Consider the following 144179-nt stretch of genomic DNA (forward strand, 5'->3'; position numbering starts at 1 on the left):
TTGTGTTCCTTCACAGCAGCTTCAGAGCCAGTGATAAATTAATAGCCAAATAATAGCAGAGGATTTTTGCAGGTACATAAATGCACTTTATATACTTCATACTTATATGTTGAATACAACTGGGCAATGCATTATTTGTCCATTAATAAAGATAATTAATATTTATATATACTTTGTTAAGGTGAATAATTACAGGAAATAATTAGTTATGCCTGAATCTGACTCATTTTCTACCTTGCTGGATGTGGTCAGCATTATATTTATAAAGATTTCAAATGGTCAACTATAAAAGAAATCTCAATATGTAAAAAAATAGTTTTCCCTAGAAAAATTGTTATGCTTAACTAGACAAAAAAAAAAAAAAAAAAAAAAAAAAAGACACAAAAAAACATATAAAAATGTTAGTAGTGGCAGAAGAAAAATGAATAACAGATTTGGGCTAATATTCTTTACTAAATAACTTCTCTTGTCTAATTTTGACATTCAAAGAAGAACAACTAGTGAACAAAGTTAATTTATGATTACATAAGAATATTTATTTCTTTTTATTTCTCATTCCTTTTGTTCAAGTTATGAAAATGGTCTTGAAAAATGGACACTCGTGACATCTGTGTACTTTCCAGTGGACAACAGTTCACATAATAAGAAATGTAATATTCTATTTTTTAGACATAATGTGAGGAGATTACATAGAGATTACATAGGAAAAAAGAACTGGTGGATTTTAGCCCAAATTCTGCACTAAATAACCTGCAATATCAGCCCCACTTCCATCACAGTTGTCTACTGAAACTCAAAGTAAAAATTGCTATTGACTTCAAAGGGGATGAAATCAGGTCCAGCAGAGCTTGCAGTGCATACTCATTGCTTGCTAATAGGCTGGAAATGTCAGGTCTGGAACTTCAAGGACAGTAGTGGAAGTGATGGTTAGCAAATTCTATCTGCACTCCAAAAATAATCCAAGGTCACTTTGAGAAGGTGTCCCCAGTAGCACTGAGCCTTTGAGTCAGGTATCTAGGTTTAAAGTAGACAACAGAGGCTGCAAATTTCGCACTGATACAATGAGGTAGTTATCTTGTGGGAAAATTTAGGTTACCTTTTTTCACGAGGCCTTTGAACACCTGTGTGTGAGTGCACATATATGTTTCTCTGGGCATGTGACATTTCTCTCCTGAGAGAGTGGATTTTTCAAATATCACTTAATTCCAGGGTGTGGAATATTGCTATCAAATAGTGGTGCAACCAAGTTTGAGATTAAGTTATAACAACTGAGTGATCTTAGATAATAAATTAGCAACTGAAATTTAATAGTGCATTAAAGTAGATGTTAAAGGTTTGTGATTTTCATTTTTTTAAAATAATAAATATTTTTCATATTAAATTGATCAGTTACTTACAGGAGCTGAAATTTGTGATAGTACTACCTTGAATTCAAAGGCTTTGTCATTATTATCTGAGCCTGTATGTAGGACACTGTATATCTTGACTATGTTTGTAGACACTATAGGTGAAAACGCTGGTTTATGTCACATAGAGGATCTTTTCAGCTAAAGGAGTCTGAAAGAGAAGAAGTGGGTGTTTACTGATCTACGTATGGTCATCATGAAGATGACCATTGTGATTTCTGTCTTTCTTTATGTCAAACTGGATCTGTTATTCTTATAAGAGATAATACTATTGCCATTACAACCGATCAAGAATTTTCATGGCTGTTTCATGGCTGGAAACCAAATATTACTCAAGATAGGAAATATTTGTTGAAGAAGGTAATAGTTGAGTTTCTTTTCCCAACTAGAAGCATATATTTAACTTTTGGTACATCACGTTTTTGCTTCCAAGACAGTTTGGAGCCAAACACTGCAAAATCATTTCAGCTAATTCTTTGTTTGTCTTTCATGCTCCCATTTTCCTTAGTTTTACATTAATTATACATTAATATTCAAAATTTTGACTTTTTCCTGTTACAGGATGGGAAAATAAAATTCCAGTGTGAAAATAAATAAATCAGAGTAAATAGGAAGACACTTTACTATCTTGATCTATACCTAATTTGTTTCTTCAGCATTCAAGGGCACCTCTTTTTGTTGGAGAATAAGTTATTGTCAGTCAGATGAATACCAATCCTATTTCCCAGAAGCTTAGGTGTTCACATTCTGTTATGGAGTAAACATATTTAGTCTCGATGATGGATTTCTGCAAAACTACTTCCTTCGTTGCAGGAGTATTTTCTTACAGATTCTTAGAATTGTATTCTGCTAGGAAGTTGGTTGGATGGCTTATGCTGCAGCTATCAGGCCTGTGTATGTGTACTAGAAAAGTACATTATCTCTGCTTCAGGGATCACCACTGCCTGCCTTTATTTACACTCTGCTGCTGTACCCTCCAGCCCTGTCATTCCAATAGTATTCTTGAAGAGAGCTTGATCCAAAGCACATTACAGAATTGCAAACTCTCTTAAGAGTTTTGTGGCAATGTGGCAAAAATTGTTATAACTTTTGAAATGCTGTGGAAATGCTTGCTGGAAGCCAAGGAATTTCCTAAAAGAAATGTCACAAACAAGTGGAAGTGAAGAGAATATCTGGAAAATGTTTCAGATAAAAAAATAATAAATGGAACCTTAAACACCCCAGTCTCCCCTAACCAGTTGGGTTTTGCCCAGCTTTAATGAATTCTTTGCGATGTCTCCATAAGTTCAGATTTCAAGGTCAATGTATTAAGTCTTCTATCTGGAAAGGAGATTTGTAAGGAAATGTCACTGTATTCAGTGTCTGTACATATTTGTATGCATGTGTTAGTTTTACAGATTGGTGTCAGTGTTGTATGTATTTATTTGGAACAGTGGTGATGATGTGTAAGCCATTTTGCTCCAAGAGAACAATGCACTGGGATTTTTTTTTTGAGCATTAGATTCTGGTTTACTCAGGGCCTTCTCCACCCACTTTAGATGAGGGAGGAAAAAATCTTGGCAAGCGGATGCTCTGAGGGGGCACATGGAGGCGTGTGTAATCATCTTGCCAGTTTAATTAACAGTGCTTTTGACTGATATGTGTTAATGAGGATAATGTACAGTATGGAGGGAAAGAACCCTCTGTGCTATATTAAAGGGACAGGTGCTGGGCGTACTGGAAAGTTCATGCTACTGAAAGGATATAAAATATATGAAATGACTTAGAAAGCGAGGGAGAGGAAACATTTATGAGAGTGCTTGTAAGGGAGTAACTGCACATAGAGTTCACATACCACAAAGTGGCTTGTGATGGAAAATGAGGGAGAGGAGAAAATCTGCCCATTGGCAGCCTAGTTCTGTCTGGGTAGATGGGTGAAAGAGGCTCCTGCTCCCTGTGCACCAAATCAGCTCATCTGTGTTAATGCTCTCCTGTGCATAAATGTTTCCAAGAGTGGTCTTAGAGTGTAACATATTTGACATTCTGTGCTATTTCCTCTGAAACGACATCATTTATAGTTAAGAGCAATCAATGAAAGACTTGCTTCTGCATAAGGGTCTGATCATCTGATGTTGCAAGTACCTCCTGCAAGGTGCTGAGTGCCCTCAACTCTAAGTGAAATCAATAGGATTGGGCACTAACATTTTTAATTCTTAATATTTGTGGGATTTTTTTACTTTCTTCCCCAAGTTTTGGAAGTACAACTAACTTTACAAGATTCATTGTCAGCCTGAAAAAGAGGATAAGATTTCAGTGTGATGAACTTGTTTATCTTGGTGGTATCTTTAGAGATTCTCAGTGTCCTATCAAAGGCTTTAAACATTTATAAAAGTTATTTTTTCCTATGATCCAATGAAGGTGGACTCAAGTGTTTTTATCATGACAATTTTATTTACAGGACACAGTGATATTGGTGGACTGAGAATGCTAAGTTCTTAGTGGATTTGTCACGCTGCTCTGTCACATTGTTTTTGTTTTTTTGTTTTTTTTCTTCCCCATGAAGTTATATATTTCTGTACACAACCAGTGAAGTACAAATATTCTGGTTTAAATGTCACTCTCTCCCATTGGTTTTTAAGGCTTTCTCTTTATTTTTAAATGTCTTTACATTTTTACATGATATATGTAGTTAAATTCAAAATCAATAAATGTGGTTTGCAGCTTAGGAGGTATCTGCAGTACTCCATTGCTTTGAATATCTTGAAAATTCATTACATCCTTTAATTGCCTTGAACAAAAATCTCAGATTATTACATTTGGAATGTGTTGAATATTATCTATATCTGTAGGTGTTTTCCTGTGACTGAAAGACATATGCTCCTATACAGGTACCTTGTTCTATCTTTTTGAAAAGATTAAGCAGACACCTTCTGAAAATATTTACTCTTCTACCAGGAACTGTAATTTTGTTTGAATCCTCTGCCTATGCTATAAGTGTCAAAAGAGAGCTGCAGGCTTGGGACAAGATTGAAGAAAGATGTCTGTATTACTTTCAAAAACAGACAACGCCAACTTCATCTTTGCTGAGAAACCCTTGTTACACGACCAGTTCAATGACAGGAGGAAAATAGATTTTGACCTCACAGAACAATGACTTTTGTGTAAATAGCCTCAAACTGGTGCAATCCAGAAACCTTGGAGAATCCTGAGGATAATATTCTTAGCTTTCTGACTGTGAGAAAAAAAAAAAGAGTATCCCAGTGAGGGGTGATTGGACCAATGATTTTTCAAAATAACTCTTAAGCAGACTAGAAATCATACAAGCTTACTTCTTGCTTTAGATGCAATTAATTGTAAGGATATATTCTCAGTTGTTTTCTTGTTATTGCCATGATGGCCAAGACTTCTAGATCTATTTCTCCAGAGAAAGGTAAAACTACATTTCCATTAGATTTCTACAGTTTCAAACATAAGGGATGCAGTCTACCAAACAGTCAGGATGCATGAGCATTTTCAGTTTTCTGAATTTTCTACAATGTAACAGAATTTCAACAGTTTAATCCCTTTCTTTCTCCTTTAAAAAATTCTCACTACTTTTCCCAAGTTAGTGTGAGATTAAAATTCAAGACAATGTTGGCATAAGATCAAATGAGTATAAACTGGTTGTAAACACATCCAGGACAGAAATGAGAAGATTCATAACTTAGCAGAGGACTGAAGTTCTGGAAGAGTTTTCAGGTAGTAGAATGAAATAAAAGGAAATTCTAATAGCTTGATACATTTATATGAACTGCTTGCCTCCATTCACAGTAGGCAGGACCTCATTACACAGGAGTTCTCTTCAAACTGTTTTCCTAAAGAAATGATACAAGCACCAGTATTTGTGCTGCAGAAATGCTACACATTAAATAAAATCCTAAATAGAAAATAAAACAGGATGGAATCAGTTCTTTCCTGTACTGCACCAACACCAGCAACCTTCAGACAAAAGACAAAAATTGGGACTAGGTCCAAATTCAGGCCTTCTTTGTTTCCTCCCCCCCCACCCCCCCCCCCACCCCCCAAATACGGTAGTTTTTAGACCTCAATTTTATTCCATCTCAATTCAAAACAGACATGAGAAAAACAATGTCTGAATGTGCTGTTCTTCATTTTAGGGTCAGTATCTCATCCTTCCTGGACATGTTTACACATAACAAAAGGACTAACATCCAGCAGAGTTGAAAGCCTTCAGTAGATCAAGGATCAGGCTCACAATTTTAGGATCCGTGCCTCAGTTCAGCAAAGCATCTGTTTAACCCTACATACAAACTTCATTCCAATTGCAGCATATGCTTAAATATTTGGATGACAGAAGAAAATTTCAGCGCATGCTTAAAGTTAAGATTATGACTAAATGATTTATCAAACAGAAACCTAATCAACAGGAAGCACAGACTAATAATAGATGATGCTATTTGAATTATCATCAGTACAATATTCTCCAATGCTTTGATTGATACATTGCAGCTTCTCTTATAAGCATGTACTTCAAAAATACTGTACAAAGTTAACGGCATAGTAATTAAACTATCTTATTATAAATAAGAGGAAAAGAAGAAGAAACTAAGAGGTAGAGGAATAATGGATAGAAATGGTCAGATAATTTAAAGTATCAATATCATGTTTGTTATAGGATAGTAGATACTGAACTACATCAGATACTGTATCTTTTTCCTATTTAATGAATAAAAATAACACATTTTTCTTACCCATTATCATCTAATGGTGTTCCATTCTTTCTCATTCAAGTGTTTCTGGAGTTGTGAGCTTAACCATCTAAACATCAGCTGTATTCTGTAGTCTTGCTGCTTTCATACTGACAGTTTGTTAAGGGATTCAAACAATATTACTTTTTCTGCTCTGCTAGTAGGAGTTTTCTTCCTTTCTTTTTTTTTCTTTTTTTTAATCATTTGGTTGTATATTTGACAATACTAATTTAAACACAAATAAACATATTCAGTCCAAATTCTGGATAACAGTTTCAACTTATTTTACTTACTGAGAATAATATTTATTTTGACTTATTTCTTTTAATCTTCCTACATTATTGTAGTCTGAATCTTATTCATCTCTTCTGTATTAACTGATATATACCCTGAAACATTTGTGATCAAGTTTTGAAACAGCAGGTGTCGAATTCTCAGGCTGAGTATAATCCTCATAATGATTTGAAGAAAAACATTGTGCTCCATGGAAGTGGCAATAAAGTCAGAGAACTAAATATGTCATTTTTCCAGGGACGATGTTGTTTAGAAATAAATGCTTAATAAACCCAGATCTTGCATTTTTCTTTTGCATGATCTTATGCTTCATATAAAAATAAGATCATTTTATTTCCATTGTAACTTTTCCAATTTAATGGCATATAGTCCATCAGCAAATAACAAAGGTACACATCGCCTTAGAGTTATAAAAATAAGCCCTCTTAAATACCCATTGCAATAACTTTTACATTTACCTCTAATATTTTTAATACACAGAAATAATTATCAATCAAAAATACTGTCTGCTGAAGGTTATGGCTCAATTATTTGCATATATTTTAATTTTGAAAATGGATTTTGCTGTTGAAAATAATGTTAGCACCTCTGCTAGAGAACAGTTTATAATTAGGTGAATACTGTACCATAAAATACTCATCACCATAGCAATGGTTTTTCATGGGGCATACATAAGTTGATAACAGAGACAATACATTTGCTACAGAGACGATTGTGGTTGAATAATGTAAAGTTATAACTTCTAGTAAAGCACCTACTAACATAAGAAATCATGGTGCAGTCACACTACATATTGACATTAAGAGTCATTTTAATGAAATACATTAATATTTTATATTGCATCCTTCATACAAAGCATAATAACATTGCAATGTCTTACAACGTAGTGTCTCATATACTGCCTCTCATCTTGAAGGGTCATATGCTTGTGTGTGAGTGTGTGTATAGGAATCACTTCAACCACTCCTGAAATTCCTTTATTTATTTATATGTATTGTTCTAATATTTACCACTGCTGCATCTGAATTATCTCAAACCTGTCTCTGGAGAGGAGAACTACAATTATTTAAAAGTATATTGTGCCCCTAAACAACATCTGAATTCTGGCAGCAAAAAAGTGTTAGTTTATCCAACTGTACTCCAGAACAGAAATTCAGGTAGTCAGAATGCAATTATCCCAATTTGAAACCAGACATAACACTGGGGATGTTATTATGAAAATTTCTATGGAGGGAGGCAAATAGCTAAAAACTCAGTTTTACTCCTTCATTTGACTCTTCCTATAGTACAATCCACAATGGAAACATTGCCAAGGAGGAGCACAATGTCAGCACTTGAAGTGGTGATACTGTTCACTACAGCACAAGCACTTTCTGACCTCTTTTTTCCCAAGAAGATCTCCCATCTAAGGACTGACATAATCCTGCTTTGCTGAGCTTATGAGTCAAGGTAGCAGACTCCATCTTTGCAAAGGGGCAGAAAGAGAAACTGCATTTTCTTTGTGCAGGTGTGCTAAGACTTACTTGTGCTAGAGAGCAAAAGAAGTAACACATCTCAAAGTTTGTAAAGGGCAAAAATAAGGACAGTGCATCCTTGCATGCTGAGTTGAAGTCATTCACAAGCTAAACTAGACGGCTCAGAACCATAAAATACTGGCAGCAATAACAGCTGCCCCAATGCAAGACTTGAGAGTTTTATGGCTGTGAGTGCTCTCCCGAAAATCAAGAGGACTTAGCTGTTCATGGGGTTACATTTATGCACATAAAAAATAGCTTGAGGCATGGCTAGTAACAGGAGCAGATACTACCGGAGCTGAGATTCTCATTCCAATTTACATTTCAGTGTTTAAATAAGTAAAATCACAGCAAAGCCTACAGTAGTTATTTTCTACATATCAGTTTGGCCTCCTAGCTTTATTTTGTTTGTTTGTTTTCCATTTAGTAGTATCTGGAATATATGTGGGTTGCTCCAAAAGTAAAGCCTCCTATTTATTTCCACAGAAACTACAACAAATACAAAGAGCACAACAGCAGCATCTGATAGAACAAATTCTCCACTACAAAATGCTATTTTTCCAGCATAGTCACCACTATTAGCTGTGCATTTTCACCAGGGGTAAACAAGAGCCTGCATGCTGAGCTTGTAAAAATCTGCATGGCTGACCAGAATGAGGCTTGTCTTTTATGCTGCTGTCACCACTGCTAAAACACACCACTCAATGCCTGATTGTATGTTATGTCTTTTATTGGTGCTCGTATGGCTCCGATATTTAAAATGAGACAAAAGAATGAGCCCAGTTTCAGCATGTCTTTGATACTGGAGCAGCATTTTTCTTTGTATAAGTGTTTCTTGGATAAGAACCCATGTGAGGAAATTATAATCCAGGACTACCATGGTTAATGGCTTTATAAACATATTATTTGTATTATATCTGATAATTTTGTAAGTAGTTTGTCTGGAAGGCAGGAAATGCATAACTTTTTTTTTTTTTCTTTTCTTTTTTTTTTTTTTTAGTATACTGTATAAATAAGTTGACATTCTAAAATAGACATGGTTTGTTTCAGTTCTGTGCCTTTTTATTATCACATCTTATTACATTATATTTTGAGATTAAAATTGCACCTTGGGCAGCTGAATACACTCAGTTTCACCTCCTTCCTCACAGGTGTCCCTAGAGGTACATTGTTATGTTACAGTATCACACTCCTTGTCATATCTTATTGCTTACTTACAGATTGTGGTAATATTTTGAATCCTGACAGAGTGGGCACAGCCTCCGAGCATCAGCACCGGTTTGCACTAATGCAATGTGCCACTGCACCAGTCCTAAAGACAGCAAAAGCCAAAAAAAAAAAAAAAAAAAAAAAAAAAAAAAAAAAAAAAAAAAAAGAAAAGAAAAAGAAAAATCAAAAAAGAAAAAAAAAAACAATGCAAAAATGTACTGAAGACATCTCAGGGAAATGCATCTTACACACTCTGCATTATCCATCACTTTATCTATTTTAGGTATGACTAGGAGGGCAACCTCCTTGTCACCTTCGTGCTACTGCCAAGAAAATAATAAAGGTGGCTGAACAACTTCCGGCTTGATTGTCTTCTAGGGTTCAGCACACATATCAACAGCAAGTCTTGGCTGCTCTGCTGAGTGGTAGTTGAGGTTGGAGGAACATCAGCTGTGCAAAATAGAGAAGAGGTGAACCAGGTCTGTGCAGGTTCTCTGAGCAGCGTAAGATGAGCCATTGTTGGAAATTGAAGTTTCTTTGCAGTAAAAAGGGGAATAAGTGATTCCTTTTCACATCTGAAGACCAGATAAAGAACTAGGGTATGGAATGTTACTTGTTATTTACAAAGTTTGAAGAGATGAGACTTGACTTTAGGAGAAAATTAAGAAAGATGGGATGTGAAGAACAGGGCAAAAAAGGAGAGATTACTGTCACTCTTGTAGTCTAGGTGCTTTATGCCAAGAGAAGGAACATGACACTGAGACCTCCCAGTAGAGTCTTCATGTCTTCTGCCATTAGGAGCCACCAAATTTGGGGAAGAAGCATTATGGGCACCCAGATTCAGACTGTTCATAGAAGGGTGGTATCTTAGGCAAATATAACAATATCACAATCACCCTTGTGAAAATCTGGATGAGCAGTTGCAATTTGAAGGTGCTAAATGTTACCTAAATGACTTTAAGGGTGTCTTCATACCTTAGGAAGCCCATGAGAAGGAAAACTGCAGAAGTTGTTCAAATGGTGTGCAGTCACACCTGAGAACTCTCAATGGACTTCAAATGAGTAAGTGTTGGCAGCAGTAGGGACTACAGGATGGAAAAGATTATGTCAAATGAACAATTCAGGTACATGAAAAAGCAGCTTCTTTGGGTCAGGAAAGGGGAAATATAAGCTTAAAAGAAAAAACAAAACAAAACAACAGCAACAACAAAAAAAAAACAACACAGAAACTGGTAAATCTAATTACATTGTTTTGAAAATGGGCCAGATTTTCACAAATTTTTCATCTAAAATTTTCAAGCCATCCTAGCAAACAGAACATAGACTGCCAAAGTCAACAAACCCAGGCTGTTCCAACTTTATCGTAAGTCTCAAATGTAGCTTCTTAAAGGATGGTTGATTAAAGTGACCCCATAGCTGAGACGTGATTTTTCTCTTATTTTGAGCACTTCATAAATTGTTTTCTGCTTCTGATTCTACTGAATCAGACCTGCTGATGGATAAACTATTACAGGAAGGATATGTTTTGGGGCACACTATATGTTAGAGATTGATATATATACCCCCAATTAATATTTAAAGAATTGTTCACTTGAATCTCCTGGGACAGCAAACAACAACACAAGAAAAATGTAAATGTATAAAGTAGGGATTGCTTCTGTCTAGCTTCATATATATATATTCAAATTCATTTTGAGTCTGACTGATCCACATGGCTCTGCAGTTTTTCTTTGCTTCATAGTACCTATAATTATTTTTTTACAATGAACATAACTGAAGTATATATATTCGACTTGGCTGTGACTTGTTTTACATAGGAATAATCTTAGAACCATGAAAGCAGGAAAAGACCTCTAAGATCATCTAGTCCAACCATCAACCCATCCCCACCATTCCCACTGACCATGTCTCTCTGTGTCGCATCTACAAGTTTCTTGAAAAAAGAAAGAACCGCCAGGGCTGGTGACTCCACCCCCTTCCTGGGCAGCCTCTGCCAGTGGAAGAAATAAGAAATTATTTCAGATATCCAGACTGACACACAGTGCTGCTGTACTTCAAACAACCTAGCTGCATTCAAGAGAGGAGGCTGTGTCAGTGCTGTCTATGTTCATGAAGGATCTTAAGTGGCTGATGGAGATTCTACAAGCATCCCAACCTCAGGTGTTTACTGAATACCTTGGTTGGAGCTGGTATTTTTCTCCCTAATCAGTAAAGGATCATGTGCTTTGGTTCTTAGTGGGGAAAAAGCATTTCTGTCCCTGCAGCTGCAGCTGCTTTGAGCCCTCTCTTAGTTGACATTCAGGAGAGTTCACAGTGAAGGAAATCTAATGCAGCTAAAAATATTGCCTAGTTTCAGAGTAAGGGTAATATTATTACAATAATATATAATAGCTTGGTAACCTTAGTCAGCTTTATTCATTCTTCTACCATGGAAGATGCGTGCTACAGTTGTGCAGTTTATTTTGGACTGAAACATTATTGGTGTGCATGCAAATGGTGAGCAGCTGATGGAACCCACAAAGTTGCGAAGCATGCTATTGCCCAGACAAAGGTAGGTAGGCAGTTGTGGCTGATGTGGAACTTCAGACAGCATACACAGCTGTACTGCCATTAATCAGAAGACAGAAATAAACAGAGCCCCACAAAGTTTAACCTGATTGGCCATGTAGCTTGGGGCAGGAACAAAAGCTTAGCCATGCTATTGGATCTGTCTTGACACTGCTATGCACTTCCAAGTGTGGGAAGCTGTAATAAATACAGGAGGGCAGGAGTATTGGCTCAGACCCTGTCCAGAAGATAAGGCAAAGACACAGTCAGTCACTGACAAAGCCTCTTCTTTCTTCTTGTCTTTTTATTCTTCTGTCTTGCTCATGCATTCTCTCATATTTTTTATTTTTTCCTTTTTGGGTCACACATGTCTGCAGGCCACAGAGAGTAGAGAAGCAGCCTGGGAGATGAAGAGCTTATGGAAATAAGCTCTCCTCCTCCTCCTCCTGTGGACTGCTAATCCTGATTCAACAAGATTTTTAATTCCCCCTCCGTGGCTGTGCAAACAATTTGCTGATCCCCTAGAGTTGCTCCAATCCAAGGCTGGAGGAACTCTCAGGTGCAGCTGTGAACAGGATTTTGGTTGAAGACAAGTTCCTAAATATTTGCCTAATAAACCTGACTCTTAAAGTGCCAAAATAAAACAAGCACAGGCTGGGGCAAAGGTGGAAAACTGGAGGGGGCAGGAGGAGGGAGAGAAAAACACCCCTAAGTTTATAAGCACTCATTTAAATACGTTGCAGTACTGCTGATATTTTATGTAACACTGGCTTTATTTATGTATTTATGTATTTTGCTTTGATGGGGGATTATTTTTCTCACTGCAGTCTTCTTTTGATTGATACAGTGTGCCTGCTCACTTTCAGATATGGTTGGAGAAGAAGCAGCCTAAGTTGGGTGACTGTATTTAAAATGGGTAATACGGAATGGTTTTAAACTTTAATATTTCATATGGACATTTAGTTTTACAAGTAATTTATTTTGTAAGATGCAAGTTTCTGCCTGGACAGTGTTGATTTTTAGTAACTTGATGTTCATTTCCCACCTCTGAATATTAATATTATTTGACTGTGTGGTTTCCAAATACCTTTTCACTGGCAGATTTCTTTAATTATTGAGATAGAAATAAAAAGTGAACTCCTTTATATCAAGTCATTGTTTTTTTTTTCCTTGTGGTAGCTCTAACCAACAAGAAATACAGTAGCATCTACCATATAAGAGGCCTCTGCCAATCAGGTAAAACACTATGTATAATTTGTACAACACTATGTAAAATTTGTAAGATCATGATTATTTCCCAGATTAAGTTTGAGATTCCCCACTGAAAAAATTAATATTTCTCCCTCAATTAAAAAAACATTGCTAATTTACTACTACAGAGAATCCTGCCCCTCTCTTATACATATATGTATTATATTATCTGTCAAAGATATGGTCTCATTTTAAAAGTCAGGTTCCTCTGAAAGTTAGAACCTAGCAACCAAAAATTTCCCATATTGAGTTTACTTCTTTCCTATTTGATTGCATTATATTAATTTAAACTTTTAATTGATTCTTCGGAAGAGAGCAGACCTATTTACCTTTGTCACTGAGTTACTTCTTCTTGAAGACATAACTTATTATGTTTTGAATCATGACAAGAAAAAGAAGAGTTGGGTTTAATGATACCTATTGTATTAATATGAGTTTTTAAAAGACACAAGCTCTATTTACGTTCAAGGGAAAAATATTGAAATGTACATGTGATTCAAATCTGTACAGGACTTTGCTCATCAACTGTGTGTCACCCAACAGATATACCTAGAAAAGATTTATTTAAGAATATTAAAGAAGTGTTGGGAGGGGAATAGTATGCTTCCACCACTTATGGCTTGTACATTTAAACCTTGATTATGCATACTTAATATTTCCAATTCTTCTGAGTTTAAATTTCAAATATGCTTAGATATAGAAATAATTGTGACATGTCAGCTGTCTCAACATGGACTGGATCAGTAATGGTACTTAGCATGCATAACATTGCCTAGAAGAAATTATCATTATTTTATTAAATACGAAGGTATTAAATGCTTATAAATATATGTTAGTCAACATCTTACTCCCTTCTTCTTTTAAATAGAGGGAATGTTGTGTTTTTATTAAAAAAAATAAAAATAAAAACAGTACTGATTATTAAACATTAATTATGGTTTGACCTTGGTATCTTAGGAAAAAAATAAGTGAGTCTGGGACCCGGTCTAATAATGAAAAGTGGTTTCCATGGAAATCTAAGTAAAGAGGAGTCAGGTTACATCTGTCTGATTCCTGCCATGACTTCTAGGACTTTGTAAAAGCTCTAGGTTAATGTAAGGTTGAGTTCATATATTTCAACAGTATAAACCTTATCTGTAATATTTTAATGGTCATATAATTCTGAAATAGAAACTGCAACTCTGTTAATATTGGTTTTTCATGGAGTAAAATTATATGACGGGAAAAGGATACATGAGGTACCATGCTTAGATTCAGGTAACACAGCTAATCAGTTTGAATAGTAAAATATTCGATGGAAAAGAGGATTAATTAAATCTTTTTTTTTTTTTTTTTTTTTTTTTTCTTTCCCCCAAAGGAAATCTTTAATGTCTTTTTTCTGAAGGAACATGGTTTTTCCCTCATCAGTAATGATGACCAGTTCTGGTGATGCTATTCTACAGCACGCCTCAGAAAGCAAAATATAGACCTGTTGATTTCTTCTTGGATAACTTATGAGACCACACTTTTCATGCATATGTAAATAGGACACTCTGATAGCCAACATGATTAAAATGAATGAGATTTGGCCTTCTATTCATGAGGGATGTCACATGGAGTAGTATATAAAATGTGTCATGAAGCTTGAAATTCAAGTGACCATATGAAGAAGAACACACTGCAAGTCTCTCTTTACAAGTTCGTGGTTTGATACTGACTTTGAATCTTTTTATAACGTGAATTGCCAGGTCATTTCAGTATAAGAGAAGAAAATGTTCCTTCCAAACATTTATACCTGCTTCAATTTCTACTGACCTACATGCAGAAGAATTTAACCACCTTGTTTGTCCAAAGCAGAATTTTTTGTATGAACAATCTGCATCTATTAATACATGAAGAGATTATGCTCACCACTCCTTACTGCTTGTGATCTTTTTGGTGTTTTTTATTTATTATTATTATTATTTTTTCCAGCTTGGTTTCAGACCAGAATGGTGTTCTCAATAGCTAGAGTTTCCCCTCTGAACTCTAATGCAGTTGATACCGTAGAAGCTCAGCTCATTGTGCCTTGGTACATTTTGCCCTGATCAATATATTATGCCATCTTTTATAGGAGAAATTGATGCCACAGTCATACTCTGGAAGATTTATCTAATCTCTTCTTCTCACTACGGATGCTTTCTCTATCTCTTTTTTTCTTCCCCCCCCTGCCTTATTAATAGTTCTCTGTAGGCCTTGAGATCACCTTTGTTGTCTTGGCCTTAAAAAGTTAAAAATTTGCTTGAGATTTACTAAATTTCTTAGTGGCTCAGGAGATGTCTTTATTTAGTAAATATTTCTGATGTTTTCCACATAATCTTCATAATCACACTGCGTGAGATTTAACTAGAATCACAGTACAGTATAGGTTAGAAGGGATATCAGGAGGTTACCTAGCCTAAAATAAAAGTCAAAGATGAGCTAACTTTGATGTTAAGTGAGATTTCTTGGGGTTTAGTCTTACGTTCTGTGACTGTAATATATTTAATAAAATTGGTAAGCTTAATCAAAGTGAAGTTAAATAGTGGGAGTTCTGCGCAGGACCTTATTTTTTTCACAAGTACATTAGATCATTGCTGCCCCATGCTAGTGAGTGGGGAAGTTACCCAGTTCATCTGCTCCTAATTATATCATCAAAGATGAAACTTCAACATGTACTTTAGTCAAAGAAGTGATCTTTGAGATTCCTGGTGATTCATTAATCTCTGCAGAACTCTGTCACTTTAGGCATTTTATCAAAACAAAGTCAAAAACAAGTGAGGCAGTGAAATCCTTAAGTGTTTGATGGTGCTGTAAATCAGGGCACTGATTTAGCAGCTAACCATAAGCACCCACATTTGAAAATGCAGGTCATAACTTGATAAGAAAAATGACGTGAATCTCTTTTGCTAGAGTTATAACATGCTAGGCAAACAGTACACTCCCCAGATTAAGTCATGTGCTTAGGCAAGACCTCCATGGATTTTGTCTCAAAAAAATCTGTGTGATCCTGTGGAGGGCAATGGGTATGCACAGGTGTCACAGAGCAGTTTTTGACTTGGTGATTCCAAATTTGAAAGATCTCTGCTTGGCCTATATTCTATTTTTTGTTTCACAACAATAATAGCATGTCTGAGGTTTTAGAACCTGTTAGCTTTTGTTGTTTTCTCCATATTTTGTTCTTTTCTGAGGAAATACATTTCAAGTAAAGCCACAAATAAAGCTACAAATAATATTCAGGTTGTGGCACCTTTGAGAGAGCTTTCACAAAACATCACAGAGGAAACAGGCACACACACAAAACCTGTGAAGAAAATACAGTAGGTTGTTCATACACTTCTCCCACTCATTGTTTGCAATTTGCACCATTTGTGTCAGTGTTTGTAGGCAGCCCTAGAAAACAGGCCACTGCCTCACTGTTCACTGTAGCTTTGGGGCTGAAACTGTTATAGAGCTCATGAATCTACTTCCTCTCCATGGCTTTACATACAAAACCATGTGATGGCGAGTGCAATTCTACTACTGTCCACTTAACCTATATTCTCACAGGAATTTTGTGCAAGCGTCACTGACCCTCTGGGTAGAAAATCTTCCAGCTTGCACTTGGAAATACTTTTATCATCTGACACCACTAGTTTAGCTTAGAGGATCTGGTCCCCACTGTGGCCCACTGGCTTGTGGTGCGAATGTACTTCAAATTCCTCCACAGCAGTTTAGGCAAAATTGGAACATGAATTTAGGTTTCCCACCTTCCAAATGAGTGTCCTCTCTCTCCCTCTGCTGTTGACTAGAGAATAGTGAAAAAAAAAAAAAATCCCAAATGTTTCTCATGGCGAGAGAAGTTCTTCAGTTCTGAAGACAAATTTGTGATAAAAACCAGCACCTAAACACAGAAAAATTCAGATGTAAATTTTCAAAGGTACATACCTTGTAGGAATATTTCTTTGTTATTTGGACAGGGAGAGTAATTATGATGTGCCGCAGCAGATTCTCCATTCAACAAACCCTTTTTTTTTGTGTTTTCAAATATTTGAAAAAGACCTATGTCCTGCAATATATTTCAGATAACAATAACTCTTTCTGAAATCCAAAATCCCGATTAAGAACCGTGCAAACATTGTCCTGGGGCAAGAACACCTCTATTCTCCTCTCCAACCAGCCTCTTGCTCGGTGTATCCTACCCACATGCTAGAGAATATTTGCTTCCATTTGACACTTTTGCAAATTACAGAGTTACCGCTTCAATTCACAGGCTCCTGACAGCAACTGCAAGGGGAAAAAAAAAATTAGCTCAATTGCATATGTGAGGTTTTTTATCAATCTAGCCTTAGGTGTGCAGGGATCTTATGCTCATCAAGTGTATTCAAGTATGCATTTTAGAACTGGCACTTTACAGAGCTAATTTCCTTGTCAAAGCAAGCAAAAGCAATTATATAATGTAAACATTTGATTCACTTTCATTGTGCAGACTGTATTTTTGTTAACCCCACATTCTTAAAAGCACCTTAATTTCAATGGGAAGTGACTGCATTTGTGTAAATACTGTGAGGTTGATTCTCTGCACTGGTACAGTCTTGTTGCTCCCAGTGCCACTAATGGGAGTTAAGCATGTGCATCAAGGGGCTAATATTCAATTGATGGGTTGATCTCACAAATTGTTTGGTAAGTCTCTATCTCTGCACTCAGCTTCTCTGGCATCTCTATGTAGTGTGAAGAGGTGTTTAATTGAAAAATGTTATTTCCAGCATTCAGTGCTCAGCTCTACATTTCAATCTAATACACGATGTAAAGAGATTTATTTATGGAGCAGATGCCCTCTGATGGAACCTAAAACAAGTCTTAAACTGACCTTATGTTAGTTCATATTACCGAAGCCATTAGCTTATATTATCACCAGTTTGCTGTGAAAAGGCTCTGGGGCATTACAAGCATTCCCCATGCTCCCCCCTGTCCCTCTGTGTCTCTTTGACATTGTGTCACCCCATTGTTTAGAAATTAAAATATGCAGCGTTCCCTGCACTGCATGCAAACAAATGAGCGCTCATGCAACTCATACAAAATAATGGTTGACCTTGCTAATAGAAAGATTTCCTCCATCTAAGACAAACTTCCTACTGCAACAGAGAGCTACTAAATGCCTTCTTGTCTTTTAGATGTATATGAAGAAAGATTAATTTAGTTAACCTCTTCTCTAGTGAAAACTATATTCCATACTACTGAAGAGAGAGCATATACTTCTTTTCTTTTGTAAATGCTTTATTATGCTCATCCATTTTTTTTTCATCCTGAACTTGTGCAGAGAGAGATTTAGGAAAGCAAAACCTCAAAGAGGGTAGATTTATGTAATATGTAAGGAAAAAATCTTTTACAATGAGGGTGGTGAGATACTGGAACACGTTGCCCAGTGATGTGGTTGATGCCCCTTCCCTGGAGACCTTCAAGGTGAGGCTGGATGAGGCCCTGGGCAACCTGATCTAGCTATGGTGTCCCTGTTCATTGCAGGGGAGCTGGACTAGATGGCCTTCAGAGTTCTCTTCTAAGTCTAAGGATTTTATGATTCTATGATTCTAAATACTAATAGATGAATAAAAATAAATAAATTCCAAGGTGCTGTTCTGAGCCTCCACATCACAATCAGCTCTCTATTTATTCTCTTTACATACCATCAGTGTAGGAGTATGTCCTGCATTCTCATTTTAATAAATGTCAAATTCTAGAGTCTTTTATGGAAATATCCTGTCTTCTTTCTTCCTTGAATTTTCTCACACTGTAAGGGTTCTTCATGGACAGACAAAGAGTCTGTTTTCACCAAACATTCTATAAGGGTGCAGATATAAAATACTGTATAAAAGGTCTGTGATGCTCTTAACCATATGCCAACAGTCTCTTTTCCTCAGAGGAGCAGAATATAATCTGGGTAATAGCATCTTTTCCTCAGCTGACTACTCTTATTTTGAGTAGAATTCAGACCAATACAGGGGCCTCAAGATCTTAGTGCAGAGGTCCTTTCCTAGGGCTTTTCAAATAGTGCTGGATTTCACCCTTAATGAAGTACTGAACAGGCTGCCTATGAGTCTCAGGGGAAAATGTATTGGAGTGCTCTGGCACCAGAGCTCCCACTTTATGTAAACCCACTCCAGCTTGCTCCATGCTTCTGGCTCAGTGCCTAGCTTTGCAGACAAATGTCAACCTGCCAAATATCTTCCATTTGCATTCCAGCCCATTTCAGAGACCATCTAAACCAAACCAAACAAAAACAGAAACAAAAACAAAAAAGAAAAAAGGAAAAGAAAAGAAAAGGGAGAGGCAGTGACTTGTCAAATTTCCTTCCTTGATCCCTTAGGGAAAGGGGTTATTACTGACTGTTGTTGCACAGGCACCAATGTGAAGAATACGTGAATGGGAGGGTGGGAAAGAGGCAGAAAAATGTCTTTAAATTATAAAACTGTCAGTGAGCTTAAAAACGTAGAACAACATTTCAGCCTTAAAGCTGATCATGTAGGAATTGTTGTACATGTTATGGTTTCTAAGGGACTTATTGCAAAGCTATACTTCTTTCCTTCTACATTCATCAGGTACCAGCATATTTTCTGGTGGAGGAATTAACAAATTCATAGGAAAATATATTTCTTAATATATAAGAATTTTTAAAATGTGTACAATATTAATCTGTCAGTATAAAAATGGGTTCAAACCACTGTTATGGGTATTGTAAGACAGTAGATTTAGTGCATGAAAAAGGATCTAATTCACATACTCTAAGTAGTCCTATTGAGCAGCTCAGCTAAGAAATTGAGCTAGATCAGTGGAGGATCACTTCCCTTGACCTGATGGCAAATTTCTTCCTAATGTAGCCCAGGATACCACTGGCCTTCTTGTCCACAAGGGCATATTGCTGGCTCATGATCAGCCTGCTGCCCACCGGGACTTCCAGGTCTTTCTCTGCAGGACTGCTTTCCAAGCACCTAGCCTGTACTGATGCAGAGCATCATTCATCCCCAGATGCTTGCTCAAGTTGAAATCCATGATGTTCTTCTCTGTTTCTCTTGTTGAGATCTTTCTGCAGCAGCCCAGTCCTCTGGTGTTAGCCACTCCAACCAATTTGGCATCAGTAAACTTGCTGAGGGTGAATTCTGTGCTTTCATCCAAGTCACTGGTGAATAAGTTGAACAAGACTGGACTCAGTACAAACCTCTGGGGAATATCACTATCTACAGGCCTCCAACCAGACTCAGTGCCTCTGATCACAACACTGAGTGCTGTCATTCTGCTAGTTCTCAATTTGCCTTGCTCTCTGCTCACTGAACTCACATTTTCTGAGCTTATCTATGAGGATGTTATGGGAAATATTCTCTGACACACTGGATGCAAACAGTAGCTGTTTGTCTGAACTTGAAGTTGCCACAGGGCACCATGCTAGATATCTCAGAATACGATGAACTTGAGGACTAGACAGCTATGGAGTACTAGACAGTTGTGGAGATCCACTGTAACATGCTGTATCTGTAACATGCTGTGGTTGGGAATTTGGTAAGAATTGGAGCCACTGACTCCAGTGATGACCTGCATCTGGCCTGCACTTACAGGATTGTGCTTATTTGAGTGGAACTCCATTTAAGTGGAACCTGTGCTGTTGTGTGAAGCTGTAGTCCTGCAGAGAAGGACCTGATGGATGAAAGACTTAACATGAGCCAGCAGTGTGCTCTCTCAGCTCGGAAAGCAGATGGTATCCTGGGCTCCATCAGAATAGGGGTGGCCAGCAGGGAGACAGAGGTGACTGTTCCTCTCTACTCTGCTCTTATGAGGCCACATCCAGAGTACCGTGTCCAGGTCTAAAGCCCCCAGTACAAAAAAGACAGAGAGCTGTTGGAGAGGGTTCGGAGGAGGGCCACAATGATGATCAGGGGAATGGAGTATCTCCCCTGGAGGTGTTCAAGTCCAGGTTGGATGGGGCCCTGAGCAGCCTGGTCTAGTAATAAATGGGGAGGTTAGTGGCGCTTCCTGTGGTAGAGGGCTGGAAATTCATGATCTTTGAGTTCCCTTCCAACCCGGGCCATTCTATGATTCTGTGATTCTGTAGCAGGCAGCAAGGTAAGCTGCCTTGGCTCTCTGCAGCATATCCCACTTGCATTTTTTTCCTAAACACTAGTTCTGCCTAGGCTCCATTATTATTGAGCTGATGGGATGAAGATTCAGTTCAAGTCCTGTTATTCCAAGAAAAAATAAATAAATAAAATCAAACATTTATAGCCAGAAAAATACCTCCTAAGTGGATTTAGTAAACTGTCAGTGTCTATTAGTACTCTTTGGAAAGCCTCTTCTAGAGGAAAACAGTGAGACTGTGTCTCATAGACAGGTAGCCTGGTGCTTGTGCAAACTCATCAGTTACCCTCTGCCCATGTGGAGCCATTCCCTGTCAGTTACTGCTCATCTTCAAACTTTACTCTGATAATTAAAATATTAGCAGTGGGAACAGACTTCATCACCTCAGACCACTGCAAGTACAGATGATTATGTTATAAATCGACATCACAGTAGCTGAACAAAAGCCACATGCCACCAGCAACTAAACAAAGTGACTTCCTGCTTAAAAGAACCATAACACATGCATAATTAGCCAATTAAGCTACAAAATAAATAATTATCCAGTGTAAGAGTGAGAGGAGATATGAGAAAAAGAGTTAAAAGGTTACACACAGACACATTGTTTTTCTCTGGAAAGATAACTAAATCGTTCTACCAGGAACTCACCATCTTTATTTGTGCTTTTCTTTTAGGACTGTCTCCTAAACTGTTTGCTAATTACATGTTTTCTTTGGAAATGGCAGTGACTGTTAGGCGTGATCTTTCTGGGTGAGAAACGCTCTCCTTTGTCCACCCTTGCCAACATCTTTAAGCAATTGCTGGAGAACAAAGAGGTGCCTGGGCTGCACCTCAGGATATTGCTTTTCAGGTCTTGCTCCTTCCCCAAGCTCCCTGTGTGGTCTTTGGAAAGTGACTCAGGGCTGGTTTCAGGCAAGGATATGGGCACTTTTGTCCTGACAAAGCACCATCCCTACGCCTAACCCGCGGCCACCATCTCAATGCTCCCCATCCTGATCGTGGAGAAACCCTCATGCCTCCAGCTCTGCTGCTGGGTCTGCCATGAAACATCAGTCCTGTGTGTAGCTCAGTGCCTAATTCATGCCCGGATGGATGGGAATCTACAGATGAGGTATTATTTTGTGTGTGGTCCCCTCAGGCGCACACTCTGCAAGGTGATCTCAGAGCATGCCTGATAGCTCTTCTCACAACACAGCCACAGCAAGAGCAATGCTACAGTTTCCACTGCCAGCCATGATGGGCAGACCTCAGTTTGGTTTCCTATTCTGACCACAAGCTTTTGAACCTGCCTCTCCCATCTCCTCAGCAAACATGGTGAGGGTGTTGAAGGAGAGAAGCTTTCTCTATCTTTGCTGTGGAAGTTGTTCCACTTTGCATCAAATAATTACAGATTCATTAGGGAGAGATGGAGAGAGAGGGAGAAAGCAAGACTGAACATGACCATGCAGGTTTGGTTCTCTCACCTGGGAGAGAAGGGGGCAGATATGGGCTGCAGTCCCTGCTCTAATGACTATTTAACATTTTATCCAATGGCTGTTAAATATAAACCACATAAACATTCATTGAAATGTGAGACTTGAGCCCAGGACTTCTCCCTTCCAGGTGAGTGCCCTCTCCAGTAAGATAGGTATTCATGCTCTGTCTTGCTTTCTGTCTTTGGTCAAACGACTTAGTAAATGTTTCTTGCAAACTGAAACAGCTTCAGCAGGAGGGAATGAGAGTTCCAGGAAAGAATATCAAGAGGCAGAGATCCCCTGGGATGCTCAAGTATTCTCTGAAAGATTCTTTGACTCTGTCTTAGGCATGGCGAGTATGAGGAGAGAGAAAACAGCTTGAAGAACTCCTGCCCTCTTCCTCTGCTGTCTGAAGGTAAGGTGTTTATTCTTGAGGGAAATGATGACTTCAGCCTCATCAGTCCATGGGAGGCCTCTCAAGCAGAAGCACTTGTGCTCCTTGTCTTATATTCACATCTCCAAATTCTAAATGTTGACATCTTGTGTGAACTGTGTCATGTGACAGGAACCAATACATAAACCCCTGTGTCACCTGGCACAGCAGAGCAGGCTTTCCACTGCATGAGCACCCCTTAATCTTCACATGTTTCAGTTTCTCCTAACATGCTTCTCATACCATTTGTACAACTTGCTTATTTTGGTTATTACCTCATCACTATGAGAACATACAGAACCATTAGTGCAAAGTGACCATTTCAAATGCTCTAGGTATTTCAGATTTGATTATAATAATTGGTTATATATACATACACACACATATATATAATGTATTTATTTTATATATATAATATATGTATATATATATACAATAAAAATAATCCTTTCCTCAAGGCAAAATTATTAAAAATTTAGAAATATGACAAAAAGGGTGTGTCTGGGAATTTTGTTTGAATATAAGGTGGTACTCAGACATGAGATAAGTTTAGCAAAAGAAGATAAGACCCAGAAGATTTGTTTACTGAGCTGTAATCACCTGTCTGAGACTTCTAGCTTAAACTGTCTTCTTACAGCTCTTATTTTGATTTGGCCTATATGAATTGACTCTATGGTAAATATATATGTATAGAGACATTGGTTTCTCTTAATAAAATAGGGTACTAAAATATCATGGCGAAATGTTTATCTGGGTAGTGAGGTCATACACTTTCCTAGATTCATTCACTTGAGTACTGAGTGTTTTCTCAAATATCCCCTAGTGCATATCTGGCAAAATCTCAAAATATTCTTAACGCAAATTGTCTTTGGTCAATAAATACTAGAACAGAAGTGTCCTAGAGGAGAAGATTTATGATATGAGCAATACAAACACACCCATTAATCAGGACAGGAACACTTTCAGGTGGCACTCTTGACATTTATGCAAATCACAGAAAAGGCAAAAATGCATGTATAGTACTTTTAACCAATGACTTACCTTGCAGTACCTGGCATAAGCTACATAAAATGCCAAAATTTGCCTGGGAAACACATGGACATGATCTCAGCTTCTTTCGCAGTACTGTTTTATCTGTAGACAATAAATTTTATTCTTCCTTAATTTCACTAAGTTCGTGAATTGGGTGCTTCAGTTCTGATTACAATTAGACTTTTACAAGGAATTTCTTTCTCAATTCACTCCAATCCTGAATTTTCTGGGGAGGAGATTTTTATTATTATTAATTTTATTAATATTGAGAATAACTTTTATGTTTGACCTTTTCCTTTTCACCTGGACTGCCTTAGCTAGGGCAATGCTGATAGTGCAGCCAGAGGGTGTGAACAGCAAAGCTATTGCAAATAGAAACAGGATATAGGTAGGCTTAAAGCAAGTGTGCATATTAATGCAGGGCACATACAGGAGAAAGGAACAGATAACTGTTTTGCAGTTCCAGCATCTCTCACAATTTTTAATTCTTATGTTATCACCATGTGATACATGGTTTTGAAGCAGAACATAGTCACATGGCAACGCTATATATTACTGCTAGTGGGTAATTTTCTTGTCCTGTCAGAATCAAGTAAGTTTCTCTTTGCTATCAATGTGTGGTCTAATGCATATATCATGTCAGTGCTGCACCAGGCTGACATATGCATTAGATGCACTGACAGTAAACAGGAAGTTATCCAAAGTTATTAGGCAGGAAAAATATAAAGAAGCCAGTAAGCTTTTACACTGCAAAGCTATCAGCATCTCAAGGTTTTTATTTATTTTTATTTTATTTTTTTGTTGTTGCTTCTTGATGTTGAAGATAATAAATAAACATATTAAAAGGCTTTGTTTTTGTAATCTGTAAAATCATGAGCAACTAGAGATTCTCCCTGAAAAGGGTAGTGGCCTAGGTAAATTCCAGTTTCACTAAAGTTGGTCTCAAAACATTGGCTAACCTCAAGCTATCCCCAATTAATGATGTAGTAAGAAGTTTACCAGATTTGGAAAAGAATCAGAAGCTCTCCCTACAAATTCACATTTCTCATCTCTTATCAGCCTCCATATTCACCCTGCCTGGCAGCCTTTCATGGCTAGGAATTATGTTATAACTCTAACACTGGCTGTAGAATTATAACAATATGACTTGTGCTGCTTCATCTGTTTGCCTTCTTTCAGACCACAAGGCAACCATACAATTTTAAACAACTGTCGCTGGAAGGTGCTCCAGCCCTGTAAATATCAATTTACTTGAAAATTTCCCTCTGTACCTATTCTGGAAGATAGCAAGTAGTCTTCAACTTGGCAAGAACTTGTCCTAAGAAGCATTTACAAGAATCATTGTGACAAATAAGGGTGAATAAGTTATATGGCTTTGGAAGGAAGGAAAGACAAGACGAGGAAAAGAAGTAATCTTCAAGCCAAGAAAAGGCAGATTTGTCTGTCGCTACAGGCATTTTGGTGCAGCCTGATACCATGTGATTCTTCAAATGACAGTTTAAGAATGGGAAATCTTTAGACTCTTATTCAGAATAACTAAAATTAATAGAGATATTTGCCCCAAGTCCTGTTGAGGGCAGAAATATATTTTTATGAAGAAAGATGGCTTCTGACTTTGACAGAACCATCATTCAGTGACTATAATCTTGTACAGAATTTTATTCATACTCAGACTAAAATAAATTTACTTTCCTGGGGACTTGATACTTTGGTAATTTTAATTCAGCACAACAGTAGAATAAGACATAGTACAAAATAAAGAAATAGTTCAGAAATGAGGAAATGCAACCTAGTTTTACTAGAGTCCTCAATATCCTAGCTATGCCCTTATATTACCTTCCAAAATTATAATTGAAGCCATACTTACCCATTATGACATCCTAATTTTGGAAGTCCACTATGGAAGATACATTTGTTACACTGAAGACTCTCCTTTGCCTATGTGAAAAAAGAGTACATTTCATTCTTGCATCGTTGCGACCTAGAGTAAATGATGTGTGCTTCCAGTCCTCCATATGAGTTAGGGACCATGTTTTTCCTCAGATAGTGCCTACTTCACTTTTCATGGTAAAGTAATCATAGAAGACATGTTTAATCTGTGATCTAAAGCAAAAATATGTAGTATATTTTTCAAATCAGAAGCTTTAATAAAGGACCTCTTTCCTCCTTGGGACAACAGAAGCCTGTTTTTTCTCATATACACCATGTCTGCAAGAGAGATGGGGCATGGGGTTTGGAAAGAATGTCTGAAACTTGTCATGATGATTGTGAATTTGATTATTCTTGGGCATCAACACAGTCAAAGAAATAAGGAAATTAAATCCATTCAGAGCTTATTATTTCCATCTTAACCATAGGCAAAGCACATCTTATGACTGAACTGAGTGGCTTTCCCAAGGAAGTTACACAGTAGCTCTCCAGGTTATCCACAGCGAACAAGGAACAACAGCAAATTTTAGTACCCTCCTTATTGCTATTATAGAGTACACCACTAGAAAATGAATGTGAGTATTCATGGAATATGAAACATTTGTCTTCTCTGGCTGCACTTAAATCACCCTGAAATAGGAATTCTAATGACTTTAATCACTCAAAACTATCCTATTTTACCACAGTGAACGGCTTTAAAAATCAATAAAAGCAAGCAAACAAACAAAATAAAAAATCCTAAAAAAACAATAGCATAAAAGTGGATGAATATTCCCCCAAACTTTCCAATTCTACTGAACTCATGTACAAAATAGGACAGAGAGGTTAAGAAAGCTTTGTGTTTCTTTGGACTTAAGGCTTGTGATGATCTTTATTATGGTTCTCTCTGTGTAGTATTTTGAAAAAAAAAAAGAAAAAAAGTGTTCTTGTTGCTTTTCCAGCTTTGAAAACTTATGGAAATACTTTAACCTTCTTTTTTTCCTTCATTTTTTCCCCCCAAAGTTATTATTCAAAAGAAATAATAATAATAATAAAAAAAACAAAAACAGTGCTCCTGGATGGAGACACTTTCATGCCAACTTTCACCCTGGAGCAAATTTTTCATGCTTGAGTTATAAAAACCTCAGTAACAACAACAACAAAAAAGGTGGGAATATGTAAGGTAAACATCAGAGGACCTTGAACTACAGTTTTGCAAAAGGTGTTGTGAACTTGACAGGACAAAAGATTAATCAGAAAAAAAGCCTCTCTTCATAGCTGTTCATCTTAGCAGAGCCATGGAATCTTATGGTGGATAGGATACAGACATAGGAGACTGAACACCTCACTTCTACTCATGTTCCAACTTGCTGAGTGACTTTTAGCAAAACACAGTATCTGTAAATGGGAGTAAAAATATACTCTTTTTTTTTTTTAATTTTTTATTTTTTTATTTTTTATTGGGAGTCTTGGCTTTGTAGTTTTTTAAATATTTGTATGTGTTAGCACACAGGTTTTCTACCCTGTCTTTCATTTTGGGGGCATTTATACTGTGGAATTAATTGCTTCCAAAGCATAAAATATTTTTGGCTTTCCTGTGTACTCCTCCTCCTTCTCTCTGCCTTTCTTAGCTCTCATAAACATTCTAAAAATATGCTGAGAGTTGAAGTCATCCTGGGTATAATACCAGAGATGAAGCTACTTAGGAAGTAATCTTGTAGAAACATGAGGTGAGTTCTGAATATTCTGACGCTGGTGATAGAGAAGAATTTTGGAAAAGGATTTCTTCTCAATTTGGTACCTTTAATTTCGATGACTGACTCCTGCAGGACAGATGCACTGTTTAATGCAAACTGCATCCACAATATGACCAGGACACTGTTATTGTCATACTAGGACTATTTTTAAAGATAAATATTTTACAGAAAAAAATATATTTTAATTCTTAATATACACAGAAAATTGAGAACATGACAGATTTGTAAAGAAATCAATAGTTTTGTACAGCTACAATTCTGTTCTAAGGGACTGGCATGTTGCATAACGATATTGCATAAAAGAGAAGGTGAATGAAAATGCTTAACCTGCAAGGATCTTTTCTTCACTTTTCCTGCTGTTTATGCACTGTCAAGTCTGTTCAAATATTTCAGGGTATCTGAACAACCATCTCTTCTTTTTAAGAAAGTAAACCTGAGGAATTAAAGGACTACTGGCATTGATACTTATTTTATAAAACAAACAGTCTTGTTCCACATCCACGTAAGCAACCTAAGTACTCATTTTAGAAGAATGTAAGTAAGATTCAGCCCCTAAGACTAAGAGAAAGAAAAGAAGAGCTGCATCCACATCTGCTCTGTCTCATTCACCACTATTAAGTATGTCAACAGTGGCTTATTTTTTGTAAACATCAGTCTGCAGCTTATTAAGTCTAAATTAAATTACTTTGCCTTGCTTTGCATATTTTTCACCCCAAAGAGAGAAATGTAGTCAGAAGTTTCAGTGATTCACATTGGTACTTTGTAACAAAATTAAAGGGAAATGAATTAAATAGTGTGGATTAAGTAAAATACATTTAACGTCATTCAGAGCACAAAGAATAAGATGAAGTAAAAGTATAGTTGGTTAAGTAAACTAATTAACCATTTTCTGAGTATACTTAAATAATGAGACATCTTTCACGTGAAACAATTGGCTCCTCTGTAATTAACAAGAAAACTCAGAGTACTCTTAGTGTGTGGGTTAACCACCATGTTTGTTACTTCCTCTTTTCCTGCACATGATGTTATTTTCCCTCACGGAGGCAAATTCAAATGAGTATATATACATGTGCAATAAATACATAGAAAAATCTCACTGGTTCTTACAATAAAGTCTCTACTTTGCAGCACTGAAAAAAAGATACTTTTTTTTTTTTTTTTTTTTTTTTTTTTTCAGCAGCTGATGCAGAGATAACAAGGTGTTAGGATTTTACAATTAATTTCAAATTCAGTATATTTTAGCAGCATGATGAAATGTAGAAAGATGCCTTCATTTAAGAGAAAATGAAGTGGTATTTGGCAATTGATGTAACCTTGGTAACATTAATAATTTAGTGTTTTTTTGTTTTTGTTTTTTTTTTTAATATAACCGCTTTCTAACTTCATACTTTTTTTTTTTTTTTTTTCCAAAGGAAAGTTAATTTACAAATACATATTCCCTTTCCAACACATTCAAGTGTATTAACATAACTTTTTCTTGCTGTCTAGATAAGTGAGTGCTAATGAGGGCATAAGAGAAATGCCAGTAATGTTGAACTTGAACAACATCAGAGCCAACTGAAATCCTAATGTCAGATTTTTCAAGTTCCTTTGTAAAACTTGAACTTCATGTTTGTGAGATGGCAAGGGGAATAGCAGAAGAGATTCCCATATCATTCTCAGATGTCTGAGCTCAGACACATTTTCTTATATTTCCAAGTATAAGATTACTGAAATTTCAGTCTTTTCTATAATTATTACCCCAGCATACTTACAGTTTGGAATTGTTCAAGTCACAATCTGAATGAAATTGAATTGAAAATCAAACTGATTTTCACTCACAGGCCTACCAATTATTTTTGAATGCATGAGAAAGAACTTCTGTCAGTAGCCATTCTAGCTGATTAGGCCAGGACATTTCTTTTCTTTACAGATTTCATCATATTGACTGGATTGTGTCTTGCAAATGCTTCTAATCCAATGAACACTAGTAGTTCTCAGTTTTTGACATTTCCAGAGGACTTTCTCCAACTTCTGTGACATTTTGGTATCTGAAATGCTATTCTGTCAATGTTTTTAAATCAATGCATGGTGTTAACATTGTTCAAATTCAATGCCATCATTGGGCTGCCATTAGTGATGAAACTGGCCCACAAACTTAAACAAAGGCCTGTATCAGTAAATTATCCAGAACTAATTTCAAATATGTGTTGCAGTATCAGGCAGTAGTATGCAGCTGCCATTGCATGAATATCCAGATGACATGAATCTCATAGATATACATCTTTGGCAGCTATTCTGAAGTTTGTTGAAAATTGGGCAAACTGGAGAAATTCATCAGAATAAAATATATCATTTGGAAATATTTCTGTTCTATTCCATCTGATTACCTACTGTACAGGTGACAGAAAGATTTAAATGGATTTTTGAGACCGATGTTCTTAATACATCCACCAAACATAAAAACAAATTCTTACCCTCCCCATGAAATGCCAAATTCCAAGTTTCACACAAAAACATTGTAAAATACATCATCTTTTGGTAAGTTCACTAACTGTTCTTCTGTATAGCATACCCGCTCCTTCCCTTATGCTCTGTGAGATAAAAGGTACTGCTACGATATCTAACCATGGAAGTTCAAACAAAGCATGCTTTATATTAACAATAGGTATTTTTCACTCTTTTTTTGTGCTCTTCCATTATTTTACTGTTGAAATACATTATGCTTGAACAAAAATTCAATACTGAAATGTTTTCATTTTGGTATCTGACACAAGTAATTTCACAGTACAAATGTGGTTTCTGGATTTCATTCTATATACACCAAATGATCAAACAAGTCATTTGTCACTAAGAGAAGACTTGATGAACTAATAGACTGTGCTGAGCATACATGCAATCCCTGTTCAAATATAGCAGTAATAAAAAAAAAAAAGAAAAAAAAGAAAAAAAAAAGAAAAAACAACCCTCCATTATGGGTGAATGTAGGTCTCCATCTGACACAGTATTCTTTCTCAAACAGTAGCTTTAAGTGCAAGTTTAAGAACACCTCAGAAGACATGAGGAACATAAATCATACTCATCAAACGTTCTCTAATGTTCATTTTAAAGGATTTCCTGAGTCTAAGGAAGCCTATTAGTCTGTTTAGTAACCTGTAGTTCTTTCTTATGTCTCTTCATCTTGTGTAAATGATTCTCATCCACCTCTGTTGAACAGCAGCTCCACAAGGCTGCTATCTGTTGTATAAAGAAACAACTCCTTTTGCCTATTTTGAGCAGGGTTTCTTTAAAGGCACTTTAAAGAGGATGAGAATAGCAAATAGCTGGTCCTTGCTGAGCCACTTGAGATTCTGTAGACTTCTAATACATCTTCCTTGCATTGTTTCTTTCTAGATGGAGGAGTCCTTGCTTCCTCAGGTATTCCTACAGAGAATTTACTCCATGCTGAAATCCTTCTGACTTTTGTCAGAATCTCTTCCCATTTAACCACATTGCTTTTACGAGTTTTAGTCTGATCCCTGTGTATTCATGGAATTGGCTAATCATAGTTTTATCCTGTTTGCTCTCGCGTCTTTTCCTAAAGATTCTGAACACTCCATTTACTTGTGTGATATCTACTGAACTGATGTTTTTAACAACATACTTTCTCCACTGAGTACATACAAGTCTGTTTTTCTCAATATGTATCACCTCGTATGCACTCACATATCACTTTTCATCACCCCAGCATTTACACCTTTTCCATGTCATCTATAAATGTATTGAAATGCACTGTCTTCTGCAGAATTTCTCAGGTAATCTTTGTCCATTGCAAGAATATATAATTTATTCCCAAATACATACTTAATTCAATACATTCTCCAAATACTTTTGATGATTTCTGGACTATTAAAAAGTCAAGAAAAAGTATGCTAATTTCACAGAAACTTAACTACACAGTGGGGTTCAATTTATTTTTGGAAGATTTGTAGGGAATTCCTAAACCAAAAAACCTCAAATACACTGATGCAGATAACTTTGATAGGGAGTACTTTGTAAAATCCCAAAGAAGACTTTGGCCTTTGCTAAGCAACCAAAATGATTTTTAACAAGCTCAACTCCTACGTAGGCACTTAAATAAAGATTTAAAAATGTACTTATTTCTCAGCAGTATGTGAATATAGCATTCTTGCCAATTTTTCAAATAATTCTATCATCAGCTACCTATATGTAAATTAGAAATGGAAACATGTTTAAAACCTGTTCCCCTTTCTGGATTCTGCAACCTCAAAATTTTGCCCTTAATGTGAGTTTGAGATAAGAAGAGTCTCTACTGTTTTGATTTGTCTCAGAAAGAAGGAAAAGGTGCTTTGCTAATGATATTTAGGAGGTCCTTATTAATTTCAGAAACATATATATTAAGATGTCTTATTTTATAGAGACAGTAGTGTCTTTGGAACAATGTTATAACTCTTGGGCTCTCTGGAATAATTAATAGCATCCTGAGTGTTAAAATGGTTGGATTTATTATGTACTACAATCAAACAGATAAGTTCTAAAATCATCCATTCTGCAAAGTCAGACAGGTATCTCAAAAACAGTTCTGTTTTTTTCTTCTGTCTTTTACTCAGCTTTTATTACCTTAAGGGTAGTAAGGAGTTTTGATATTATGCATTATTAAAGTAATTATTTGGAAAGGAAAACATTACTTTGGGCTGTAGATGTGCCACAACCCTCGTATATATTTTTTTATATGTTTTTTATTGCCAGTTGTGTGAACTTTGCTGGTTTCTTTGGAACCCGTTTTAATTTGCCCTATATTATTTTAATAAATAAATAAGAAAACAACACCCATTAATAATTTTGCAATCAGAATTTGTTTGACATTTTTGCTGAGGAGGCAGAACAAGACCTGACTTGATCTTATTGTTTTCTGGATCCTGTTACAGAGTCACATTTCTAACTATAATCAAACAAATCTTATGTTTCCCAACAATATGACAAATTGAATCATATAATCTAATAATAAGACTCTAAAGTAATGGACATATCACAACTGATTTTCTTTAAATTTCTGTTTTTCTTTATTCCTAAAAGCCTTGACAAAAGACCATGCAGTCCAGTCATGTGCTTATATTTGATAAGTAATGAAGCAACGTGAAATTCTATATGGTGCTGAAAAGTAATTCACTCTTATGAAAATTGTAGAATCATAGAATGGCTTGGGTTGGAAGAGACTTCAAAGATCATCCAGATCCAACCCTCTTGCCATGGGCTGGGTTAGGAGCCACTAAACCAGGCACAAGATTAGGGTGCCCAGAGCCCCATCCACCTAGGCCTTGAACACCTCCAGGGATGGGGCATCCACAACCTGATTATCTTTGTGATCTCCTCTGTACCCAGTCCAACAGCTCTGTGCCTTTCTTGTGCTGGGTACCCCAACCTTGGACGCAGTACTGCAGATGAGGTCTAACATGGACAGAGTAGAGTGAAACAGTTTCCTAGTTTATACACATATCTGGGATTGCCCTGACACAAGAATAACACTTTGCACTTGGCCTTGTTGAACCTAATTTGGCAAATATGCACCCGCTTCTCAAGACTGTCCAGATCCCACTTGATATCATCCTTTTCTTTGACTGTAGCAACTGAGCTACTAACTTGCTGTTGTCAGAAACTTGTTGAGGGTATACTTGATCCAGCTTTCTGTCACCAGTAAAAACGTTAAATAGCATCAGTCCCAAACTGGACCTCAGGGGGACACTGCTTTTGAGTGGATACCACCTGGACATATAGCCACAACACCCTGGCTGTGACCTAACAACCAGTTCTTTAATTATCAAATAGTCCAGCCTTCAAATCCATATCTCTTCAATTTAGTGACAAGGATGTGGAACCATTCAAAGGTCTTGTACAAGTCCAAGTAAACAATATCAATTATCTTTCCTTTGTCCACTGGTGCTACCATTGTATTGTAGAAAGTCACCTAATTTTTCACAGGCTGCCCTTGATGACGCTATGCTGGCTGTCTAGGATCACCTCCTCATTTTCTCTATCTTTTTTTCTTTTCTGGATAAGATTTATCTATTTTGAATTCAACATCTACGTCCTGCTGGAATGCCGTGCATAATCATTTCTAGAAATCTTCAAAGAAAATAAGGATTTTCATCTGCTTGTAGTCCATCTTTTCTTTCCTATATTTCTACAGATATCTTCCTAGGTAGAGTATCACATTCAGGGCCTGGAGTAACAGAGGTCAGAATCAGAGATCATTCCAGTGGCAACAGTGGATTTGTGTCCATCTAGAGAAAGTCTATCTGGAAGAAAATTAAATACTTGTCCCAATTTTTAGCTATGCAAAAGAGACTCAGCCTGCATAGCTGTAGTGAACAAAAGATTATAAAAACTCGATACTAATATGACAAACAACAGGAATTCTATAGATTCTATACAGTGTAAGTTTCCAGAATCCTTTTAAAGGTACACGAGTATAAGGAAATCAACGTATTTTTAGAAAGTGGATGATTTCAAAATTTGTCATTCAAGATACATGAGGTTTGCTTTATCGTGTACTTCAGAGTAATTGCTCATGTTAGTATCCACAGCAAAGATCTGCTCTAAACAGTAAATCCTTGCATTCAAAAGTAGAGCTGGGGATGAGGGAGCAAGAGAGGAGAAGGCTGAGCCCTTATAGCTGGTGTCTGTGTTAGCCACTTCAGAGATTTCTTTTGAATCCATCACACCATTGCTGCTCCAGCACTCATATTTCATCTGTTTTGAATCCACAGTTGTCAGTGCAGCCTTCAATATGTTCTGTTAAATTCTCACCGAATCTCCATGGGTTCCTCTGTCTCTTCACACTAACGGAGACGAGAGAGAGAAAGCAGCAAAGTGGTTAGAAATCTTCTGCCAAACACAGATGGTATCCTGATTGCTCTTTCAGCCTACCTGTGTCTGTCTGTGGAAATGTGGATGCTGTGGACTTGTGTATGAAGAATTTCCAATGCGCACAGAGAATTCACTGAAAGTTTCCATCTGATATTTAATAATCAATTGATCAACCAGTTTAGAGAAACAAATATGGATATTTAGATATTTTATGGGTATATGGATTTAACTGCATAATAGTATATCTCTGTTTTTATAAGAAGAAATAGAACGGAAGAACGGGAAGACCCCGGAATTACATAGCTGTCTGCTTTTAAAATACAATGACAGAAGTACTTGCTTGTACACAGTAAGCAGTCTATGAGGATCCAAGATGCTGTGGGGGAAAAAAAATAATAATCCCAAAACATACAGCAACAAGAAAAGGCTTTTCTTTATGGCATCATAGCAAGTTCATTTATTCCTCTCAGATACAGTCATGGTATGGTATATGATTTCATTACAGCAACTTAACAAGTTAGCGCCTGTCAGCTGACTTGTTGTAACCAACTGTGTATGTTCTCTTATTCTGCCCCATTTGCAAGATAAAATGCATTAGCTTAAATTCACATGCAATGGATTACCCTTACAAGCCAGATTTCTAAATAGTTTTTGGCATACCTGGCACAGTGAGCTGATATCCTGTTCTCAGCACAAGACTTATTCATTGCAGCAGAGGAAAAGGAAATCTTCCTACTTGCAGGGAAATAAATCTACCTACCAACTGTGCACTCAGCACAGAGAAGGAAAAATCCATGTTCAACTACTATAGGTGATCAATTTGTAAAGTGAAGCATGAGATTTGATTATCCTCATTATATTATTTCAGATAACTTTAGATGTTGCTACTTGTCATGAAACATACAGTCTTTTTAAAAAAATCCAGTTATAGTATTTGACTTAGTGACCTATTATGGCATTAAATTGCATAGTCTGCCAACGCACTGTGAAAATTTAAGTCCTTTTTTGGTGCTGTGTATATTAACTTTAGTTCAGCGGAAGGCCTTTGGATTTATTTTTATTTTGAGGCAGGTATTGAAGGAAAGAGAAGATCTAGTTTTTACTAAGACTTTTCTTTCATTTTAAATTTCCAGTTTTACTGTACTTAATGGTTTTTTAGGCAAAATCTTGAACGGGCTGTTGTGCAGTTTGTAGTCTTGCTGGTCATTTCTCAACACAGATCCTTAATGGAGATACTCTCAGAGTTCTCTGTATGACATGACTGTAAAGTCCATGTAACTGGTGTTAGGAGGCACATCTCATGGTATGCATATAAAGGTGCTTTGACACTGCAGATCATGCCAAAATAAGGGAGAATAAACTCCATTGTTTTCTGTCCCTGGCCGTGGCTGGCATTTTTATGCATGTAACTAGCAAATTAATTAATTCAATTAGTCTTCAGACATTTGCTGGAGAAGTATCACAGATGCAGAAAAGTGGGTAAATGCTCTAGATCACCTTGTTCTTACCTTCTTTCATTGCTGTGCATTTATGGCAGGTAGCACCATTTGTCCACACATTCATATACCTTCATATACCTTTCAACTTCTCGTTCATTTATTCTTTTTTTTTTTTTTTTTCCCTCTCTTTTTTTTTTTTTTCTTCTTCTTTTTAATTGAGAGTTTTTCAGGCTGCATGTCATGGCTGCAGTTCTCACTTGGCAGTATTTAAATAAATACATGCTAAACTGAAGTCTCTGTCTTGCCCATCTCAAATATAGGCAAGTTAGTTAGTTGATAAATAGCATTATGCCACCCCAGGGTGTGATTATACTTTGAGATAGCACCACCCGTAGGATGGATGAAGGCCCTTTGATTTTGGCCCCATGTCTAATCATGTGTTTTAACTCTTTCCAAGAGCTGGGTTTCTGTTGATCTCAGCAATTCTGTACATGTTAAAACTGATATGGTTACTGATATGCCTGATAACGTAGCTGGCATCAGTGAAGAAATCCATTTGGTTGGGCTAGACAGAGCCGCACCAAAGCTGTAGTCATCATTCAGTTAATACACCAAACTTTTGGCAAACTCTTCCATTACCTCCTCCTGTTTTCTGCAAAGCACTAATTTGGCTAATAGTCATGGTGACCTGATCCTTTGGTTATGGTTTTTGACTACCTTAACATTCTCAGTTCGATGTGGCCATGTTCTCACCAGATTTTCTATCCCCCTTGTGCCTTGCAGCAGGACACCTGCAGTCTCCCATGTACTCACACTCTGGTATCATTTATTTCTGGGAGCATTTTCATAAATTCTTACTGGTGCTCTTTGGCAAGAACTGCAAGCATTTCGGTAACTGGGCAATTATGTTCACTGATTTTACTTGTTTCAGTTTAGATACTAAAAGAAATATTTTAATACAAGAATGAAAGAACTGAACAAAATTATACAGTTGATTCATGACATAGTATGGTAAAGCTCACACATGCTTCTATGCTTCCCAGTTATGCTAATATATGCTTACATAAGACTGACAGAGGAAAGTTTCTTAATGTAAATTACATTTGCATTGGCTTTAAGTCTGCTTTATACTATCAGAAAAGAGAAGAATAAATTCCAAAGGGTTTACAACCACAAATACTCCCAGAATGTAACTAGGCCTGATTTCCTTGTATTTACAACAGTATAAATCAGGAATAACTTCATTAAAGTGGTTAGGATTATTTCCTTTTATTCTGTAGCTTTATTATACTGTTCTGAAGCACTGTATATTCGTGCTTCCACTGCAGCATGAAGAGGGATGTGCTTTCAGGTGCAGTGGCCCTACACGAGTGCAAGAGAGAGGAGGCTGGAGCATGATGGGACTATAGCTGGCAGTTACTCTGTAGGACAGGGCTCTTTGATTGTAAAATAAGAGAACATGTTTTCCTGGAATTCTGCCTTGCTGTGTCTTTATATAATAATCCTTTCCAAATAAGCCAAAAAAACCCACAGAATCTTTAACAGAAACATAAGCTGTCACTTTTAGTAACAACCCATTTCATTAGTCTGTAAAACATGGACTCACAAAATTATAGGTGCTTAATGCTTACATGCTTTTACATGTTAATTAAAAAACAACAACAACAACAACAAAACACTTTCAGATGTATTCTGGTTGCAACTCATTCTAGTTGCATAATATGAATGCCTAAGATTCTGGTTTCTTAAAAAGGACTAATTTTCTAGGTACAGGGGGGAAAAACCTCTTAAAGATGTTCCCACAGATATTTAAATGGGAAGGAAGTTGAGATCCCTTTGGCCTATTTACTCTTAGTGAATGTTGCAGAGAAGGCATTTACTAGCTGGGAGCAAGATGTAGGTTTAGGATATAAGGAAATCCTGGAGTGTATACACAGAGAATGAAATGTTATTTATACGAGTGCCATTATTACATTTCAATTATTTATGTTTTTTAAAAAGGAATAATATATTTTCTGAGTGCTTGCTAATTATTAAATGACAGAAGAAACTCCACATTTCAATTAGCTTGTCTTTCCTGGCAAAAGTTTCAAATGAACTAAACAAACAGAACTCCAGTAGGTTGCCCTAGACTTCTGAGAGCTTTTTCATAATGGTCTGGTGATGACTACAACTCTCAAATAGGAAAATGAAGATTTGTGTAATTTTGGACCACAAATGCATCCTAGGGCATTTTCTCATTTAGGGTGAATATTCTGCTAACCATAATTTTTTTAATCTGAGTGTAAATATTGCCAAGGAAGCTGATGGCAGCCGTGTCATATTCGTAGGTGACTACAGTGCTCTTCCTTATACCAGTCCTTTTTCAAACACAAAAGAAAACTGTATTTCCCATCCTGAAGATTCTGTACTCAGAAATGTTTCCACTATAATACCAGCTTTATGGTTGTTTTCTTTTTTTCCAGTTAGTTTTTGTTGCTGGCAACTTCAGCATCATGGAAACTATTGATAATGAACCTAAGAGAGATGATTTGAAACAAAAAATCAGAACTTAAAATTGTAATAGATCTAAGCAGGGGAAAAAAAGAAACACACCAAAACAACAAAAACACACACAAAAAAACCCCCACAATGTCTGCTAAGCTTTTTAAGCTTTTTTTTTCTTTATCTTTTTTTTTTATTTTTTTTTATTTTTTTTTTTTTCTGAGAAGTTTGACAGATTTCACAGAGCTCACTCTTCCTAACAATGAGAGAAGCATTCATATCCAGAAACAAAAATGAGGCTTATTGATCATAGAGGGTAGCCCTGAAAACCTTATCAAAGTTATTGTATATCAGTCTCCGTATGAATCTGGGAGGGTTCTACCTGGGCTCTGCACCAGGAACAGTAGACCAGCTCAGGTAGATCTCCTGTTCTACTTTCAACAAGATGCATGATTAAAACTTAGTGGTAGTTGGGACTGCTATAGTTTGAAATGACAGCCAAGCCAAGCCTAGAGGCTTCTTTCTTTGCCTGGAGTTTATCAATTAACTTCAAGCTCTTTTTTTTTTTTTTTTTTTTTTTTTGTTGCAGTTCTAGCTGGAAGCTTCATTTGAACTTCCTCCGCAGACTTTAATTTCCATTTGATCTTACAGAAACACCATCAAATAGTTTGGGTTGTATAAGGCTATGAGATAACTTTATTGCTGTGTTTCATACCAAACCTGAAGAAAACATTTAGTGATTGCTGAAACATGATATTCTCTGAGTTTTTTAAAACCACAATAGAGGTATGATTATTTACATACTTAAATTATGTGTTTTTTTAGTGGCAAAGTGGTGTACCTAAGGAGAAAAATTCAGTTTTGATGCCAGGGAAGAGAGGGATCACAAAGGTTGCCATTTCCGATAATTATTTTTTACTGCCTGAAATCTCTATTGAAATGTGTGTGAACATAAAAAAACAGGAATAGTGAAAAAAAAAAAAAAAAAAAAAAAAGAAAAGAAAAGAAAAGTTATTCTATTTTTTTAATTTTTATTTTTAAAATGTCTCTGGGTATTTATCAGAATGTAATTTCCCTTCAGACTTACTTCTAGGTCTTAAAGCACCCTCCTTCAAATCCTAAGGGACTTAAGTTTTGTATGTTGTATGTGGAAATATCAGCCCAATGTTGTGATTTTTAAAGTATAAAGAATATACTGAAGACTTCGGATGGAGTTGTAGAGGGTTAACTTAGCTTAGCTGAAAAGTCCAGCAGAGCCTTTTCAGAAATTCTAGTCACACACATAAACTGAATTATGCAGGTCTTGTCAACAACTGCCTCAGAAGCGTAAAACTGGTAAAGAGGAATAAGGGAGGGTAAAAGTGTGTGTTCATCCTTTTAGAAAAGGGGAAAAGAAGTCTTTTATCCAGTGTTTGAGAACCGCTTGTAGAGGTCAGAACATTTGTACTCCCATGTCAAACCTAAGACAAAAGACATTTGACTGAGAGGATAAACAGATGTAAATACCTAAATGGCAGTTGTTGGCATCTGTCCAAGGGTTAGGGTTGTTCTTCCAAAGGTTGAGCTGATTAGACAATTAAAACAATGTCTTCTTCTTTTTTTTTTCTTTCTCTATTTCCAACCTCTCTCTCCTTCTTTTAAAGTATTTATACTTTGAAAGACAACGTGTATAAAAAAGAAAAGTAAATAAAGACATCTTTATTTTCTAAAGATCAAAATGACGAGATTAGACTACATTCCAGCATGTCTGAATCTATGTCCTCTCACAACCTTTTAGGAAGGAGACCACAATAGTTGCCAGAAAAACAAAAACAAAACAAAACAAAACAAAAAACACCCACAAAATCAACAAAAGCCAAAAAGTTACCTGCGTGTGTGTGTGTTCAGTGCTGAATTATGTTCAGAGATATCTATAGTAGATTTCGAGATATTTGTCTGACTCTGATCTCCCAGCATGCTAGTTTAAATCAAGAGGAACTCCTGACTTGTGAAAAGTTAATATAAGATCAAAATCAGAACTATGAACTTCATTAAGGTCGTGACCAAGATATTTATTGTGGTTTTGAGAACAGACAAGATTAAACCACGACAATTTCAATAGTTGTACATTGTGTGGGATTATCGGGGAAGGAATTTAAAATAAGTCACTGCAAATTGACTCATGTATTTTGTTTATATTTCAAGGCAAATGAACACGTTCTGTTTTGTAACCGATGGAATAACTATTCTGTTTTATGTAGTTCACAGGTCTATAGCTGTGCCGAGTGCTGATAGCAGAATTCCTTCTTTTGTAATATTATTCTTTGCTGAGATAAGCGATCACGCAACTGTTGGTCCATATCTGGTTGCCTCTACGTTCATGTCTCCACATTTAAATGTTAATTCCCTATCAAAATGAGAATGTTCTTGCCAGTTTTTCTGCTGAAAATGAAGCAGTGTAACAAATAAATAAATAAATTATAAATAGATAATTGCAGCCTGTATGTAGTTGGTTTTCTTTTCTCTGAAAGGCCAACTAACAGGGGGTTTCTTGGGTGGAGGGATAACATACTATGGAGGAATGTGCTAATATCTGGGGACCAACCTGTGCTGGTTTCACATTTCCTTCTACGTATAAAGCAGTTTTCAAGAACATACTACTCTCTGCATCTGACAGCAGCAACAAGTAGTACTTTCAGTTTACTATTATAGAATTCTGTGCGACTGCTTTGAATTAGTTGTTTGCTTCTCATATTATTGGTCAAGTTTACTCTCTGCTAGAAGTTTTTCCACAGCTTAAATATCAAAAGCAACATAGAAAATATAGAGGGATAATTATTCCTACTTGAAATTTGCCTTGCCTTGCTTTTTATTACCTTTTTTCACATTGTCCTGAGGTGAAAAATTGAGTATTCTTCACTAAGCAATCATAGCACAGCAGAACTTTATAAAGAAAACACCTTGCTTTAATTAATTATTGTCTTTACAACTTCACTCTTTATCAGAGATCGAACACAGGTTTGGGGCAGAGATAGACCCATTTGTAATTCAGATCTGATACTGTTTACTCCAAGAGCTACTAAACCGCTAACATTAGTTAATTAGGACTTCAGGGACTGATTTTCAAAGATGGCCGATAAAAAGCAATAAATTATTATCTCCAATTCTGCAAAGCTTTCCCTCCAATGAAGAGGGCAGTTTGTAGTAAATTACAAACAGCAGATAAGTGTTAATATGTCGTATATCTGTAACTCCTTTAACAGTAAATAAACCAATGTTTTCACAAACTGTAGGTTTTTGTTATCTACAAATATTTTTAGCAACATTTAACTGTTGATTACAGTTGCTATCCAGGGAATCAAGGAGTATGTCTTTCAATCAACCTATAAACCACTTAGGAAAATTAAAATTCATATGTTTCACCTCCTTGAGAATAATGCCATTCCCCTACTTAAACCTGAACACAATTCAATAAGTTTGTTAGAACAGTAACACATTTTGGACAATCAGGGTTTAATTATCAGACTGCTATCAACATTACTCTCTTGAGCAAGAAGTTCTCCTTTAATTTGCTTTCAGAAATTTTCTCACATATCATTCCTTAAGTAATCCTTTTTTTTTTTTTTTTTTTTTTCCACAGAGGGATTTGGAGATGGCTGAAAATACAAAGGAGAATGGCAAAGTTTGTTTCCCATTGCATCTGCTTTACCCAGCAAGGGATTATCATATATTGTTTGGGACAGAATATTTGATCAGGCCAATCTAGTTTTGCAACCCTGGACAAGTAACTTAAAACTGTTTTTGTAAATTATAGATAGTAATACATACTTGAAAATGTTCTGTGCGAGGCGTAATCAGTTAATATTGTAAAGCATATGAGATAGTATACAGAGAGTATTGCAGTTTAACACTTGCTAGTGTTGTGATCTTTTTATTTGGTCTTACTTTGTGTAAATGAATGCGCAGATGTGAAAGTACTAAGTCTTTTCCATTTAGAAGAGTCCAGGCACTTCATTTTTTTTTTTTTTTTTTTTTTTTCCTCATTTCCTGTATTTAATGTTACATCACAGATATTGAGGAAATTTGTCCATGTTGTCTATTTAATGGATGCTGTTCTCAAGACTAGTGAACAGCTTGTAATGTAGATCATCAGTTTGTAAAAAGATATTGCTAGCTTTGGACCATCCCCCCCCCCCCCTTATATACACACTGTTGATCCTCATGTTTTTCTGAGACTTTTGACAGTTAATGGAAATTAGAGTAGCATTAAGCTGCTTTCTGCTGACCCTGTGATCAGCAGTATCACAGAGAAAGATATGCTGTGATGGCTACTTAATCACCTTTTGCTGCTTCCTTCAAACTTCAGCTTTATTCATTTCATCTGCATCTGTGGTTCTGGCCCTTGGTACATGGACACTTCTAACGTTGTGAGCACTCCCATAATTCAACTATTACAAGTAGTAGTGGTAGTAAAATAATCTTATCTGCAACTCATCAGAGCTTTTTTAATTGAATTTTACTTAACACGAGTGTTGAAAGAGTCAAGCTCAACATGCAGCCTTGACTTTGAAACCTCTGGCATTTTGCGGGTGTTAGTCACATCCTTAACATTACAGTAATACAGTTTTTGTGGCTTCATATTTACATATTTTTATTGCTGTCTGAAAGATAAATGGGAAGAGGATGATCACAGGAGAAGCCTGGAGCAAGATTTTAATATGTAGAATTAAAAAAGTATATATATATGGGAATGCGAACTTAAGGTTGTACAGGTAAATTAAAGGAATTAGGAGGCACAAAAGGAAAGACTGGCAAAGCAGCATTTAGTTGGCATATAGAAACACTCTTTATTTATGGCATATGAATAGTGGGATTTTTGAAACGAGGGAAAAATTATCTAGAGGTTCAGATTTCCAAGTTAACATCACCAAAGAAGTCACAGTTTTTACATTTTTATTTTAATTCTGTAGTAGTAGTAATTGCAACAAAAGGAATTTGGAAACTTCTACCTCTAGGTAAAACCTACCGTGTTGTTTACTGGAATTTACCTGAGTAACTCTGAAAAAGTAAGTGAATATTAAGTCTGATTTTTCCATCTGTTTTATGACTGAGTTACATAATTCATGCCATTTCAAGCCTTCTTGATGCACACTGTTATAATGTTTCATTGCCTGTGTTGCATATCCTAAGCAAAGAGCTTTCTTCCTTTTTTGGGTTATGAACTTGGGAGGAAAGTAGAGCTACAGACAGTGAGAGTTTCCCAAGTCTAGCTCTTCATCCCCTCCTCCTGAAGAGGAATTGAGGAATTGCCCTTTATGAAAGTTTTCTTTCCATTCTTTCCATTTCTTTCTTTCTTTCTTTCTTTCTTTTTTTTTTTTTTTTTTTTTTTTTTTTTTTTTTTTTTTTGTCATGAATGAAGAATGTTATCTTTGCAAATGGAACCTTCAGCAAGTAACAAAGGACTTATGTGTCCCAAAATATACTGTCGTCCTCCAAGTGCTTTTTCTGTTTTTTTGTTGCTTTTTTTTTTCCTCCATTAGTAGTGGACCACAACAGTAGCTGAGAGGGTAAAATCTTAAGTATATGTTGAATAGATATTGTGAGATTTTGAAATCAGCAGAGTTTAGAGCAGGACAAAAGAACCACAGAATCATTAAGGGTGGAAAGGCTACTAAGGTCATCTAGTCCAATCACTAACCCATGAATAATCCAGCCTAACGAATCAAGTTCTGAAGCTCTCCTCACCTCAACAGACTAAATCCAAGCAGAGCTTAATTGGTGCCTGATGAATAAAGAGAGCAAGAAAAAGAAGTTCTACAAGGAAACAGGAAATTACTTATTCTTATATTGCCCTATCCTGAGGGAGACCTTTCTTGGGTTTATGAAGAGAGGGAACAGAATGGTTCAAATCTGAAATTGTTTGAATGCACAGGACATTTCATTTTTCAGTAGAAGTACACATGAAGAAAGCACTGATGTTGCACAGAGGGATTTGAAGTTAACTGAAGGCAGAGGACTCTCATAAATGTAGTTTTTAAATGTGTTTTAATGGAGAAGATAGGGGGTATATTGCTAAGAGTGGGAAAATAGAGAACACACACTTTCTCTGGTATCAGTGTTTATTAGTCTTAAAATGAACAGTGACTTCAAAGAGTTCTCAGAAGGAGAAGACGTCTCTCACTATGATCAGCATCTCAGAGATATGCAGATGTTGGCTTTTTGCTCATCTCATGGGACCTGGGAGAGGCCACTAATGTGATTAGACCAGCAGATGGATTTAGAGGAACAAAACAATTCTAAGATTATTTTTAAAATTATGGAAACAAACCCATGTTTTTTTTTTTCCTCTATATGATTTGAAATGGCAAATGGACCTGGATCAAACTTTGAAGGAAGTGAGAGGAATAAACCCATCTTATTTACATCTCTTTTGGACAGAGTCCACAAAAACAATGTAATGACTAGAGAGAGTGTGTGAAAATAGGTTATTATATTGGAAATCTGATTAGTACTTTAACTGTGGTGCTTTTTAGGGGAAAAAAAGAAAAAAGTGGTGTGAGAAAGGGACATAGATGATGATCGTATTCACTACAGTGAGTACCAGAGGTGTTCTGTGAGAGGTCATTTTTGTCCTAAAATCAGTTGTTTTAGTTGAAGGGAGTGGGGGGAAAGAAGTTTAAAAAAAAAAAAAAAAGGAGTTTTCTTATCTCTCTCTTTTAAGAGAGGGCACTTCAGGTATTGCTGAAAGAAGGCTGTTATTAATTTGGGCTGTTTCCCATAGGAATGCTGGGTTGTTGTGGAGCCAGAATTCGTGTTAGGACAAATGCTTTAAGTTAATTGTTTGTGTTAGAGTAAATGGCTGCAGGTCAGGGTTGCTTGTTTAGTCTGGGAAAAGTACACAGGAGTACTTAACAGGGGAAATAAGAAAAAAGGAGGCTTTATCCTCCAGTGCTGAGTTTGGAATAACCAGTTCTAGATAAAGCTGTAGGCTGAATTCAGGGAGTAACCTGGGTGGAGAGTTTGACTCCTTGAGAGTCAGCCTCAGCATTCCAGCAAAAATTCCCATTTGTGTGAGGTGATGATTATCTTTTTCCTGATCCTGGGCACTTCCTGGAATCAGTCAGAGCTGACAGTGCATGGTTTGGGCACAGAGCTATGTCATACCCTGTTTCACGTTTTTGGAATTATTTTGTGACTTCCATAGTGAAATCTAATAAATTTTTTCTGGATGACGAAGACAACTCATTAAACCCGATAATCTAAGGAAGCAGGTGAAAGAAAGAAAGCTTTGCTTGCAAGGTACACCACCCTATTTAATTTGCGTTTTCAGTCTTCAAGTAGTTATTTGCTGGAAGTGAAACTGAGCTGACTGGCTATTTTCTCAGTCTTGCAAATCCTCTCCTTGGGTCCTTTTTAGAACTTTATAGACTATATCCTTAAGACTACTTGTACCAGAAATACTTTGCAGAAATGCATCTTGTCAGTCTTCCTATTATGGAAAGAATAACACTAATTGTTAAGCACTTCTGCAAATTTTACTTATACTAAATTTGCTTCATAGAAAGTCAAATTCAAGCAACAGTCTTCTGATGTTAACTTGAGGATTTGCACAGTGAGGACTCAGAGTGAGAGAAGTGTCACAGTTTGGTCCTTAATACCGTGTAAAGCAACTTTCATACAAAATCTGAAAAATCTGTCATCCTTTATATCTTATTGTCATTTGTTTTATGAAGAAGAAGAAGAACAACAACAACAAGAAAATCCCCTGACAGAGATGTGTCCTTATAAGAGCAGTTACATGCTGGACAGAAGAATTTATGATCTCTTATAATTGCATTCTGGTCAGGTATGAACTGATGGAGTTAACCATTTGTAAGTAAATATGCAAGACTGACTTATGCAGTACTCAAAGAGAACCCCCTAGGAATCAATTGGCTTTATTTGCAAGCAAATCTCTGCTTGCTATTGGTACCCTGAGCTCCAAGTGTCATTTTGAGATTCAGTCACTGCTTATAAATAAGCTATAAGGGCTGAATGCTAAAAGGATAAAGTCTGTAACATTTTTTTTTTTTTTTTTTCCTAAATAGAAAACGCTCTTGACCATGTGAAACTTATGTTGCTTATGTGTATGAATATGGGCTCTCACCAGAGGTGTGGTTCACGTTAAATCTTGGTATTACATTGCCATGTATATTTGCAGTTGAACATGAGAGAACATTATACTTGAGCCAATCTGGTCAAGGCAGTGAATATAAGGGCACAAACCTTAAATCTGTTGGTAGATCTGCTGTGGTCTATGGTATAATATCTGAGCACACCATAGTGCTTCTGTTCCCTTCTTCATCCTATCTGTGTGTAGTCTATTTAGACTGTAATGCCTTTGAGGCAAGAACTTTCTCACTGTGTTTGCAAAGGGGATCTGATCTCATGTGGAGCCCCAAGGCATTGCTGAAGTAAAAATAATAGAAATAATTGCATTCAAAACTGGAAAAGTAAAGAATATACCTTTACTTGCAAAGACCAAATAATTTGCTCAACTGCATCCTTTTATTCTGATCATTTTATTATTATTTTTTTTCCCCAAGATATAAAAGAGCCTTTTTCTCTAAAACAGATCTTTACATTTTGATTTCCTTCCTCAGTGAAGAAGGCAGAGATCACTCTGCATGTGCTTTTTAGGGATTCAGAAGTTTGAATGTTTTCCCTTTAGAATTTTCTACTGCAATTGTTCTGTTGCATATTCTTACATGGTTTAATTTATTTCTGAAAAGTAGATTCAGTTGAAATTTGTACATGTTGCTTTCATGGGCTACCTAACCAAACGATACTGCACTGAGAGACATGGTTTAGTAAGAAGTATTGGTGATAGTTGGGTGGTTGGACTGGATGATCTTAGAGATCTTTTCCAGCCTTGGTGTTTCTGTGATTCATTGATTCTAAAAACTCCCAACATGTGAGTATTTACATCCAAAAATGTTTCTGTTTGTTTCCGATTTGCTGTTTTAAATGTGCAGTGCTATAAAAGCAAAAAGTAATTTTTAGGAGGAGAAAAAATGTCTTTCCTGAGCAGTGCAAGCACTGGATTTATTATACATGAAAAAGAGAATTGGCAGCTGACGTTGACTGTTGTGAAACTACAAATTTGGGAAAAAATGCATGCTGTTACTCATCTAACTAGATTATCCAAAATAAGATACCTTATGTATCTCATGAATATCTGTTAATGGCCTTTCTTCTTGCAAACACAGTGTTACTGTAATGTAGTAAGACTGGTTGTTTTTCATTTGTTCACTCATATCTTTCAATATGTTGTCTATTATTTTCTTCTAAATTGATCTAATTATATTTGTTCAAAATTTGCCTAATCAATCTATAAGAAAATATTCAGATTTTTTATTTTTATTTCGAAAGTTTGATTTTAAGATGTGACTGTACACAATGAAAGTATTTCTTCTTTTTTTTTTTAAATGCCGGAAAATAAAAAAATCTTGATAATTCATGTTTATTTATGTCACAGCTCATGCAGTTCATGAATGCATGAGGTAGTAGAGGATGCACATTCCTTATGGTAAATGAATATCTGTCAGGTGATTATGTTCTCCTGTCCTCTCCTCTAAGATTGTTTGAACAGATTTATAGCCTTGGCAGCCAAAAGCCTAATCTCAGTCCCATGAAAGTTAATGAAAATCTTTTAATGGAGACTTAACTGGGTCTCATTAAAACATATCTGTGTTAGAGAATCCCAGAACCCCAGTGTAACTGGAGATTTAAAAAAAATGCAGCAAATATCTTGTCTGGTTTTCAGGGACATACCTATGTTCACCTTATGAAACATCGAGTCAATGAACAGGCACGTTGAAAATTACTTTTCTTACAATGATATCTATATCTCTAATTCAGTGATTAATTCAGCACCTGCTTAACTTCACTTACATAGTCAAGTGCTTTGCTGAACTAGAATAGACTGTATAGTTTACTTGAATTTTAGTGGTTTGTTTATTTGTTTGTTTTACATAGGCCACTGAATGTATTGGGAGAAAAGTGTATCACTAAAATAGGTCAGACTATAAAGCCAATTCCTATTTTGTTAACAAAGAGAAGACCGACTGTTCTGAAAGTTAGGCTATCATTGTTCAGGTAATGAAGGAGCACCACACAAAACTTGGTCTGAATTGGACTTACATTGCCCAAAAGGTATCTCCAGCTGCTTCAACCTCCAAAAAAGGAGATGTCACAATTTGAACAATCCCAATCTGGACTCTAGGAACTGATCAGAGACAAAAGCATATCTACAGGGCATCAATTCTGATATTAACATGTCTGAGATGGTTTCTTTAAAAGAAAGTAATTATGCCCAAGAAATGTTTATTTTCACTGTTGGTTATGAAGGATGTCTGCAAAGCTAGCTTAGGTGGAAATGATTACGCTGTGAAAATTCATATGGTTGTCATGAATCAGTTTCCTACTGCTTAATTGACCAAAAATCTTTCTCTGCCATGGATTCCAAATAGTCTGAAATTTAAATAGCCTTGCTTTTGATATTATGTCATACTTGTTGTAATGTCACAAGCATCTTATATTTATGTTGAAGAGTGTAGTGGTGAGGAAAATGTCAGGTCTTTCAGTGTTTAGAATAGTTTTGGTCTCTGACTCTTTGGAATGGAGATGGAATTTGGATCATCTTTTAGTTTCATATACTCTTTTTCTGTATTAAAAACTACAAAATGCAATAATTAATGGAAAGAATTGTTCTAGAGGATCGAATCTGGAAACCTAGAAAATCTCCTCCAATCATGTTTTGTTAAATAATTCCTAAAGGGGAGCATAAAAGAAAGGAGTCAAGGATTGGAATGTTTTGTGTTGGGTGTGATCAGTTCATCAGTTCTTCATCTAAGCTAGTACCTTGAGTAGTCACATGATCTGTGGTTATATATTATACCAGTGTTGAGATTAGACCAAGAAAATATCAGAGTGGAAAAAAATGTAGAACCAAAAAGCACTCTACTAAGTAAAGACATCCTCACTTATCTCAAGGGCAAAGAGCTTCAAGTTCCACTTCTGTGGATTTCCTGAATTGTATGGTTATCCAAGTTTAGTTTTAGTTCTTGGTCTGCCATAGGAACATATTTTTAATCCAAACAAGCACAGTTTGAGAGAAAGCAAATGCTCATCACTCAACCAGAAGATATTTGATCAAAATTTAAGAATATCACTCCCTGAATCTGGGGATCTTGAAAATGTTGCATATTCCAACAAGAAGAAAAAGTAGTAAAGCTTCAGTATAATCCAAAATCCAGCAGTGTTAAGGAAATGATGAATGTGCTTATTTGAAGCTGGCCATGAAGGAAGGGTAATATTTTAAGCTTCCTGATTCTTATGGTTCTGGTACTTTATGAACAAACAGGTAGCTTTTGAGTTTATACAGAACAGCTTTCAAGAACAGGTTCTTCTCTGTCAAAGAAGGGACAGGTAAGCCCACATGCAGGGTGTGCATGCTGCTGCTCTGGAAGATCTCCAAATGTCTAGCAATAGCTTGAGTGCCACTAAATGGTTAAAAGATTTAAAGGGACCTTGCCCATTTTCTTTTTTGCTCTATTTTTACTGAACATTAACTTCGTAATGCATTTGAATATGCACACATTTGGGCGAACATAATGTAAGAGGAGATAGTTTAAGGGTGATGTTGAGGCATGTTTGCATGGCTCCTTTTACACAACGAGACAGTAATTTGCTGCTGTACTTCAGCCACAGGCTGCAAAGTGTCTTAAGGCTGAAATCACAATGGACACCCACAATCCTCGCTTCCTAAAGAAACTGTGCGTGCCACTTCCCGAGAAAAAACTGCAGCGGTCCCTTTGGTTTTTCTTTACTACACAAAAAGGGTTCAGCAGTTTGATACTGCTGGCTATGGAGATCACACAAAAAAGGCTTCCTTTGGCACCTTCTCCAAACTTTCTGCGCAGCAAAAAGAGGATGATATAGGAAAAGAAACAAACACCACCTCTGTATGGTTCAAATCTTCCATATGTTTTTTGCATAATGCCATAAGATTATAACTTCTTTTCAATGTTCACACAGTGATATTCCTATTGATGTTCCTATTGTTTGGCATTCTGGTCTAATGCAACTTTTCCTGTCTATGGCTTTGACAAATTCAGTCTTGCAGGGCAATATTCACCTAAAACGCTCCTTGGAGATTTTATTATTATTGTTATTATTATTATTTCAGACAATTTCACTGTCCATGTCCTCTCCTTCATCTGCCAATAGTTTTCTCTATGTTCAGTGAAATGTAAGCTGTCTCTCATGAGTTCCAAAGATCCTCCCATCTGCCTTTACCACCTGGGTTTCTCTTTTGGGTTGCTGTCCCCAGCCCAGAATGTTACCTCCATCATTTAAATTTGAAAACAAATGCTTCCTGCTGCCATACCTTGCAGGTTAATACATTTCAGGTGTTCACATTGTCTGCTTTGAAGTCCTTTCTTGAAAGGCATATGCTATAATCCCTACCAAAAACAGGGCATAAAGGAAACTTCTGTCTTGTTCACCAGCAAGTGTTTGTCCTGTTGTTGCTGAGCTCTGAGACTCTCTTTTTGAGTTTGTGTAGCACATAGAACAATGGTCTTGTCTGGTAGTATATAAATAATAAATATCTACTAACTTTTATGCGTTTTCTGATAGCTTGATGGGTAAAATAGAAAAAAAAAATCAGAAAATTTCAACATATTTATAGAAATTTAGCTTTAGAAATATACAAATTCAGAGTACAGACAGAGAGACAACAATAATGAAAAAGAAAAAAAAAAAAAATTTTATAGGCATACGGGTCCACTTATTCCACTTACTGACTAATGAAAAAATCCTGCCCTATATCTCTCCAGCTGAGAAATAGCAGAGACTCAGTTGTCAGACATCATGAAGGCTCACCCTGTGTAGCTGCTGCAGAAATTGCTCTAACTCCTCACTTTTGCATTTGATATATATTTAAATCCTAGTAATCCTGGCTCTCAGCTGAGTATCAGTCCCAAAGAGATTTAGGATAGGTTAAGCCAAGGGTTGTGAGTCCATAGCTATGCAAATTCCAGATTCACTGGGGAAACGCAGCAAGAACTCCTAGAGCTTATGAGATGGAACAGAGTTCAGAGCTTCTGGTTTTGAGGCAGATCATCAGTCTGAAATGTAAATTGCTGTATTTGGTTTTCCTTTTTTAGTTATTACTCTCTTCAGTGTCTGATCTAGAGGGAAACTTGCAGCTAATAGTAGTAAAACATTCATGTTGACATGCACAGACACGGACACCCGGACAATGCTGAGAGTAATTTCCATAAAAAGAATTACAGAGTGAAGTTGCTTTGCCTGGAAAGAGTGTTACACTGGGCACAATTCCACTGACACCATCAGATGAAATATGTTTGGCCACAACAATTGCTCAAAACTAAATGCAAAGTGAATCTATCCTACTCAAATTTCTCATAAAATGTTACAAAACACTACTCTATACACTGCATTATTTCTTGAGTTTTTTTGTTTTTTTCTTTTGTTGTTGTTGTTTTTTAACACACGGGCCAGTAAAATATGGAAGTTTCCTTACAAGGTGGATGGCAAAGGGAAAGATTTTTTTTCCTTCAGTATTATTTGTGTGTGTGTGTGTGTGTGGCGGAGACTCACATACCATCCCAATGACCAAGCTTATAAAATTGTAGAAAGACACAATAGACCACAAAGGAGTCACAAAGTCATTGCACACAGCGTATTAATAATCTTCATACTGTAATAAGGAGTGTCCAAATAGCCTATGACATCAGAGACCTTTATAGCTCCAGAGGAACTATTAGATTTTATCTTCTCAAGAATCCTTAGATTAAAGAGTCCTCAACTAGACCCTGACACAATAAAACATAATGATTTCAAAAGAGTTGCTGTGTTCTATTGTGTCAATAATTTGCATACTAAGGGGCCCCTGTGGTACCATAGTCCTTGATGTTACAGAATGTAGACTTGGTACACACCAATTGACATTTACATTCGCAGATAGTCCATACACAAAATTGTTGAATATTGTATCTGAAAATAATAAGAGCTCCACCTGAACTATAATTAATAAGATTAACAGACATAAAACTCTTCCATTATTTTTTAAGCCTATAAAGAAATAAAATATGAGGACAACTTGTCGTGTAATTTTGATGGCTGGATTCACAGCTAGTTGCATGGGAGTAATTCCTTTAACCTCATTTATGAGTATACTATCCTTAGTCTTTGCACTCGCAGCACCACAAATGTCTTGGTGTTATAAGTTAGCTTACATAACCCACAGACCAATATGTTTTCCTGCAAAAGCATGAATTAAGGAACAAGCAGATGCTTTAACACTGAATCTCTCTCTTTTTGTGTGTGTGTCTGGGTAAGTGACATCCTGAACCTGACTTTAACAGTGTGTATGTGAATATTTCTCTGTAGGTGAAGAGTTCCCTCTATATGAATAGTTTTATGTGTGCTAGGGAAGAATTAATGTCTCTGTATAAGATAAGAGAACGAGAATCAACTATGACTGTTGGAGGGAGCTTCACTTCAGATAGTGGGAAAATTTTTACTCTGCTGAGCACAAGTCCTGCTGTTAATAATTGAAGGTTACTTTGTGGAGGAAGGACTGTCCATATCTATCATTTTGAAGATGAAATTTTTCAGGTTCTCTCAGTTTTATGCCATATCAAACAAACGTACAGTACCCAATTCACAAGTCGCATGACCAGCTCTAAGTTTCTGGCCTTTGAAAAGTTTGCTATTTTGACTTAAGTATTGAGATACTTCTTTTTTATTACAAAGAAGATGCGTCTTTTGAGGATTCAAAGAAGCAAAAAAGAATATCCTCATTTTTCTTGACAGAATGCTTGCTGTGTTCTCCACGTTGAAGGCAGGCAAATACGAACAGACAGGTTTACCCTTTCATCCCTTCTTGTTACCCAATGTGGCTTTTAGGTCTTTCTCCAAATGAAGCACTCTGCAAGACATCCAAAGATAAAAGAGAAGGAGAATGAACTCACCTACATAGAGCTTATGAAGGCTTTAACGTTTGGATTGATAATGTTTCTGTACCAGTGGTACATATTTTAAAACCATCCTACAACTGTGAACGAAAATGCTTTTGTGAACACTCTTCGTGGAAGTTCGCGTGCAAGCGTTTGTATTAAGAATGTATAAAGAAAAAGATTTTAAAGCTAGAGAATAGCCACATTCTGTTATTTATTGTTGTTATGCAAGATTTTCAAAACTTCTATGATGGAGTAGTGGTAGCAAGTAGTCTTAAAAAGTGATGTGGTCCTTGGCTAAGCCTTGCCTAAATTTATCAGTTTGCTGTGTTTTTTTGTTTTTTGTTTTTGGTTTTTGGTCTTTTTTTGTTTTTGTTTTTTTTTTTTGGTTGTTTTTTTTAGCTTGCTATTCCAAGAGAGAAATTAACACCTTGTCAGCATGGCAGAGGAGAGAAACACAGTAAGTCTTCATAGATCATTGACAACTACTGATCTTTTGTGCACTGTAGGCAGATTGCTCTAAGCAGGAGACCTAAATTTATCTCTAGCTAATAGATAGGCAAAGAAAATCAAAGCCCTGATATGCACTTACTGCAGAAGGGAGAGCTTCTGAATCACTAATCCCATGGGATCTTTCTCCTGTAGAAATAATCTTCTGTAAATGCGTTTTTTAGAAGTTATTTCTTCTACAAATGAATTTTGGACATTTACAAAATGGATCACAGAGTTTAGTGCCCTACAAACCATGTGGCAGTAAGAACAAAAATGAGTGTGACTGAAATTTGAAGAAAAGTGTGCAAGAACTGTGAAATCTGTGGTCAATTATTCTTTGAAAGACTGAAAGAAGTTATGCAATATGTGGGCATATGCAGAGAACTAGAATGGATGCACTTGTTTCATCATTACAGTGTAGTTGTGTGGCTTTTTTCTGTTTTGCAGAGGGTTATTTCAAGATCTTGATTTTTTTTTTTTTTTTTTTTTTTTCTTTTGCAAAGCACTGATTTTGCTATCACAGTTGTTATTGCTATGCAAATGTTATCTTACTCAGATTATTTTCACTGTGTATGTGTTTGATGTTTCCTGTACAGTGCATACCTTTTTTTGCAGGCAAAAGCCAGAGCAGCAGTACTCTTTTAATGTAAACCCCATTAAAAGCTGCCATTCTTAAATTAGCTCAGCAAAAAAGTGCATTTTATAGTCAAGCAAGCAGTAATTGGACACTGTGACTATGAGTGGCCCTTGTGGTGTTTGGACCAAGTCCAAATGTACCTTCTGTCTGTCTCTGACACAGTCAAACAATAGTAGTATTATTTACTGTGCTGGCTCTGTGTAATTCGACAGGCCAGCTGCAAGAACAAAGAACCACTAACATTTTGCCCAGCCCTATTCCCAACTGAAGGCCCATCTACATTTCATAAATAATTTCCTAAAATGCTGGATTCTCTTTCCTTTCTACAGCCTTTACTGTGCTAATTTGGAGAATAAAAGTTAGACTTGCAAACAGTATCCTCTTCCTGTGCTGTCATTCATGTATTTTTAGTTTTTGGACACCATCCTTGTAACGACCCCAGAGTCATTATTATATACAGATTGCCTGCTTATCTGTGCCCAAGAGTAGCCTTTTTAAAGACTTTCCCATGATTCTAAAGTTAACAAAAGGGTTTGAGGATTGGTCATTTTACTCCCTCTAATAAGTGAGTGACCTCCTTTGATGTTATTAAAATGCAGAAGTTTTGAAAGGTAGAATATCTCCCCTCCATAGGCACGAGCAACATATGAATGAACACAAGAGGGAGTATTATGTAGTAGTTAATATTAGGGGCATTGGGATCAGCAAATCCTGGACCTAATCTTATCTGTAGCTTTGACTTTGTTGTTTTTTTTTTTTAATCCTTAGTCAGCTTTTCAATATGTAACCTATCAAGAACAATCTGAGTAATCAAACCTCTATTTTACATCCATTGGATCTAATTTTGCTACTAAGGAAAAGATGAGACAAACTGTTACCTCTGTGTTTTTACACATAACCTCAGCCTTCCTGGAAATTCAGGTGGCTGAAATCAATCTGTAAAATGGGTATAACAACATCTCATTAGAGATATTCCTTTCCTTCTACAAAGAGATACCCTCTGTGAGTGTTCTTTTCTGAACTGACATGAGTATCTAGAGTGCTGATTCTTTAAATGAAAAATATATTCTTTCTTGTCATAAGTGTCTTGTATTTTCTCACCTGTTTGCACTGGTAACCTCCCCACCATGTTTTGCTTCCATTGCCCATAGAGGATGACAGGCACATATGTGAGAACATCTTCAGGTGAGTGACAGGCAGTGAGAATGGATGGGGAGCCCAATCTTCCGATATCTGTGCATAGGGCAGGCAGGTTGGCAGGAAGTGGGTGGAGGAGGCAAATTAATTGCAATCAGTAAAGAACTAAAACAAATGACTCCCTTAGGAGAAGTGAGAGGAGATGGGAATTCTCTGACTCACTGTCCAATCACCATTCCTTCAGGGCTTCTCCTAGAGCACTGCTGCAACATGCCAACTCTTGCACAAGACTGAAACAAAAGGCTAGCTCTCCTTCACAGAATGCAATTTCCATGGGGCACAGACATGCTGCTCTCTTTCACAGATGTATATAAATGCAGCACACATACCCAGGGTGCTCTATAAATAATAATCATAGTACTGACAGAGTTGTGCTTGATTTTATTAGGAAAAGATGAAGAGGTTCTCAGAGTTGTGTTATGCCAAAAAAACATCTGGCCATGTGAAACAGATATAGTGGCACTACTGTTTGAGTTCTTAAAAGTGATCCTAGGAATCCCTTAAATAATTTGTTAGGTGCTTATCAGAAATCTCTTTGCCTTCTATTTAGTTGGGATTTACAGACAGTTCTCTCCCTGCAAAATAAATGCTTTCCAAGTGTCCCACAGTAAACATTGACCAGCGCCCTCAGAAAACACACTGCAAGATGAAGTACATATCTATAAGCATGAAAGCAGACTGCGGTGGCTAATCAGCCAATTGGGGCATGCTGGCAGCAAGGCTTGGTTTCTTTTAACCGCGACGGCCCCTGAGAATACACTGCTGCCTGAAACCACTTTGACTGCCCTCAGTGTTGAGCATAGGTATTCAAAAATATCTGCTTCAGTGCTTACGGCTTCAGTTTGTTTTGATGGACTTAGGGGGAGCCTTGATTTATGTCAGAAATTCTCCAGAATGAGCCTCAGTGGTATCTAAAATGGATGAGATAATTTTCTCACAGGTAGAAACTGCCTTGATTCTCCAAAATCTGGGCCTCCAGCACATTCACACACAGAGATGGTTCCTCTGATAAATTAAACAACATTAAGTCTGGGTGACAGCAGCTCTTGGATATTTATTTATTTTGCAGCATGTATTCACCTTAAGATGAGTCAGCCAAGTTTACGATCTCAATCTGAATTACATTCAACTTGGTAAGAACCACCAAAGATGACAAATCCCTTTTAGGATTCCTGGAGAAAGCTGAATTGGAGGTGCAGACTTGATTGCCTGCTCAGTGAGTAAGCAAACACCTCTTAGGAATGTGGGCATGTTCCTCAATAGGACTGGTTTGACATTAAGATAAATGTCTACTGGGAGGAACATTTTAAAGATGACTACAGAACTGGGATCCCAACTTGGGTGAATTTATTATGATTTATTATGATTTTATACTTCAGCAGAATGAAGACTAAAGTTTTTCACAGATAATTGATAATGTGCTAAGGAATAATGTAGTTGGACTGTATTTTTGTATTTTTCAGATTTCATCCAGATTTTCCTTATTCCCAAATACGGACAGTGTTATTTTCACAAATATTGTTTTTAACCTTAGGAATCATTTGCTTCTTTAACAGCTGGCTTAACTGTTTTTGAGGAAATCTCACCAGAAATTGCTTTGAGTATGTAAATACATTCTGGTTGGTATTCCAGCTGGCCCATCTGACCACAAACCACAATGATAAGGCTTTAGCCAGGCCTATCATAAAGTCCCTTTTAAAAACAGCCACAAACGATGGGGATAAGTATGGTCTTCTGGCCACAGAATAATAGTCTTTAACCATGATTAACCTTTCTATATAACACTTACTCATTGTTGAGGCTACTAGAACTGGAATTCCTCTGCTTATCATATTGTTGTTGGGGAATATAGGTAATTTTTCTTCTCTAAAATTTGTAATAACAGGAAACAGGACTTTTGTAGTTGTAGTAAAAGGCTGTACATTAAGAAAGTCTAATCTAGAAGTGATAGTCCACTGAAAGTTTGCCAGACTTAGGGCTGTTAGTCCATCTAGTCAACAACATACATTGCTAAGGCGAGGGTGAATGAAATTAGAGTTTTGTAACTCACTTGAGCAATCAAACAAGAACACCTACTGTATTGTTACATATGGTTATTTTGGCTAGGATGAACAGCATGCATTTTAAAAAATATTCATTATTCTTTCACATATTAAAAAATACTTAATATATTTATAGAAAGATCTTAAATGCATTTCAAGGGAGATGCAGAATTTCTCTGCATCTTCCAGTCTTTTTTTTTTTTTTTTTTCTTTCTTTTAAGACAGTGGGGAAAGTTACATTGTGACTGGAGGACAATAAAACATAGATAGCACTTCCCAATGTCATCATTATACAAAATAAGAATCTTAAAAAAGCATTCAAAATTTGTGTATATCTTTGTCTTTCCTGTGATTTTCTCAGCGGTGTCATGATATTCCTCAGCTTCATGATCTTTTATTAATGTTTGCTGCATGTGTCAAAAGTTGATAATTATTAGTAAGGATCATCTGCCTCGCAGGCACCTTACAATTTATCAGCAGACTATTATACAGCTTGACCTCATCCATAAAAGAGCATATTAAACAATGTAAGAGGGAGAAAGTGTCCTGAGAGAGTAAAATTAGCAGTCAGCAAATCTATGCAATGTCTAAGCTTGTATTTCATGTAAGTATGTTGTGTTTGTATGGACACAAATGTAGTTGCTTATGCATGTAAACAGATAGATACACCCTTATTCATGTTTATAACATGTATTTCAGTGCCCATCTCAGTGCTCTGCATGGTTCTCCTGTAACTCACAGTGAACTGCAGCACAGTAAGGAGTGTCTATAAATATACATGAAAGATCACTGGAGAATCAAATACGAATTTAATTAAAAGGAATTAATACTAAGGTATTTCATCTGATAAGAGGCAGTATCAGCTAGGGACTTACTAAGGTGTATTTTGTAGTCACCGAGGCTTTGGCTTATCTTGCTTCTTCCTGTTTTTCTCAAACCACTGTGTGTGGGATATTTGCACTGAGGACTGGTGCAGCTAAAAGCTACAGGCAACATTCTGCCTTCTGTTGCCCCAGAACAACCTTTCTGATTTCCAGGAGGGTGCAGCCAGGTAACTAAGCACAAAAATGCAAACAGCTGCTGAAACCTATCCCAGATGTGGGGCAGCTATCTTGGTGGTCAGAGTGCTTTCTGCCTGTGGAAAACTTTTGAGATAAAAGAACTTCAATATGCAGGGCTCAGATTTACCCCTTATACACAAACTGCAATTTGCAGGAACTGACAGGAGGTATTCTTTGGTTGAATGTATCTCTTTATCTTCCATATGTTAAATCATTTTCTATGTAAACATGCCGATTCTGCTTTTGATGAAAGGATGAAAATTACTTCTTTCAGAGTGAAAGTCTGGACCTTAATAGTTGCGAGGACTAGCAAGAACCCAGGTCTTCTGAAGAATGGACGTAACTACTACAAACTTTGCCCCTCACCTTGACTCTACATGCTTACTCTGACATGATCGGCCAATAGCAGGAATATTCTCAGCTGCTTACCGACAACTGCTTACTTTGCTAATGACAAAACAACTACCTAAATTGAATGTTTGATTCTATTTAAAGGTCAACATAAGTGACTAATTCCAGATTATGTAATTATGCTAAGAAAGCAGAGCTAAGAGCTATGCTAAGAAATTTCTAACCTGTATCATACAGAGCCAACTGTGAAAACCAAATACTGTTGTTTTGAAAGATTTCTGTTAAGTGAGCATCAAGTGACTGTTACCATTGTGGTAATGAGATGATGTTATTAACAGGATGTGGCACAGATGAAATCTTTAAGAAAGAGGTTGAACATTTAAGGGATGTTAACAAAGTGACAGCTTGGAAATTAGTTCAGGTCATCCATTTTTTAGGAAGATTCTTCCCTGTTTGCAGCCTACCTGCTCGCATATGCACTGCTCTCCTTCCTCTCTCCCATCAACTCCTGGAAAATGTTTCAAACTCTAGGTAGTGACACTGGATTCTAGAGTATCTAAATCACTTCCAAATAAGTCAGTGTGGTATGTGACAAGATAACAGTAATATTATAGGGATTTAAATATATATATATATATATATTTATATTATTATTATTATTATTATTATTTCCAGAATAGCTTGCAATGATTCATTTGCATTGCAGCAGTTCTTAAAAGCCTGACTGATAGAATCATAGTATCGTTAAGGTTGGAAAAGACCACCAGTGTAGTCTAGTTCAACCATCAACCCATCCCAACAATCCCAATGAAGCATACCGATGCATGTCATGGATTAAAACTGCTGGTAATAAGTACTGGAAACATGGAACAGAAATACAGACCTTCCCTGGAAATGGCAATGGATCAAACCGACATCTCCCTGGCATTCTGCTATCCTCTTTCCCTCAAGCTGTATGATTTCAAACTAATCCTTCCTGTTGTTCCTGAACCGATGATTCCTGCCACCTCAGTCATGCCCCAAACCTAAGGAATTCAAAGAGTTTTGGAAAAAACCCAGTTCAGTTCAGTTGTGCCTTTTCCAAACAATTGCTTCTACTGCTGCTGCATGGAACAGCCTTGCCACAGCTCTGTGTTTAAGAGGCTGGCTCTTTGTATGCTTCATTTATAAATCCTCTTGGTGGAAACATTTTTGTAACTGGACCCAGTAGGAGTCTGACACTCTCATTGTGACTAGCTGTTTATTGTGCAAGCTGCTGACTAACTCACAGTAACTAAAATATAATTTTCCAAAATAGACACAGATGACAAACAGATAATCACTGCAGAGAGCCAATATAACTAAGGAGTACACTCAAGGCTCTTTTAGGTGTACTTCACAGGCTCATTATAATCAGCAAACGGATCTTAATTCAGGCTGTCACCTACTCAAAACTATTCCTTATTTTCAAGTCTGCCTCTTCTTGCCTCTTCAGATAAAGCAAAAGGGGTATAGTCATGTGCTATGGTAACTACTTAGGTTTCAGATGGCACCCAAAACACTGTTCTTTTCCAATCTAAAATCTGTGGGACTCCCTTATCCCATTTTCCTGACTCCCGTCCTGTCCCAGGAGCTGGATCACCGTGGCCAAGGTAAGAAGCTTGCTGCCCATTTGAGATTTAGGATGTTCTCATCCCTTTAAATCCAGGGTGAGGAGCTGTTTCACATTATCCTGCAACCAGCTTTCTGCTTGTATTGGTGCATAGCACTTACTGAGCCTCAAAACATGGCTACCTCTCATGGCCTTGTAACCATTATTTCCTAACAGAGATAGAGGGAAGACAGTTGTACTTCAGGAATATTTGAACAAAAAGCCCTAAGATGATGGAGATTAGAAAGTATTCAGCTGATACACAAGCAAACAAAAGAAAGCAAACACCTTGACTTAACTGAGAGGGCACAGGGCAAAGATATTGCCAAAGAATTCAGTTATCCTTGACTAGAATAAATAAATCCCTTGAGAACAGGACCCTGGGCACTTAAGCAACAGTAAAATAAATTAAAATCTTCTGTCTGATAGTAAAATACAATGTAGCTCCAGTGTAAGATTTCTTGATACCCTAAGGAGGCTGTTTCTACTGAGGCCTCTGCTGTTCTTATGTCTCATTAAATGAAACCTGTAATGGGAAGAAAAACCCCACCACAGAACTTAAAAAATACATGTAGATTTTGAAAAGTGTCTAGATTGGAGATTTACAGACAGATTAAGTTTCCTTGGACCTGCACATAAATTCTGGGTGCAGAGGTGCTTCACACAGCTGATGTGTGTATCTCTGAGTGTAGTGAGGCTTGTGCTGTGGAGGTGAGAACCTGGGCTGCTGAAGTCGTGGCCACATCCAGGACTCTGTGCCCCTGCCCCAGCTCCCAGCTGGGTAACAATATGGTGTTGTCAACAAAGCTCTTGGAAACCTGAGAGTGGGTCTCCATCCACCAGCAGATTTTCATGACAGATTTTGAATAGCATCAGTTATTGAAAAGAAACCTTAATAGCTGTTGGGAGAAAGAGTATATCTATTTTTTTCCTTCCTTCCTTCCTCCCTCCCTCCCTCCCTCCCTCCCTCCCTCCCTCCCTCCCTCCCTCCCTCCCTCCCTTCCTTCCTTCCTTCCTTCCTTCCTTCCTTCCTTCCTTCCTTCCTTCCTTCCTTCCTTCCTTCCTTCCTTCCTTCCTTCCTTCCTTCCTTCCTTCCTTCCTTCCTTCCTTCCTTCCTTCCTTCCTTCCTTCCTTCCTTCCTTCCTTCCTTCCTTCCTTCCTTCCTTCCTTCCTTCCTTCCTTCCTTCCTTCCTTCCTTCCTTCCTTCCTTCCTTCCTTCCTTCCTTCCTTCCTTCCTTCCTTCCTTCCTTCCTTCCTTCCTTCCTTCCTTCCTTCCTTCCTTCCTTCCTTCCTTCCCTCCATCTATTTCAGTAACTGCTGTGTCTCCCATGCAGTTACATTATACTTTTGACCTGCCATAATTGAGAACTATGGTAACATCTGTCATAGAAGTCATAACAGTAAGATTAATCATCTAAAAACAAAGGGATAGCAAACATCCTGACAACAATGTTGCCTGCAGATTTTCCCATTTTTTGTGTTGTGGTATTTTTTTCAGCTTAGGCTTATCGAAACTCCAATTATAACTGCTTTCCACATGCAGTCTAAAAAAGTTTTGACATTAGGGATGTCAGCAGCAGTTGGAGGTGGTGTCAGAGCATACAGCACAGTGTATGGCAGGTTGTCGGCCCTGGTGCAGGAGGCCGGGTGACACATCTTTTCAAAGAGGCATAGTATCTTTTTCATTATGACTTTTCCCTCTCAGATTAGACTGACTTGTTAACTCATCCTCCCTGGTATCTTTCTGCTAATGCCTCTGCTTTGTAAGCTATTTCTCACTCTCTGATCAGTCTGGGATCACGTTTGGGTTTGGGCCATGTAAAGGAGAGACAAGGCTGAGGCAGTATTCAGGCTCATGAGTTATAAAGACATTTTATGCTCACACACACAGCATGTAGCACTTTCTACCACTTAAAAAGAAAGAGGAATGGAGGGTTGTAGAGGGTGAAGGAAAGAAGCAAGGAAGAAGGGAAAGATGCAGGGAAGCAAAGAGCAGGACCAAGACATGGGGAAAGAGAGAGAGATGGAAAGAAAAAGAAAATAAATAAAAGAAAGAGAGAGAAGGAAGGTAAAAAGTCAGTAAAGAAATAAAAAGAAAGAATGTAAAATTGTAGAACCCTTCCTTTGCTTTTCTTTTTGTTTTGTTTTGTTTTGGTGCTTAGTGCTTTGTCTATTACAAAGCATAGCAGGCAATAAAAACACATTTGAATATATTTTGTACCATAACATAAAACAAAGAGCTCATTCTCAATCTCTGTAAACACAGAGAAAGAGAGAGACTCTGATACATAGACTGACCTTAGCAGAATTGCTCAAATTTAGCAATGAAACTGATAGATTTACATGATGCATATGCAGCAAGGCTCTTTGTCTTCATGTCCTTGTGCTCATTATAAAAGCGTGGACGCAGAACATGGTTTATAGAGTGATGATAAAATATACCATGGCACCTGGGCTCCCTGCAGAGCTCTGAAGATTTATCTGTCTTTAGATGAGGTACTGTACAGGGATGGCTTGTTCCCATTGCTGCACAGGTAAACTTAAACCTAGACTTGAAAGGATCACTCATCTGGAGAGAAGAATAATTTAGTCTTTACCCATTCTAGAGTCCTCCCATACTTATTTTTTTTATAAAGGACATCAGTTTACATAGTTGTGCTGAACTGTGGTTTTGTTTTGTTTTGTCATTTAAACAATGTGCTTTAGAATTCCTAATGGCAGTTTTATCTCTGCAGAAGCCCTGCTCAAGTTGAACAGAGCATGTCTACTCTTTGCACTTAGCTCAGAGAAAGAAGACCTTGAAAAATGGTACGTGGTTGGAGGCAGACTGTAAACAGAGCAGTAAAACCATGACACCACTGAGCATTTCAGAGCTCCATATTGATGCACTAGAGCCTTAGTTACACTTGTGAGAAAACTAGGAATATAAAATCCTTCTCTGTTCTGTTTTTACTTGGGGTTCACATCCCTTTTAGATAGAAGATACCATATCAAGTCCATGATTCAAAATTACTTTTTCTTAATAAAATCAATAATCATACTTCTAATCAAGTAGAAACTGAGATGCCAGTTTTCTTTACATTGGTGTAGAACTGATAGAAATGAACCTATTTTGCTTTCTAAGATGTGATTTTATGAACCTACCAATGTCTTGTAGAAGGAGAGTTTTAATATTTACTAACTGTAACAATTAATATGATGGTCCGAAGAGTGACAACAATATAAATAAGTTTTAAAAATGTGAACATAATGAATTCTTGATTAGTCAGAAATTTGTCATCTGCTCATATGGCAAGTTAGTATTGTCTCAAATTAAATGTAGACTTTCTTGTTACTTCTTAAGTTGCATATAAAAGGGAAAAAACCTTGACCTTAAAAATCAGTTTATTGAAAAAGATGACACAACATTGGTTTACTTTTGGTAAACTAGCATATCATACATAGGTACCACTAGGGAAAAAGTATTACACCTCCTTCAATTCAAGTATAGTGTGACCTATGCAAAGAAGCTTTAGTAAGACTTCCTAAAAGAACGTGAAAAAAAACTGGAACTTTGAGGAGTCCAAACCTCACAAGTCCTGGGCCACAGAGAAAGGGTTTAAATTTGGTCTCCTGATATCTTCAGAGAGCATAAAGCAAGTAAGAATGTATCTAAGCCTATATCATTACATTAAAATATGAAAAATGGAGAAATCTTTCTTCAGGGGTCTGTCAATATAGATGCTATTTGTAGCTCTAAAACTAGTTTCGGTTCTATTTTGAAATATTTCCACAGGGACTCATTCCTAATTGCAGGACTGAAAATTGTAGAGATGGCTACTGTGTACTAATGAGCACCTGTATCATGGGTGTCTGGGAGTGCCGTTCTCCCTCTGTGCTGTCTTGTCACATTCCCCAGCAGTTCTGTATAGGAATATTTCTCCACTTGGCCAGTCTTCCTTCTCCTGATACAAGGAGGCTGGTCTTTCCATTTCAACAGCATTGTGAGAGTCAGAGTGGCACTTCCTCACAGCTGGACTTCCAATAACTATAAAACACATTTCTTTGTGGTTCTCACTTGTGAAAGAGAATGAAAACAGAGTATTTTAGGGTTGGTTTTAATATACAGAGAATCTAACAACTGGCAAGCATCTGACTAGGGACTCTTATCAGAATGATGGCTAGCACATTTTACAGGTATAGGACCTTTAATCTAGAAAAAATAAAAATAAAAATGGAGACAGATCTGACTAGGCATTACAAAGTAGGCTGGCTTTTAACAGCAGAAGTAAGTGGCTTAATGAGTAGAGAACAGTCAAAGATCTGCTGTTTTTGTTTGTTTGTTTGTTTTTCTTTCCTGTAGAGTGTGTTTTGACTCTATATTAGAATGCAGATATATTTTGAAGATAGTGATAATGGCAGTCACAATGACTTAAAAAATTAGGAAACTCCCCAGCTTAGTATAATGGTTCTGGATGATACAGACACTGAGAGTTGATCATGTCTTTGCCTTCTACATTCAAAAACTGAAAGTAAGCTGCTTTATAGCTTATAATGGCTGCAGGACAGAGTTTTCCCTTAATGGGGAAAAAGGAGAGGTTCTTTGAGGAGAGTTGCAATGTGGAGAATGGCAGTCACACTTGCACACTGGGCCTTGTACATCCTTTCAATTGCTATTACTATTGTGCAGCTACAGAAAGGTAGAATTTCAGTGCAAATGGAAGGTGCTGCGTTTGATTATCTAATAAGGACAACTTTTGAGAAGGAAAAATAAGCCATCTTGTAGAATCATTATTAATTTTTAGGGGAAAATTTTGTCATGCTCTTAATCCTGCTTGTGGCAGGAGCAAAATGGTAGTGCTTGTGCTGTCATCTCAATCACAGAATCACAGAATCACAGAATTGTAGGGGTTAGAAGGGACCTCTAGAGATCATCGACTTCAATCCCCTGCCAAAGCAGGTTCCCTACACCACGTCGCACAGATAGGAGTCCAGGCGGGTCTTGAATATCTCCAGAGAAGAAGACTCCACCACCCCCCTGGATGTTGGTAAGCAGCAAAAGCTTAAGGGACTTCAGGCCAAAGTGTTTATACCTGCAACAGTAATGTTCTTGTAGAAACATGTCTCTTGCAGGTAGAGGCAGGAGTGGGAGTGCAAAGGATACTTGTCGTGGCAAAATAAATATATGCTGTCTAAAAATTTAGATACTGCTTCTTACAACTAGGCTCATGGTTCCCTAACATCTCATTTTGACCAGAGGAAGCCACCAGCGATACTACTTAAACCTGTTCATTGTGCATAAGGTCTGCTACTTAGAGTATTTTGCCTTAGGAAAGATAGGGAAATGTTACTATCCTTTTTTTGTGTTATTTTCTGCACAGGAGCCATGCCTTGCCAAACAGCATTTATTCCTAAATAAAGGAATATCTCAAGGGTGAGGATGAGAGGAAAATATTTTGTCCAGAAGGAATGAGCAATCAGCCCCAAACTCTTTTTTTAGAGGAGACCAGGTGTAGAAACAACAATCACATTAATCCCAACTTTTATTTTGCCTCATGGAGGTGAATTTGCAGGGACAATAACAGATTGTGTTGGGTTTTTTTTATTTTGATTGTCTGACTTGGGGTCATCACTGCATGAAAAAAACAAAAACAAAAGCAACAACCTTGGATGCATAATAAGGTGGACACACCTTTGGGGTTTTATGTCTGAGCCAACTAGTGTTTAAGGTACTATTACACTTCTTGTGCACAAAGACAGGAAACAGAAATTCAGTAGTAGCAGTTCACCTACAGAGGATGTGGTTAAGCATAAGGTTTCTGGATTGTTGTGGTCTTCTTCTACTTCTGCAGAGATGGAAAGTTGGGAAAATGAGTGGGGGGAATAAATTAGTGATTATCTGACAGGAGCATGTAAGGGTAAAACTCTTACTTGATCAGCTATGTTTCTTTTGTAAAGCGTGAAACCGAAGCGATTGTAAAAATATTCCTGTGGACAGCTTGTGAAGATAGTGGCAATGTGAACATTTAAATTCAGGACATTATATTCTTGGATTTTTTGATGAAATAAAGCTAAACCTACAGTGCTTAACTCTATGAGTTCAACAGGGCTGTCAAGCAGCTCTGTTAATTTGGGTGCAGGTCAGACTCTGGTGTCTCAGAAGCAATCTTTGGTGAAGTGACTAATTATCTCATCATTTTAAAAACATACTTTATTTCTAGTTTCAATAATGTAACTATACTGTTCAGCTTTTCAATCATTCTATATCTTCTGATTTTTATTTTTATTTTATTTTTTTTTAGATTAAGGTAGTTTGTTATTATTTTTTCCCATGTACAGGACTGACTGGTTGTGAACAAACGGCCATTTAGCCTCCTTTAAATGGAACAATCTGAGCTTATTGAACCTTTCATTGTTAAGACCAATTCTTGAATATTTTAACCATAACTTCAGCTTTTCATTGAGCCTCTCTAACTTATCTAAAATTGACCTAATTATTCACCTTGTCCATCTACAGCTATTTCAAACAACCCCGAAAAATAACTAAATGTAAGTCCATCAAACTTGGGAACTTATAAATGGATACAAGTTTCAGCTATACTTTCTGTCATTTGTACAGATTTGAGCTCTGGTTGCCTGAGGAAAACATTTTCTGAAAACGGACTTATAGAACTAGATTTTCTTTAGCTTATCATCTAGCTGCCCACAATGACAAATGATTTGTAAGACAAAGAATTTATTAATTTGGCTCTGTAATTTCCTTATAAGAGTTACTCACATGTCACAATCAATTCTAGGAAAAACAGAATTCCCATGAAGAACAGAAACTCACATTTGGGAGTGCAAGTTTACAAATGGCTCTTATCCTCACAGAGGCTCGGATGAAAACCTAAGAATTATGGTAAAAGGAAAACTCAATTTCTATCAACACAGATGACTGTTCAGATCTGCTGCTGGGAAGGCAGAAGACTAACTTTGTGAGCAAATGAAGTACTGAGACATGTTTTCCTATGAATTTATCTTATTTCTTCACTGAAAATGATTCTAATTCCACCTGCAATAAATGTAGCTATGCACATTTGTAACAACATAATAAATGTAATAATATGAGCATACATGTCCTGACTGATTAGCCTGGTTTTTTTTGTTTCTTGGCTGTCTGATTGTTGTTGACAGAAGGCATAATAGCTCAATTCTACTCATATATTCTTCAGTGGAGGTATTTCTTTTTGTATTTTTTCCCCAAGGTATTTGCCAATCTTCACAAAAGTTGTAGGAACTTAATTATCCTTCAAATTTCACCTCTTTTCAAATTATCTGAAATTTGCTATGGATTAATATAAGGTTATTGTGCAGGAACTGACAGACAGGCTGACCATATTAGTCTCATCTCCTCCTAAAAGGAGACATAAAGAAAGTAAAACGCAAAAAGATCTGAAGCTAATCCCTTCAGTTTCTTTCTTTAACTCACTTTCTCTTATTTGCCATTTACACCTTTCCATGTATTTGAGGTTGACTCAGTTTTAAGATAATTAGAATTTTTAAGATGAATACTAAACTACATTATATGTTAAGTGGTGACTTGTACTTCATGCATTTTTCATTATAAATCACATTATTTCTCTGGCTTGTTTACAAGAGAAAAGTCTAAGTGGCTCTAATCCTTCCATTACCTCCTGTTCCAGGTGTCAGTATTTCAGTAGACTTTAGTATAAGCAGTTGATTAAAAGCTAAATATTCAGTATTGTTATATGTTTGGCAGAATGGAACATGTAAAGTGAACTAACAAAGCATAACATGTAAGTACTAAAAAAGATTGAGGAAGCGCTGTTAGGAGCAGGTTTGAAAAAAGAAAAATACGTCACTTGACCATCAATAGATCTTTTTAAGGAAGGTAAGATTTCTATAATGCATTTTCTTTGTTGCAATCATTTGAATTATCATGCTTTCAACAAGGATGTAGCAGAATTGGATATGACTGCAGTGTGATTTAGAGCATGTTTTACTTATGGCTTAAAAAATGAATGAAGAATTAAAGTCATGATTGTGGGCAGATTCTCCAGAAATGTTTTTAGCTACTCTGTATTTCCTTTCACTCCTCAGCTGTCCTGATCTGGATAGGAAGATCAAATACCGGGAGAATGGCATAGAAAGAGCCATCACAGGGAGGACATCCAGTTGGGCTGATGTAATAAACACAAATGCCTTTCCAACTCAGCTCTAATTGAAGTTGTCATGTCTTGGCAGAGCAAAAGCAAATTTTGTTGATGAAATTTTCATTGCTGTTAAGTGAGAGGTTCAGCCTTATGTAAGATCATCAAGTGGGTAGCAGAAATGTGGAGGTTACATTCTTATCTAAGCATCTTATCTTGCATCTCAAAGTTGAGCCTGGTACCCTTTCTAGGGGCTTCTTTCAGAGCGGTTGCAGGACGTCACAGGAAGCAGACAGGTTAAAGCAGATGTTCGCCTTCACTAACAAAAAGTAGCAGATCCCACTCAGATGCTCCTGCGTTTGCACTGGGGGAGCACGGGAACACACTGAGGAGTCTGAGAAACTCTACCCCTCACTGAGTAGAAGGATTTCTGGTGTCATTTGCTACACATATCAACTGCAGTGGGAAGATGCAAGGAGACAGTTTTGCTTTGTGAAAATGAAGAGATTTTTCATTTGTATTTCTTTAAAGGCTGGATGGAGAAGGCTGAAACTCTCAGCACAGGGTGGGAGTGAGAATACAGATATGGAACTCTAACAAGCATAAGTTCTTTGCTCTTTTCCCTTTTTCTCCTTTTTTTTTTTTTTTTTTTTTTTTTTTTTTTTTTTTTTTTTTTTTCTGACCCTACTTCCAATAAACCAAAATTAATCCCTAATCAAAAGCAATGCATCTCTATTATTTTTATTATTATTATTTTTCCCTTCCCTTTTGCTCATGAAACTCCTGTGATACTCTGGCATAAGGCCTCCTTCACCTCAGAAATTAAGAATTATTTCCAGTTCTGGAATCTGTAAGTTTGGTAAAAGTCTCTTTCTTACACTGAGGTCAGTGATATCTGCATTTTAAGGCATTAGAGAGGAACAATTACTTTGCCTGGTGCCTAAACTGCTGCTGAATAAACAACTACAGAAGCTGAATCTTTAGAAAACTCCTCACAACTATATTTATCTGGACTCTCAGTTGCCACCCAGATGCAAGAAATTACTTCACTTAATTGCCATTTTCTCAGCATTGTGCTCCTTTAGGAGGCAAATAAATGCAGAAGGAAGATACCTATAGATCTGTTCAGCAGCTGGAGGGTTTACGATCTAACCTAAAAAATGCAAGTTGGTTTTCTTGTAGTAATTAATACCAGTAACGTTTCTACTAAACTCTTGTGTGTGCCTCATATTACTCCTCATGTCTCAGCAGTAGGCTGAAGCTCTAAGGGACACAGTTTCACTTACCAGCCATGACTTTTGCTGAATGAGTTTGTGAACGTCAGTGAACACTCATAAAATGAAGTCCCAGGTTTCACAACAACCCCTAATTTAAATTGCAAAACAATCAACCTAGACCACACACTTCATCAGATATAAAATTTATTTTACAGAAGCAAAAAATCCCCAGCTTTTTATGTGGGAGAATTTTAAGTGTTAGACAACGGTAATACATTCTTCTGGTCTAAACCCAAAGACCCCTGCTCTATTGTAAGCAGTTTGTTTGTTTGCTCATTTGTTTGGTTTTGTTGTTGTTGTTTTTAATCAGTCTTAGGATAGGATCAGCACATGGTTGAGAAAATGGTGGCCATTTTGGAGAAAATACAGACCTGCTAGCATGGAGTAGGTATGTAAGGCCTACATTAATACATGTTTTATACTATGGATCACATAAATCTACCTGGAATACCTAGTACAAATGAAAAAATAGCAGAGAGAGAGAGACAATCCACTTTGCCTTCCAACCAGCATCGGGGATGTACTTGAGAATGCAGATGTCTCTGTATCTGTAAAAAAAATACAGTACTCTGGTAAATAATCCAAGCTTATTTTGACCTCCCGAGGCTAAGGAGAAAAGTGATAGTTTCTGTCAAGCCCATACTTGGTGTTATGTTTTACTGCATTTCAAGAAGAGACATAGTGCTTACTGCTGCATAGGAAAGTGCGTTTATTTTCATAATTTGGATCAACTTCTGCAAAGTAACACAGACCTACATTATGTGCCTGTTCTCTGATTTACTGCTCCAACAGCTAATGATAGACAATAATTTTGTTATTTGCTTGGATTAAATCCAGTTAAAAAACACACATGCACAAAAGAATTGACTGTATCATCTGCTGTACAGATGAAGCTAAAATTTTCCCACAAATGCATACATAGGAGTTGACTAATTTGAGGATAGAGTTGAGAGAGATAATGGAGAAAAAAAGTTAACAATATGTATTCCAGAGGCTCCCAGCTGAACATGAAATGAATATAATGACTGTTAGAATGTCAATCTGTTCTTTGATAAATCTCATAATTATTATCAGACCCATACATGATGACAAGAAGCTATGAGAGAGAAATCAAGCTAATTTTATCAACTTCGTCCATTGTCTTTTTGACTTGAGGCTGCTGGAAACTTTTATATTATTAAATTTGCTCATTTCTTACAGATCTCTTCAGTTTATGGATATACATGATATACTGAAAAGAGTGTATGTTGAATATTAAGCTTCTATGGTTGATTTCGAAACCATGAACACCAAACCTGCACAACTAGGAAAGTGATCTGCTAGTTATTCAGGTCTAACCCAAAATGCAGTGTGTTAATAGAAAAAAAATGATAATTACTTTTCACGAATCCTGTTTTACTGGAACGTCTTCTTCAGCTGATAGAGTTAACTGCATTGCAGTTAAGGAGTGGCAAAATTAAGTCCTCTCACATTTTCTTGTTTCAAGTTGTATTAGCCAAACTGGTTAACACACTGCTTATCAAGCTGAACAATTTTGCAGAAAAGGGTGTCTCAATGTAACTTCAGCTTCATGTACTTTTTACCAGAGTAGAGGTTTGCATGTGTTGCCATAACACATTTACACAATTTGATTACTTTCATTTTTCAGGTTTAAAGTAAAAATCACTAATGGAAAGCAAATGTTATCTTTAAAACAATGTTAATATTACTAATTGCAAGGTCCCTTTGATTTTCAGATCCTGTGGTGTCTGTTAAAAAATCCCACTCTAGGCTACTTCAGAATTTAGGAGATCATAATTCAAACTGCCAAGCTCTTGAGTACATGTGAAATTGTATTCCCTCTCAAAATTATGGATGTTGTGATGAACAAACATTTCTCCTTTCCACCAGGCAAAAAACAATTAAAGTTTGTGATCAAGAAGTTTTTCTTACGCTCATAGGATGCTTCAAACTAACAAATACAAAGTTCAGGATAAAAAGACAAATCTAGGCTAAAAAAAAAATATTTTTTATTTTTAAAAATGTTGCTAGTGGTTTTACTTCGCATAACCACATTTGATAAACCAGATTTGTTAAGCAAAAACTTACTGGAATTTTACTTGCTTCTTATTAAACCAAATAGACCTACATTTTCAATTTTAAAAAAAGGCCTCCATACAGAACTGAAAATAACTACAAGCAAATGGGACCTTTTTTAAAAAACAAAAACAACAACAAAAAAAACCAACAAAACCCTCACAGTTGCTTTATTAGGAGTAAGCTGAGACTTGGCCATTTAGTGCACATAATCCCTACCTTACACTTTTTACCCTTCTGGTACGAGCAGATGGAAAATAGGAATCTCAAATTACTATTACCTCTTTCTTAGTCTTGATCCATTTGGACTTCTATGATTATTTGTCTTGTTCAGCACTTCACTGTTTATACATCAGTGAATACAATATTGTACAGTAGGCTTCTGAAAGTACAATTGGATTTATCATTGCATCAGACAGAAGTCCTTCTGTCTGATTTATTATATAAAAGTTTTTGTCATTAAATCTGTGGGTGAGATCTTATATTAGATGGGAACATAGGCAATTTAAGTGAAACTGTTCCTACCCAGAAAATAAGGCAGTAAATATGCTAGAAAACAGTAGATTGTTCCATCTTAAATTCTTCTGGCAATGATTTTTCTTCCAGAACTTTTCCTTCTTCAATGAATAACATTTTTCTTCTCTGAGTGCTGTAAAATCAGAGTGAGAAAGGAGGCACTGACCTGCAACAAACAGTTCCCAGCTTGCTCACAGTGCAGGCTAAGCTGAGGTCTGCCATAGAGAATGATGAGACAAAAGAACATTTTTTCTTCCTGTTTAGACTCCAAAAGCAATTCTGCTGTGGTAACTGAGTAAAGTTTTAGCAGTTGTTAGCACAATTCAGAAAAGCATAGAGAGCTATGAAAGTTTTGCAGGTACGTCTGGGCCAGCAAGTTTCTATCATTTTCTCTCACTTTCTTCAACTCTCCTAGTAGCCTTCCTTTCCTTAGAACATTTTACAACAGAGGATTATAGAATTACAGAAACACAGAATCTCCCCTCCTTTAGTTTGAAATCATTTCCCCTTGACTTTTCACCACAGAACCTGCTAAAGAGTCTTTCCTCTTCTTTCTTATAGACTCCTTTTAAATATTAAAAGGCCACTATAATGTCTGCCTGGAACCTTCTCTTCTTCAGGGTGAACAGCACCAATTCTTTCAGCCTGTCCTTGTAGGAGAGGTGTTTCATGCTCTAGATTATTTTTGTGGCCCTCCTCTGCATGCATTCTAATGGGTTCACATCTCTCCTATACAGAGGACTCCACATCTGGATCCAATACTCAAAGTGAGTTCTCACCAGTGCTGTGCAGAGAGGCAGAATCACCTCCCTTGACCTGCTAGCCTTTCTAGGTCTCTCTGGATGGCATCCAATCCCTTGTACATGTAGACCACATCTCAGCTTGGTGTCATCTGCAAACTGATGAGAATGTACTCAGTCTCACTGTCAGTGTAACTGGTGAAGATGTTAAAGATCAGCAGATCTAGTACTGATCCCTGAGGAACACCACTCATCACTGATCTCCATCCAGACATCGAGCCATCAACCACCCCTCTGCCTACCCCACTGGTTTCACTCCTCCAGCAGCCTCTGAGTAGGGAGATGTTGGGATGAGAACATATTACTCCAGAAGAGCCAACATTCAGCTTTTTCTGCTTGGGAATGAAAAAGCAACTGTTTTGTCTATGTGTATATCTTGCACTGGTAATATATCATTCTCATGCCTCTGCTTCTTGCATCACAAGATACTAAGTCATCTTCTTTTCAGTGTATCTCTAGGCTCTAAATTACACTGCAACTGGAATGGTAATGTAGGTGAAAAGTATGTGATGTATTTTTGGAAAAAAAAAAATACAAAGAAACTTTTTTTCAGCCACTTATGCAAAAGTGTTGTGTTTGCATATTTAAAATTCCATTTAAAATACAGAGCTTCTGTGATACTAATAAATAATCCTATGGATAAAAACAGCAAACATTAAAAATTTTTACTTCTACCATTTAATAAAAAAAGAAAAAGAATTATGACAAAACTGTTTTTACATTGGCCAAATTATACAGTTAAAATTGTCATAAGTAGGCCCCAATGACATTTCATAAATATATTCATATCAACATTGCTATCCAAATATCAGAATTTCATCATCAAGCAAATGAACATAAATGAACATAAAATTTCTCATAAGAACTGTAAAACATAAAAATGATATTAAAAAAAATAAAATAATCTGCAGTTAAATTATGTCAAACTATTCAATGAGAAAACCAAGATTCCAACTATAGAAAAACTCTCACTGTAAATAAAAATGTTATTTTTCATTTTGGCCTACGCCCACCAGTGTTTGGCCAGATATTCAATGACTTAAGAGGGGCTTTATCTGGGATATACAACCGGGTGAATTATTAGAGGATTGTTAAAATTCTGCAGAATAAATGAAAATTCCAAGAAGCAGGGTTCCTTAGAAGCATAGGTATGAAAAGCATAAATATATTGCCTTTGATGACGAGTGAGTTTTAAGCCAAAACTGTAGAACTTAAATAAAGATTATTTCACATGAATGCTGAAAAAAAAAAAAAAAAAAAAAACCCACAAAAAAAACTGAATCAAGCACAATTTGAGTTTTATTTGGAAACCTCTCAACTTTTTAAGCTTATTCTCTCTTTCACTCACACAAGCATGCCTACATACACACTCAACCTACAACTTCATTCCAGCTGTAGAATAAACACTTTTAAACATCTTACAGATTAACTAGAAGTCACAAAACAGCCAATGTCAGAACTGCTGTGTAAGAGGAGTTTTCCTTCTAACTCTGTGTATATAAATATTACGTCTGGCAGGGAAATACAGATCCGTTTGCTATTAAAATTTAAAATTTAACTCCAGACCATTATTATCAATCTTTCTAGAGATAAAGACTCTAAGACTACAATAAAAATTGGCAAAGCAGGTTAGAAGAAGAAGAAATATGGGCACTGGCTTTTTTCTAGAGATTAATTTTCTTAAAAGAGAAATTAATAAAGGAAAAACAGAGACCCCTAATTTAGCATATGTAAACAGATCATACTCCTGTGTGTCTTAAAAACTTGCTGAAGTGTTACGATGATACAGTGAATTTTTGTAGTTGTGCTCTCTCACTAAATATGCAGTTGAAGCTCACTTCCGTGAACAAACCTGACAAGAAGCGTAGACAGGAAGTACGATAGAGAACTTTTGTGTCAGTTCCTTATTAATAAGAAGTAAAATTCATTGGACAGTGGCCTTAACTGTTTTCATTGTGCTTAGTGGAAAGCAAAGAAATTTGCCCTTTAGATTCTCAGAACATCTGTAGTTTTGAGAGTGAGTACTATTCCTTATCTAAGAGTTTGTGAGTTCGTACATTGAGGGTGTAATGATTTCCGAAATTCTGGAGTAGCTTAGAGAGAAAGATATTTTTAAAGATTCTGTGGCCTCAGGAGATGCAGAATTTCAGTAGGATTTACAAAGTAGAAAATTCATCAAGGATCCCAAAATTTATTTGGGCAATTTCAATAGGCATGTATCTACATAAGTACCTATGTGTCTTAATTTCTCTTTCCCAAAATCTGTTTCATTCTACTTGTTACTAGAATATCTAAATAAATAAAAACATACAGTCTTTGAATAGCAAAGCACCTAATCACACTGAAATGAAAATGAACGGAAAGTTGGGATCTTCATCTTTCTAGTCACCCTGTGTCACAATAGGGACATGCTTATATAAAGCAGATTTATCAGTGTGGATATTAAGAGTCCTGATAAATGACTGCAGTTGGTGCCTTTTGAAAGGTATTTGGGAAATACAGATAAGTACTGAAAATTTCTGGATCCATCCATCTCCACTTCCAGATAAACTCTTTAAGGACTGCTTTCTAGTAATGAGATTTTGACTGCTTTGCAAAAAGTTACTCACCCACCTCACCCTCAAAATCTATCCTGTATCAGGATGCCCCCTACTGCAGAGGCTTAGTTTAAAAACAGCAAAAAAGAACGTGAGTGGCTATGGCCACATTTGCACAAGTGATAAACTTTGTGATTAAAATTCATTTGCCTTCTTTTAACATACACATTTGCACCTGAGGTGATGCACCATATCTTTTCTTCTATCTACATTTTGAGCCTTGTTGTTGAGCTCTGTGCTAACAGGAACGCCCTACTGTGCATAGTGGCTGTGGTGGTGTGAGCAAACCGTTTCCTGTTTGGATTAAGTATGATAACTTTCAGCTGATGTAAGCGATGTGAAAAACTTCCAGCAGCAAGTCTAGCATGATAACTTGCGGTATGGCTGTAAGGGGTTATTCTTACTCCCCATGCTTGCCAATATAAGCCAGGATGTCTTGAAACATGAATACCCATGCATGGATTGACCCCCAGTGCAGCTAGAGAATGTGGCACTGATGACAGGAGCTAATGACAGCTCATTCTGGTGTCCTACCTACCATCAGCTAACTGCATAGTATTATCATAAACCCATCCCTCTTTTCTAGTTTGTACCTCATCACGAACATGCAGCTTATCTGTTGGAAAGCTACTTAACGTTTCGGTTTTCACGTGGAGCTTACTTCAACAGCATAGATTTGCTTTGGCTATTTCACACCGAAGATGGCAGGCAGCTGTGCTTAATTAATAAAGGGAAGAGAGAGGAAGAAAGAATATTTTGAGTTTGCACATTCCTGAATTACTGCAAACTTACTGCCTTACCCATATATTAATCCAGTCTTTGAGCTTGATGCATTTGACTCTTAACATAGATATATAATCCAGCATAAGAGAATGATAACTTTTGAGCCTGATGGAACACGTGATAAATTTGAGGCAGTTTTGCTGAAACCCAAATGTTTGAACCGAGTAGTTGTTTGAGATTACAGTCAGATGTTGCTCTACTGTCTCTGCAATAATCTCTGAGAAACCAGGCATGGGTGCAAAGACAATTATTTGCACAGAACTGTTAAAGAGATTGTGGCTTTTGTGGTTTTACAGTGGGGAAAGAAGTCCATCAGGAAACAGATTGAAAAAAAACACACAACAGAGGTTCACTCCTAAACTTGAATGCATTATTATTGTTATCTCCACCAAGCTAATGTCCCATTAGTGAGGCTAAATTGACTATATATCATTTAGCTTGAAGAAATACAGTAATAATCTGTAAGGTTTTCCCCCTTAAGGTGGATCAGCCACTTCCTAGGTTGAGCTAGAGCTTACTTCCTGTGCAGCTATGCTTAAGCACCTTACACAGTGTATTTGCTGTTTCTCATGTCTCTGAAAATGAGGAGTTTCTGCAGAAATCTGATGTTATTAAACAGTGGACAACACACTGTCAGGTAGAAACCTAGGTACATGAATAAAATGCAAACTGTAAACCATGTTTCTTGAAGAATGACAGTAAGGAGGATGATTTGGGTGCTTTTTCCTTCTTTTTCCCATCTGTTCTCAATTATAAGAAACTCCTCCCGCTAGTTTAAAGGAAAGATGTACACCCTGTAAAGCCTCTCATCTCTGTACAATATGTGACATCTGTATGTAACAGATGGGCTTTCAGGTTTCTTCATCACTAGCTTTATTTCCCAGGATCTATCACTGCAGCACCTAAGATCCTATTCTCAAGATGTAAAAGCAAAGTCAAAACAAAAAGGCCTTGCACTTGCTATGCACTTCTCTGAGCTTACATCAGGTGGAGAATACAATGCCATCGACCATTAAAGTCTTTATTTTTGTCTATGTGATACCTATGGGTTAGGAGAGAAGCAGAATTTTCTCTTAATCTTTGAAATTGAGATTGTTGTTGAAAGTTGATTTTTTTTCTGAGTTTTTTTTCCCTTTTTTCTTTTCTTTTTTTTTTTTTTTTAAATTTAACAGCAAAGTCTTAATTTTTTTAATTATTTTTTAATTTTTATTTTTTTTCCCTGTGGTCAGTGCAGTTGAGCCTCCTCTGTAAATCAAGGCACCATGCTTGAGGCCTAATGTTGCTGCCTAAAAATGAAAAAGTGACTTTGTTCACTTTGTTTCACACTTAGATTCTCATCTACAAGGAGAACGTCCAACACTCCTCTTTCATGACAAAACTCTTTCCATTCTGAGTCAGACTGACAAGTCCTGTGTGCTCAGCAATTGGAGGAGACATCAAGGCCTTCCCAAGTCACAGCATCAAAACTGATAGAACAAAACAACGGATTACAAATCTATGCAGTAGTATACACAGACAATTTTAATTTCTTCAAAGCAATTATTTCACAGTGTATGTGTGTTATAAGCATGCAAGACAACAAAGCTACCCTAAGGTTTTGTAGGGTCTAGAAGTCAAGCCAACAAACATTTCTATCTTCCCTATGCCAATTTATATAAAAAGCCCAAAATATCTGTAAGTTGTGATCCTCATTTCATTCTTAACCTCTTCTCTTCTAACTACCCATTTCTTGACAGTTATTCTTGTGCCTAATATTTTTCCTCAACTTGTTCTTCCATAACTTCTCTAGTTTTGGTGCTGTCACTGCTTGGGTCTCAGCATTTTCCTGTAAGTCATGCAAGTGCATTTCCTGGCTGCTCACTCATCCATGTTTCCTTGAAATTCAGCCTCTTTTTTCTCAACAGTAGCTAGCTTTCACTTACCCCTGCTGTGACCAACGGAAGTGCTGCTGCTGAGAGGGAGCTGCAGACCTATTGGGAAAGGACAAATCTCCTGCTTTGTGTTGTCTCACAGTCCCAGGACACAAACAATCACTCAGTGGGAGTTAGAAAAACTCAGGACTGTCCTGTGGGCAGCTATGAATCATATATGAGAGAGAAGGCATTTAAGACTGTGAGCCGCAAAGAAAAAATCAGATAGGGATGGGAAGCAAGCTTTCCTGTGAAGCTTATAAAAAGCAGACATTTGCCTAAATGAAATGATTGAGTTTATTTATTTTGTTCAGCTGACAAGCCACAAAAAGTGAAAGAAACTTAAATGGGAGAAAGGATGAAAGAATGATGAAATGTGGATATCAAGTTTCTGATCAAAGAATGTCAATTCAAATGGCTTCAAAATAACAAGAACACAGCTAATTAGCTCACAAGTTTACACAGCATACACAATGTTTCTAACCCAAAACGAAACAGAACAACATCATTTTGGATTCTGAACTAGTCTAGTGCCACTGCTGATAGGGTAATGCTGTAGAATTCTTACCTGTCTCATGTGTTCTAACTCCTATGGGAAGACACATAATTACAAATGATGGTGTCCATCAAATAAACACTGTGGTTCTTATACGCCATTCTATTCAACAGAGAGACTAATGGAACTATCAATACTATGATTGTTTCTTCCCACTCTTGAATGAAATTTAGGATCTGGAACATACACTTTTTTCAATAAACAATGATGATAAGTTCATCACCTTCAGTAGAGTTGACCAAGCTTTTTTCACAGTTGAATTATTCATCAGAAAAATTCTACTTTGCAAGAAAGACTTTTCTGGGCTACATTTCCTTTCTCAAACTCTCCTCTCCCTTCTCTCCTGTTCTTCATTCCCCTCTTGATATTTCAGTGGATTTTAGCAACACTGTAATCTGTCAAATTTATACTATAAATCATATTTTTTCATTACCCTCAATCAACAAAAAATATGTATTCTTTATTTCACTCCAAATTGAAGATTTTATTTCAAGTCTGAAATTGTGTAAGTTCAGATGGATTTCAGACAGAGATTAAAGTGTCCTCAAATGCTATGATATCTAAGAAGAAACACTACAGTATATAGCATAATTCTTGCATTACATCATAGCATTATTATACTGATTATGGATACAGAGATTGTTATGAGATTAAAGTTCCTGGTCTATGGAGTCACTAACTCATCATAGACTAAATGAAATTTCAGTCAGTGACCTCTGTTTGGTTTTGTGATGAAAGAGTTTCCAAACAACAGGAACTAAAGCTTTAGAGTTTTACCTTGTTAAGAAGTGGGGAAGAAAGCTGGTAAGCATTATAAAGCAGACTGATGACCTGGGTGATCACAGAATCATAGAATGGTTTAGGTTGGAAGGAAACTAGATCATCTAGTTCCAACCCACTGCTGTGGGCTGGTTGTCACTCATCAGATCAGGCTGCCCAGGATCCCACACAGCCTGGCCTCTAGCAGGGATCCCTCCAGGGGTGGAACATACACAGCTTCTTTGGGTAGCTTGTGCCACTGCCCCATCACCCTCTGAGTAAAGAATTTTCTCCTAATACCTAAACTAAATCTCCCCTCTTGTAGTTTGAAGACATTTCTTGTCTTATTGCTATCTGTGTATGTAAAATGTCTGTCTCCCTCCAGTTTATTGCTCTCGTGAAGTACTGGAAAACAGCAATAAGGTCCCCCTGAAGCCTTCTTTTCTCCAAGCTAAAAAAGCCCAACTCCTTTAGCCATTTTTTCACAGGAGAGGTATTCCAGCTCCCCGATCATCTTTGTAATGTCCTGCTTCAACAGTTCAGTGTCCTTCTTGTACTGGACGTCCCAGGCCTGGATGCATTACTACAGATGGTGTTTCAGGAGGGCAGAGCAGAGGGGGACAATTCCCTCCTCACCCTGCTGCTATCTCTGTTTTTTAATGCAGCAAAGGATACTGTTGGCCTTCCAGGCTGGAAGAGCACACTATTGGCTAATGTCCAGTATTTCATCTATCAAGATCCCCAAGTCTTTCTCCTCAGGGCCACTCTCCATTTTTGTCCCTGTATGCTTGTCATCTTCATCTTCCTGGGTGTTCATAGAAAAATAAGGGGGTCATTTCTTATTCAAAAACATAGTAATGGTCAACACCCATTTTATTTAACATTACTTGGCTTTGGTAGGCCTAATATCTATATCTCAATATCTCATCTATAATGAGCTATTTCTGTTTTATTGAGAAATGTGTGAGTTTAGAGTACAGGCTTTCTTTTTTTTTTTTTTTTTTTTTAATTTAGTTTGAGATCTTACACCACTATGGTGACAATAATAACAGTGCTACATATCTGAATTAATCATGCCGAAGATGCTTTCAACTTATTGTTCTTTAAGAATATGGGAGGAGATACTCAACAATCTTAATTTAGTCTAGGAAATAGTGAAGTGTTAATCAGTTTTCTACATTTCCCAACCAATGAGTGCACCTGAAGTTAGGGCAAGCAAAGATAAGGTGCTTGGCTCCTCTTACTCTATACTCAGATTAGTGCTTTATTGGATTTCATGTTTATTTGAGAGCTTGTGTTGGAAATTGTTTATTGAGGATTCACCGTGGGCTTCAGTTTGCACTTCAGAAAGTAACATGCCCATGAAAAACAGTGCAGACTATCTTCTCTGAGTTTTTCAGGCAGATGTACAAGTGGTATTATTTGTGCTTCAACTTAACACGTATATACCACATTTGAAGTGAGATAGTGTGGCAAGAGTACAAGGGTACGAATGGTTTTCATAGCTCACCCCTTCCCAGAGGGTTTGCTTGCACCTGTTTTTACCACGAAAAGGACGTTAAATTTTCTGACCAAGTTGCAAATGAAAGATCATCAAGATAAAAAGTGATATGATTGACTTAAAAGGTCAAAATCTAATATTTTAGTCTGACAGTTTATAGTGTGATAATTTCACAGAAACATCAAAGATTCTGTGTGACCTCCTAGCACATATTTCTCACCTAGAGTGCCTTGTGGCTCTCCTCAGATTTCATGGTCCATCAGTACACACTTCAGCTGCGTTCCTTTATTAACAGCAGAACAGGTTAACAGAGCATTTATCTTCCTTGATACTTGACTTGCTGGGGTGCAGTTTTTACAGTCAGTATTAGGAAACAGTGTGCTGCTCTGCCCATTGCCCTCAGGAAAGAGATGGGGAGGGTGAGGGGGGTGCTTTAAAACAACACAGGATTCATTTTGAAGCTTTTCCAACAGATCAGTCAGTTGAGGAATTGCTGTAAATGTCTGAAAACCAGTAGGCAGGATTTAACCCTTGAATACCAGCATGCTTTTTCTGAAAGAAAAAGAAGTCGAAGGGTTATCAGGGGTGTGAAAAAAAGATAATTTCAGTATCTGGGAGGTGTCTCCAATAAGGATATGGAAGAGAGCATTGCTGCAGTTAGAAAAGGAAAGGTTGTACATAGTCAAATCAGTTATGTCCATGGGAGTTGAAGTGTGAACCTGCACCATGGAATCTGGAGAAGGCTCAGGGAGGAACTTATTGCCCTCTATAACAACCTAAGAGGCTATGGTGAGGCGCAGGTTGGTTTGTTCTACCAAATAACTAGTGATAGAACTGGAGGGAATGGCCTCAGGCTGCACGAGGGGCAATTCAGGATGGATATTAGGAAAATTTTATTCTCTGAAACAGTGGTCAGTCACTGGAATGGGCTGCCCAGGGAGGTGGTAGTGTCACTGTCCCTGAAGGTGTTCAAGAAATGTTTAGATGTTGTACTAAGGGACATGGTTTGGTGGGGAAATTTTGGTGATAGGTAGATGGTTGGACTGGATGATGGAGGTCTTTTCCAGCCTTAATGATTCTAAGATTCCATAATTCCACAATTTTGCTAATGAGCGAGAGGGCAGGGGCAAGAAGAATGTGGCACAGAATCTTCACCAGTTCCCCACAGACTTCCAGTTTGACTCTGCCTGGCTGTTCCTGTTTGGATATACCTACAGTCTTATCAATATCTGTAGTTCTGTTCTGTTCCAGGCTGTTCCACTTTCCACCACTGTATATAGCACAGCAAATTATAAAGAAAGTGAAATGTGTAGAAAAGTGTACTCAAGAAATTCCCTCACAGAAAATCTCTTAATTTAAAAATTACAGGACACTAACAGTAATAGCAATGGATTTGCTATCTTCTGCTTTCTAAAGGTCCCAGTTCTGTAGCAGTCTTCACATGGGGAAGTATTCTAGTTTGTTGCCTAGGGGAAAAAATCCTTTTTAATGTGAGATTTTGCATCCTTGTAATACAATGATGGAAATTCATCCAATGATTAATCCAGGATAAGATACAATTTGTTTTTGGTATGTTAGGGAGCAGGGAAGAGGGCCAGCATAGGAAGAGGAGAAGCATTTAAACATGTATGGTTACTATTTTTCATAAGGATTTTTATAATGCTTCTACACAATAGGCTGAAATTGCTCCCTAAGAGTCACTCTAATCTATTGGGTAATTAATATGCATATTAAAAAGTTCTAAATATATATTTAATCAACTGGCTACATAAAATGCCTGAAGCTCTGAATACATATGAACCCAATAGACCTGAACAGCTGAAAAATAAGCTTGCTCCAGGCTCTGGTTGTACATTTCATGGAGTTTCCTTTTAAAATAGATTTGAGAACCCAGAATGGACTTGAAGAAGCTGGAAGAGTTTTGAAGGAGGGACCTTTCTTTTCAGGTCACAAACATCATCTGAATGGAGGAAACAGAAGGAAATGGCAAGGTTTGTCTAGGAGGATACTCTAATAGTTAGGAGAGCAGACTGGTGCTCAGTTCCCAAAGGTGACTTTCCAAGCAAAAACAGCTGTGAACTTCACCTAGTCCACAAACCACTATGGTCATTCAGTTCCCCTTATGTAAAATGAGGATAATAACACAACCTCTTCAAATCCTTCTGAGATGCGTCAAACAGAAATATTCAGAGGTGTAACAGTGAAAGGTATACGCTCAGGTCTCATTGAAAATCGGGTGGAAGAGTCATTGCAAATGCCCTTTGTGCCCTTGAAAATCTCACCTTTATTTTATTTATGGCTATAATGCCCTTTGAGACCTTTGAAGGAAAGGTGTTATAGATGTGCAAAGATGCTAAGTAAGATGGAGTCAAAACTGACTAAAAGGTCAACTTCAGAAGCACAGGAATATAATATGAGTATAACCTATGGCAAATACCCTGAAGGCTACACCTGGGAGTGTGGGAGTCTGAAGTCAAATTATGTCTTTAGACAGTTCTGATTCAAAGATGATATTATGCAAATATGACCACAGTGAAAGGTAACCCATGGCGTTGCAGGAGTCCAGAAACTGGCCATTCATTTCTCAGTTAACTATCTGATATGTTTCTCTGACCACTTTAACAAGGATTTTCTCAATGAACAGCCATATAGATGTCATCTTTTCCTTCATGTCATCAGTTGTGTTTTCTCTCAAGAAGCCACTAGTCACTGCAGGACAAAGACAGGGACAATTACAGCTGTGTACTTTGCTTGACAAAATTCATCATTATTTCCTTAAATAATGAAACTCATATGCATCACCGTTTAAATTCAATCTTAAGTATATGACAGTAAATCTGTAACAACACCCTGGACTCTGCAGGAAATATTTGAATCATAGAATCATACAATGGCCTGGGTTGAAAAGGACCTCAAAGATCATTTAGTTTCTATCCACCTTCCATGGTCAGCGTCACCAGCTACGAGACCCATTTGTGTGCAGAAGAAACCAAAACTTACTGCTTTTATCTTTCTGTCACTCAATTTTTGTTTCTTACTTTCCAACACTCAGCAGATGGGCAGGCTCAAAATGTAGGTCTAAGAGTGAACTTGAAATAATCTTTTAAAATAAAGAGTTGTATCCACTGGCAAAATAAATAAATAAATAAATAAGATATTAATACACTTTGTAAAGAAGGTGAGTAATAAGTCTAGGTATATTTAGGTATTGAACTGAGATTAGCAAATCACATTGTATTTAAGACTTTTAAAAACTAAATTTCAGTGTAAAATTAAAAATTAAAAAATTACATTTCTTGGTTTCTTTTAAGAGAGATTTCTAAACTGAGAAATATTAGATGCAAAATGCTCACTGTGAAGTTCAGATAAAAGCATTGGGCCATGGAAAATAAGAACTTACTTATTTTAGGACTATTTCCCTATTATAGCCAAGATGAGCTGTGGTGATTAAAGCTTTGTAAACAATGTCTTACAGCCTTCTGGATATATCCTCACCACATCCAAAAGAAAGATCCTTGTCTTATGGAAGCAACAGCCTAAACAAGTAAAGATGTTTAGATGAGTGCAATATGCAACCATAGTGGTCAGGATAATTATTATACTTGTTATGTTGTAAGTTTAAAAATACAGTTGTTTGATTAATATATTGTCATGTAGGATGATCTCACGAACAATTAGCAACTAGTAGTAAAAAAATGGCTTCGTACAAGAATTTGAACACACAGAGATGAAATAATATTGCAGATCAAGTTTTAAAAATCATTTAATTATTTGGAGAAAAGTGTAAGCATCACAGAATAATGAAGTTTAGTCTTCTTAGTGCATTTGTACTGATGTACCAGGCTTCTCTCACAGACAGCTTATAAGAAGACTCATGTATTTCTGGGTGAAGATTATAAAAGATATTCAGGAGGCAATTGATCACTGCAGCCTGCCTGTTAGCTGGGAAATGCTAGCAAGAATCAGTTCAGAGTAAGAAAGTGAATATGAGTTCAAAATGATGAAAAACTGTGTGATGATTTTCCTTTTATAATTGTGCAGAAAGTTGTGTATATAGTTAAGGAAGCAATATAAAACAGTAAACATTTTGATCAAACCAGAGAGAAGCATGGTTAATTGAAACCCCAAAGACAAAGACATGATATTTACACTTAAAGTAGTGTTGAAAAGAGAACAGAATTTGGTTTAAAGTGTATAGGTGACCTGGGTAGACCTTTAGGTGAGACGGAGACAGTGTGAGCCTGGAATTAAGTCTTCATGTGAGGGAGTCAGGTGCTGGTACAAAGAACCTATGCTGAATAAAATGTAAGCTTGCCAGACAAAAAGCATTCCTAGTTTGGCGTGTGAGTCAGAGCTGTATTACAGGTTCTGTACAGGCAAGACTTCAATAGTCAGAGGCACTGCAGTTTACATACCTCAATTCTCCAAGAATAAATTAGGGAAAAATAAATAACACATATACAATTAGAGGCACGTTTTCTTCATAGTGATTTTTCAGCTGCAATAGAATGTGAAAGTGGGTAGAAGTGATTTTGCATGACTGTGAAATCAGAAGTCATTCATCAAATTTGTTCAGTGCTGTTACGACTAATTCTATCACAGTAAAAGTAGTTCAGGGAATACTTTCACCCTGTTTCTTCTTGAATCAAGGAAGTCCATATTTATATATATATACATATATAAAAAAAAAGATTAATGAAGAGGATGGACCCTTCGAGGGCTCATTTTATTATTTCCTTGAATTCAGGTAATCTCAAGCCAGCTCCAAATCCTCAGCAGTTAATGGAGAAAAAAAAAAAAGCAAACAACAAACAAAACAGTATTAAATTTAAGTAATTGAACAGAAAAAGTCCAGGAAATGGAAACTGAGGATATTTTATCTTCATCTGACACTGATGAGTAAGGAGAAGAGCTAAGTAGAGATCACTAGAAAGTCTGAATAAACATTTAAGAGCTTTAATTCTACCGCAAAGCAAATTGAACTCAGAGGTTGCTTCATAAGGAACCAGATGCATCCTTGGCTAGATGCACAGTCAATATGATGGAAGATAAGGCATCCAATGTTAGCAAAAACTGGGCTGGAAAAGGAACTGACCAGACAAACACTGAAATAACCTTGGCCTCATAAATTTGTCACATTCTCCCCTGTACTGGTTTGTTTATATTCTTGGAGTTTAAAGGTTTTCAAATATTTTATTTTTCAGCTGTGTGAAGTAAAAGAAAATTCATTCTTTGAACAAGACCTAGATAGCAACATTAAGTCCTGAGTATATTTCCATGGCCACACTAAAAATGATTCCTTGAAAATGGGGGTTTGTAATGGGAGTGCTGACACAATGTGATTCCTAACTATCACTTTGCAAGCTGTGCTGTTATAATAAGAAGAAAAGGTTGTGTCTTCAGTGGAAAACTGATGGAAGTTAGTAATGCTGGGTGAAAATATGCAGCTCATTTAAAGGAGGAGAAACTGTAACATAGTAAATGAATCACATAAAAAAGGTATCAAAAAGACAGCTAGGCCAGAAATGAAAGACACATAAAATATAAGGGAAGGAGAATTTTTCCCCCATCCAGCATACCCTGAGAACCTGATTGTCATCCAATTAGGGGCTGAGAGGAGGTTTGATTAATCTATCACAAGCAAAAGGCCTGGCTTCAGTCACTAATCGGGGAGGTGTGAAAACCATGTGTGGGTGCCTGGAGGTTTCTTCAAGTTCTGCATTCACTTGATCATGTGTTCCTATGCAGTCACTTCCAGGACAACTATCTCTCCTCAATTAGTAGAGCTAATTGTAATTAGGACCCCATAAGGCAAGGAATTTCAATACTGCCTGCTGCATATGAGCTTGCTCTCAAAGAAGAACTTAGCCTCGTCTGAAATCTCTTTCTTTCCTTTCTGAAGTTAGACGTTAGTATAAGTGTGGTCAGCCCCATATTTTATGCCGTTGATTGTTTTTAAACAGGACCCCTGGGCCAGCTTGAATAACCTGGATGATAAGTATTTCCACAACAGGCTGTAAGGGAAAAAGGAAAATCTTTCCCTTGAGTGGTGAATTGACTGTGAAGACATTCTGGGAAGGCTACTGCGATTCAATAACCACAGCAGCAATCTCAGGGCTCAGTGTATAGTGTCAGACCTGGGAAGCCTGACTTCCCTGTCTTCTTCCCCCAGGTCCCTTGCTCAGTGTTAAGTCCTACAACACAGACTCTGCAGGAGCCAGCCAGCCTTCCCCACCTCTCCAGAGAAGTTCTGGGAATCCACTGCCCCAGGGACCTGCCCAGGGTGGCAGGACTTGTTGTTGCAGTGTATCCCTGGGAGGGTTTGTTTCACTTTTCCATGCATTAGCATCTAGTATTACTTGATGCACCCTAAGGCATCCACATACGGCTGTCAGATGCAATGCTGCACCTACAGGAGACCTATGTCTTTCTGAAGTGGCAGCTGAGGCTAGGCAGGAATATCCTAGGGCAGCTCAAATGACACTAAGTGCCTTTACGATGCTCAATGTCTGTAGAAGCATCTATCTGGCTTTGTTTCTATGAGAAAAAGAGGTGGAGAATATAGCAAAGAACAGCCCGCATACATAAGAGAGATAATATCATTTGGTAGTTTGAAAGCCATCAAGCAACCTTGACAGGTGCTGGAAGGTAAAATTCAGAGCACCTCAAGAACCATTGCTCTATTAGATGATACAGTATCACCACATCAAATATATTTAAAAATCACTGTCAAATAATCTTGCATTCACAACCTTCAGTTTTATTCCTCTGTGTTTATAGAAGTGCTGAGTAAACCCACACGGAATACAGAGGATACTCTTGAAAATCTTCCTGACAAGACAATATTGGTCCTATGGACTTGTATTTCATCATATTTTCAGGCTTCTTCTGGGAGGATATAAGGCTACAAATCCTGTGTGAAGGACTTCTGTAAATCCCAGTCGCTGTAAATCCCAGACCAAAGACAAGTTGCACTGCCATTTGGATAGACAAGAATTCCTCAGTAACCATTATTACTATGGGTAAAGAACTTGCTTTCTCACATTTGAGATGGTCTGCTTTTGTTCTGTTACTCCATGTTTGGATTATATATCAAGTACTTTTCTTATAGAATCAAGTAATTTTCTTTCCAGATGAGGATGATCATAGAATCCTTAGAGTTAGAAGGAACCTTTAAAATTCATCTAGAGCAACTCCCCTGCAAAGAACAGGGACATCCACAGCTAAAACAGGTTGTCTAGGGTCTGATCCAGCCTCACTTTGAAAGTGTCCAGGGATGAGGCATCAACCACATTTCTAGGCAACCTATTCCAGTACTTCACCACCCTCACTGTAGAAGACTTTTTCCTTATATCCACCCTATATCTACACTCTTTAAGATTGAAGCCATTTCCCCTTGTCCTATCACCACAGTCCCTGCTAAAAAGTCTGTCTCCTTCTTTCTTGTAGCTACCCTTCAGATACTGAAAGGCTGCAATCAGGTCACCTCAGGGCCTTCTCTTCTCCAGGCTGAACAGCCCCAGTCTTCTCAGCCTGTCCTCATAGGATTCTGTCCCTTGAATCATTTCTGTGGCCTTCCACTGGATGCACTCCAGCAGGTCTGTGTCTCTTCTGTACCGAGGACTCCACATCTGGATGCAGTACTCCACATAAGGCCTCATCAGTGCAGAGTAGAGGGGAAGGATCACTCCCTCAACCTGCTGGACGCACTGCTTCTGATGCAGCCCAGGATATGGTTGGCTTTCTGGGCTGTAAGGACATATGACTGGTTCATGCCCAGTGTTTTTTGGCAGGGAGGCACTCAACCCTTTCATCTCACAGCTCTTATTGGTAAAGAGGGTTGCCTTGACCCAGGCTCATGATCTTGCATTTGGCTTCATTGAATCTCATGAGATTCACCTGGGCCCACTGCTCAAGTCTATCTAGGTTCCTGTGGATGGCATCCCGTCCCTCTGGTGCATCGACCACACCCTACAACTTGGTGTCATCAGCAAACTTATGGGAATAAAAGTGACCTAGGAATAAGGGAATACTAGCTCAATCTTCTCCACAGTCACGAAAACAATCGCTCTTGGCAACAGTCTATATATTAGATGTTATTTTCCAGCACAGTAGGAATGATGCGTTACTTGGAATTAGCTGGAGTGAATCTAGTTTGACTTTTGCCTCCATAGGATCTTGACTAGTGCTTAGAGGAATTTGTAAAGCTCCTATTAAACTTGATCAGAATTCATTTCCAAATACATGAAACAAGCATGCAGATCTTGAAGTTCTGGATTTCAACCTCAGTTTGCAAAAAAAGAAATGAAGAAAAATGCTTCCTAGTTCCCAAGTTTGCTGTGAAAACAAACTCATAAGACAATACTATAATGCATTCTGCATACACTGACGATATGAAACTGTACTGGGTATATTTTATATTATTTTATAGATTAAAATGGTTATGTATTTATGCACAAACAGTTTTTTCCATTCTTTAGGAGAGTATGGAAATTCATAGAATCACTTTTGCCTTACTAATGAGACAATAGAAGATTCAACATGATCAAATTAGACCTTAGTAGATGCCTTTTCTCTACTGAACTCTGAGCAATGGGTTCATCATTTGTCCTGACTGTTAAATATGACGTATTATTTTCAAATTATCAATGATGGTAATGCAGAAGATCTCCTTGGCCTGTTGGAAATTTTACACTAACTTTGCATTATTTCTAAGATTTTATCTTAAATTGGTACCATTTTATTGCATTAAAAACTTGAAGTAGCAAATCAGAAATTAGAAAGAAGGAAAACTGACACTGATTGATGTCCAAGTCTTTCTCCTGATTCGCTGATTAAACTCATCAATCTATATGCAGAAGAGATGTCCAATGCAAATAGAACCAACCAGCCTTAACGAAGTTGTGTTGTCAGAATACTAAAGGGAAAATGGGATCCTCATGTCAGATAGGGAAAACAAAACTAAGCCAGAGACTGTCTGGTACAAATTATATTTACTTTAAGAGATGGTAAATCACTATTTAAAACACATTCTAAACATGACAGTAAATCTTGTTGGCTATACCAGATTAGATTGTGGTATATAGATTGTGCAGAGAAAAAAGAGAAAAATCAAAGTAGTCTGTGTGCCCTCTGGGTGTGAGAAATCTACCCTCACCACTCTGTCTAAGATCGGTAATCTTCCAGTTTGCTTCGAGAATAAATGTTAGTGGCACTAGCTAACGTATCCCATTCCCCTGAACCCCTTCAGTTTTCTCAGACTGCTCTTTTCTCTCCTATTAACACAGGCTCCAAACATTAAAAATGAGAGATCATCAAATTGAAGGTGAACCCTAATTTTCATTGAACTGAAGCAACTTCACAGGGCTTTATAATTTTACATTATTATCACAGAGATTAGAAGAATTTAGTGTACAAAGTAGATGAAGATAATGGTCCCAAACAAAAGTATTCATCTGGGAAAATCAGCTTTTGCAGCTTCCTTGATAAGTGGTGCAAACCTATAACAGCATGGAATAAACAGACTTTTGTATCTTTGGCATGAATGAACTGAAAAAGTATAAAAACAAATAAATATACAAAGTTTTTATAGAGCTCTGAAAATTAGGGACAGGGACAGACCAGCCACCTTGAAAGAATTTCCTCACTGTATTTTACTTATAGATGATTGAAATAAATTCTTTTTCTTTAGAGAATGAATGGATTTTTATTGTCTATATTCTCATATATATATATATATATATATATATATATTCTCAACTGAAGGGTTTACTTGAAACATACTTTTACTTTTTCTATTTTTGTTTTCTTATGATTACTAATGCAGTCAGAAGTTATGTAATTTCTTATGAATAATGTGATTTCTGAAATCTCTTGACTTAATTGTTATCATATCTCAGCATCGTCAAGAATCAGGTGAAGACTTAGATTAGTTTTGGACTTCCAACAAAAAAACAAGCCGAATCAAGTAAAACAAACAAACAACAGCCTAAACACAAAAAAGAAAGGAAAATAAAGGTGTTTAGGCTGTATAATTTCCTCCATATTTTGAGCTTATTTTTAGAATTCATTGCACTTCATAAATCATTGTTTCACAAGGCATTGCTTAGAAACAATGTACTTACCTGAAAGGCTCTGTGGTGTTAATTACAGCCACAGAAACCTAAAAAGTTAGGTGTGGGGTCACCACTGCCAGACTTTTGGTTGACCGCAAGTGAAGTGTAACACTTCCTCAGGGTGCTCTTTGCTCTCTGTGGTTGCCAGTGGGCAGTGATCCGTATCAGCTGGAGGCATGGATATACATGTCCCTGTAAAACAAAAACTTTGCCCCCAGTGCTTTGAAATGTTACTATTCATGTAAAAATATCCCTCATTTGAATGCGTGCTAACTACAGTTATATCACTGATCAGAAGTTTATTTCATTGAACTTAAAGAAATAAATATGCTATAAACCAATCTGTCATACCTATCTCACCCTAGAGCTCACAGATACAATTTGTTAAAGACACTGTAAAGACACAGAATGTTTTAATACATTTTTTTTTTTTCTGTCCTGCCATGATGTAAAGTTAATACTCTGTATCAAGTTTATTCTTTAAAAATGTGGGTTTAAAAAAAAAAAAAAAATGGAAATGAATACATCTTTTGCTGACTATATGAGCTTTAACCGGAGCAAGGAACAGTCAGACATTATGCAATGTCTTCTAACAGAAAGCCCAGTGAAGCACTGGGAAAAGATTGTCTGGAAGCTGTGGAATCTCCATCATTATAGGTCTTTAAGAGTAGATTAGACAAGTAACTGTCAGGAATGACATAGGTGTAGTTGATTCTGCCTTAGGGCAGAGGGATGGACTAGCTGACCTCTCGAGGTCATTTTCAGTTTTGTGATTCTGTGAATGAAAACATGCATCCTCTCCTAACTGCAACATAATCCGTCATCACTCAACACCATTTCCTTTCAGTGTTGTGCATTCAACCTTAACTTCGTCCTTTGTTTTCCTCTATTAAGAAAGTATGCCCTTAGTCATATCTCTTGATGCAATGCAAAATTTATTAAGTGCATTGTGAAGAATGCAAAAAAGAATGAGGTTCATTAACGTATTGTAAAATTCTACATATTTATATTGCACAGTGGAAAAAAAAAATCTAAAATTAATAAATAAAAATGGGGTGATAGGTCTGCATGACTATATTTATTTCACTAATAAGTATGGTATCTATAGATATACAAGGTATCTTTACAGTGATGTGTGTATATACACATGCATATGTATTTAAATATATAAGTGCGTGTGTTACTGTAAGGTTATATTACAAATAAGCAATGGGAGTAGGAAATTGAATTTATAGCCTAGCAACATGTCATTTTGATATTGGCACCATTTTTTTAAAAATCTAAAAGGATGGTAGCATTAAAAAAAGTATTTAATTGATGAAAACTTATAGGAGGGTTAGTCGATTTTTCCAGTTTCTTACTGATTCTCCATCCAAGACTTAGACTTTTGCTAGTCTGATCTTTTACTTACACTGTTATATCTTCATAAACTTGTTCTAATAAATGCCCTATTAGCTATAACCTGAATGATACCACTGACAATCACTTTTTCCTAACCTACCAGGTACTTATAAATTTTGCATCATTTTCCATGTACAGTCTAGAAAACTGAAAAGAGGTTAAAAAAAATCCAAGATTTTTTACCAGGGAATAATCTTGCAATTATCTTCCACTTTAATATTGGAATTGCTGTACAATTTCCTGGTATTGATCTTTCCATTCCTTCTCTTCTGAGTTCTTATTGATTATTTTTTCCTAGTGAATATCCTTGTCTTCCTTATATGACTTTCTGTCACTTCTCTTGATTTTTCTCTTAGTCCATAAACACAGCTTTCTTTTTCACATCTTAAAAATCCTTTTACTGACATCTCTTGTACTTTTAGTAGTGCTCATTTTATTTTTGTTTTCTTTAATTTATTTTTATTTTTATTTTTATTTTATTTTATTTATGTTTTCAAAAAGTTGTGACATTCAGGTGAAGGCTGAGCAACCTGACCAGGCTGTGGATGTCCCTATTCATTGCAGAGGAGTTGGACTAGGTGACCCTTAAAGGTCCCTTCCAACCCTAAAGTCCTATGATTCTGTGATTCTATGTTTTTTTCCTTCTCAGATTTTTAAAGAACAATCTTCATGCTTCTTGGAGATCCCTCTGTTCATGTTCTAATACCTACCATCTTCCTCTCAACTAAAACAATTGACACCAAAGACTTTAAGAATTCTTAGTCAAATATCAGAATTACTGCTCTGCCCTTGTCCTGCCAGAACAGTCAGGCCCATGCTTGAAGTCTCCTCTTCTGTGAACTTCCATGATTCTCTCTTACTTGCTTCCTGTAATTCACCTTTTCATCTGTTCTCTGGTCCATTGTTTCTCACTTCATTTCAGCATATATGGTGGTACCATTCTTTGGTATTATTTTCCTTTATATCAAAGGTTTTGGCCACCTCATTCATTTAGTCTGATCTAACTGTCACCTCAGGTTTACATGTCCTTGCAGAAGTATAAGAAAAAGAAATCTTTATTCTATATTCTTTTTGATCAAGTTTATCATCATCTTGAGTGTCAATCAGGATTGTAATCTTGCTCATCCTTAAAACATCCTTAGTCCTCATATCCATTAGATTTCTACGTAATTCATCTGAGAAACAGTCTTTCATAACCAACTGCAATTAAAAACTCTGTCAGGTTTCAACCCAATTTCTAAAATAACCTATTCTTTGGGACATTCTCCAATGGACAAAAAAAGTATTTTTATAGTCCGTACCTTATAAATTTATTCTTACTTACTTATCATATCTAAGGTATATTTAATGACATTTATCAGCCTTTAGGCTTTAATACATTTCAAGCATTAATCCGGCAGTGCACAATGACTGAAGTGTAGCATGTTGACTAATAATTGGTTCACTGTCTTTGTGTTTTACCTTTATGCTTATGACCAATACCCTTATCTTTGGCTTGAGACTGTACAATATTTTATTCTGTTTGTACATTTCCTAGTACAATGGCGTTTGTGTTTACAATAAGGATCTTAATGCTTTGTAATGTTAATTCCCTGACATTATTCCAGAGCTACCTGTCTTTAAGAAAGATCAGAATTAGTCCTACCATATCTTTTGGTGTTTGTGTAATTCACATGTGATGCTCTTCATAGAGGAGAGAAGGGATGTTCTTTCAATTACCTGATCATGCAATTATTCTTAAGGTATGAATACATAAAGAATCTGTAAGACATCATCTCCTAGAGTGAATCGGAAGTAGATGGTCAGCTACAGAAGAATATTAGAACACTTTAAGAAGATAAAAGTTTCTTACAGATTCACCTGAAAGAAAAAAATAAGCCTCCATTCTTTTATTCATCGGGAGGGACAGAGAAAGTGATGACAAACTATTGAAAACAGTGAGCCATATGTATAAATTTCTGCTTTAACTTAACCCTGAAAGATATGAACAAATACTGGAATGTCATAAAACTGTGACATCCGTTAGCTGTGGCTAAGCCAATTTAATGAATTCACACTGACTATTTAACAAAGCTACTAAAATAGGAATGGACAGAGTCTAGTAAGTATATGCCCACTTTGCCTGAGGGCAAGTAGCATAATTAATCAGGTTGGGTGGTCAGATGATTTCTCTATATACATCATCCTTGGGCTGACCTAAACATTTGTATTGCTGAACTGGCCACTAAAGCAAATGACTTATCTTCAGCTGTGCCATCAGCTTCTGCTCTGACAGAAAGCCTGTTTCTGGGGCCACACCTTCATTGGATTCAACAGGCCATGATATAAATACTTCTGTCTCTGTACTGTAGAAGATTCAGTAATAAAACTTGCTGTTTAAATACAGATTTATATAAATACCATTTTGTATCAGCACCCCAGATCCTTGTGCAGTGGTGAATAGTGTATAGTATTCCTCAATTCCTAAATTTTTTTAGCATTATATTTGCTTTAGTACATGACCAATAAAGGCCAAATAAACTTTGGAAGAAATCGGAATTTTCAGTATTGCTCTCTTTTCTCTATTTTAAATAGCTAAAAACTGCTGAAGGTTTTGTTTTTTTTTTTTCCTTTTTTTTTTTTTTTTTTCATTCATCTGAAGAGAATTGACACATCTGAAGAAAATGATCTTTTTTTTTGAAACAATACATTTGTTGGATGACACTCAATGTTACTGACAATAAGTAAAGTGAAATAAGTAAACAGCCATCCAACAGGTGAGGCATTTCCAGTCTCCTTGTTACACCAACATATGAACAAAGATACTCTCTCTCTCTCTTTCTCTCTTTTTTTACCCGATTTTTTGCTCCGATTTTGACTCTCCTTTTGCCTTTTAACTTCTCTCATTTACTTGTCCAACTTGTGGACAGTCTGAAGTATCACAATCAAAGTTGCACATATCCCTTGAATATACTGCTAATTCACATTTACTCTCCACTTTAATTTTGTAGACTTCTCTATTACTAACATTGGTGCTATTTTTCAGAATGCTTATTTCCAACAATTGATTTTTTCAGTATTCAGTAAAGTACATGAGCAAGAATACAAGAATAATATTAATGAGATTGCTTTTCCCCCTAAATCTATTTTATTTTTCTCCTTCAGTCTTACAAAATTATATAGGAGTTTTGAATGAAAAAAGAATATCTTGAAACTCAACGTTTGAAAATATTTTATTTTATATAATTTTATCTGACCAAGCTTGAAGTCTAAGAGGAAAATATTTTGTATGAGTTCATTCAGAGGAGTGACAGCTCATTTTAGCTGTTTTTACTAGTTTTGCATACACAAATGTTTTCTCATTTCTTTAAACAGTGTATTTTTTCTAGAGGCTTCTGAACAAACTTTCAAAGTGAGTGCATTAAAAAGTGAGATTCTGTTAATAAAGTCTAAGGAAATAAAAATCTACTTTAGAGAGATTCAGTAGGCCGTGTGCATATTCTAATGATAGCGGTGTGAATTACAGATAGCACACAAGCAGTGTAGCAAGGCCACACAGCACCTTGTAATTTAGAATTTGTCAACATTTTGCAGTTTCCCATGTGAGTCATCACTTGGTTGATGTTTCCCATTTATTGTTTACATAGGCTTAAGCTTTGGAACATCCATGCAAAACAGCACATTTGAGCTTTAAATCAGTCACACATAATGAGAAATCTCAAATAATTCCAAGCAGTTCATTTAATATTTTATAAGGAAAATACAACTTGACTCGTGCAGCTAAATTTGCAAGAAGATAGAAAAGGATAGCAGCAGCAGCCATCAATACATTACCCGTGATAAAATAGAAATAAACTGGAAAACTCTGAGATTGCATATCTAAAGTCTGCCACAGCTGTACTCATGCTTAATGTGTAGGTTTCATTCATTAAATATATGTATGATATAAATGTGTTAAACTTGTGCCTCTGTCATTCTGAAAAGAGGATAAGAAGGGTAGAAAACATAATTAAAAACTGTGTAGGTGTTTCTGTAAAAAGAAATTTACCAGTAGTGTGAAACTGAATTTCTAGCTTGCCATATTTTAAATCTGTGATGCTTGGATGATATGCATCAGAAGACAAGATTTCCTTCACTTTTCCAACTAGGAGAAGCCATATATTATGGTGAATGCCAAGACCCCCAAGGCAGTACTCAAAATGTAACTTGAGTAGAAAGAGGAAGAATGTAAAGAAATTCAATTCCTATCATTTTACCTCACATAATCTGATTTCTCTTTCTCTCTTAAACAGTACAGTCTCTGGTGACATTGTATCATTCTTCTGCTATTCTTATCTATGGTATCAAAGCATTAATCAGAAATTTTTTGCTTTTTTTGATTATTTTTGTTGTTGTGGATGATGATGATTTTCTTTTGCCTTTCCTTCTTCCTTTTTCTTTCCTTCTTTTCTTCTTTTCTTCCTCCCTTCCTTCCTTACTTGGTCACTGCTAAACATGTACTCTAAAAATCTGGAAAAGGAAGTGAAGATCTTGAGCAGATCTGTGTACAGTGATTTCAGGATCTGATTGTGAATTTCATCCTGATGGTGTTGATTTTAGAGACTACTACATCAAAGCATGAATGGTTAGCTGGAAGCTCGTGTTTACTACTTCATACAACGCACTTGTTTCCCCGAAAGCCAATTCTGATTCAAATCAATTTAATTAAGTAACAAAGCTGGTTGTCATGGTAACAACGCTACTAATTTGTCATGCCAAATACTCCGTGAGATTGACCGGTTGCTAAGCAACAGCCAATGGGCTTGAAGACAGAAGATGACAAATTCTATCTGGTGCAGATGTTGTGATCCAGTCTTGAATTAGGCCTCTGTTCAGAGTGGATTCCCAAGAGAGCATCACCTGGATAGCTTAATAGCAACACAGGGAGTAGGATGCCACAACAAATTACATTGTTTTGCACATTTTAAAATATGTTTGAGGGAGAAGCTAGTAAAATAAGTTAATTTGATGCTCACTGTCATCTTTTTATTTTCCTGTTACAGAATATATGGAGATGATTCAATCTTGCTGTACTTGTTTTTGCATATGCATATTTATATCTCAGAAATATTCTTTTATCCATCTCTGTACATATGATACATAAAATTTAGGCATGCAAGTGCAAAACAAGTGGATTGTGGTTAAATTACCTCAATGAAATCTGTTTGGAGCAATGTGCATAATTTGCTCATAACAATGGAGAACAAAATTTTTATTTTTAGTTTATTATTCTTTTTCTCAGGGTTGCCTCCAACTTCCCAGTTTAAAACTTGATTTATTTTTTATTTGTGAGAATATATTCGTTGTTCCTCTCACTGTAAATATTTCAGGATGTTGGTATCTTTCTACTTGTGTCTGCATTTGATATGCATGAATATCAAACTGACTGTAAAATAATGGTGTTTTTCAATGTATGACTTTATTAAATTCATCTTACTAGATAATTTATCCTGAAATTATTGTCTAAATGTCTTCTAACTGGACAAAATAAATAAATAAAATAAAATAAAATAAAATAAAATAAAATAAAATAAAATAAAATAAAATATGAAGCCTCAGTTTGGAAATAATGACTGTATTCTATTTGATTATATGCTTAGGGCTAATACTGAAGACTATTTTTTAAGCTTAGTTCTATGTGTCCCATTTGAATCAAGGTGGCAACTGTCATAGAATATGGAAATTAGTGACAAAAAAGAAATGTAGAGAAGATCAGAGAAATTTTGGTTGAAATTTTGATTAGACTGGAAAATGTTCTCATCAAAACAGAAATGTTTTTTCAAATGGGACAGATATTTCTAGGATATCACTTGCAAGTGAAAGGGAAATGAAGAAGTTTGAAATGGTTGTTTTTTGTGTTATTTTAGACATTTCAATTTTTCATTGAAAATGACATTACAATTAGAAATAATTTGTCATATTATAATCACAACAGAATAACAAGTGCTCTAATATAACAAAGACTCAAACACTGAAATCAAAACAAATTCATCTAATTTTCTGAAACAAGATATCTGAGCGACCCAAAATTCCCCTCTGTGTTCTGTCATCATTTTCTTTCCTGTGAAATCTCTCCTACTGACAGACAGACTTCAAAAATCTCCCAAAGATATTTTTGTTGTTGTTGTTTTTTGTTGATTTTTTTTTTTGTTGTTGTTGTTGTTGCAAGTGTAGTCATTGTGAGAGAAAGGAAGTAGAACTAGGATCTTGCATTGTACTGTGAAATATAAACATATAATCTGAACCAATTTTATAGGCAGAATCAAGCCCTTTAGGTTTGTTTAAAAGTGGGTTCTGTCTTCCTCTGGAAAGTTATCCAGACCTGTTAGAATAGCACTTTTATATTCTATTTCACTGGGTGTCCATGGCAATTTTTTGGTCATGGGACATTTCAGTTGCAGTCTTTCTGGGAGGAGGTGGGGAAGGATAGGTGCTGTTTTAAGGTCTGTGTTTTGTTCCTCCCTACCCAGATCTATTTTAAATGACAACAATTTCAATTGATTTTTCCAAGTTGAATCAATTCTGCTTTGTGTCCATAGTTGGTAAACAATCTCCTCACCCTTACCTCAGTGCATAAATGTTCTCATTTTATTTTCTCCCTCTGTCCCTTTAAATTGCTGGCTGGGTGGGAACCGGGCTGTTTGCCAAGGGTAAACCACCAGGTATATAAAATTCAACTGAAAAAAGCCACATGTAATAAGTACATGGACAAATGGAGCCAAGTCTCCTACAGTAGAACATTCCTGTTTTCAGAGTGTGAAATTATTTTAGCACAAGGAAACTAGTGGCCAATATGTTTTTTTTGCTGCCCCCCTAAAGTTGAATTTGAAATCCTAATACTTTATTCTAAGAAAGAAAACAAATGAAAAATCTAACACAGCGCAATGAATCGACAACTTTCCACAAAAAATTGCTCAGATCTTATAGATATTTGCCGTTAGCCCTGAAACTGTAATTTAGGTTTCCAAATAGTTACTCTTCAGTGTATAATTTGGGCTTCACAGTTTTAACAGTTCTAGTTTGTGAAGCCCATAGTCTGCCAGATGTTTTTTTTTTTTTTTACTTTTAAATATTAAGCTGACAATTCAGAGGTTATTTAAACTCAGCAGTGGAAAGGACAGTTATGATCCTACCTGATTGCTGGCAACCATCACTCCTCCTCGTAAGACAGAACATATCTTTACAGATGTTTTCATTTTGAGTTGAACACCAAGAACTGGAGAAGTCATGAGATCCTAGAATACTTTATTCTGCTGGTTACTCATCAGCTTCCTACTCTTTCTGGCTACAGATTTGAGGGCTGATATTTGCTCTTATAACTTCCTGATCATATGTTTTGTCAGATCTTATGAATCCCAGACAATTTCCAGTTACTTAAGAAGGGTGCTCATTTCTCCTTCACAGGGAAATTGCAACTTGCAGTCCTGGTTCCTAGATATTTGACACTGTCATGCAAAATGGTAAAATCAGTCTTACTGAAGTAATATTCTAGTTGTTCTTCAGATGTGTCAGGGAAAAAACTTTTCATTAGAATTCCTTTACAAAAACACCAGAAAGAAAGATTTTAATGAATTCATTACAGGTTGCATTTCTAAATCACAATGAAATCAAAGGCCTTGAAGAAATCTTGGCCAATGAATGCATAAGCTTAATCAAAAAGTGCAAATTTATTTCACAATGTTTATTTTCAGTCAAGTTGTTTTGATTGATAACGTGTATATTGCCAAAATTTTAACACTTTGTTGATTTCATCCCATGTAACTTTGACTTAGTTGCTCTGTATCCTGTTAACCAGCCTACAGTTTATTAAAAATAAATTATTCATCCTTCCTATATAGTGACGCAACAATCTCTTCTGTTCGAAGCCTCAGAAATTTGTCATTCTTCCAAGCTTTATCCACTAGTCCAACATTCTTCTTAATATTTTTGCAACTTATCACATCTCAAGTATGTCAATGTAATTAAATTATTTTGTTCTTAATACTGTTATTTTTTTTTCTTCTCAGTGCACCAGTAAAAACAAAAACAAAAAAAAAACAAACAAAACAACACACAACCAAAACCAAACCAAACCAAAACAACAACAACAACAACAACAAAAAAAACAACAACAAAAACAACATGTTCTTGTTGTTAACATAATCCTATTTTCTAAGAACAGTTGCAAAGTATGCGTTAGATAATTCTTACTTTCCCACAACATTACTGACTTTTAAACTGTTCTTATCGGGTTAGCTTGTCCCAGAACCTTTCCCCAGGATAGGCTGGGATTGCAGAGAGGTTCAAAGTCTGGAGGAGGGAATTAAGAAGACAGCAGCTGTTCATTCACTTCTGTTAGCAAAGGGCACAAATCACAGTTTTTGCAATGGACCAAGACCTTTCAGTCCTGCTGTGCAGTAACCTCTTGTTTTCTTTCACCATCATGTTGTAACTGTCCTTTAAATGATCCGTCACCAGAAATCACTTTAGCATCTGAACAATATAAGTAAAGCTAAATTTTCTTATTTCTGTTCAGAGTTGACTTCCCTGATCTCATGATCTACCAAATGTCTGAAAGCAGCACACAGTTCAGTAAACTTCTATTTTCTATTTCTTAATTGATCTAGCACTTAGCAGCATTTGTTTCAAAAGGTTAAAATCTGTTCCTATAACTGATCTTTTCCTCTGTAAAGCCCATTTTCTCTAGCAAATGGGTGGTCTGGCCTCTGGCTGGCTTCCTATCTTCACAAATTTCTCTAAAGTTCCCTATCCTCCCACTATCCTCCCCGAGATGACTTCTACAAATTCATCATTGAAAATGGCAATGAGGAAAAGCAGCCATTTCCCACTCTTTCAGAAGCACACTATTCTTCCACATTCTCTCAAAGTATATGCTCCTCCTAAGGCAAACACAGAGCTCCTATCAACACTAATGCACACTCAAAGGTGAATGTTGCCATTTGTGCATTTGTGGGGGACTGTAATTGAATCACCATTAGCTTCAGCTCCTGGCATTGTTTAGAATGAGTTGAGTCCCATTGCCTTTTTTTGCTAGAATACAATAAAAGAGAGTTAAACTATTTAAAGGCAGCTTTGTTCTTCTGCCAGACACCTGCTGAATGTTTGTTTAAAATATAATAACTCCTAATAAGTATTAGAATTTGACAAAGGCCGAGGTCTGAATTAACCAATAGAGTCGCTACCAATGCTTGAGTCACAATTTCTTCCAAATCCCCTTTTCAGGTAACAGAATAATTATATTAGTAATCCAAATTTATTTTTAACAGTGTGAGCACACATTTTCCTAGTGCTCAAATGGAAGAAATTATAGGGAGGAAGAATTGTCTCTTCACTTCTAACTTTTTCAACAGAAGAATACGTCATGGATTAAGTGGTTGTTGCTTGATTTTGTTTCTTCTTCAGAAAACAGAGCCTTCATATAGAGACTTTACAGTCTCATGTGCGCGCACACACACACACATACAAACAGAAAGAAAAAGGGAAAAAAGGGAAAAAATAGTAAGTTTATGAAAGCTATCCATCAAATGTCAAGGATAATAATCAATTTTTTGTCACAATGAACTGATAAAAGCTTTCAGTAATAATGTCATGGGGAAAAAAATTTGTGTTGGAACTCGTAACGCTCAGCCCTGATATCAAACGAATTCATAAAAGCTCAATACCACTGTAGCCCTCGGAGGCATGACAAAACACAATTTCTCATCCACAGGATATGGAATAATTCCCTCTTTTTATATTTTTATTTTTATTTTTATTTTTTTTTTTCACAGAAAGAGACACAAAAGGGAAAAATCTGAATTTCAAAAAAAAAAAAAATTACACAATCCTGCTTATACAGGTGAACATTAGTGATTATTTTGGTCGCCGATATCACAAACCGTTATGGTGATTTCTCTCACATCATGCAAATGGCTGCATAATGTCTACTCCTCTTGGAATGTAAAATCAAATCAGCATTCTAATGCTACAAGCCTGTGATGAGCTTGGAAATAAATATGCAGAAGCGCATAAAAAAAAAAAAAATCAAGGCAATCAAGGAGAGCCAGCGTCCTAGCTTGGACTATAAATCTTTGTCTGTTTCAATCGCAGAGCTGGCCGAATCAGTGTAAAATTCGAGCAGAGATGTCATCAATTTCTGTTAACCTCTCTATTCTTCTTTGTGTTGGCAGTGCAGTGATGGATTGGTTTTGTCACTTGTGCTCAGTTCACAGTATGTTAACATGGAAGGGTGCAGTCAGGTTATGAAGAAGGGTTATTACTGTCCCAGCTCTGACCTGGACTTACTATCTTTTCTAGTATCACAAAAACCTTACTGTCTTTGGAACTGAGAGGCAACATCCTTGGAGCTGCCTAGTAATAAAAACAGCAACAATTTATTTTCCTCCCATTGCTTTGCAATAGTTCTTTCTTGTTGCTTTGCTCCAGCATGTAAACCTTTCTTTCTTATAGTTTTTTAATTAATAAATTAGAGTAGGAAATGCTTATTAATCCAACTACCAGTGCAGGAAGAAAAGTAATGAATTACAGGATTTAAGTAAGAGGAATCTGAGATTTGCAAACACAAAAGATTCATAATTTTACAGTCAGCAAATAATAAAAATCATTGGTAATAAAACAGACTGGTAATAACATAAACTTACTGGCATATAGTGAACATGTAAGTGTTTGAAGGAATGGAATATTCTTCTTTCATGTTGTCTTTGATGGTGTGTTCAGTTAGAGTGTTTAAATGTTACCATCAACAGATTTGATAAATTAAGATGTTCCACAGTTTTTGTTTTCTACTTCTCTGTGTTGTGCCAGAGTACTTGTGTTCTGTAGTGCACAGCATTAAGGCACTCAGCCATACTTCAAAAACTCACACATTCAACTTTAAGCAACTTAAAGCTCTATTAACATCAGTGGAACTGCTCAAGTGCTTAAGTTAAGCATGTTCATAAATACTTTGATGGAAAAGTGTAATACATCCTCATCCAGAGACCAATGAAATCTTTAGCAGTCTATATACTGACTTCAGTAGGCATTGTACTAGTCTAATAGAGCTCAACACCTTGCAGAACCGAGCTCTTGAAGAGTTGGCTCATTTCACCACAGAAGTGATTGTTACAGCGGTAGGTGAAGTGATCCCTATGTGTAGTATTTAATATAGTGTGTTTCAGCTTGTTAAGTTAGTAACATGTTTTGGGATCACTTGAGATGAAAGACATGCAACACAAATTATTATTACACTGCCAGGAGTAACATCATTACCTTTTTGTTTGTTTGTTTGTTTTTTCCAGTGAAAAAATACATCAAAATAAATGTTTTAAAGTAAAAGAGATAGAACATTAATCTATAAAAAACTTTCATTTCTATTTCGCTTTGTAAAGATAAGCCTAGCAGAAAAAAGAACGCCAGATATAGGTAGTCTATGTTCTGCAAAAAAGCCTAACAAATGAGGATCAATGGCATTTCGAAGTGACATTTTTGCTCTTGACAGATTGGACCCAGGATATAGAAGTAAATCTGGTCACAGATATCTGCCACTTCTAAAAGCTGTGTTGGCTGCTCAAAAGTAATTAAGTGAAGTGGGTTCTCAAGTCCCATTGAATGTTCCAATTAACAATTAGCAAGACTAGTGCTCATAAGGGTTTTTGGAGACTTTATACAATACAGAATGGAGAAAGTCACATGAAGTGTACCTCAGTTTTCTTGTCTTTTCTGTAAGAGCTATTTTTAAAGTTATATAAAAAAATCCTGAATTAAATGTCAAAAAAGAAACAATTGTTATGTCATAGCTTATACTGCTGTTTATCGCTGAGTTCAGGAACATGGAAGGGGTGTAGTCATACAGCAGGCTAGAAAATCTGTCCAAATCCAAACTGATATAAGTTACACATGCAATTTTTTCCATTAAAATCATATTCCTATCACCTGGTATTGTTAAGATGTCTTGGGAAACTGAACTATTGTGCATAAACAAAGAAGACAGAAAAAAGGCTGGCAACATAAGGCTTCTCTATGTAGCCATGTTTACTTTAATTTTGCTATGAATTTAATCAAGATGACATATTCAGGGACAACTACAGAGGCTCTAAAAGAGAAAACGATCCCAAAGAAGTCATATTGATCCTGTTGGTAAGTTCCACACATGGAACAGCTGCATGCAGCATTGAATCCAAGGCAAACTGTACATTGCTATCCTGACCCTGTCCACTGGAAAGCAATTTTTACTCCAGAAGCAAAAGCTTCAAGACTTCTACTGCCTCATGTACTCTTTTGCACAAGCTGCTCCTGTCTTACTTATGATAACAGAAGAAATATATCTGCTATGGAAAGGCCTTGTGATAGGCTTCAGAGGTAGGAAACCCCTTATAATAGTTGTTATATTGTGAATACTTTTTAGCAAGATGTTCATTTCCTGCTATATTTGTGTTAAGGACCCATGTTTTCAATTACTGAATGATATACAAATTAAATGCAATTTCAAATTTAAACCTATACAGGTGTCAGTTATCACCTTCCCCTGTTAGTCCTATGAGCATATATGCTGGAAAGTTCACCACTGTACAGATGCAACTTCACTTACACAAGAAACCTTCCCATTCCTTCCCACTGAAGGAATAAACACTGATGACTCTTACTGATATTGCTGAGTCCAATGAAATCAGACATGAAATTGGGTCTGATTTACAGATGCTGTCCCAACGTAAAGACCTAAAGTCTCTGCCAGATTTTAAGGAGAGACAAACAATTTTAGTCATCTAGATAGATCTGAAAAGCAAAGGTTCCCTGTGTGCTGCATCATTATTCTGTGTAGAACCTGTAGGAGGGGCTAGTTTAGGTTTCTGTAACCTTGATTATTGTAATGAGAATTTGTCTGCTGATTATAGATCAACTTAGACTAATTTGAATGATAATAAAATAATTTTGTCCATTCAGGAAAAGCGATTACCAGTTAATAAGGAACCCAATTAAAAAAAGGAAAAAATAAATAAAAGAAGTTTTAAAATTCTAACAATATTTTAGATAACATCTATTTATCTTATCTCTTCTTTTTAAGGTTTATTTCATTTATATTGTCAGTTACAAGGAAGTACTTGGGGAAAATTCCCAGTGTGTTGAAAAAGTTGCTCTGCATAAAATAAGTAAGCTTTATTATTTTCGAAGTTTCAGTCCTGGTAAAACTACAGAGGATTCAGATGTATATCTGACTATTTTCTGAGCACATCCACTGAATATGGAACTTTGGGATTTGGGTCCATGTTCAGTTCAAATAAGGACAAATTCCAAATGAGAATTAATTAGCAAATCGTCACTTTTCAGTTGTCATTCACAATTCTTTAAAAAGCCCTTCCCAAAATCCAGAATGAAATGCATGTAGACTGAGAGCACAGACAGAAATGCAAAAAATAAAACACAGATACACAAAATGTCTAATGAGGGGGAGAAAAGTTGTTTCCAAATAATAAAGAATAACTTTAAAATATAGCTAGTACATGCCAAAATCTACCCTCACCTTTCAGTTTCCCTTTTCTGTTTAAAAATGAGTTGACCTTGAGCTCATTCTGTAATCAAGGTGTTTGATAAGTCAAATCCTTCTGTGGTGTAAGTAAAAGGCCCTTTTTAGAATGTTAAACCAGCAACAGAGAGAGAGCAGTTATTGCTTTAGAGAAATGTCATAGATGTCCTCTAACCTTTTTTTTTTAGGAGCGTATTTCTTGGATGATTTTTTTCAAGGACTCAGGTCAGGAAGAATCTACCCCAAGGGTAGTTGGAGGGAAGAAAAAATAACAAGGCATGGTGGCACCTGGGGACCACAACATTGTTCACATCCTCTGTAATCATCAGTGCACTGCTCAGCTGCTTTGGTAATTTACATAATACCATCCTGACACGTTCACTTCAGTTATCCATCACCATTGGGATGGTGCTTCTGTTTTTCTGCTTTATTTTCTCTCTCCCTATTTCACTCTCTGTGTGCCTTTCTTTCTCTTAGTGTGTCTTATGTTTATCTGGCCAAGCAAAAAACATTGATTTCACATTGTTTCTGCCTTCCTTCTGCAACAAATATGAATTTGGCAAATGAGGAGGCACTGGGTGCAGCTAATAAACAAAAATGCAGATACAGAGATTTTGCACTCTATGTCCTAACAAATAGTATCTTTGGAGGAATATGAGGAGGAAAGGAAGAGTGATAATTTAATGGATACAGGGATGGGAAGAGAGCTAGTTTAATAAAGCTAAATTCTAAGGATATGATGGACTTTATTCACATTTAATCATCTCTAGATCTGCAAAATAGAACTGGACACTAACCTTAAGAATAGCTTAAAGTTTTTGCTTCTTGCGCTGCATTTCCTCAAAAATGAACAGAAGAAAGGCAATGTTTTATATTTTCTAAATATATTGTTTATTGTCAAATAACAGATGTACTGGCCACATGAAAACGTGATTAATTCCTGCAGTCCTACCTACTACCAAGCTATAGGCTTGCTCTCCCCAGCTTTAGCCATTATACTCCTTAGAATTTACTTAAGTTGTTCTTGATATGTGTGACAGTGACAGGTATCAGTAGCAGATGTGTCCATGACAAGGGTGATAAAGGTATCTTACCATAGCAAAGGAAAACTTTGAGCAATGGGAAAGGACTCTGGAAATTGAACCCTGGATAACTTTTTAAAATTTTCTTTGGCCTATCAGGGTGAATTCCTCATACTCATAACCACCAATTCCCAGAAAGTGAAAGCCTCAAGAACCCTTCTTGACCTACAGGGCTTCCTATACAGACATGAACAACTGTGTTTTTAAACAATTAGACAGTTTTCCATAGTAGATATTTAGCTTTATTTAATTTAACACTTTTCATATTTATTTATTTATTTGTTTGTTTATTTGTTTGTTTGTTGTCAGAGCCTTTGGAGATTCTAATATAAAGTATGGCTATATATAATTAAGAATTTTTCATGTTCATATGGTGGTTGAATCATCATGAAGATACTCCTTACTTTTGTTAACGGTAGAAGGTGTTTAAACTCACTTGGCTTTTGGCACAGATTCCTCAGTTTACTACTTCAGGCTAGGTGGGTAGAACACAGGCATTGGTCTCTGTTATACTGAGGATTTGGGTTCAATCCCTATTATGCTAAAACACTAGGGCAGGTAAATCATTCACATATTTACTAAAGAATATGTGAACATAAAGAAAAGTCTAACAACCCCAGATAGTTTTTGTTGCAATGCACAAGATTATTTAACCAAGAATTGTCTTTAATTTCCTTGGGAATGGCATTCCAGCAAAGCTGATCCTCTGTAAGGTCAAGGTTTTCATCAACTAAAGACTGAATAAACGTCTGGCATGTCTGCATCAAATCCATGATACAAATACTATTTCTGAAGTATAATATGCAATATAAATAAAAAATTTGTTTAGTGATCAAAGCCTTCCCCCTCAAAAGTCTTCTCTTACAAAGAATGGAAAAATTTTAATTGTAGATTTTAGTCACATTTATTTCAAACTACAGTTGCATTTTATATCAAGATCCTACTAAAGTCTTCTTATACCCTATGATTCTTCCTTCATAAATAGTTTATTGAAGAATTATTGAAGACTCGTTCAAGATGTTTCAATTAAATCCTGTCTTCTTGTATATCAACTTTGTATGGCAGAAACAAATTCAAGGCCCTGTCCTGCAAACTCTGCTACAATGAGATAACTCAAGTGAGCACTTGAATGATCTCAAGTATAGGCTGCACTAGACAAATTTAGCCTTGGCAAAATCAATTTATTCCATGTGTATAAACTCTGCTTTTTTTTAAAAAAAAAAAAAAAAAAAAAATTATTTTTTCCTGAGGGGAAGTAGGAAGTAGGACTGCTTTTTAACACAAAAAATGTGTCATCCAAACTATCTTGTTTAGGAAGGCCAGTATTATTTGCTTGTGGGTGTTTAGGAACAAGAACTTAGAAAGATTCTTTTAAGGCCTTATTCATAAACTGACTGTGAAGAGCAGTGATCACATTAACTTCTGGGTACCTTAAGACAAGATTTTATTGCAGTTGACCAAAATACTTTGAGCTAGCTACAGATAGCATGATCCTTTAACCTTTTTAATGTAAATATTCTGTTGTTATCTGGCATGTAATGGCATTTATTTTGCAAAGAACACCAGGATGGTATAACAGGATATAATTAATGATGATAGATTTTGTATTCTGATCTCTTTGTGAAAGTGTTAAAATTAGAAGCAAAGATAAATCTTGAGTACTTATTCCCTTCCTTTTATTCATATTACAGCTTCCTCTTTAACGTGAGATCCAGCCATCTCATTATCAAAACTAAAAATCTGTCTGTCTGCTAAGGTAATAATTTTTAACTGTTTTTATGTAAGTGACGCTAAATATGACCAAAACAAACCAAAACAAGACAAGAGGTTGACATGCTCTTGTTTTGGATTCTCCAGCACTGAGTTGGAGTTCATTGTTTCTTGTACAGTACATGTTTACATGGCTGTCATAGTTGCTTCTCAAATAGCTTTTGTGGGTCAGTTCAGGCGGTGATATACATTGGTACTGAAACTACTGCCAGCACAGCTAAAGGAGACCTCCTGAGCTCAGGAGCCCTAAATCTCCAGCCATTTGACATTAGTGAACATCAGCTCTCTTTCCATTTTCCACAAGCAGAAAAAAAAAATAGACATTTTAATTTTATTTATTTATTTATTTTTAAGCTAGGAGAGAGGTATGCTAGTAACTGATACCAACATGACCTCTGTCTGACTGACAGAAGGTTCATCACTGCGTACTATACCTGTCAGTGCAGTAATGTATGGAGTCTCAGCTGCCCAGTGATTGCAAAGTGAAAATTCCCATCTCTGACCTATAAGTTGTAACCTTTGGATGCATCACATGAAATGCAGCTTCATTGGTGAGCTGTGCAGTTGTTGACAAGGTGTGGAAAATGAATATGAAATAAGATGAGCCTTTTCTAGCATCCCTATTCAACAGCAGATTCTGACTGTCTGTTAAGCGAAACACTACCGATAGGATAAAGGAGATTAAGAAGGCCTTTAATCCAGAAGATAGTCTGAAAGGAATACTTTTCTATTGGGAATCTGGATCTGGATACCAAAGGTTTCAAATGCCTTCTGTGTTTTGCAAATTATTATGTGACAGCTAAAATTATATGAAAATGTCTTTATTTTCTAGATGATTTCCCATTCCCAACAAATTACTTTACTTACTCTTTTAACATTCATGTTCTAATTGTGTGTAGAATATATTATTTTTTAATAAATTTACAAAGCCTGGGAAAATCCATGTGGAATTCGTATCCATAGAGGAGTTCTCATCAAACAACTAATATTGTGCTTTTGTCAGCTGAAAGCTGGAATGGTTCCTACATATTATCACTTGATTAAAGCACACAGATAGTGAATTCCCAAAGAAAATCAGAAATTGCATGAGCATTTGGTACTGTTTCATTCTGTGTTCACAAGGATACAGGTGGTGAAGCCAATGAGCTACAGATTTACTGAGACTAGATAACCATATATTAAAAACAAACAACAACAACAGAATCCCAGCTCCATTCTGGCTATATCTAATATTATAAAGTTACTTTATTTGGTCTGGATTTTATGACATAAATTAAATTAAGCCATACTACATGCAGTCCATTTTTGTCTTTTATGGGAGAACCTTTCTAACTTTCTTCTGTGATAAAGAAATTCAATGCATTCTGTCAGGGTGAGAAGGAAGGAAATAAGTTTTATTGAAATAAGAACAAAATGATAGTGTCAGAAACTGTATCCAAGAGATAAAATATTACATCTAATAAACACATTACATATGGGATTAGACATGGGCCTCTAGAATTACAGCACAACAGAAGTTATAGGAAAGCACTAACATTAGTATTGAAAAATAATGACTAGAATTCCTATTGTGGTTAAGAAAGCAATATTTGCATTTTTATTAAAGTAGCTTAAACAGGAGGGAAAGCTTGCTATCCTTGAATGTTAGAGTTTTTGTTTGAGGCCTAAGTCTGAAAGCATTGCTCCTACCTTTTACCCCAATAACCTAAGTAGAATTACTTCTGTGGGTTACTGGTCCACTTGGCGAGATCATGATATTAACTGATAATATACAGTCTTCAAAGACACAAAAAATAGCAAGTAACCATCCTGCTCTTCTGGATAGTCAACATTTCTACCCCTGTAAGTATCTCCCCTCACTGTCCATTCAGAGGCAGGTAGCCAGTTAATTGGCTGGGACTAAAAGCATTCTACAGAGGTACAGAAACTTCACTACAACCTGATGTGGCCAACATTGCTTAATTAAGCACATAATCAATCACTCATGACTTCTCCTCCCTCTTGCATCTCTCCTTATCACTTCATAATTTTCATATCCCTGCCAACATGAATTGAAACAGCAGCATCTAAACATCCACCCCCTCTTTTGTCAGCCCAGCATTGTGCTGGCTATTTGTGTAATCGTAAAAACTCGTAAGCATGCACAGGATAGACATGGAAATGTTACTCCAAATGCAGCTTCCTTTGAGTTCAGCAGATCTTGCACCACTGAAAGAACACTTGTCCTGTTTTTTGAAGAAGTCGCTGGTGTAATTCCAGCAGCTCTTACTTTAGAGAGGAATGGTGAATTTGTGAATATCAAACTGGAGTGAAGTGACTGGTTCTTAGCTCCACTTGGATTTTCTTAAGACCTTACTCTCTTTCCCCAGGAGAGGAAAAAGAAAAAAGAAACAAAAAAAGACAACTCATATTGTCTAGGCATCCATTCAGGTATGTGACTCTGGACTTGACATTCCGGCAACTCTCCTGCCCATCTATCCTGTGCTGCAGGGCTCCTAAGCCTTTATGGGAATAACTCAGGCAGGCGTGTCTGATCAGCACACAGATAGTGTCAGAGGACAGCATGACAGGATGCATGGCTGTTGCCTCAGACAGAAAGCCTAACCACCCATGTTTCCAGCTGCCTGTGTGTGTGGCTGGGGATGGAAGACTCAAGCTTTCTCTCCTGCTGTTATCAGTATTTCTACAAAGCCAGTGGCAACCTACACATGGTATAGTGTGCAAAGTGCGTGCAAATCAGACTTGTACTTGAGCATTGCTTGCACCTATGCTCAGAATGTAGCAAAAATGTAATCTCCACACCTCAGTTATCTACAAAATAATGATAGCCATTCTTTCTTTCTCCCACACTTTGCATGTAATTATCTATTTAACATTCAGAATTTTTGATTCTTCCCATGTTTTCCAGAGCCTAGCACAACTTGAACCTGATCAGAGGCAGGATCTTTGGACACTGCTCTAATGCAAATAATTCTAATGATAAGAGTAATGCCCCAAGGGTGTTACAAAGCTATCCTAGTATACAAACCTGATTGTAATTTTATTTAGATTTTATATTACTGGCTAAGAGTGTTTATCTTCTTGCCATGTGCAGACATGTAGTTAGTGCACACTGGCTATGGGTTTCCAAGATAATGCAATGCAAACAAATCATATATCGCCTGAGAATGAGTCAGACCCACATTTCAAATTGATTTGATTTACTGTCACCTGTGTTGCAATGACTATTAGTCTGCTGAAATAAAAAAAGAAAGGGAATAAGGGTTTTTAAGACTGGTGTGGGAAAATACCTGTTATATAAGCATTGCAGGAGGAATAAAAAAAGATGGTTAGAAGACTTACAGTACTTGAAATTTTAAATGGGACGCCTCCTCAAAAAAGGACTGTATTTGCCTTGATGAAAGTGTGAATTCCCCAGATAAATCTGGTCCGATTTAATTCTTGTCCATGCTCCAGACTGACTCAGAGTGGTAGAAACAAGTGGAAGCCCGCTCATAGTAAGTTCAGGTTAGTCTTTTCCAATGCACAGTATTGTAACACAGGGAAAACTCCAAATTCAGATCTGGATCGATTTGTCAAGCAGTCACCACTGAGGGCTAAACTGAAAACAATGATCCAAATCCTCCTGAGTTGTGGAAGGGTCTGACACTCTCATCTGCTTGGGGTGGTCAGACTTTGATCAATGCTGTAATGCTAAAAACATACAGAAGTTTAATAGCTCTCCATATGAAAGCATTTTCTGAGCACAGATTAGGAAACAGTATATTAAGTTGTTTTCCAGGATGATTAATATATATTTTCCTAATTTCATGGCTTGGCAAAAAATTCTGCCTTCACTCCCCTCCAGCCTCAGCCGGGTTGATACTCCTCTATGTATCAGTTTTGTGTTTTGTTGGCTGGACCAGGAACTGAAAGCTGTGTTGACTGGTAGTCTATTTTGCTGGGTGTTTTTGCTGTGGATACACTCTGAACTGCTGGAATACCTGCTGCTCTTGAGCACAGATAACAAGGTAATGTAAGAAAAGATTTCAAAGGAGACACACAGACATGTTGTCTCATACCTTTTCTGCTCCTCATTATTTAAAGTCTGAGAGAGAGATGTGGGGGAAAAAAGAGCTCTTCACAGGTCCCATGGGGTTGCAAAGACATCAGCTCGTGAATATTTCACAAGTGTATCTCTGTCCTGTAACACTGCTGTACAGTTATCTGCAGTTCAAAGGTAAGGACAACAAGAGATGTTGTATATTTCATTACTGAGGCAAGCACGAGAGCTTAATTTTTGCACTGGCAAAAGTCAGGTTTTTTTTCACTTCAATGATTAATATCTCAGTGACAATGAGGTACGGTTTAAATCTAGCTATAACATCAGTCTATGATCTCAGTGTGCTGCACCTTCTCCATGTATAGTGAATCTCTAACCTGCCAGGTACAATGAAAAGTTGAAGATTTTATTTGTTTTAAACTGCCTCTAAATGGCAAATGGCAAGGTTTCTGTTTTACAGTCTCAGTTTTGGTATATCTGAATTGATCATGCCTGCCATGACACTAGCATTGAAACAAATTTCAAATACGCAGCCCAGTTGCAAATGGTCCCACAGTTGTACATTTGAAAATCTTTAATGGGATGGTCCAAGATGCTGGTTAGAATATGTTTGCTGTGGTAACCGTGACTGCATAATCTCCAAATTTTGGGAAGCCTTGCTTATTTCTGGTGACAAGAATGAATTTGCCATCTCAATTCTTTTCTCTTTTCCTTCCATTTCTTCCTCATCCTGGAAGGATTTGCCTGCCTTTCTTCAGCTGACCCTGATTTCATCAAACTAGTATTGATAGTGAAAAATTCAGAAGAAAAGAAGCTTGTCTTCATGAAAAAGAAAGGAAAGCGAGAGGAACCACACATAGGAAAAGGGAAATAATGAGCAAAATGCAAAATACAAATTGCTTTTACCCATCTTGACTGGCAAACAAAGCAAAACAGCATCAGCATGCACTGGAGTGCTTTGTAAGATAGATGTTGTTAAAGAGCCTTGTGTTTTCAGTTAGCTGATTCTGTAATAAAAAATGTTGGTACTGGCAGAATTGCATCATTGTTCCTAGCAAGAAAAAGCAATTTGGCCTTTTGTTTCCAGAAACAGTTTTCTCTTATAAAAACAATATAGTTGTTTAACCTAAATATAAACACATCTGATGTCAATAATTCTATATACATTACAGACAGTTACATGGTCTTTAACAACTGTCAGTGCTAGCAGATAAATTCTACTTTGCTACATTTGCTCATTTATTACCAAGATTAAAAGGCACTATGGTTCCTGTTGGCTTATGGTGCTCTCTGCAGCACTTCTTGGTGCTCTCTAAAAACATGAAGTCTGGCCTCTGGGGGCTGGAATCTTTCCTCCATGGGACTAAATGTGCTGTTGCTGTGACTGCATCCTTCCGGACTGACTGTGGCAGTTCAACAGTTTCTGGGGGTAGTTAATACATTCAGCACTGAAACATTGTCTAAGAGTGATAGAACAAGGGGGAGTGGCTTTAAACTAAAATAGTGAAAATTTAGATTAGATGTTACAAAGTTCTGTACTCAGAGAACGGTGAGGTGCTGGGACAGGCTACCCAGAGAAAATGCAGGTGCCTCACCCCTGGAAGCATTCAGGGCTGGATGGGATGGGGCCCTGAGACCTGATCTGATGGGGGGCAGCCAGGCCATGGCAGGGGGTTGGAACTGGATGGGCTTTAATGTCCCTTCCATCCTAAGCCATTCTATGATTCTCTGAAAAGCTGAACCAAAAAAAAAAAAAAAAAAAAAAAAAAAAAAAAAAAAAGGACTCATTCCTATTTGGGCTCATTGGTACCAGTCTAGCTGCTGTTTCTATACATGGAACAACAGTATTATTTTTTGTCACAAGGAAGACTTAATAATGAATTTATGAAAGCTGTACAGTTCACAAAGTTAGTTGTCTGCTGGAGGTTAGTATCTTCTAGTTCTGCAGATCATTTGGATATTTATTTCTTGACTTCTCTTTTTATCATGATTACTCACATGCAAAGAACATCAGATTTTCTTCTCCTAAAGCATCAGGATGAAAAATGCCCTGATGTTCTTGTACCATATTCACAGTGTTAGACCAAACTTGACTGAATGAGGTGCAGGGAACCCCCTCCCTGGTATCCCTGTATCCCTGACTCCTATCTTCTCTGCACACTGCCATGGAACACACAGATGCTGGCTATGTGTGGGAAGTGAGGTGAGAAATGCTTTAGCATGCTATGAGAAATAAGCTCTGGAAAAGCAGTGTAGGCCACAAAGAGGAAAGTGTATTCTTATGCATGCAGCAAATTTATTCATTCAATTGCCTACAAGCAAGTAGAAGTTTGTAAACACTACAGAAGGGAGCAGTACCCTGTGATAGAAAATAAAAGACATAATAGGATTAAAGCATGGATTCTTGCACAACTGCCATGGCTCATAGATTCTCAAGGCTTTTGAAAATGTGATCAGACCACAAAAGAATCATAATTTTCCTGCACTTTGCCATGATTAAGCACCTTGTTTCTGCATATGGATGCAACCACATCTGAACATCTAGACTCTCTAGGACACAGAGCACACCTATCAGGTAGCAGGTTGATTCTGGCTAACAGGGAAATGTGAAAAGGTACATGTATGGGAGATTGGTAATCACAGCCTGAACCTCTGATTAATCAGCTGAGGCAAGTATGGGGTCAGCTGTGGGAGCACAGGTGAGAGTGATGTAGCTGTGCTCCCGGAAGGGGTGGAGCTTGACTCCATCCCCTCTGAGACCTCATTTAAGGGCTGACTCCCACTGGAGCAGTATCTCTTGGAGATCGCTCACCAGGGAGGACTGCCTCAGCTGCTTCAGTCAAGGCACCACCATTGGTGAGTTTTTCCTTTACTTATTCACTTGTATACCTTCTGTACATTTTGTTTCCATCTGTACATTTAAAACCAATACATTTGGCGAGCCAGCCAGGAGCCTGCAAATATCGGAAAAAAAAATGTCTTTCCTGTGGAATGTGTTTAGCTGGTTCAAGGGGGAGAAGATCACCCCCTTAGGGAAAATCCTCCCTGGACAAATACCAGGGTTTGAGGCGTCCCCATATTTTCAATTAGCGACGATTATCGAACAATGGGGGCCCTTACGGGTAACGGGCAATATGTCCCCTTACCATCTAACTGAATACTTTCAGGGGTTGCAAAAAGATATTTTGACAACCAAAGAAAGGCAAATGGCTGCATCCATGGCTGCTTGGCCTTTATTGAATGCTTTAAATCAGGCAGAGGTTAAATCAGATAAGATTGAACATGAAAATCAATTATTAAAAGCCCGCATTGAAAAATTGGAGGGCGAAATTAATCTATTAACGGGGAAAAATTCATCATTTGAATAACATCAGCATTCGGTGCGACGGGAAATTGTATCAGCGTCGCGTTGGGTCTCTGTGATAAGGGAAAACTCACCTAATCATTGGTTCACGCTGTGAAGGGGTGGAGTGTATGGGAGATTGGTAATCACAGCCTGAACCTCTGATTAATCAGCTGAGGCAAGTATGGGGTCAGCTGTGGGAGCACAGGTGAGAGTGATGTAGCTGTGCTCCCGGAAGGGGTGGAGCTTGACTCCATCCCCTCTGAGACCTCATTTAAGGGCTGACTCCCACTGGAGCAGTATCTCTTGGAGATCGCTCACCAGGGAGGACTGCCTCAGCTGCTTCAGTCAAGGCACCACCATTGGTGAGTTTTTCCTTTACTTATTCACTTGTATACCTTCTGTACATTTTGTTTCCATCTGTACATTTAAAACCAATACAGTACATTTGTAATGGCAGCTCTGTATTTTGAAAAGAAAATGGAGCCCCAGAGATGAAAGGGGATTTGGTCACATGGGCCACAGCACTGTCATTCTGAGTCATGGCTGGAGATGCTTCAGTAGTAAGACCACAGATAATGAGCTCTTGTTGTATCAAAATACTGATAATGCATCAAGCTGTTTTAGTGCTGGTTTGGAAGCTGTTAGTCATAATATAATAGAATACAATGGAACTCTGAATATTGTTACTTATAGAGATGAGTGCTCAGGTGCTCACACCTCCATGCATAAAACCAAATATGTCTCATGGAAGTGATAGGATTCAATATTAAATCACTCCATAATATGTATATAAGCATCAAAGAAACAGTCTCATTCCTTTGTCCTTCTTCCAGAAAACTTTCCTTTAGGTCACTTTCATGTGAGTTTTAATAGTAAATCCTAACATGTCAGGAAGGCATCAAATTGCACAAAACTTCAACTTAATTTTTCTGTTTTAAAGAGCACTATATTTTCCTTTTTATTTCTACTTGGATTTTTAAGTCAAAAAATAGCAATTAAAATAAGTGTTGCTATATTGTATCTAGAAGAGGTTTAGTGCATCCTGGTTTAAATCAGGGGAATGTTCTTAGGGTATGGGTGAAATGCCTCACAACTTCTTTAAAATACCTCATTCATGTGTGATTAAACAGCAAGGCATTCTATGAGTTAACATGACATTAATTCTATAGAAGAGATAGGAGTTGACTGTTTAATAGTTTCTGTTTAATGCTAGGCCACACAGACAAATGCCTCTGTGAATTATCTAGAGAGCTGTTAGAGAAGGAAAGATATTAATTGGCATGATGCGAAGTGGGAGGGACACGTAAGAAAGGGAAAATGAAAGGGGAGTACTGAAAACCACAGTTGTAACCATCTGGTTGAAGAACTGTTTTGAACTACTCACCACTGCAAAGTCTTACGTTATTGTTTGAAGCACATTTAGGAGTATCATTGATTTAAAAAAATATAAAATAAAAAAATCATTAGTCTTTTATTATAAATTCTTGATTTGTATTCTTCTTTTTGCTTGTTCCTGGGGGAGAACATTGAATTGATTGGTTAAGCTCTACGTTTGGTGTGTGTTGTTGTTGTTTTTTTTCTGTATTGTTTTTTCTTTTGTGTTGTTATCAGCCTTCTTTTAAACTCTTGTTTTTCCTCTTTTACTTTTTTGAAAAAATATTCTTTTTTATTTTTTCTTATCTTGTTTGTCAGATGTGATCAATGCAGAGGTTTTGAAAGCTCCTATTCAAATATACCTCAATGTTATCTAGCTTTTATTTACACAGTTTAAGAAAAAAATGTTTCTATCTGCAATCAATAAATTACTTGAGAAGCTGAGTCTCTGTCTTCCAAGCATGTTTGTATTTGGCCAAATCCTAAACAGCAAAGAAGTAACTCCATGTTTAAAACAATATAAATGTATCCCAGTTGTGGAAAGGCTTTGACATGCTGTCAGCAATTTATGTCCAAGGAGAGTCTCAGTGTTGTGCAACTTATGCATCATTCTTAGAAAACTGTTTTGTGTTTTTTTGTTTGTTTCTTCTTTTTCTAAATACTATTCTCATATTTTATCTGAAGACGTTTTAAATACTATAGAAATGCTAAGGATCTTAGATTAGCTGGTAGCACATTCTCATCTCCAACATTAATTTTCCCTTTCAGAAATGTGGAGTTCTAATGTGGAGAAAAAGCCACTACTACTGGAAATTCGCTACTGTGTACTTCACAAGCTAGGAATAAATTTCTATCACTGCTTTGAGTAAGGATAGAAATAGTATGACATGAGTGTCAGCAGGCTCAATAACTGAGTTATACTTCTTTCAGGGATCATGGAGATCAGTAGCTACAAATACGTGACAGAAGAAAACTGTCAGAAGTTCAGCTCTTGAACTGCTGCAGAGTACAGATGATAAGTGAGTTTGTGTAGTCAAATGCCTTGCAACAAGCACCAGACCACCCCTCCTTGTGATTGCAGGACTGCTGTGTACAGGCTATTCCAGGACTTTTGTTCTTCTAGTTCCCATTTTTAATCCAGATGGACTAGGAAAGGAGGGGGGAGAAACACGACTCACCAACAATACCATAAACAAATCATGCAGAATAATGATGTAGGCTCTTCTCAGATGCATCACCCTGCTTCCTTTGATTCTGATAGTCTCATTAGTAATGTTGCCATTGCTGTTTGATTTATTTAGGGGCATTGTGTCTGCAACTGAGCTGTGTGGACTGCAGCTTGCTATGTTCTATTCTAAGCTATATGGTTGAATACACCTGAAGAGTGTCACCCTATGGAATCTGGAGGCAATGTGTTGTAACTTACATATCTTCTTCTGGAGAATTATAATACAATCTGATTTAATTTTTACCTGATGTTTCACCTATTAAAATGAGACATTTAAAAAAGGGGGAATTTGCAGCTGCTGGCTTCTCAGAAAAGATCAACTGTTTCTGTAATTAATATGGAAGATAACAATTTAAAATAATGAAACACTCATATTATGCTTCAAGAAAGCAGCTTGTTGCTATAATTAGAACTACAATCAAATTGTTCTGATGGCAAACACCATTTATTGAACTCCATGAATGGAACAGCTTCAGCAAGCAAATGACATAAGTGGGAAAATACCAGAAGTGAAACAGAACATGGAAAAATGAGGCTGATGGGAAAATCCTAAGGCTGAACTTTTCGAGGCCACCCTCTAGAAGAATAACATACTCAAAGTATGCTTATGGTTCTGGCAGAGAACATGGAGTTATGACCAAGTCCTGACATCATCAGAGATTTCACACAGTGCCATGAGGACGATGGACTTCTCAGGAGATTGCATTACATCCTTTCTGCTGTGGTACACAAGGTGAAAATTTGTCTGTGTCATTTGCTATTGTTTCAGTCTGCTTTGGAGAGCTAAGACAACAGGCCTGCCCTCCCAGCTAATATTTCTTCCAACAATTTAATCTGTGTGCTTTTTCAAACGTCGGCTGCTTACCATGTGAAAGCCTCATGTGAGAATCTGCATGTGGGCCCGAACTTGACTTTCTAGTGGATTTGAGCTGTTGATTGGTGATTTCTCAAATCTTTATTTCAATGATGAAGCTCAAAAATATTGTCTTCAGAACACTGGGGTCACTCTAATTTGTTTTTCCCTGGGATTTACTTTCTCTGCCGTGTTACACTGTAGAAGACACAAGAGAGAGAAGTGTTATTCCTCTGTTGTATCAATCTGAAAAATCTCTGCTTATTTGGACAATGAGTTTAAATTTCCCTGCTTAAGAGACAGATGAGCATAGGGGTGGAATACATTTTGGGCCTGTGACCCTCACTGAGCTGTGTTGCTAGCAGAGGAATTACTGGACTGAAGTGTTCAGCAACTGTTGGAGAGCAAAAGACGCAAAAGAAAACCAAATATGTTGATACTGCTTCATAGGTTTGGTTTCTGCTAATTAAAAACAGAACCCTTGTCTGAAACTGATGATGAAGCTCATAGGATTTTACAGTGCAGCATATCTACTTCTATTGCTGCTGGGATGTGGGGAATCTTCTCTCATTTCTCATGCCATCGGAGGCAGTGTGAGCAGGGGTCTTTGTCCTCCTCCTGCAAATAAACCTACCCTGATAGGATGAGTTGTGGCCTAAGTAGGCTTGAAAGACATGAAGATCCATGGAAAATATGTATGTCTCCCTAACCATCCCTGAAAATAGGCTTCTGTAGATTGCACTGATAGCTTGTCTGAGAGGAATCACTTTGTTGTGAATTTGAAGTAGCAGAAGGATTTTATGTATTAATTTCTTCACGTGCTTTAAAAATAGTTTTTAGCATCTTGTTTAATTTGTGCTTGAACATAGCAACCAACAAAGATTGTTCATTACTGGTAAGCATTTGCTTGTATTAACAAGATCATATGTGTAGCAATAACATAGCAGAGGAATACCTGCTTTGGTTTTAGAAGATTAGTTTAGTAATGCGTTTTCTTTTCTCACCCACACTTTCCACACACATCTTAAGATCTTCAACAGATTTTTGTATTTCTAAAAGGTTTAGAACATGTCACTTTTAATGAAATTTCTTCATGTCACTATAATTTTGCTGTAAGTTTCAATTTTTCCTTGGGCACTTTGGCAGCTGATACAGTAGGATCCCATCCAAAACAAAGCAGCAGCATCCCTAGAATTCCATCTTGCTGGGTGACACTGCTGCTGAATCTGAAAGATGCAATTGAAGACTGAAAACCCAGCATGTATGAGCAGGAGAAAAGTGCTTAAACTGTTGGGCAGAGTAGGTATATTGCAACACTTATAGGTAGACAAACTAAACAGATGGAAACTTCATTTTAAAAAACAGCTTTCCAGGTTCCTTGAGTGAAGAATTGTTGTATGACTATAGCTGATCACACAATAAACTTATCAGAATTCTCCTGTTTGTCTTTTGTCCTAAACTATTTGTAATGTAATCTGGTAACAGCAGCTGAATTCCTCCTACTCCATCCAGATATTTACTTGCTAAATGGCCCTTGTCATCATGGTATCTGAATGCCTCTCACACACTAATGGATTGTATCCATAAACTCTCCAGTGAGAGCAGGGGAATATTAGCCCCATTTCTACAAATGGGAAAAAAGGTAGAAGTGATACTCTTGTCTATTCTCTGAGTGTATCTCAAAGGAATAACAGAAACTTCTTGAATTAGACTTCACACCTAGACAGGAACTCAGAAGGGAGCACTGTCACAACCGTCTCTTTAAGGGACAAATAGCCCTCATTGTGCATAGGGTAGGAAATGACTTTTCAGAGGTTATACTGGAAATCTGTGACTGATGACAGAACAGAACCAAGGTCCCTTGAGCACTGTATTCAGCGAGGTTATGCATCCAACTATAATTTCTATGTAACACTTATTTAGTTAATAACACAAAGTGGATTTATTTGTTTGCTTTTTTGTATCTTTTTTTTTTCCCCCTGATGTTTTTATCTTTAAATGCATTTCATGCTTCAGGTTCACTGTAGTTCAAGAAAGTCTAACATATATTTGTAATGATCCTGGAGACAATATTGTTGTCCGTGATGTCTGAAGCAGAAAAAGCAGACTTTGATTTTCATAAGCTCTAATGACCCTCCTGGGCAGTTGGAAATGTACATTGTTTGAGATAATCAGACAAACTGATCCCATTATAAAAAGACTTATTGTTTTTATTTTATGTTTCACAAGCATTTTGTCTAATTATTGCTGACATTTCCAACCATATTGTGAATTTTTTTAAGGGGAAAAGAAGGAGTTTATCTCCATTAAAACTGGAAACAAACTGATGCTAACTGTTTTTATAAACTGAAAACACTAAAATAAAATGAAATGCATTAGAGCAATTAGGAAGAATTATAGCAAAGTCTGTCTCGCCTATATTGTTACTTGTGAAAAAGAAAAAAAAAAGAAAAAAAAAAAAAAAAAAAAAAAAAAAAAAAAGGACATACCAAAGATTATCATTTTGCATTATGGGTCTGTTGTTCTAAAAAAGCATCCTGAATGTTTTTCATTAAGCCGTTTAGCACAGGAAATCTGTTATTGTTTAACCCTTTCACACACCGAAGTATTGAAACACATTTAAATGCTGAAATATAAAGGCAGACACATTATACACAATCATTTAGGATTCAATTATTCTGTATGTTCCCAGTTGTTTTTATAGATCCCGACATACATTTCTTGGTCTAAAATACCATGTAGTATCTATCGGCACAGAAGTGCAGTGTCTTGTTAATGGGAATGATTTGAAGCCAGTGCTGTGAGATTCTCCAAGTTGTGCTCAGTGATCCTTTTCTAAAGCAAAAGATGATTTGGTCATTGTTATTGACTGACCAGCAAATAATTGGTTAACACTACAGACTTTGTAAATCATGTTGAGAGCTTGATTGCAATGCTATTATTGTGGGGAAGAGCATCATTTCTCATTTGTATTACTTGCAGATGAATTCGGTCTTAAAAAGTACAGACATTGTTTTGTTGTTGTTGGTTTTTTTTCCTTTACTTTAGGAAGTTGCACGTCTAATACCTGGCTGAAAACAAGGGTAGTCTGATATATCTGGCTGCATCCTGCTGTACTTCAGATATAGCAATCATGACAAAGCAAAGCAAGGTCCTACTCCAGGTATAATTGCAGCTGTGATTGGTCTCAAAAAGTGACCTGATATGTCTTGACAACAACAACAACAAAAAGTTAATTCTCAGACAGTAACCACAGGCTAAGAATTTCTGGAGTTCTTTTCGTCTATTGAATTTTGTCCTGTTGTCTGAATAATCTTGTCCCCAGTCTTCTTGGAAAGCAGATTTTCTTATGAAAGCATGCTTTATTTGTAAGGATCTTCCCTAGGTTTTCCACTGCTTTCCTAGGAGCAAATTTGCTAGAGTTAATGTAAGTCCAATGCACTGCCTCCTCAAGTTTAAGTGCTACCATTATGACTTGAGTAAATCTGCTAAACAATCTATTGGTGCTAATCACTGTTCTTGATATTAGCTGTTGCACTGCCTGTCTCCTTCAAAGAAAAGCCTGCTGAGCACATTTATCCAAAATACTTTGTAGCTCCTGCAGTCAAACGCAGCTATTTGGAAAGGACATGATCTGTTTGTTTTGAGAGTTTGCCATGTACTCATAAATCCCATGAGACGTCTATACATCCGGGTTACACGGGACACACCAAACTGAGAGATAATGCACTTGAGAGATGTTAACACAGCCAGGTAAAAAAAAATAGTTTTTTAAAAAACAAAATCTAGGCAGACTGTGGTTTATTATTCTACATGGAAAAAATAGAAATAAAGTAGTGTAATTTTAATTAGGCTTATTAATCTTGGCATCTACCCAAGTTATCTCAGGGACATTTGACAACTGTAGTTCCACGTCTTTGACAGTCTGTCAGGTTCCTCTATGGGGGGTTGCAGACGATAATTCCTTTATAAGTTGTGATAGATAATTTCTCCCAAGATATATATATATGGCGGAACTTTCATTATAAGACCTCTAAAATATTTTGTTTTATTGTTCCTGAATAGGAACTGTGGAAAAAGATGTTCTACAAAACACTTGACATTCTGAATTTATTTTCTTGATCTGAGAGAAAATCATATGCAAGAATACTGCCTTATTATTTGGGATGGATATTCAATTTTTTGATCAACTGAACAGTGAAAAACTGAAAATTGGTCATGATTAATGACAGTGTTACTGATCTTTTTCTCTATATTGAAAAGAAACCCCAGAGTTCAAAAAGAGAAATAGTAGAATGTAAAACTACAAAAGTAAAAGGCTAATATTTTGTTCCATGTTTTTGTTTTCTGCCTCAGGAAATGTACTGCATATGAAACATAGTTTAAAAAAAAAAAAAGAAAAAAAAAAGAAGGAAAGAAAGAAAGAAAAAGAAAAAGATTATTTCTTTGAAGACAGCAGAAAACACAATTTTAGTAAATATAATATTTATAGGACCTTGCAATTAATTTACAAAAATTTTACATCAAAAATGTATGCTGATGATTTTAGTCTTTAGGGATGACAATTGTCTCCTCAGTCATGTTTTCATACACTAAAGGCAATTATTGTTGCTTCTAGCTGTAATAAAAAAATAACCGAAACAGATAGAAATGTCTTAGTAGAAATTGAGCTGAAACTCCCACTGTGGAAATAATCAGAAAATTAAAAGCTCTGCAATCTTGCAAATAACATTGCAACTTAATATTATTGGAACATAACATTATTATCTCCTTTTATAGGGGAAACAAACATAAATATGTTTTCAAACACCACTGATGCTATGGTTTCACTTTATTGGCTGACAGAAAGAGAAAAAAAAAAAAAGGAGAAAAACAATAAATTTTTGGAGTTGCATATCAAACAAACAACTGGGAATCCGTGAAAAATGATCAGCAGTGGCAGGAGTATATTCCTGCCACTGTTAGGTCAGCATCTTCTCTACTGAACTGTCTCCACGACACCTATGAGACATGGCCCATCTGCCATGTGATAGGTTTTAAACCAAATGTTATTCATGTTTGGTTCACTTACTCCTTTATTAGCTTCACAATCTGAGCAGGACAGTTAGAAACTCAGAGCAAGGAAGGCAACAAATCTTTTTTTGTTTTGTTTTGCTTTAATGCTTTGTCTTCATTTAATAAAGCTGAGTAAATGTTTGTGTTTGTTTGTTTGTTTTTTAATCTTGGATATTGTAGGATCAGCAGCAGGATGATGAGAAATTTACATCACCCAACTTTTTTTTTCTTTGAAGTTAAACCTTCTTTAGAGTCTAGTTCTGAAAGAAACAGACCTCTGAAATAGTTCTCCAGCCAGCCACAATGGACAGACTCCTGAACACCTGATTGTGTGAAACACACTGAATCCTATGGTTCTCCACTGCATTTAGTAATTGCTCAAATCCAGGAAGGAAGTTGCACCTCCTTTATGATGGTGCAACAAAATAAATTTCAGATATGTGTCTCCCAGAATAATACTGCATGTGGCCTTTGTTAATGTTTTGTACTGGATGATCTTGTAGGTCCCTTCCAACCTTGTGATTCTATGCATGCTTCTAGCTTACAAGTTAATGCCAAGTGAATACTTATTTATGTTCTAAAGATTATTGGTAAACATAATGGGTCATTTACTTCACCTGTGTCCCTAACAGGACAAGCTTTTGCTTCTTTGCTCTTTTAAAGCTGAGGAACAGCTTTAAAACAAGTCATAATTCCTCTTCCTGACATCATACAGACTAATCTAAAAAGAATAATATAAGCAAGTCTGGGAGGTGAAAGGAACCAAACTGAAATTCCACCTGGCCATCAAATCAAAACCGGTCGTTTTCTTTTCATATTGCACTAGAAGCATCTAATGATCCACAAAGTTATTAGTGATCATAGGCACATATTCTAAAAACTTGATCACAGTCCCTCTTACAGTAATGCTCCCTAGAGAAGCATTGTCATTTTCTGAAGTGTTTTTGAGGGAAATAAAGGAAAACTAGGTACATTTTTTAATTTTTATTTTATTTTTGAAAACAAGGTTATTTCTGATAATCCCTAATACTCATGAAAGTTCAAACTAAAACCAGCAGTGTAGTACCAAACACACAACTTCTGGAGTGAGAGAACCTGGATTTGAGAGGAACATGCTAATGTAGGCAGAAGAAAAGGTGGAGATAAAGTGCTGGTAAGAAAATCATGAAGATTGTGGGAAAAAAAAAACAACACGGGGTGTGAGTAGCAAATGATGAAAATATAATAATGCCACCTTTGTCTGGACATCAGTGTTTTTCGAAGGATGTTGAAACCTACTCGTAACAGAGTCAGTTTGGGAATGGAAAGGGGTATCTTCTGTTCCAGTTTTAATTTCCCAGTAACTGGCAATACCTACAGGCTTTGCTATCTAGTATCTGACAGCATCTAGCATCTAAATATGATAGATAAGAGCCTGGCAGACAGGCAGGGGACTCCCTCCCTCTGTTTATTCATGTGAAATTGGGAGGAGAGAAAAACCTCCACAGGATTTCTGACCCCCTCTTTCAGCTCCACCCCTGTCAAAAGCTGAAATTAATGAGCTGGAAATAGGAAATGTGCAAAATACCTGACACTTCCCTATCTAAACTGCATTCCTTAAGAGTTGTTTTTTTATTACTAGATAAATGCTTTGACATGTGTATTTATGTGAAGTCTGAATGTGATTTAGATACCAACTACCTGCTGAGCTAAGAATATTTGCTTCCTACTTAAACCAATATGTTTATTTAAAGGATCTTTAAGTTTTAAAATGCCCTTGGCTTCCATCTCTGTAAATGGGTAACCTTTGTATGTGGAATGCATTGTGCACTCCATTTGTTATTAATATAAAGTAATATTTTCCTTTTGCTCTGCTCCATTCTTTCCTTTAGGAGCTCTTTCACTGTAGAAGACTCAAGAAAAATGTGCATATGCATATTTGGAAAAGGACAGAAAAGGTTGTATCTCAGAGCTTCTCCTTAAAGATGATGTCCACCAATCATGCTTAAATTGCAAACAAAGGGTCTTTGTTGCTCTTGCAGAGAATTATTTTGAGAGGTAGGACGTTTCCTTTGTTCTGTGCTTTTGTGCACAGCACAATGGGGCTAGAACTTGTGGATGCAGCTTTGATGTAAAGAATAAATGGCAATGTACAGACCACATGAGCTAATTCATGATTTTTATTTAAAAAGGTCTCATAACTCAGATTTGTACTTTCAAGGTGAATTCCTCGACTCCCTACTCCTTGGATATTCATGTTTAACACAACTATCCCTTCGATCAGCCGAAGTTCTCCCTAAATTTGAGGGGAAAAAAATAAATAAGAGTATGCAGATTTGTAACCAAATACAGAGATTCCTTAGGTTTACATTGAAATCTGAAGTGCTATTTTCAGGTTCTCTGATCAGGAAATGTTTAGAAAGCAGATAGCAGTTAGAAGCCATGGTCACACTCTGAAATATCTAGCCCAAATCAGGGTACCTTTTTAATGAAAATTCATCTTCTAAATAAAACCATCAATATAATGTAGGCTAATCCCTTCTAGAATGAAGTCCTCTGAATGCAGATGCATATAACAGGATATTTGGGTTCCTGTCAACAACATCACTGACACATGTGCTCTAAGGCTTTCACCTTCTAAGGCTTTCACCAGCAATCTACAATGCAAAGTTTTGAAGGCAATTACTCTTTCTTTTTAATTTGAGCCCACATTCAATTAAGTGGAGCTGAGTTGCTCACATCCTTTCAGCCAATTAGTCACAGGCTTAAGTTTTTGTTTTGTTTCTGCTTCTTTCCCTCTCCTCCCTGCCCCCTCCAGAGATATTCCCTCCTTGGATTCCCTAACGAACATAACCCAAACTGTCAAAACAAGTTTCTGGGTGTTAAGGCTTCAGACAGCAAGCTCTAAGCACCAAATCCACAGCAAAGCAGGTGCACCCTTTGGAAAACATGCAGTGTTTGGGGTTGGGAATCTGTCCTTGTGGGCAAACCACTCAGCAGCCTTGGGGTTACAGCAAGTAGCATAGCAGCAAGCAGAATCTTTATGCAGAAGACACAGTGGCATTCACAGCTGAGCTGAATCAGATTGAAAAGGAACTGTCAAGTGTTATGCGTGCCATAATTAACCTTTTTCAGGTTTCCTTCCCATCTTTTAACCGAGCATCCTTGCAGGCTATTGTGCCCTAAAGCCCATAATGATATAAAGCTGTGATGATGGAGCACTGACCTCTCCACTCTGCTTGGATCTGACCCGTAGTGTTTTGAGTAGTGGAGATCTGAGCATCTACTAATATTTCCATACCTCTGCAAGAAGGAAAAGGAAAACACTCTTGACTTATCTGTTGCATATTTCCACAACAAAAACTGTTAAATGACATTTACTGGGGTAGAGTGGGGAGTTCCAGGGCTCATTTTTAATGTAATCATCAATACGATAATTTATTGAAACTGTTCCCCTGTGGTGAAATAATGAAAAGTAACTGAAAAGGGCTGCAAGTGCAACTTCTGGGTGAAGGATCATTGTAAAGTATTGCCTCCCTTGTGATAGTTTCAAATGTTTTTATAATATAGCATGTTGCCCTGAATAGAGTTATAAGTCATAAACATAGTTAGTGTAATATCCCTGAATAACAGCCCTAAGATTTTATATAGTGATTCCACAGAAACAACATAACACTGAGCAGGACATTAGTAAGAGCTACTCATTCCAAAGCAAATATTTCACTGGCAACTAAGCCATGAAGTGATTAGAAAGATTTTGTGAAGATTTAATATAGTGGAATTTAAAATAAATAAACAGAAAGAGGTGGGATGGGAGGTGATTTTAGCCATGGCTTTTGTCTGTTTGATTGGGTTTTAAAGTAGGAAAAAAAAAAAAGAAGAAGAAGAAGAAAACCTGAATGACATGGCAAGATCCTTAGGTGGATACATGATTGTAAGCCGCTAATTCCAATTAGACATATCACATACTTAAAGATAACCCAAGAGCCTTGCAAAATCTGATCTGGAAAGCCCAAATGCTTTTAAAACTTAGGATACGGCTCAAAGGAACACTGTAAAAAAGGTTTTTCAAAGAGAAAAAAATGCTAATCTGTCTATGGGGATTTTACCGCTTTCCATTATGTAATAGTTAATAATACTTGATTAAAAATCAGCATTTGCTATTATAATCTAGAAATTTTGCACAAACTATTTGCTAAAGTCAATACTTCAGTTCTATAGTAACACCTTATCAGTTTTGCAAGAAATCCACTCTCTGAATTCTTTTCTGTAAAGCTGGTTCAGAAAAGCGCTGCTGCAATCACGTCACTTTTCAAATCCTGCCCCTGACTCCTCTCACTGCTACGTCAAATCAAACAAGTTCTTACCCTGAGCTCGAGAACACAGTGAACTTCACATAAGTGAGCAATCACACGCATAGGGCTGTTCACATCCCTGTGGTTTTGCAGGTCTGGGGGCTAACTTTTCATTAGCTCCTGACCTCGCTTCGTGGCTCACTCTGAACTATTCTTAGCCTTCTTTCTTGTTCCCTCTGTGCAGACCATCCACCTCACATTGGCTGGGAAAAACACCCTTATAAAATTCTTTCTCTGAACCCACTCCTAGCACGATCCCTGCATGAAACTGCTGGCTAATACTGCCTAAGTAAATGGCCAGGAGCAATTCTGGTGTGAAATCTTAGTTCCACTTAATTTACCAGGGCATCCACATCACTGTCACAATGATTTCATTCTTGATCATACTGTTTTGTGTATGTCTATTTTAATTCTTCTACCCTCTTCCCTTCCCCCAATCTTACTTATTTTATTTTTAATTGTTTTTACACTCATTTGTTATTCCTAGATGCATTCAGCATGGCTGAAAGTGGCTGAATTAAGTCCTTTCATGTCTTCCCTTTTCCCTGATGGATTTAATCATAAACATCTATTTCAGAGAATATTTTCCTAAGAAATGCACATGTCTAAGGACAACTTTGTGGGTTTTGATAAAGAGACATTGCTGTGAGCTGTAAAGGCTTCATGAAATCAGGAGGGCTGACAGCAAAGTCCTTTGTTTTATTGCAAATATCTAAGACCACATAACTGATATATGGCTGGCTTCACATATGGCTTGCCTTTCTTGCCAAGTCTACTGGAAGACAAGAAGACTGATCCAAGAGTTATTTTTTGCATGTGCTTGAAAGTCCTGATTGCAGATTCCTCCTACAGTAGGGGTACACTATTTCAGTATCAGCTTTATTGCACCATGCTGAGATTTTATATCTTTAACCCTATGTGCCTTGGCTGGCCTTAAAACAGTAATTATTTAAAATTAAAGGGAAAAAAAAAAAAAAAAAAAAAAAAGCAGAGGGAAAGAAAAAATGAGCTAAGTAAAACAGCCACAAGTATTTATCTCGCTCTTACTTTTTGGAGTAAAACTTCCATTCATTAATAAAGGGACCAAGATTCCACTGCAGTCCCTGCAGGGTTGTTAAAGATGACAAAGTAATTTGATAATACTCTCTTTACACTGGATGTGTTGCAACCTTCAGTGCTTTGCCTTCCCACCTGACCCCACAAGTACACCTTCTGGATCTGTCACTGGGAGATGGGGAGGATCTGTGGGACACTAATTCCCACTGACAGCTCCCATTCTGCATAGGGGAGGCTGCTCCCATTGTTCCTGGAAGCACTTCTCTATATTATCCACACTGTGATAGCTGTTCACTGCTTCACTATGTCTGGACTGCCTGATGTAATTTGGGAAACAAAATGGTTCTGTTATGTCTGTTGTTATGTTTAGTTTTTGTTTGTTTGTTTGTTTGTTTTCTCTCCTGACTTCTTCTGCTTTCATTTTCATTTTTGTTTTACTACACCTGCATTGCTGAGGGAGGTTTTCTAATGTATTCTTGGTAGTAATTGTTTTGAGGCTCTCATGCCAAAGTATGAGGTGTGAGAAAGAAAAAGAAATATCTTTGAGCCATCAAATAACATGGAAATGTAAAAAAAATCCAAAGAATAATAACTTATACTTTACAGTCAGAATCAAAACCAGACTTTGATGCATTTACATCCTTTTGTATTTACTGTTGCATGAACACAGGACAGACTTGATTAGAGTTTTCAAGGTCTTTCCTTGAACTGCTGAAATCTCACTGACATGATCTACTCAGACACTCTTTTAAAAATCATCCTATTTAAATCCAGAGTTCCTATAATACTGAACACTTCTCTGGTGGCCTGCCTATTGGAACAGCTAACCAGACAAAAGCAAAATGTGTGTTGCCTCCTTTTACTGATGGAAAAGTGAGATTTGTCCTGTGTCATATGAGAATCTGTCTAGTTCCCAGAAGTCATCTACTCTAATGTCTGTACACAGTTGTGGAACTGACACAGACATATCATTTAACTGGTAATTTCAGAGGATTCTTTTGCTATTGGTTTTGTACTAATGTAGGATAAGAAACATGTAAGAAACACAAGAATATTAAGAACAGTGCTTCTCTGTCCATCTGGGAAGTGAGAGCATCAAAACCTTTTATGACCACTTATGTCATATGTGTTTGAAGGCACACATCATTCGAATTTCTGCTTTCATAAACAGACAAGGCTCCTACAGCGTAACCTAAAGACTTCTCACAACTGGTGCAAAAGGCCACAACATTAGCAGCAGAGCAGGATGCAGAAGTCCAGAGTCTAAAGTGCTTTTCATCAAATTTAACCCGGGGTAAGCACAGAATTATAAATGAAAAGGGAGACTTATTTTATTCTTTTTTAATGGAGAAAGCTATAAAAGGAAAGAAGCACACATGGAAGAAGAAATGGAAAGATAGTGAAGCTGACACTAACTGCTATCACATGTGAACAGGAGCAGCAGGAAACACAGAAGACACTTAATGTCAACTGCTGCAGAAAAAGAAAACTACAGCCACTCTTGAAGAGGAGGACATACAGCTATACTTGGCAACTGCTGTGAGAATTGCTAATATGTGTAGCTGGCTGAGACAAGAATGAACCATCTTGTTGGCACCTTTTCTGTCAGGAAGGCAATAGAAGCCAATGTAAAATGGATTAAGAGGACTTAAATTACAAAAAAATCCCAACAAAACAAAACACACAAATAAAAACCAAAAACAAACAAACAAACAAAAAAAGCAATCAGCCAACAACCCAGTACAAGCTTTTTAAAAAATAGAGAAACAATCATTCAGTGACACATTAATTGAAATTTCTCATTTAAAGACAGGAGTATCACTGGAAGAAAAGACTGAGACTCTTGACCACGCAGCCCAGAAGACAGTGAAACCTACACAGTTCTTTGTCAGACAAGGTATCTGGATCTCTGTGGTCACCTCCTCTGCCTGGAGAGGGAGTTAATTACTTCCTTGCCAGCTGAAAACAGCTCTATCCAGAAGATGGTCTTTCTGCACATTGGATGCTAAGGAAGGACAGACCACTCACCTGAAATTACCTTGTACATTATTAATTAATTATGGATCTGGAGTTTCAAACACAGGTGATAAGGGGACTCACAATGAGACAAGGTCCTTGGTATAGAGGGTACAAGGCTATGTGTAGATAAATTAAGTAAATGCCTAAGAGCTCTTGATAAAGATCTCATCCAGAGATCTTATTAAATTCACATATCCTAAAGATGCATATTTTCTATCTCTTCCCCAGCACTGACACTGAAAAAAAATTGTTCACTACCTCGCCAAAGAAGCTTGTTGCAAAGAACTTGCACTAAATACTGACAGGTGAATAGTATGTAATTATGTTCGTAAAGGAACTTTTGCTCAATACTACCTTTCAGATTCCCCCTCCCCAAATATTAGTTATGGCTGTATGTTTGGAGGATGATGCTTATTTCATTTTATTAGAATTGGAATAAGTAAACTGATATTACATCATCACAGTTCTCTTCCCCCCACTCCCCTCCACCCCTTTTAATTTGAATGCCTTATAAAGTATTACATGTTATAGTTCATTAGGTTCTCATTGATTGGACATTTACTAGCTTCCTAAGCCTGTTTCATTGTTCTACTGCTGCGCTTTCACCATTTGGTATTCGGCACTCTGCATAATGAATAAATTACAGTTGAGCAAACGGACATCACCATATGGGGGTAATTTGTACTTTGACAAAAGGACAGAGCTCCTGGACTGGACCTAAAGGGAGGCTCTGCAGTTTTCAAAAATCCCTCTGATTTTTTTCAGTTATTTACTTTAAAAAGGCCCTTCCCATCCCCACTGTATGCAGATAGGAACTTTGAAAAACAGTAATCTGGGGACCAGGCATACATGTTCTAATTTTAATTGTAGGGTTTCTTAGGTGCAGATGAGATGGTAAATACACTGATTAACACCTTCATGGCTAAGGGCACTTGTGTGCATTCTGGCATCCTGGAATAATATGATTTGGTGGAACATTCTAAAGTTTAGTAATTTCCTATTCCCTGCGTAATGTAAGAGAATATGGGAAATGAATTTTGGAAACAATCTAAATTTATCATTGGTACTGGCATGTAGCTGTTATCTGGTCAGGCAATCATATATTATTTATTTATTTATTTATTTTCCCTGAGAGAAAATAATAGAATATTCTTAAAATACAGAACAATTGATTTATGTTGGTATCAATGTAGACACAACAGTTATAATGCAAACTCCTTTTTTTAATAGGAAAAACTGTACCTTAACAAAAGAAGAAGGTACACTGTGGTTAAGAGCAAAATTCATACACCAGCCCCAGAAAAGATCACACATAGTATGTCTAAATGAACCTCTTCCTTTCATTTGTCCCTTGCTCACTTTGTCAGGCCCCTTGAAGCTGCAAATTCTCTCCCTATTAGACTCGAGTTCCAAAACAGTTCGTGCAGAAAGAGAATTTAGCAATATTTTACATGAAGTTTTTCTCCTAACCATTTCTAAACTTGTTTGAGATGCTTTTTCTTACCCAAAGTGTCTTTATTTCATGTAGTTCTGACACTCTCGTACTGAGGTTAAAAATAGTGAGCTAAAATATCCAAGCTGCTATATATTGACAAAGTTTTCGCACCAGCTACTTCATGACATCAGAGAGATATATTTCAGAGGAAAACCTCCTTTACCTATAGGATTATCTCATCTTTTCATCTACTGAACTCAGCATGCCAAAAATAGCATTCTGTTTTCCTCTGTGATTTTCTTCCATGTTGGACTTGGGTCCCAAGTTCCTGCTCACTTGGTGGTATTCCAGGAAGTCTTGTGTGCAGCCACTCTCCCTTATAAGATGAGAAACCATATCCTTTCTTGAAACAGAACTGGTAAAACTCAGACTCCAGTCTTCACTTTAGGAATATATCTCACCTAATTTTGATTGATGATTCTCAACATTGTTACTTAAAAGGAGAAAACACCTCTGAAGAGTGAAGTCATACATTCACCCCTTAAGTTCCTTGCAGCTTATTCAGATCAGCTGTCTCACCAAAAGGGAAATATTTGTGCAAGTAATTGATTTCATTTTTCCCTCACCACCACCCAGACCACCTGCATCACAATATTGGCACAGCAGATCTGTGCAAGCAATTGCTTTAGTTTTTATTATAAGCAAGAAGAAATTCTCAGAAATTAAGAATTGAAGTGTTTAATTGCCATCTTTTAAACATGGGATAATCCAGATTGACCCCAAGTGTTAATACCACTGGAGCATGATCAGAGAGAGCAAAGCAAGCAACCCATATTCATATCCATAAGCTCTGGGTGTAATCCACTGCATAGTGAAACAGAATCTATTGAAGACTGACATAAATGGCAGCAGGAAAAAAAAAATGAATACATATTTCCAGCCAGACTGGCCACTCTCCAGGCATTTAGTAGCTGGTGTTCTGTGGCTAATACCTTATTTAGTATCCTTTGCTTATTCAAAAACATTGGTGATTACTTCTACTCATGATTCTGACTGAATTTTCTTCCCAGGTTTAAAAAGCTTTAAAAAACACAGTGAATAGGAGGGGAAGTACAGAAGACAGCCTGGGAGGCATGGAGTCCTATAGGAGTGCTCTGGCTCCAAATTCATTGTCAGTGTATTTTCTAAGTCATTCTTCCAAAGACCTCTCATTTGGTTGCTAATGCAATTAAGAGCCAGCTCTGTGATTTAACAGACTCACTTAATGCTATGAATATCAAAGTCAGAGGCTGCAATGTATCTGTAAAACTGTACAGAGACCACTGTCAACTCTGTGAGGTTGTTCATGAGCCTTCTGGTGAGAAACAGAGTAAGTAACCAGCAGTCTGAAGAACACAACTACAGTTCCCTTGGAAATTGTTAAGAGTTTTATCTGTGTTCTGAGTCACTCCCTTTCTCTCTTTAAATTTCAAAGCAAACCTCGCTGAAAACAATTGAACTTTTGTGCTGTTTCTGGTTTTTGTTTTTTTTTTTTAAATTTATTTTTAAATGCTATCGTCTTTTCTGTTAAGGATGGAGGGAAACTGAAAAGTTTGATGATTTCTTTAAAATATCTTTTATGGAAAAAATGTCTGATGTAACTTCATGGTTCTATAGCTTTTCAGATATCTATATTTCATAACGTGGAGTGTTATTTTACATTCCTTGCATGTCTCCGTGGAGTTCAAATCTTGTGTAATCCTCATTTACTGGGAGTAAGAGAGGCGTAACCTGCTCAGTTCTTGACTTTTGCACACATAAAGTTAAGTTTATATACAAAAGTACAAGCCTTGTTAGTGATAATGATGTGACAAAATGTGAAGATGCACTGTTGTATCATTTCTGGGTACCTCATAGAGGGTACAAGTACAAAACTACCAAACGAATAAGCGGGGCCAATATCATTTATAAAAGATAAAACCAGAGTGTGAATTGCAAAGGCGTTGTGAATAAATTAAAAGATGAAGTATGAGAACTGAATTTGGGAGACTGGTCGCCCACAATGAACAGGTCTCCCCCATACAGCTTTATCTCATACTTGAAGATTCTGATGCAGCTGTCTGCATTAATATATTCTTCACTAGAAGGATATAAATTTAAAATTAAAGCAATATCCCTGCTCTCTAATACTCAGAAATAATAATAATAATAAAAACTAAATCTTATCTGATTCTTTCAATCGCTTGCTGCTGGAGTAGCTCTTACAGTCTTAAATTATTGGTTAGAAAGATGTTGATGGAGTTTTTTAAGAAAAGTCTGCCCACAAAACAAGCACCTAATATTTTTGGGAGTGGTCTCAGAATCTCTAGATTCATGCGTTCATTCATATTTATATTTGACTTTATATGATCTTGCAGATATTGATTATTAATCAGTGACAGCTCCCTCAGCTCACTTACTGGGAACATAAATGAAAGCAACATAAGACACTACTTACTTAAAATGACCACACTCCCACACCGCAACTGTCTTTAAATCCTAATTTAATTCTAAATCAAGCATGCAAGTAATATTAAGCTTTTCATAGTCTCTGCAATGTGTTCATATCACTCCTTCCTGCCCCAAGTTTTTCTGTGTAATAAACCCAAACTTTAACATTTTTAAAGACCAGAGTGGAAATTCTTAAGTTACTGTAATAGGACAGTCTCCCAGGCATGTTTTTCTGCACAGAAGAGCAGTGCCTACTGATACAAAACTCTTTACAACACCATTGTTTTAGATAATCACAATTTGTGTTTGGGCAGGTGGAATAGAAGGCATTACTGGTTCAACTTGTGACATTTTATATTAGAAGCTAGTTTAACCCTCAGAGTTCAAATCCAAAATTGTCTAAAATGTGGGAATGTGAAGGTTGGGAGCTCGCTTTTGTATTTATGGGCAACTGCAGTGATCTTACCTGAATGAAATTCTATGATATACTATTATCAAATAGTGTGCTACAATGATACAGAATTCATTTGGCTGTATATAGTCCTATACATCTGTGTTTAAATTAGAAGGCATCTTGGACATTGTGCCAGTTCTAGCATCTACTTGATCCAAGCAACTTTTTGTCATGAGGCAAAATTTATATCATTCTAATTCAGGTACCAACTCTGTCATTTGAAGAGATCATACTCCAGAAAGAGGAAGATTATTGGTGTCTTACTGCAATACAGAGAATTCTGGGCAAGCTAGAAATTGTATTTTTAATGGAATGTCTTATTTTGTTGAAATGAAATATATAAACTGATTTTCAAATTATGAGTAAAATACTGATTAGCATAGAAGTATGAATATACAAATATAGCTCTTAGATATGCTGTGGTTTTCATGGAGATTCAGTGATTTTGGTTTCACTTGGTACAGCAGACTTAGATCAGACTAGACAATAAAAAACATGGACATCCAAAGAGGCCCATTTCTCTCTTAAAGATCATTCAGCCTTTTATCAAAGATTGTTATCAATTCACCCATTTTTCCAAAGGCAGAATGGGTGACTTTGACTTTGTCAAAGACTGGATTGTACTAACTGAAGCCCTCACAAGTGCCTCTTCTGTAGCAAACTCTACATTTTGGGGTCAGGGGTGAGCTCTTATTTGAGTAGGAGGAAAATTGTTAATGAAATTTTGCTCAGTGAGCTGTGTCATCCTTTATTCTTGTTGTGCTCCAGGCAGGTCCACACTGTCAAATATCAGAAGAGGCTGGAAATGAATGACACATGTCTTCAAGACCAGAAATGACAGTGACCTTCCAGCTCCTTTTGCGAAGGAGCAGGGATGTCGTACACAGCTGTTAAGACCAGAAATGAACTCTGACATTTTAAGACTGTTCTGTTTGGATTTTTACTGCTTCTTATGGCAGTGGTTCAAACTCTATTCATAGTTTTCCCAGCAGAAACTCACAAAGGATACAAACCCAGATTTATGTTGGACTTGGTGAGGGCAAAATTTGCCTGGTCAGTTTCATCATTTGGATTGCTATATGTCCTGAATACTCAAATGGAAGCAATGCTTTTGTATCCTGAGGAGGGGAGAGGGAGTTGCCAATTTATCACCATATTTGAAAACAGAGACTATGAGTTTATAGTCCTGCTTTTTTCTCTTCACTCGCAATTTTTTTTTTAATTTTTTTTTCTGTGACAGTTTAATTTTTCAGTACTACACTCATTTTTACATAATATAATTCATATGGAAATGAAGAGATATTTAATGGAAACTCCAGACACTGCAAATGAGTAGGGATAAGAAGTAGGTAAAGTGTATATCCCTACTTATTTACATTGAAAGAGAGATAGAAGTGGATGGATCTTCCCTTTCTTTAGGGAATGGTTTATGAAACATCTCCAAAAGTTGACCTGACACGGATCAGAGAGCTAGAACCATCCAGGAGTAGCTTGTTTTATAACATAAAACGAGGCTGAAATGTAATGTTTCTGATTTACAAGCCTTGCATGAGCTACTGTTGGTTTGCATAGCATTCACTATCAACTTAGATTTTTCAATTGCACTTAGAACAGAGGTAGGCTTTTCTGTGTGGACACCACTGCAGTTATTCTTGTTCTGATTACATTAAAAAAGAGACTACTGAAGAAAGATGTGCATGAGGCTGTATCTACAGAGCTCCTAGAATTTGAAAACCATTGGAAAATGGAACTACCCATCTGAGAACATAAAAGTGGAGCTATGAGGCAGTGAGGGTAAAACAACAACTTGTCTCCTTATGGTTCTTCTGGCAGTAGCTCTGTTATCAATTTACTAACCACTCAAAATTTCTGTACTCTCATTTTCCCTCTGAAGGAATCCCTTGGAGGACAATGGAGAGGTGGGCAATATTGGAAGCTCCAGACTTTGCACCAGTGCCTATGTCCTGCACAAACTACTCTGGCAAACCTTGTCCAGCATGTTTGGAACCTATTGAAGTATTCACCACAACCCTTTAGGGAAGGAAAGCAACTCCTGTCCTAAGGTATTAAATGTTCAAGAAGATCCTTGGCTGAGAATTGTAGAATCATAGGATTGCTCAGGTTGGAAAAGACCTTTAAGATCATCAAGTCCAACCACAACCTAACCATACTACCCTAACTCTAACAACCCACAGCTAAATCATGCCCCTGAGCACCACATCCAAATGGTTTTTGAACACATCCAGGGACTGTGGCTCAACCACCTCTCTGGGGAGCCCATTCCAGTGCTTAACAACCATTTCTGTAAAGAAGTTTTTCCTGATATCTGAACTAAACTTACCCTGGTGCAACTTGAGGCCATTTCCCCTTGTCCTGTCACCCATCACCAGTGATAAGAGACCATCCTCACCTTCACTGTTAGCATGTTTCAGATATTGGAAGAGGGTGATAAGGTCTCCACTCAGCCTCCTTTTCCCCAGACTAAACAACCCCAGTTTCCTAAGTTTCTCCTCATAGGGCACATTCTCCAAGCCCTTCACAAGCCTTGTTGTCCTTCTCTGGACCTGCTCCAGCACCTCAATGTTATTTCTGTACTGAGGTGCTCAAAACTGTACACAGTACCAAGGTGAGGCCTCACCAATGCTGAGTACAGAGGCAGGATGACTTTCAGCTGGCTGTCCACACCAAGGTCCCTTTCCATCAGATGGCTTTCCAGTCACACCTCCCCAAGCCTTTAAGGTTGCCTGGGGTCGTTATGACCAATGCAGAACCTGACACTTGGCCCTATTGAAACTCACACAGTTTACCGTGGCCCATCTATCCAGACTATCCAGGTCCCTCTGTAGTGCCCTTACTCCCCTCTGGCAGATCAACACTCCCTCACAGCTTGGTGCTGTCTGCAGACTTACTGAGGGTGCACTCAATCCCCTCATCAATAATTAAAAATCATTAATAATGATGTTAAATAGAAGTGGCCCTGTACCAAGCCCTGGGGGAGACCATTTGTGACTGGTTGCCAACTGGATTTAACTCCATTGACCACAGCTCTTTGGGCCTGGCCATCCAGCCAGTGTTTCACCCAGCAGGGTATATGCCAATCCAAACCATGGGCAGCAAACCTCTCCATGAGAATGTTGTGGGGGACAGTGTCAAAGGCTCTACTGAAGTCCGGGTAGACCACATTGACAGCTTTACCTTCATCAGTGGGTCACCTTGTCATAGCATGAAATCAGGTTTGTCAGACAGGATCTACCATTCATAAACCCATGCTGACTGGGACTGATCCCCTGATTGACCTTTAATTGGTCTATGATGGTTCCTGAGATTATTTGTTCCATAACTTTCCCTGGAACCAAGGTGAGATTGATAGGTCTGTAGCTACCAAGATCATCTTTCTGGCCCATTTTGAAGATGGGCATCACATTATGGAGAAGCCTCCATAAAGACTGCAGCTGTTCATGACTGCTATCTGATCAGAAAAAAAAGAGCGGGAGACTACAGTGTCATAGCAAAGAATGGTGGAGTAACACTTCCCCAACTTAAAAGATGGTACTCTGCTAGAAATTACCAATCAGTGTGCTACTGTGCCCTGTGCTTTTCTCTTGGGTAGTTTGTGCAGTAAGTGTAAGTGAAATGCCCCAGATTAAGGAACCTTCACATAGACAAAGTGTAGAAGGAACTTAATTATAATATAAATAAAGCCTCAGTGAACACAACAGTCGATGACTTACTGCAGAATGCAGAATTCTGCTACGCAGCAAAATTTCTCTGCTGAGGAAAAAAAAACAGAGAAAGCTCCAGTGCTTAAATTGTCAGAGATGGATCTTTGGCATAGTATTTCCCAAAGAAATGCTTGAGGTTGGAACTTTCTTTTCCCTGTTGTTTGCCAGAAACCAGACATGGCATTTTTTCAGTGTTTTAAATTAGGGATGTATGGGATTAAAATGGGATTCTGGTGACCTAGGGGACCACAAGGCAATGCAAAGCAGTTTGGCATCTGGAACGGCATTATTTTGAGATCAGTAAAGTAGTGTGTGGGATGTCCACTTGATCTTCTGGTTGAACTTGCGTTACAGTGCACTTTAGTTGTTTTAGAAACACAAGACACAGAATGGCATTTGGTTTTTTGAAGTTTGCTGTTAGAAAAATATAACTCTAATGAGTAAAATATAGCAGTGTTTTCTCATTTCCATTTGACCTATTAAGTGCCAGATCTATCATATAATACTTTATTTGATATCAACAGTTATCCAGTTACCTACCCAAGTAGTGTATATGCATACACATCACCTGGGAAGCTGATGTCTGTCTTTTTAAATAGATTTAAATAACCCTGGACCATTCTCCATCTTCTGGAAAGCAAACCTTATGTCTTAAATCCAAGGGATGAGGTCCAAAAGGAAAAATGATTGGACTACGATGCTTTAGAGTCACGTTGAGAATCAGCATTGATTGCTACAAATATGTACTAAACTAAGTTTATGTTGATCTTTTTTGCCTGTTTGCATCAATTAACATTTGTATATGTAATAATACAAGTGATCCCAATAAGTAACTAAACTTTTATTGTAAGATTTGGGGTTTTTTTTTCAGTTTTTAGAAAGAATGTTTTTGTTTGTTGGTTTTCTTGTTTAGAGACACTGATCTACTGATATTTCAAAAGTAAAAAAAATATTTATTTTCACCAGGATGATAAATAAAATAGAGATTTAATGCAGAAAAGTGATTAAAAAACAAACAAACAAAAAACAAATAACAGCAGTAAAATTATTTTAAACATCCTGAAAATAAAAAATGAAAAGTTTTACTGCCAAAAAATCTTTTGGAAAATATTTTTTCTTTAATAATCTGATAGAGTGAAAGGCAAATTCTGAATTTCAAATTTAATTTTAATCTGAATATTATATTTTTAAAAGTAAACTTACACTGTTGATTTCTTCTTTTGTATTTTGCAGTATTGAAAACAGATGCTCTGTTAAGCATAACCAAGGGAAAGCTGTAACATAAATAATATACTAAACTAATTAAAGTGTATCTTTTAAAATCTTGATAAACTTAGTGGAGTTTGACTGTGAAAGCGATCCAAAATACTTCATGGAAGGAAGGGTTGATAAGATTCCCCAAATGATCATTTTCTAATGCATCAAACATATCTGATTGGGGTGCACTAAATAGCTGGAACCAAATTAAACATACATTAAATTTAATTTCAGTGAAAGAGGCTGAAACTAGCTATTATTTTTTTTCTTTTAAAACAGGCTTCATAATTCTTTCATACACTGAATACTTGCTACAGTATTCATAATTTGATGCGTTCCTTAACCACAATTTGGTATTTCAGAGAGTTCATTTGCTCTGATAGAACTTGAAAACAGAAAAGAAGGACCTCAGTTCTTATATATTTTCACTGGCATGCCATTTTTTCTGTGTACCACACATTTTCACTTCTCAAAGCCACCATGCAAGATGATAGCTGCTGTCCTTGAAGAAATCAGTGTTTGTTGCTTTAATTTTGATGTTAAACTGGCACTTTGTCATTTCAGCTCATCATGTTATGCATGTAATAATGTGACATGCTTAACTGCTAGCTTCAAGCTGAACACTTAATATTAGATACACCTACAGTTTTATTTTTTTTTAATTATTATTATTATTATTTTAATCTCAGAGAACTGCAATTAGTCCTCTTAGCAACTTCCTTCTCTGGAAAGACAAAGGCCAGGACCTGCATTTTTTTGACATGGACAGCTTTGTTTTTACATGTTCTGAATATATCAAAATGTGAATGACAGGAGGCCATCCCACTCCAAGTGTTTCAACAGAAGTAAACGGTCACTGCGGATTTTCATGTGTGTGCAAGTATTTGTGTTTGTGTGTGCTTTCATTTGTGTTACAGAGGTCATTTGTGACTAATGGAAGCACTGCTCAGGGATTTACAGAGTCCTCAAATTCCAGTCTGTGGATATGTGGAATCTACCAGTTTTTTGAATGCCTTTCTCAAAAATCTGTTGTTTTCCATGTCATTTCTTTCCTTGCAACAAGTTTTCACTAAATTTCAAGCATGTTTAGTAATGTGCTGATCAGGATTTTAATCACACTGGAAAATAATAAGCATCTATTAAATTAATTTTTGTTGTAAGGTAATAATGGGAAAACAAATGTTCTCCCCTGGAATTGGTTGTGGCGAAGGCACACCTACTTACGGAGTTGTCAGCTCACTGCAGCTGCTGCTGCAGTGAATCACTGAGAAATTATTACAGAAGTTCTAGCACCAGAACACAGCAAAGGGCACCCATAGGCACAGGTGTGCACAGTTTCACACTGACTGAAAATTTAGGGCTCTCTATATCAAAAGCTGAATCCTGCCTCAGTTTGTGTTTGCAGCTTGGATAAGTATCTGCAGCTGGCTATACTGGAAGAACATTATGGAAAAAAAAAAAAAAAAAGAGAGTGAATTAAGGCATCAGAACATTATAAGAACTCTGTGATAGGAAACCAGAATTGTACAAGTCTATAGTTGTGTTCTTGCAGTCACCACAGTTGCCTCTTTGATCCTGCAACAGCAATCACAGTCCATGAAAGACTGTTGGAACACATACCAGGCATGTGCAGTTTCATGAAGAGTGTGTGACATTTCTTCATTCTTGCTCTAACCCAGCTATGTCTCTGCATCTTGTACCTGCAGCAGACTCACCTCATCTCCTCTTTTCTGTGAGCATTTTACAGACAAAGTTCACCACGTCTGCTCCCTCATCAAACGAACCTCCCTTACCAACAATGTCTTTTTTTTTTTTTTTTTTTTTAATTCAGAGCTGTACTAATAGAGAGATCTGATTGCAAGATTTTAACTGTTAAGGATCTCCCAAGCTAATAAGAGGTGACAATGAAAGAGAAAAACATA

The sequence above is a fragment of the Excalfactoria chinensis genome, chromosome 5, assembly GCF_039878825.1.
Source record: "Excalfactoria chinensis isolate bCotChi1 chromosome 5, bCotChi1.hap2, whole genome shotgun sequence".
NCBI classification, from domain to species: domain Eukaryota; kingdom Metazoa; phylum Chordata; class Aves; order Galliformes; family Phasianidae; genus Excalfactoria; species Excalfactoria chinensis.